The sequence below is a fragment of the Aquarana catesbeiana genome, linkage group LG01 (genome assembly GCF_042186555.1).
Source record: "Aquarana catesbeiana isolate 2022-GZ linkage group LG01, ASM4218655v1, whole genome shotgun sequence".
In the NCBI taxonomy this organism is placed as follows: domain Eukaryota; kingdom Metazoa; phylum Chordata; class Amphibia; order Anura; family Ranidae; genus Aquarana; species Aquarana catesbeiana.
This window is the reverse complement of record NC_133324.1, coordinates 899188459-899332637: the sequence shown is the minus strand read 5'-3', so window position 1 is coordinate 899332637 and position 144179 is coordinate 899188459. Positions and strand designations below refer to the sequence as shown.

The 144179-nt window shown below is 44.0% G+C and overlaps 2 protein-coding genes across 4 annotated transcripts; both read right to left on the bottom strand.

Annotated features, from left to right (window-relative positions):
* Positions 1-25884: 25884 nt before the first annotated feature.
* Positions 25885-60503, bottom strand: LOC141118952 (transmembrane emp24 domain-containing protein 11-like). The gene is made up of 5 exons (XM_073610955.1): positions 60248-60503; positions 48115-48215; positions 46552-46677; positions 29889-30035; positions 25885-26464 (listed from the first exon to the last, which is right to left on the bottom strand). The coding sequence occupies exons 1-5, from the start codon at positions 60378-60380 to the stop codon at positions 26315-26317; spliced, it is 657 nt and encodes a 218-aa protein (XP_073467056.1). The 5' UTR covers positions 60381-60503; the 3' UTR covers positions 25885-26314.
* Positions 60504-72321: 11818 nt separating this feature from the next.
* Positions 72322-106334, bottom strand: SPON2 (spondin 2). Of its 3 annotated transcripts, XR_012238302.1 has the most exons (7): positions 105839-106334; positions 98454-98676; positions 88864-89087; positions 83487-83678; positions 77780-77954; positions 75202-76009; positions 72322-75140 (listed from the first exon to the last, which is right to left on the bottom strand). XR_012238302.1 is itself a non-coding variant. In XM_073610952.1 (6 exons), the coding sequence occupies exons 2-6, from the start codon at positions 98662-98664 to the stop codon at positions 75819-75821; spliced, it is 993 nt and encodes a 330-aa protein (XP_073467053.1). In that variant the 5' UTR covers positions 98665-98676; positions 105839-106334; the 3' UTR covers positions 72322-75818. The 3 variants fall into 3 exon arrangements, 2 of the variants coding, with proteins under 2 accessions (XP_073467053.1, XP_073467054.1); XM_073610952.1 differs by having other exon boundaries at positions 72322-76009; XM_073610953.1 differs by lacking the exon at positions 105839-106334 and having other exon boundaries at positions 72322-76009; positions 98454-98747.
* Between the last annotated feature and the right edge of the window lie 37845 nt (positions 106335-144179).

Genomic DNA, 144179 nt, shown 5'->3' with positions numbered 1-144179 from the left:
CATTTCTTGGTGAATTTTTCCTCTACCGGAAAAAGAGGGGAAAACTTCTTAGGAGGAGAAAATAGCTTATCTGGGTGAACCCAGTCCTCATACAACAATTTCTCCAGCAAGGGATGAATTGGGAAGGTATAAGCAGCCTGTGGGGATTTCCGGGATCCCAAGGAGGAAACAGAGGATATGGCAGCCTCAGCAGAGGGCAATTTGTATGTGGCATGCACCAACTCAGTATAATATTGCACCTGCACCTTGAGGGCCTGAGAGGAAGAAGAGAGCTTCTCCTCATCCCCTGAATCATCCGACTGCTCCTGATCCCCATTCCCGGATAGGGATATTTCATCATTATCAGATTGCTCATCTGATAAGGAACCTAGAGCAGAGGCAGGGGATCTACCCCATTTTCTGCTACTCTTTAAGGTAGTTGTGATTAAAGTAGCAATCCTTCCTTCTAAACCATCCAATGCAGCTTTCATAGTGTCTTCAGTGACATACACAGGGGCTGCAACATTGGTAGAGGCTGCAAAGCCTGACAGGGGCACAGACTCATCCTGTGAGGCTGCCTCCAGTCTTTCAGGGGGGATGGTATCCTGCAGGCATGTCCGGAACCCCTAGATCTAGGCGGTGATATCTTAGTGCCTCTTTTACCTACCCCTGAAGCCCTCTTACGGGGAGACATAGTCCTAAGCTGCAAAAAGCAGAGGTACTAGTATAGATGCAATCACTGTTGTGCCTTAGCCTTACAATATAATCATTAGCTTAGTCTGCACAACCTGATGCCGAGTAGGTGTCTTAGGTATGCCTGGATCCGAATCCACTGAGCTGCTTACTGCCCACAGCTCTGTCCCACCACTTACAGGGGCTCCTGGCGTCCTGGGCTTTAAACATTGCCGCCTCGTGCCTGCGCACTGATGTGCCGTGCATGCCGCACGTGCACGGCTCCAGCAACCACGCCCCCCCTTCCTAAAAGCGTGCCCCCTGTGCGCACGCGTAGGACCATCATGGCAGTGGCCGGGGGCGAGGGGGGAGAAAGGAAACCTCTGGAGGACTACGTGGGACCCCAAGGCTACGTGGGATCCCCCCTTTCAGTTTATGTGGCAGAGCCTTTAGTGGAGGAGGTGAGCAGCTTCACAGACCAGCTTCACTGAGGTGTCCATTTATGAAACAGTGATGAATAATCACTGTAGAGATTGCCGGCATTCTCTGTGTAAATTTTTCACAGGAGTGTGCCGGTTTATCATCCTGCGTAGATCGCTTCTCTACAGGTGAAGAGACGCGATCTACAAACGTTCAGAACGCTCCCTGTGAATGCGAGGTTGAAGTCTCGGGAGAAATCCCGAGTCTATGGTAATCTTAAAACAAAGTGAAAGTAAAACATTAAGCAGCACACTTCATTCATAAAATAAAAAAATTAAACTGTAAGTCCACCACTCACAAATATACCCCCCCCCCCCCTTTTATTCTCATGAATGGTGTATATATTAAATGGTTGATCCTGTATCTGTCAACCATCGGTACACCATTGATGAAAATTTAAATTCAATTTTAATTGAAATTAATAATTAAAATAAAATGATATACAAATATTGAATAAAAAATAAAAAAATAAATTAAAAAAGTGAAATGAGATTCCCCTCTATAATAAAATTGACCTGTCCATGGGTTCAAACCATCTCTTTGGGTGCCGAAAAATATATATAAATAAACAATATATATAAACTATAAAATATGATCAAAACATTTTTTTTTATTTTAAATATATTGATCTAAAAAAATATATATATAAGAGAAAAAAAAAAAATATTATATAGATAGATAGATAGATAGATAGATAGATAGATAGATAGATAGATATAATATATTTTATAACATATTGATTCAATAAATATATATGTACTGTCAATCAAAACCACCCAATAATAGAAACATGGTACACTCTTGTAAAAGTTAAGTGAAAAATAATATTTTAATCATTTGAGGGGTTACTGATTAGAGAGTAAGGAGAGCATGGAGGGTCTAGGGAAAAAAAGAACTGCAAGGTTCAGCCATGCACAGAATTGCGTTTAGGTGTCAAGGGTGGTGAGTAACTGGGACCGATTATTTGGTTCCCAGTCTAAAAAACTTTTGTACTAGAGGAAAGTGGAAATATGGCATTCCATTGTCCGGGAAGTCAACGCCGCAGGGGACATTGCCCGCAACATCGATACATGTAGGCGTTGATTAAATTATATCAAAATACAGATAAAAAAAAAAAAAAACTTACCTACATTGCAAGACATCAACATGGCACTGGTGGAGGACCTCCAGCAAACATCACCTTCTCCTGCTATGAAGAAGAATTAAAGGGGTGCCTCGGGCCCGGCGTTGTCAGCGGTGTACCGGGAAAGCATGATTCTGATGCTCATAGTAAGTAATTTTTAAAAAAATTCAATTCAATATAAATTTAAATTTTTTTATAAAGTAATTGAAACATTTTTTTTTTCACAGTGTTAGGAGAACCATCGGGTACAGACCATAATGTCGCCAAAGAATATAATGAGGGCAATGAGACAATGCTCCTCTTTGATGATGATGGTAAGTAGTTTTTTATATTAATTTTTTTTAAATGCTTGTCGCCCACCCACAGATCATTTACTCTGGGCGGGCGGCATGGGCAGGTTGAATCACGTACATGCACGTCATCCAGCCCGCTCCTGTTTAATAACACATTGCGCGCCCATTATGGTGTGCAGCACGCCCCTCCCACAACACTGAACACAGCAGATTTTGGGTCCCAGTACTGGGCCGCTTTGAACAGTAACTGTAATCAGCCTATGCTGGTTTTGTTCAGCAAACACCCAGCTGTTAATTGAAATTGAAGCCGGGACCACAACTGCTCACTTTGCCCACGTTCACATCGGGCCAATTTGACACGCAATTTGACATATAAAATCGCATGCCAAATTGCCACCTATTGCTGGCAATGACACTGTCCTAATTGGATTCCCAAAAGAAGTTCCTGCACTACTTTTGTCGATTTCGGGTGCGAATTGAATAGACATCTGTGCAGCAACCCGCAGAGATCTCTCTCAAATCACCCCCAAATGCAATGGGGGTTTAAAATCGTACAAGCTCAGCTGAACCACCATGATTTCATACCTAGGATGGATAGTGGTGGGAGACCTAGGCACAACATGCCTCAATTTTCCCTCTTCTGCAAGAAAACGGAATTTTGTTGATTTTGTCACTTACGGTTTCCCATCCTCCATTTCCTCTCTGGTTCAGACAGGGAAACCTCAAACCAAGCAATCTATGCTCGGTAAGATGCTGTAAAGGGCAGGTATCTTATTGCCCCGCTGCCGGGCCAATTAGAAAGCCCAGTGCGCTTTGTGCATGTGCAGTAGTTAACCAGCTGTGAAGCCAAAAGGCCGGGTTTCCTTACAAGGAATGGAGGCAGCAGCACCCGGGAGTTGATCTTAAGATCGGCTTTGGGTGCCGACATCGTGGGCTCTCTGCCCAGATAACTGGGCATAGTGTCTCCTCCTCACACCTGATTTAAACCTACCATACTACTATGTCGCAATCACGTGCATTACACGGCACTTATGGGTTTAAATCAGGTGGAGAGGAGGCAACATATCACCTCTTCATCACCTGTCAAACACACTTTGATCGCTTTTCAGAGGAGCACCAGTGCCTGCTGCACTTGTGAATGGGCCCTTAGTTGCATTCGGCAATAGCACCCTGAGGCTGGGTTTACAGTGGTGCGACATGACAGCCGTCCTACTTTGGATGGGACTTTGCCCTGCGACTAGAAGCCGACATGCATCCGACTTTCAATGAACGGGGATCCGGCTTGGATCCCCGTCAATACCAGGCACAGTGTTTGGTATGAATCTTGAGGGGGAACTCTACGTCAAATTTTAAATAAAAAACCGCCATGGGTTCCCCCTCCAAGGGCATATCAGGCCCTTGGGTCTGGTATGGATCTTAAGGGGAACCCCCTATGCCAAAAAAACGGCGTGGGGGCCCCCCAAATCCATACCAGACCCTTATCCGAGCATGCAGCCCGGCCGGTCAGAAATGGGGGTGGGGACGAGCGAGCGCCCCCCCCTCCTGAACCGTACCAGGCCGCTTGCTCTCAACATGGGGGGGTGGGTGCTTTGGGGCAGGGGGGCGCCCTGCGGGCCCCCACCACCCCAAAGCACCTTGTCCCCATGTTGATGAGGACAAGGGCCTCTTCCCGAAACCCTGGCCGTTGGTTGTCGGGGTCTGCGGGAGGGGGGCTTATCAGAATCCGGGAACCCCCTTTAATAAGGGGGCCCCCAGATCCCGACCCCCACCCTATGTGAATGAGTATGGGGTACCCATTCACCTGGGTAAAAAAGTGTCAACAAAAAAAACACACAAGAGGTTTTTAAAGTAATTTATTAGGCAGCTTCGGGGGTCTTCTTCTAACTTCGGCGGTCTCTTCCTTCTTCTCCGCGCTCTCCAGTTCTTCTCTCGCTCTCCGATATCTTCTGCCGGGTTCCTCCGCTATCTTCTGCTCTTTTGCCGGCTCTTTTGCTAGCGGCGGCCCGGTCTTCTGCGCTGTCTCCTTCCCTCTTCTCTTCTTCCGATGTTGACACAACGCTCTCTCCCACTGTAATGCCGTATGCGTGGTCCGCAATGACTTATATAGGGATGGGGCATGGTCACTGAGTGATGTCACCCGGTGACCTCGCCCATTATTACGTCACAGTCCTATCATGCCCCGTGACCCATACTCATTCACATTTTCTGGTGGCCCCCTTATTAAAGGGGCTCCCGGATTCCGATAAGCCCCCCGCCCGCAGACCCCGACAACCAACGGCCAGGGTTGTCGGGAAGAGGCCCTTGTCCTCATCAACAAGGGGGCAAGGTGCTTTGGAGTGGCGCCCCCCTGCCCCAAAGCACCCCCTCCCCCATGTTGAGGGCATGCGGCCTGGTACGGTCCTGGATGGGGGGTGCTCGCTCGTCCCCACCCCCATTCCTGACCGGCCGGGCTGCGTGCTCGGATAAGGGTCTGGTTTGGTTTGGGGGGAACCCCCACGCCGTTTTTTTGGAGTAGGGGGTTCCCCTTAAGATCCATACCAGACCCAAGGGCCTTGTATGCTCTTGGAGGGGGAACCCATGCCGGTTTTTTATTTAAAATTTGGCGCGGAGTTCCCCCTCAAGATCACCTGAGCACAAGTCGCATGCCAAAGTCGGATCATGCGAGATGGCGATCCGACTTCAATGATAGTCAATGGGCTGAAATAGGATCAATGTCGGACCAAAGTAGTACAGGGAGCATTTCTAAAGTGGGAACGACTTGTGTCGGACCAGTTAGGACGGCTCCCATAGGGAAACATTGAATTTCACACGTCATGCGACATGAGCTCCCAATGTCAGAGCGTTTGTCGGACCAGTGTGAACCCAACCTGAAGGGTTGTTTACACATAAAGTTTGTGGGTGGTAAAACCCTGCGGCTGAGTCACGGTTTTATCACCCCAAATCTCTACCCCCCTTAGCTGCTGAGGCAGCATTCAAAGGTGTACACATGCCGCGGCAGGAATTCAGCCTCATGTTACTTTTGGTGGTTGCTACCGCCTGCCCATCGCAACCCTTTCCAGTAAATGGGGCCACTCTGCAAGCTCCTTGCAACTGCATGCTTCTGCGGGGTCCAAGGGGTTAAAGCATGTATTGACAAAGCAACACAATGCTGCCTGCTTTAACCCCTTGTTTGTTGTACTGCAAAAGGTTGCAGGGCACTTGCAGAGCGGCCTCATTCACTTGAATGGGTCATGCTTGCATAGGCGTGCACAGGGGGTGTGCCGAGTGTTCCTGGGCACACCCTAATCACCTCCTGCACGTTACATACTTGCAAACAGCAGTGACCGTCCCGCCACAGCTCAGTCCTGGGTTCAGGGCTGTGAAGACAGCAGCAGTATCATTGCTTGTAGTGTATGCATTTAGAAGCTTCCGATCTCGTTTTTCTATCTCCCCAAGTCTCCTGTGTATGTTCGATCTGTGCCCTCATTCGCTAGATCCTCCCCCTTATCCACAATTCCATCTGCCCAGAGAACCCGGAGGCAGGGCACTGCCAGGTGCTGCTGACACTGTGCAGGGAAGGGGGTGAGCTGAGCTGATGTTCTAAGAAAAGTCCATTTGGAGAGGTAAGCTGGCAGTTTCACATGAGGACTAATCAGGAGGATTTGTTTGCAGTGTGATGAGAATGATTAAGCTAATACAGAGTGTGTATGGGGGAGTCGGCTGAGTCTTCAGCTCTGCTCACAGCTAATGTTGGAAGCTGGCACTTATCACTATATAAACAACCCCCATACTCTGTGTATGTCCAGATAAAGTGAAGAAACTTCATAACCATTTAATTTTACCCTGTCTTCTCCACTCTCTGTACAACATGTAAATTCCCCACATAAACTAAACACTCTATATACAAGTTAACTGTACTCAATAAACAGAGCAAAACACAGTGTTCCCAGTTATTTACATGGTAGTGCAATTTTATGAACACTGATTATTTAGAGAATTTATTTTTTTATTGAGATTTTTTTTTTTTTTGCATCTACTCAGGCTTTTTTCACACGTGTGGTTTTCATGCATTACTTGTAGGGCAGCCCATTCATTTCAATGAGCTGCCCTATGCACGAGCAACATGGAAAAGAAGTCCTGAATCTTTTCCAAAAGTGTGCGGCACCCTGTAGTTTTGTCCACGTGTTTGCAGATGCATGGAGGTGCCATTAACAAATAATGGCACTGTTGCACATCTGCTTAAGGACAGCACATTTCTTTGCATGTTGGGAGGGTATGCAATTTTGCATGCAATACCCACACGCATAGATGTGAACTTAGCATTAGAGTGTTTCGTTTATGTCAGGAATTTACACTTTGGATTGTACAGAGTTTGGATCAATACAGGGTTAAATGGAATGGTCATACATTAACTTCACATTATCTGGACACAACATACACAGAGTGCTTTCTTTTAACACATACAAATACTGCTTGTTTCATTCCCTCCACAATCCTCCTGTACATCTGTACATACCACCCATTGTCAAGCCCTCCACACTCCTCTCCTGTACATACTGCCCACTGTCATACCCTCCACATTTCTCTTCTATACATACTGCCCCAAGTCATACCCTCCACACTCCTGTACATACTGCCCACTGTCATACCCTCCTCTTCTGTACATACTGCCCACTGTCATACCCCCCACACTACTCTACTGTACATACTGCCCACTGTCATACCCTCCTCTTCTGTACATACTGCCCACTGTCATACCCTCCTCTTCTGTACATACTGCCCACTGTCATACCCCCCACACTACTCTACATACAGCCCACTGTCATACCCCCCACACTACTCTACTGTACATACTGCCCACTGTTATACCCCCACACTACTCTACTGTACATACTGCCCACTGTCATACCCCCCACACTACTCTACTGTACATACTGCCCACTGTCATACCCCCCACACTCCTCTCCTGTACATACTGCCCACTGTCATAACCCCCACACTCCTCTCCTGTACATACTGCCCACTGTCATACCCCCCACACTCTATTGTACATATTGCCCACTGTCATACCACCCCACACTCCTCTCCTGTATATACTGCCCACTTTCATACCCTCCACACTTCTCTTCTATACATACTACCCCAAGTCATACCCTCCACACTCCTGTACATACTGCCCACTGTCATACCCTCCGCACTGCTCTCCTGTACATACCGCCCACTATCATACCCTTCACACTCCTCTCCTGTACATACTGCCCACTGTCATACCCTCCACACTCGTCTCCTGTACATACTGCACCCATCATACCCTCCACACTCGTCTCCTGTACATAATGCCCACTGTCATACCCTCCACACTTGTCTCCTGTACATACTTCTCACTGTCACACCCTCCACACTTGTCTTCTGTACATACCGCTCACTGTCATGCTCTCCACACTCGTCTCCTGTACATACTACTCACTGTCATACTCTCCACACTCGTCTCCTGTACATACTACTCACTGTCATACCCTCCACACTTGTCTCCTGTACATACTACTTACTGTCATACCCTCCATATTTTGCACTTTTCTTTCACTGTGCTGGCAGGGAGATGGGAAAGACCTCCCAATGAGTGGCTCTGCTTATAAGAGAAGTGTGGAAGCACTTCTGACATTTTAAAATGTTTGTTTACTTATAAATGTAGCGGGGACACATTTTTGATGTAACTTAATGTTAATGTTATATCTTATCCTCTGGCACCATCTAGCGGCCAAAGTGCAAAAGGACTGAATCTTTATTTTCTTTTCACTTTTCAAGTTGACCTGGAAGTTTTTGTTTGTTTATATCTGGACATTAACTTGACCTGCCCACAATGCACAGTGACTCCCGTGATCCTTGGGGAGCAGAACTGCATTGTGGGAAGCTTATAAAAAGGCTGGGAGCGGCCATCTTAGGTCTCTTGGAGACGCATGGCCAGCCTGGGAGGATCTGTGTGAGGTCCCAAGCCCAGTGTGGCCTACCCTGTGTGGAGCAGAACAGCAGCCAGCGATCCTGCCTTACATCACTGCGTGCTGGAGCAGCAGTGTGATCATTCCAGAGACCCTTGAAGGAGGTAACCGAGGACTCCCAGTCGTCTGTGAGCAGTCTTTGATCCTGCCTTACATCACTGCGTGCTGGAGCAGCAGTGTGATCGTTCCAGAGACCCTTGAAGGAGGTAACCGAGGACTCCCTGGTCGTCTGTGAAGTGGTACAGCGTGACGGCGTGGCCGCAGCGAACAAACTGAGATACTGTGGAGAAAGAACCCTGCACACCAGAGCGGAGTCTCCTGACAGCATTGACCTGGTTGGGTGAGAGGGCTGAGGCCCACAAGTTTTTTGACGCACTTTCATACATCAGTTTATACAAGATAGAGTTGCTGGGACCTGTAGTCCCACAAGCAAAGTCAAGAGGATTCAACACTAAGTCACTGCATCAAAGTTAGTTATAGCTCTGCTGCATCAGGACTTTGCTTTATATATCAGGTTACTTTGTTAAGGAATCATTAACCCTTGGATTACAAAATTACCTTGTTGCTAGCAGAAGAAAAGAAGATAAAGAAGGACTGTTAAGCAACACATAAGGCCTTGGGTTATTTTACTATATCAGGGTGGTGTGATATTATAGGAGGGAGCTCCCTAGTGTTGTATTATACTAAATCAAGTTGACATTTGATTTGGTATAGCTTTAAGCGCGCAGGAAACAGGACAGTGCTCATAGTGAGATACACACACTCTGACGATATCCTATTTACTTTGTTATACCTCTCATATATTACTCCAGACATTATACACCTGTATTGTACCTTTGTAAAGTTTAGTTGTCTGTCAGACTATGTTGGTCTGACAGTACAACCATTGTAGTTTAACCCTTCTAATACAACTATAGTAAATACGGTTATTATTTAAGTACAACTGCGTGAGTGTTGTTTTACTCTTCATCACCAGCCAAGAGGAGGGTAAGGTAACTACAAACAGGTATATTATATTGAGTATTGTGAACTTGCCTTTGTGATTTCGTTCTAACTGCACACTAGTACACCACAGCTGAGTCAGGGGGACTGAGATATTCAAGGGGGTATAAAGCAGAGTACAGGCCCAAATTAACTCAGCAGCTCCTTCGGGGGTTAGTGCTACATAAGATATATATATATATGTGTGTGTGTGTATATATATATATATATTACACACGTGTTTGAGCTTTGGGGTGCACACCCTAATGCAATAGGCTGCGCACACCTATGCATGCTTGGCAGGTGCTACACCCACCAACTATGGCAGCCTATACTATTATACCCAGTGTATTGCTTCACACTGAACTGAAGATCTCTTATTTCCTTCTGCTGGCACCACTCTGGTGACTGCTAGCTGGGATAAGAGATGGAGTGCAGTTGGTATCACTTTGCAGTGGATAGGAGACGGCACCACAGAGGAAGCACCAGCTTATGCAGCTCTTGCTTCCTACTACAGCTCCAACTTTACAAGTAGTCCCTCTGCATTGCACTCTGATGCTCTTGGATGGTGGGTCAGCAAGCCCAGACCACGATCTACCAGTCACAATCACCTGTCCGTGATCTACTGGTTGCTGACCCCCGCTCTAAAGAATTCTATAGCATCACCTATGGAGATTTTAGTGTGCTGTAATTTTTTGCAATATCACGTCCGCACTGTATTCTAAGATTTGGCAGGTTTGGTATCTATTTACTCAATGCAACCTCATCTTTAATATTTTACCAGACAATGGGTATTAAATTTTGTGCATTTGCACTAAAATTCATTTTTTTATGGTTTTAAAGAAAAGTTGCGTTTAATAAAGGAAAAGAAAAAAGGACAAAAAATGTCAACTTTAATCTCACAGGGCCTCTGCTTTCAGAAAATGCACCCCAACTCTCCTTGTCTATCCTCCCCTGCTGACATTCTCAGCTCCTTCTCTTCTCTTCTCTTCTCTTCTCTTCTCTTCTCTTCTCTTCTCTTCTCTGTGCGACCTCATAGGAAGCCAGTTCCTATTGGGCCCCACCTGCTGGCTCACTCCAAAGCTGGGCTTTGTGTCTCTATATTGACACATCGGCGCTCTGATCTTACCCCCCCCTCACCTCACATCATTTGATTTACAGCAGCAGGATTCAATGGTTCCTGCTGCTGTCTCTCAGCCTGCTGAACCTGCTTGCTGCTGAAGGCTGGCTGAGAGGGCTGTTGTCTAAAGCCTGGTACAGTTTTTCTCCATTCAAACCAGTCGATTGAGCAAAAAAAAACTCAATTCTTTGTGGGAGCCACTGTGCTATCGAACAAAACGTTATTACAGTGATCTGCTGAGCTGTTTCATTCTGACAGAGGAACATATCATAAGTGGCTCCTATGGGGGTAGTGTTACTTGGCATTAATCGATATTGTCTACATTTTTTGTACATTTGTCTCACAGATGGCCCAATTACATAGGGAGTTATTGTCCACATGTTTTAGAGGTGCCTTATCATAAGTATTATAATGGAGTAGTTTGTATTCTGATTAATGTGAACCAAATTACATTTTATATGATTGTTGTGTTTTACAGATAACACTCAAATAACTTTTTTCTATTTGAAAATGAAGACAATCGTGATAGCATCAATGGTAAGTGAAAAATCCCGTCATGTAGATGGATGATAATATAGGAAGAGAGAGACCTCCATCATGTCAAATGTAGAGTATGGTGGTCCCATCCCTGGTGTGATAGAACAAAGAGAAATGCCCCCCTCAATGGGACTTTGACAGACCACCAACTCTTATGATAAAAATTTTTTTAATGATATACAATAAAAAGACGTAAAAGCGTCTACACAATACAAAAATACATTCCATAAAGAAACAGAACAAAGAATATGCAAATATAGATCATCATATCATATGTACTCTCCTAATGCCCCGTACACACGGTCGGATTTTCCGATGGAAAATGTCCGATCGGAGCGTGTTGTCGGAAATTCCGACCGTGTGTGGGCTCCATCGGACATTTTCCATCGGATTTTCCGACACACAAAGTTGAAGAGCAGGAGATAAAATTTTCCGACAACAAAATCCGTTGTCGGAAATTCCGATCGTGTGTACACAAATCCGACGGACAAAGTGCCACGCATGCTCAGAATAAATAAAGAGATGAAAGCTATTGGCCACTGCCCCGTTTATAGTCCCGACGTACGTGTTTTACGTCACCGCGTATAGAACGATCGGACTTTCCGACAAATTTGTGTGACCGTGTGTATGCAAGACAAGTTTGAGCCAACATCCGTTGGAAAAAATCCTAGGATTTTGTTGTCGGAATGTCCGAACAAAGTCCGACCGTGTGTACGGGGCATAAGGGTGGTGTACCCTGATACCCGAAGCGTTTCCAGTATTCTGATACCTTCATCAGGGTTTGAAAGCTGAGAATGTTTTACAAATGGATAAATTCCAATGGGATGATTCTATGTTCAAACAGCACTAAAGACGATTGGATCAAGTAAAGTATTCCATGGACGCCAGACCATAATGGTGGAAGAGCTGTAAATGTACTAAGTTTCCAGCATCAATGTATATTAGGCGAAGCTGTTTGGGACAGATGATCGTTAGAGCTTTTTTAATATAAATATCCAAACGTCCCAAAGTAAATATTTCCTATGGGTGTCCAGGTCCAGTATATGGGTGCCTTCTGTATATCAGTGTAGATGGATGATAATATATGTCAAAAATACCTGAAGCAGTGCTACAAAATGAAGATGTTTAAGTGGTTTTAAAGCATACACAATTTTTACCTTAAAGCGGAGTTCCATTCAAAAGTGGAACTTCCGCTTATCTGTCTACCCCCCTGGTGCCACGTTTGGCACCTTTCAGGGGGGAGGGGGGACAGATATCTGTTTTTGACAGGTACCGTTCCCCACTTTAGGGAGACCGGGCCGCCCCCTCCTCCTGCCTTCGCCGCCAGACCAATCTGAAAGCACAGTGCCCATGTGCAGTAAGGGACCGGCTGTGAAGCCGAAAGGCTTCACTGCCGGGTTGCCTTAACAGGAATGGTGACAGCTGTACCCGACAGATGATCCGAAGATCGGCTGCGGTGCCGACATCGCAGGCTCCCTGGACAGGTAAGTGTCCGTATATTAAAAGTCAGCAGCTGCAGTATTTGTTGCTGCTGACTTCTAATTTTTCGTGGGGAGGCTGGACCTCCTCTTTAATACATTCCTTGCATTCTGGTAAAACATGTTTAGACATCAGCATCCCCACTCCTCCATCCCCTTTTACTTACGTGAGGCCTCATTCGATCCAGCGCTGTGCACGTCTGCAGGTCTTGTCTCCCCTCACTTACGGGACTCGCTGGCTATGCTGGGGCACCGGGAGCCATTGGCTCCCACTGCTGTCAATCAAAGCCAGTGACAAAGAAGTTGGGGCGGGGCAAAATCTACTGTCTGTGTAATGGATGTAGCAGCAGGGCTTGGGAGCAAGCACTCACAAGTGATCCCATGGGAAGCGGCTTTACGTGGGGCCACTGGACAGACAGGAGGGGCCAGGAGCACCGTTGGGGGAGGGAGGGGGTGGGGTCTGTGAATAAGAATAGAAGGTTCAAAGCTGCTCTGTGCAATTCCATTGTACAGAGCAGGTAAGTAGAAAGATGCTTGTTATTTAAAAACAAAATGTCACCTTTACAATCTCTTTTAGTTGGTTGTATTTTCTTCTCTTTGTAGTTCCTGTTGAAATTCAACTTTCAGATGAAAATCAAGCTGGGCCGTCAAATATGGGTAACTATATATTCGATTAATTACAAGTATTACAAATGTATAATTTTCCGATGATGCTTTTTTAAAAAAACCTATTACTTTTTTTTCAGAACCACCTTTTATTTGTGAAGAACATCAGAGAGATGCCATGGATACAGAGGAATTACCAACTAGTAAACCTAATAACCCTTAAAATACTGATATTAAATATAATTTTTTATTGTAGAATAATACGTTTCATAATTGTATTTATATTATGTTGCAGATAATGAGGAGGGTAGGCACCAGGCATCAGATGATCCCATTCCAGCACCAGGTCCCATACGGGTCCCAAGAGGGAGAAGGAGAAGAGAGCTCTTGGCCCAAAGACAGAAGGAAGCCAATAATGCTTCTTTGCTTTTAGCTGAAACTCTAAACTCCATGATTGGAAATTTAAAAGAGAGACAACAGCAGGAAGATCAGATGATCGAAGATCAGCAAAGATATCGCAATTCGCTTATATCGGAATTAAGTCGGCATAGTGATCTTGTTGAATCCCAGCAAGCACTCCTAAAAGAAATGGTGGAGGATCAAAAAAAAATGTCATCTGCCCAATTTTATGTAGAGGGGTCAATTTCACAACAGCTGGCCCTTACCGACCAATCTCAAAATCCATAAAAAATATTATTTTAATGTTTTTCAAGTTTACACTATTGCTTAAAAAAATTTGCACTATTGTGCAGGGAAATTTGCACTATTGAAGGGAATCATTTTTGTTTTGTTTTTTTCTCATCAAAATCAGCAGACATTTTGTATAATTCTACCGGGATGCCATCGGGCCCAGGGGTCTTGCCAGGCTGAAGTGTCTTTACCAGCTTTAATATTTCCTCCACCGTGATAGGTGCATCTAATTTATTCTGAGGAACCGGTTATTGGGTAAGTTGTGCCAGGGGGCACAGAAACATAGTTGTAAGCAGCTAGTGCTAACAATTAGAGTGCAAAAACAATACAACGTGTAAGCTGTAAAAGCAACTCTCAGTTCCATGGATCAACAGTGTGGTGGCAGGGAATCAAGCCACCGTGAGGCTTCCCTTGGAGATGTGAAGAATCTCAAGCGTGCCGCGAACAAAATGCTGTTACCAATGTTGCGAGCCCTCATGACCGCCTTCACTTGGTTGAATGACTTCTGGAGCTTCTGCGTCTCCACCGAGTAGTCCGGTAAGATCAACAGCCTGTTTTTATGGAAACGGAGGTTGCTAATCAACCTGGAGGCTCTGATGATTTCCAAAGGTTAAGCAAGCGGAGGATGAGGGTTTGGGAGGTGCTCCAGGGGGTCCGGGCTTAGGTGGAAATTGATGCGCCTGCTCCGCAACATAGTGAGGGAAGAAATGGGCATCAGGCAGCAAAGCCCAGTAGGTGCAGGCAGTAAAGGGCCCTCCTCGCTGTGGCTGATGTGCCTGGGTTCTGCTGCTCCATTCAATGCATGTGCTTCCACTGTGGAGACACTTATAAATTTAGTGTTAGGACTGCAAGTAATACAGGGTGCCTTGACGAGGCCTTGCAGCTTTCACATGCGTTTGCAAATGTGTGCTAACTAAACCCCTGCTTTTAACATACGGTTAGACAGGTAAATTTGGTTGGTCAGCAGACTGGTTGGTGAGTTGAGCTATGGAATTGTCTTTTTCTTGTGGGTTCTGCTGTTGCCATCTTCTGCCATTAACATATTAAATATTTTATTTTAAATATGACATTTATACTCTTCTGCATATTGAAACATCAGTTAAATATATCATCTGTTCCCCACAAGCTCCATGGTCAAGAAATAAATGTTGACATGACAATTCATTGCTTATTAATTGTCAAATGAAGAGGCTAATTCAGCTGGTGATCTAGCCTCTGGATGGTCGCAAAACATTTTTTTTTAGGATCCATACAGAAGCTATAGAGCAGGGGTGTCCAAAATTTTTTCAAATAGGGCCAGATCTGATAAAGTGAACATGCTTGAGGGCCAACCGTTTTGCCTGACATTCTTTTAAACATTTAAATTCGGTCTAAGTGTGTTCGTACAAGCACTAATACACTGCCCAGCAAGAATTCTGTTGCCTTTGTGGCTGTGAGTGGTGATGAGCTTGGGCGTTTTATTTGGATATATATCTTTTTAGGTCTCCACCGAATCCCCGAGCACCGGCGTGTTCTTTGGATATACCGTATTTATCGGCGTATAACACGCACCTTCACTTTAAGAGGGAATTTTCAAGAAAAAAAAAAATTAACATTTTAAATAAAGAACGGTGAAGCAAAATAAGCGTCAGTGCCTATCAATGCAGCCTAATTAGTGCCCATCTGCAGCCTCACCATTTCCATGAATGCAGCCTCACCATTTCCATGAATGCAGCCTCACCATTTCCATGAATGCAGCCTCACCATTGCCATGAATGCAGCCTTACGATTGGCATCAGTGCAGCCTCAGATTAATGCCCATCTGTAGAGCCTTCACTCTGCTCTGTCCCCTCCAGCGCTCACTGGAGCAACGGGATATAGAGTAGGAGTGAGCTGCCTACTCTGGCTCTCAGCAGTGCCATGAAAGACTGAGCCAGATGCCAGCAGGGATCTGGGTGGATCCTGACATTTGTGTCAGGATCCTTACAGAGACTTAACAGATGTGACCAGGGCTGCTGTTCGAAATCACAGGGTCCTGTAAGGCCTAGCTGACAGGGTCCACCCCCCCCCCCCACCCCTTTATGAAAATATCAATTTTTTTTATTAAAATACACTAAACTCATTATTAGTTAACAAAAATAAAACAATTTTAAAATCCAAAACTGTATTAAGTTAATAAAGCTCTGTGTGGAGAAGGTCTTGGGGCTCATTCACAAGGGTGCTGTGGCCTGTGTCGTGTGAACCAGTGATTTCTTTATGTGACTGGAGCTGGGTGCTGGCAGTCTATATTAAAATAGTGGCATCGTTTTTTGGGGGATCAGCAAACAATCCACCCATCCCCCCACCACTTGGTCAGTCAGGTTACAGGTAGCCCCCCCTAATCAATCGGTCACCAGCCCTGCACTTACCCCATCTAGGTTGTGGGCAGCACTTCCTCCAGGGGCGGAATCACCCTGCATCTCCTCCTTCTCGACTTCCCTTGGGTCTTCTCCTTCCTCCACCTCGGCGGCCAATAGGATATCTTCATCCCTCGGCCAATTGGGTGATGGGTCTCAGAACCCACTTCCTGATTGGCTGAGAGGAGAATCAAGAAGACAATAGCGAATATTAGTTTGCTATTGTCACATAAGTGAGTGGGCACGGAGCGCAGTGATCAGTGCTCTGTGTCCCGAGCCAACCGCAATTGTCGGTTAAAGTGACGCAGTGCAAAAAGCAAAAAATGGCCTGGTCATGAAGGGGGTAAATCTTCTGGAGGTCAAGTGGATATGTTCAGCCTATGGCCCCTTTTCAAACGGGCTGTGCGATCAGGTCCACCTGTCAGTTTTTCAGGCGGACCTGATCGGACCATCCATTCACCCCTATGCAGCGGCGGATGTCAGCAGTGACATGTCCACTGACACCCGCTGCTATCCGATCTGATCCTGTCTGACAAATTCAGGCAGATGGTGGTCCTTTTTCCATCCGTCTGGCGGATGGGGTTTGGATGAAAACGGACAGTCGGTGAGCAGAGATGAACCTGTCATCCACCTGCTCAGCGAGGATCAGCAGAGCGATCCCCCGCTGAGCAAACGGAGTCCATTTAAACAGAACCGCCCCATGTGAAAGGGGTCTATGTTTTTTTTATTTGATTTTAACATTGTTGCAATAAAAAACGTTTTTTTCTAAATCTCAGGGTTGTATTTTAGGTTGGTACCTTTTAAAGTCCCGTACACCTATAACACATTTGTTATTTATGACTATCACTGGGAAGTCAGCACCATTTTCAGTTTCAAGTCACAACTAAGTCATTATATATATAATGCTAAAGGATATATAGGCTGGTGACAGCATGTCAAGAGGTCCACACATAAAGTATACTGTATATGGTCCACTGGCCTTGAGGGACACCATCCTACATGCTTGATTTGCATTGGTGTTATTATTTTTTGGAAAGGGGAGAGGGGTATAATTTTATTTTGCTCCCAAACTACTTAAAAAAACAAAACAGAAGATTTCCTAGCAACATAATAGAAAATATGCATGAAATTTGGATGGCTGCAAAACTTGAACTTCAATTATGAAGATGATCTTTTTTATTATAACGTAAACTGGCTTGCAGTTTCCTAATTTTTCACTAGAGGGTGATGTAGGATCAGATAAGGTTTGCTCTGTTGGTTGGTTTGGTTTTAATGCAAAGTTCCAGCCTGTTCCAGACTTTTTTTTTTTAATCACCCCGAGATAGTCGTCAATTATGTTTTAAAAATCGGCATATGCTACATCTGAAAATGTTTTCTGTGTTATTATGTGCCTGTCTGTGATTAGTGCAGCGCAGTGCCGACTTCCTGGTGGGCTCTGCACGTGGGCTGTGCGAACACGCCTGAGCTCATCCTTTCTCCCGATCTTGCGCATGTGCAGTGGGACTTTACCACGGCCAATGAAGTCTTGCATTGTGTAATTTCAGGTTCAGAAATAACGCAATGCTAGCCGCGGAGGATGCCAATTGACTCCTGGGATTGATTCCACTGGTATCCCAGGAGCCAATGCGAATAGGGATATGATGTACCTCAACGTGGCGAGATTTGGACGGAAATGGAGCTTTTTTAGCAAAAAAGATACTTTATATATATATATATATATATATATATATATATATATATATATATAAATTTTTTATTTTTATTTTTTTTTAAATGACACTATCCAAAAAAGGATGGCGGAGCGATCAGCAACACATGCAAACGTGCATGCAAATTAGGGTGGAACTCATATTTGTCAGTGAATGCTAGTATACATTAAACATGGACTATCAGCATACTTATTGAAACCTGAAAACCATAGCATGAAAATGGTCTAGATATAAATGTATATGTTTTTTTTGCTTTTTTTTTTTTTTTAGGTATTAAACATTTTTATACTTTATGAATCTGTGGATAATATGAGTTACTTTTTTGAGGTTAACCAAAAATCTAAACATAGTTCTGGATGAGTAAGACAGTGATCTAAAGATTGCTTGCCTTACCTGCAAGGGTATAACTATAAATATGTACCATTAAAGAGCTTATATCAGGGGTAGGCAACCCCCGGCACTGGTGCCACAAGCGGCATGCAAAGCCTCTTTTGCCGGCACTCGACTTCCTCCCCATCAGCAGAGCAGCACAAGGAAGTGTCAGTGACAGTGGCGTTGCTAGGGGGTGGCTTTTGGGGCTATAGCCCCGAATCTGGAGCCCATAGCCCCGAGTCTCTGCAGGGGTCCTCAAGGGGAGGGGAGGCTCTCTAGGGACCCTGATGCAAGGGGGAGGCTCTCTGGGGACCCTGATTTAAGGGGGAGGCTCTCTGGGGACCCTGATTTAAGGGGGAGGCTCTCTGGGGACCCTGATTTAAGGGGGAGGCTCTCTGAGGACTCTTATTTAAGGGGGAGGCTCTCTGCGGACCCTGATTTAAGGGGAAGGCTCCCTGGGGACCCTGATTTAAGGGGGAGGCTCTCTGGGCACCCTGATTTAAGGGGGAGGCTCTCTGAGGACCCTGATTTAAGGGGAAGGCTCCCTGGGGACCCTGATTTAAGGGGGAGGCTCTCTGGGGACCCTGATTTAAGGGGGAGGCTCTCTGGGGACCCTGATTTAAGGGGGAGGCTCTCTGTGGACCCTGATTTAAGGGGAGGCTCTCTGGGGAGCCTGATTTAAGGGGGAGGCTCTCTGGAGACCCTGATGCAAGGGAGAGGCTCTCTGGGGATCCTAATGTAAGGGGGGCTCTCTGGGGATAGACACACATGTATATTAGATACATATGTATGCCCACCCAAGTGTATGACTTTCTTTACTACATTGCTATGGGCTCTAGCCCCAGATCTTTTGTAGACCTAGCAACGCCCCTGGTCAGTGAGACACTAATGCATTCCAATTTCACAATTCCCCACGCCGTACCTGCACTGAGGGAGAGGCACTGTGCCCCCACACATTGAAGAAGATAGGAAACATCGTTTGGTTCTCTAACTTTGCTGTAGCTGCGATTGTGTCAGCTTTTGTGATGGGGAAGAGATTGGGTGCAGTTCTGCTGGGGGGGGGGGGCTGTTTCCAGGAGGAGGAGGACTGTCATTGGCCACTGCTAAAGCCAATCACAGTCCTGCTAGCAGGGGGCTACAGAGGTGGGGCCGATGTACAGAGGGGTACAGAGGAGAAAGGAGGTACATCGGTGGAACACATAAGCAGGGGGTTACAGTGGTGGGACAGATGAGCAGATACAGTATCTCACAAAAGTGAGTACACCCCTCAGATTTTTGTAAATATTTTATTATACCTTTTCATGTGACAACACTGAAGAAATTACACTTTGCTACAATGTAAAGTAGTGAGTGTACAGCTTGTATAACAGTGTAAATTTGCTGTCCTCTCAAAATAACTCAACATACAGCCATTAATGTCTAAACCGCCGGCAACAAAAGTGAGTACACCCCTAAGTGAAAATGTCCAAATTGGACCCAATGTGTCAATATTTTTTGTGGCCACCATTATTTTCCAGCACTGCCTTAACCCTCTTGGGCATGGAGTTCACCAGAGCTTCACAGGTTGCCACTGGAGTCCTCTTCCACTCCTCCATGACGACATCACGGAGCTGGTGGATGTTAGAGACCTTGCGCTCCTCCACCTTCGGTTTGAGGATGCCCCACATATGCTCAATAGGGTTTAGGTCTGGAGACATGCTTGGCCAGTCCATAACCTTTACCCTTAGCTTCTTCAGCAAGGCAGTGGTCATCTTGGAGGTGTGTTTGGTGTTGTTATTATGTTGGAATACTGCCCTGCGGCTCAGTCTCCGAAGGGAGGGGATCATGTTTTGCTTCAGTATGTCACAGTACATGTTGGCATTCATGGTTCCCTCAATGAACTGTAGCTCCCCAGTGCCGGCAGCACTCATGCAGCCCCAGACCGTGACACTCCCACCACCATGCTTGACTGTAGGCAAGACAAACTTGTCTTTGTACTCCTCACCTGGTTGCCGCCACACACACTTGACACCATCTGAACCAAATAAGTTTATCTTGGTCTCATCAGACCACAGGACATGGTTCCAGTAATCCATGTCCTTAGTCTGGTTGTATTCAGCAAACTGTTTGCGGTCTTTCTTGTGTATCATCTTTAGAGGAGGCTTCCTTCTGGGACGACAGCCATGCAGACCAATTTGATGCAGTGTGCGGAGTATGGGCTGAGCACTGACAGGCTTACCCCCCACCCCTTCAATCTCTGCAGCAATGCTGGCAGCACTCATACGTCTATTTCCCAAAGACAACCTCTGGATATGACGCTGAGCACGCGCACTCAACTTCTTTGATCGACCATGGCGAGGCCTGTCCTGAGTGGAACCTGTCCTGTTAAACCGCTGTATGGTCTTGGCCACCGTGCTGCAGCTCAGTTTGAGAGTGATAACACCAAATTTAACACACCTGCTCCCCATTCGCACCTGACACCTTGTAACACTAACGAGTCACATGACACTGGGGAGGGAAACTGGCTAATTGGGCCCAATTTGGACATTTTCACTTATGGGTGTACTCACTTTTGTTGCCAGTGGTTTAGACATTGACTGTGTGTTGAGTTATCTTGAGGGGACAGCAAATTTACACTGTTATACAAGCTTTACACTCACTACTTTACATTGTAGTAAAGTGTCATTTCTTCTGTGTTGTTACATGAAAAGATATAATAAAATGTGAGGGGTGTGAGATACTGTAATTTCATTGTTAGGACAGATGAGAAGATGGTTATGCGGTGAGACAGAAGAGAAGGGGGGTACGGCAGTGGGGGAGATGTGCAGGGAGGTACAGTGGTGGGGCAGATGAGCAGGGGGGTACAGTGATGAAACAGATTTGCAGGGGGGGCAGTGATCTGAGGGGTGGAGTTGCAGGAATTGGGGCTGATCTGATGCGTGAGAGTGCAGGATGTTAATTTCTCAATACTAAAGTAGTTTACAGCATTAACTTTATAAAAAATGATTTTCGTGTTTGAGAGTGTGAAGTTGACATTTTTTTGTTCTAAAATCGGCATGCTCAGTTTCTTTGAAAACATTTTTCGGCACACTGTGCTCAAAAGGTTGCCTACCCCTGGCTTATAGTATATTTTTTGCAAGCTAAAGTTGTATTTTTGGCTCTCTTTTCTATTAGAAGACACATGACGATTGGACATTAGGCACAAAAGAAATGAGTAGAGCCCCTATATGATAAACCCTTCCCCTTCCATGCATGGATGGAAGGATGGATCTCTTTCTAGCATTGCTGGTTCAAATGCCTGTGTGTATCAAGACTTTTAACCTCCCTGGCGGTTTTCCCGAGTGTGGTTTGGGGTTAAATTTCAGTACCATTAGCAGGTTACTTACCTTGTCCCCAGGATCCTGCGATGTCCCCACGCTGTGTCTGAGGGCTCTGTCCTCCGCCCGATGTCCCGTGTGCCGAGCTCCGTTCCCTGCGAGCGTCGCGGCACGGCAGAGCCCGACGGCAAATTCAAAAAATTGAAAATTCATAACACATACAGTACACTGTATTCTTACAGATTACATTACTGTATGAAATCATTTCACATCCCTTTTGTCCCCAGTGCTTTGTCCAATGCCCTGCATGCAGTTTTATATTGTATATACTGTTGTTTCTGCCTGGAAAATTGAGATTGTCCATAGCAACCAAAAAGTGTCCCTTTACGTCAAAAGTGGTTTTAGACCAGCTAGAAAACAGCGATAGTAAATTAGAACACTTGCAAAATTGAGCGATAGTGAATCGTAGGGAAATTCATTTTATTATTATTATATTATTATTTTATGTAATTATTTATAGTTATTTATTATATTATAATTTATAATTTTGTGTTTCAAACTTTATAATACCCGGGATGCCTACTAGACTCTTGTTTGGACAGATTTAAGTGTGTTACTGCTAAGAATTACATTAAAATATAAAACGCCAAATTTCTATGCAAAATAATTGTACCGCTTTGAGGCGCAAAAATTTGACATAATCATACCGCCAGGGAGGCTACTACAATCAACAGCTGCTAGCAGATTCTGGTCCATTCAACCTACAAGCGAAGATTTTAACCCTTTCCTCGGCCGATAGCGGGGGGGATAAAACACCCCGCTAGTGGCTGAAAAGTGCCGCTATAATAGCGGTAAAGAGGCGCTTTACCGTGAACGCCCCCACACCGTCCCAATGTAAAAGGGGTCTAAGATGTGGGGTTAGGAGTACCAAGTAAAAAATTAGCATCTTGTTTGAAATTCTTTTAAAATCTTTATTTGTTAAGAACAACAGTTACAGCCAACATGTTTCTAGGGATAAGACTCTTCCTTCTTCAAGGCTAATAGAACAATCAAAAAAACTTTTGAATTGAACTAGGATATGTAGTGGCATACTGGTAGCTCCCATCAGCCCCTTATTTTGAGACCAAATCCGTCTGTCTCTCGTGCAGCTTCAGATGTCCCTTCTTTTGGTTTAATGTGTGCATCTCTATACAAAACGTACTATTTTATTACCAAAAGTGTTATGCTGTGCTAAACTTTTTACGCAAGCTCTATATGACTGCATTCGTTTTTTTGAAAAGTCAAAGTAAAGGAAAATTAGAGGTCAAAAAAGCACTTGTGTGGTTTAGCCAATCATTTTCTACATTTTAGATCTTTGTGGTCCATGTAACTGAGGCCGTGGCAGGGACATGTCCTTTACCTTTGTAGCACCCCTCTGCTCTGACACCCCAAAGGCAGAATAGCACCTCCAGAAGCCAGGGGCGGGCTAGCATTTCACCCCAGGGTTAAGTCTGTAGCTAAAATGGGGGACCAAAAAAATAATATTGGGCGCCAATCACTTTTGTCTTTTTAAAATCTAATTGTAGAACGGTCAAGGAGGTGAGGGTTAGTTAGGGATCTCAGATACTGTAGCAGATCACTTACAGACTCTCAAGACCCAGATTAATGTCCAGCTTCACAGTGTCAGAACTTTAAGCCAACCCGGCAACACTGTAAGCCCGTTCCCAAATTTCAATGCGTCCTCCAAGTACCAGGCCTTTCTGAGAAACCAGCCTTCTTCCTAGCTCTCTGAAGCAAGGGGCCTCCCCTGGGTTTTCTCCATGGAACACAGCTTCCTCCAGGCCAGGCAGGACAGTTAAAGGACCACTTCAGCATACATTAGGCCCCTAAACAGGTGATTGGGTCTAACAGCAGAGCTCCATCCAGCCTAAGCCTTAGCCCATGGAAAGAGAGTGAGCACATGATCAGTCCCAAATATTTATATCCTCCCCCAGCATGCACCAGTGGCATAAACCTCCTACTGGATTGGCTGAAGAAAATATAAATATTCATAACTTCGTTTTGTCTGGGAAGTCTCATACTGTGGCCATTGATACCAGTGACATCTACTGGCAAAGGTGAGAAATCTTAAGCCAGCTTAAGCTTAGGGAAGAACCAGTTGAAAAACTATACAATCAGTCTGAGCTAACTATAGCCCAGCCAAACACTAAATTGACATAGTAGCCCATGTTTAGGACAGGGGGGGGCTACATCTGCATACTGTTGCTAAAAGCTGCCTCTCTTTATCATTTCAGAAAATTGTGAGGTATGCCTACAGGTATGACAAGAAAGTTAATGAACATTTTACAAAGTGCACAGTTTTTTTTTAATACCTACTAGGGCATGTTGACTGTAACACACTCCTAGGTAGGTGCTAGAGAGTGCATAGTTTTTGAATTTTCCTGCCTAACAGGGGGAATGTCAGGCAAATTCAGGTGCTCTCTGCCATTGATAGGGTCTGCTCATTGTGCTCAGATGCTGCTCATGTTGTCTGCCTGTTTCACACTGGTCCAATAGGAAGGGGCATAATGGACAGTGGGAGAAAACCTGACAAATGGGAGCATGTAGATACAGCTCTGGCCATTGGCCTAGGAAGGTGCCTCAAGGCATGCTGGGTGACTGTATTTATATCAAGAGAGCACATGTGCACGGGGTCTTCAGCTGGAGAGAGGGGTCCCAGAGGAAGGAGGCTGCCTCCCCTCCTCTGTACAGGCTGCCATGTAGCTTCAGGTAGTCGACCTGAGGGCCAGAGCCGCAGAAGCTGCAACCCAGATGTCCTGCAGAGATGACCAGGAGGGAGACACACCTAGAAGGATCTGTTCCTGGCTACTGTGAGTACAGACCTAAGTCTAGGGACCTGTTCTATGAGGGCCATCCCTGCAAGCTAGTAAAGTGAGTGGACGGGTGCCAGCAAAAGGGGATAGTAGTTAGTGTCCAGAAGAATCAGAAGTTCATTGAGTCTGCTGCCAGAGCAAGCAAAGGACTTTTTCGTCCATACAAGTGCTGTATGGTTCAGCAGAGGATCTGCTATTCAGTTCAATCAAGTGAGGCCAAGTGAGAGTTGTCCTCCTCTGTGCATAGTTAAAAGTTGGAGTATCCCACTAATTCCTTCTCCTACCCATGTTCTACCAATAAATACAAAAAACAAATCCTCTAGACTGGTCATTGGATAATGAGCGGATAAGTGTGCACCTGGTTGTGTGAAAATAACCAAGCATCTGGCTGCAGGATAATCAAAGGGAAGCCCAGGGAAGTCTATACTCAGCGACCCCTACGGAGGCGGGGGCAGTGGCAGTGCTACAACTGCATAGGCATTTACCTGGAAAAATGGAACTTAGCCTTTGAATGTAGATGTCATTTTGCCATGGAGATTTCTCTCCACTGTTTGGAGGTAGTGATAGCTGCTCGGGTTTATTTAAATGCCAAAGCTTCCTTTAGAAAATCTGATTCCTTGTTTGTTTTTCCACAAGGTCCCTGGAAGGTTGCTCTGGCATCTAGTTCCACCATTTCTTGGTGGATTTCCAAATTGTTTGGGCTTGTGATTTGAAAGATAAGGTTCGCCCTATCTCTCTGAATGTTCACTCCACTAACGCTGTGCGTAGCTCTTGGGCCTTTCTTCATCAGACCTCTGTCTTCTGTTCATACTTTTACAAAACTTTGACAGGTTGATGTTTCAGCCATTGCAAATGGTGTTTTAACCGCAGGATTTTGCAAGTCGCCTTTACGCTTTGATTTGTCTTTTTGTTTGTTGCCTGTTGTTGTCTGTTGCTAGCCCCTCTTTTGTGATTGTCCCATGGATCCTGAATGGAATCCTGCGCCCTTCAAAGGATAATAGAAAAAAAACAGGATTTTTGTGCTCACTGTAAAATCCCTTCCTCCGAGTCAATTGAGGGGCACAGGTTCCCTTCTTCTTTGTTGTTATTTTTGATACTATTTGCTATAACTGAGACATGCATGGCATGGGGCTGGGGTTATAGCCCCTAGGGCTCAGTCCTTTTGTGTCCATCCTTCTGTAGATGGTAGTATAGCCCATGGTTCCTGAATAGAATATCATTCCATGGCTTTACAGTAGCTTTACAGTGAGTACAAAAATTCTGTTATTTCCTTTAGAGTCTTTAATCTTTTTTGTTATCTACTGGTGATAGACCTAGTATGTTTTTCTATAAAAAAATAAATGTAAATGACATAATAATCTGCATACATTTTATTTTTTTTCACAAACAATTTATTTTTATCTTACGAAAAAGGAATTATCTTATATTATTCCAGGATAACACAAGAAAGTTTTCATGCCTGAGTTGAGGGGACACTTTTAAACATTTTACATTGACCGAAAGGATTTTCAGGGGATTCAATTAAATTGGACCAGTCATCCATTTCAAAAGTTAAGGTCCTGCCTAAGCCCCTCCCATGGAGGTTTGTCTCATTTATCTTTGCCTTGTCCAGCGAGACCATCCATGTGGCCAGTAAGGGCACTCATTAGACAAGTGAATGTGGCAAACACAAAGTAAAACCAGGATTTGGGCAGGGGGAGAGTGGTGGATCAAAGAAGAGGCTCCTCTATCTAACTATCTAAATTTAAAAGTAGGAATTCATCCCTGGCTGAACTATTATACAACTTTCTTGGCGATGAGGAAATCTTTTAGGCGTTTGATCTGCCAGATGCCAACAGAGGTGAGGATGATGGTTTGCACAATAGCCCACCATAAAACATTGCTGTTCATGTCTTCACTCGTCTGTCTGTAATATTCTTCTCGCTCCTGAAAAGGAAAGAAGTAATACTGTAAGCAGAAAACAACATTGCAGACTTTGTTACAAGCAGTAGCGGGGCAGGCTGGTTCAGTGCCCAGGGCATGGATGGATAACTGCACCTAGTCTCCCACTACTAATGCATGGTGTAAAATGGGTGTACTGCCCTGCATTCATTCTCTGCACCCTTTGCCGCGGCTGGCATATGGTGTGCACTGCACACGCATGACTAATTGCTTGCTTCCTAGAAATCAGAAGGTAGTTTCTGAAGCGCAGTTTTTTTTTTTAGTGGGCAGAGAGTGGACACGTCGGAGCATAGTGTGAGGGCATAGCTGCCAGAGCAGCCTTGTGGTAACTAGCCACTGATCTGAAGATTGGGCACATTAGGGGGGCACCCCAACTACAGCTGAGCCCTGTGCGTCTTCCCCTCCTGCCCACTTGTCCTGGTCCTGGTCACGAAGAACATTTTTTGGGGGGGCAGTTATTTAGCTGTACATTCATTCAGTACCAGCCTGGGTACTTTACTTCTGACAACCAACAACGGCCAATCAGAAACCAGAGAATAGTACTGAGAACCCAAGCAGGCATTTTAATTTTTTTTATTATAGGTGTTTATATAGTGCCAACATATTTTACAGTCCTTTACACACTATACATTCACAGCAACAGCTCCTGCCCTCACAGAGCTCACAATCTGAGATCCCTATCTCACATGCATACTGGGGCCATTTTGGAAAGGTGCCCATTAACCTACTAGGAAGTTTTTGGAGTGTGGAAGGAAACCCACTCAAGCACAGGGAGAACATGCAAACTTCTTATAAATAGTGTCCTGACCAGGATATGAACCAGTGCTCCGAGTAAGAAGGGCTAACCACCAAGCCACTGTTCAGACCACAGGAAATCTCTCCAAATGAATGAATACATTTCTGTGGTGTCCCAGAACTACTCCAATCAATGGGCAGATTTAAAATTGAATGGGGTACAGATGGTATTATTCACAAGCCATTGATGTCCTAAATCTTGGATGTACTGGCATTAGCCTTTAAAGCAGTATTAAACCCAAAAGCCAACATTTACTATACTGTAGTTTACCAATTATTAGACGTGATTGCTGCATTTGTTTGCTTTTTTTAGGTTTTCTTTCCTTTATTTTCACCAGGTGATCCGGCCAGTTAGTCTGTTGTTTTTCAACAGAACAAGCTGTCATGCAGATGTAGCAGTTAGAGGTTTAGAGACAAACATTTTAACACTGACAGGGGTGCTTACAACGATTAGTTCTTATTTATTTATGTAAAATCTTTATCCCAAAAGGATAACTGTTTGTTGTAACTGCTTATAAAATGTTAGATGGAGTTTGACTTTAATTAGTTAGTGCATCTAATTTTTCCTCCCCCATATGCCCCTTCCCCTGATCTCTCTGTCAAAATTGATGGCACAACTATAAGCCCATCCCCACATGCCAAGGTTCTACCAAAATGTCCACACTCAGATCTCTACCCTCCGATTCCTGCTGGAGAAAATGTGGCTCTCAGGGGGGTATACTCCTCATATTTTGGAGCTGCCCATCCTTGAAGTCCTTTTGGGAACGCATTTTCCAGATCATAGCAGATGTCTCCGGGACCCAAGTCCTCTCACCCCCTGCTTTAGCTCTTTTGAATCTAACAGTCGATAGCATCCCCAACCCTTACCGACATGTCACAACCCACATTCTATTAACGGCCAGACTAAACATGACAAATCTATGGAAGTCGTGTACCCACCAAACATCGAAGCTACTCTGGAATTAGTTCACACCCACTGTTCTTAAGAATTTATAAGAGCATCCAGCAATGGAATCTATGCTAAAATCCTCCTCCTCTGGCAACTCTAGCTCCAATGACACAGATCAGCGCTATAAATCCAACCTGAATACTAACCATGGATCTCACTAGTGTTAAGTCATGATAAGCTTTGCCTGTCATGGTCTCTACCCTACCAACCTAACTTAAAGGATCACTAAAGATATATATATTTTTTTTTTAAATAACAAACATGTTATACTTACCTCCACTGTGCAGCTCGTTTTGCACAAAGTGGCCCCGAACCTGGTCTTCTGGGGTCCCTCGGCGGCTGTCTCGACTCCCCCCCGCAAGGACTCAACACTTTCATGCAAGCTCCCTCACATGGTGTTGAGTGCTTGCGGGCACGCTCCCGTGATACAGCCGGCGGCCATAGCCGCTCACTGTATCACTCGGCCCCGCCATAGAATGCATTAAGGTGAAAAAACTTTTACCTTTACAACCCCTTTAACTTGCACAAAATATTTGTAAACCTCTTAACCTAAGCCATTAACACTCTTGTATACTCGGTTTAATGTTTTATTCTTGTTTGAATTTAGTTCCCAAACCTATGCATGTAAATTTACTGATGGAAAGCTAATCAAACTTTACCCTGTATGTACTATTACTGTAATTACTGTAAAACTTTCAATAAAAACTATTGAAACACAGGGTGGGGGCGCTCTAATACAGGAAGTGTGTTACTGGCCAGATCACCAGATAAAAAACAGAGCGGAAAAAAGCATACAAAAGTAAATCAATCCAGTCAACACATCTAATGATTGATATGCTGCAATATAGTAAATATTTGGTTTTGGGTTTATTACCACTTTGACCACTAAGCCATACTGCGGCAGGGCGGCCGCTCTGTGTCAGATAATGTACCTAGTTTGTGATCTGACACTTCCGGGCCTGGGGTGCGTGTGCGCGTGCAGTTTGCGACCCACTCTCGCTGTGATTGGACACAGCAGGAGCCAATCAGCGGGTCTGGCGGGATCCACCGATCGTTTGAGAGAAAGGCAGAATGGCGGTCTGCCTATGTAAACAAGGCAGATCGCCGTTCTGTGAGAGGGGAATATACTGATCCTGTGTTACTACTAAGAAGGCACACGGATCTTTACCTTCCCCCAGTCAAAGCACACCCCCCACACACACACACACACACACACAGCAATCCCTCCCAGGGAACACATTTAACCCTTTGATCGCCCTTGATGTTAACAAGGCAGATCGCCATTCTGTGAGAGGGGAATGTGCTGATCCTGTGTACCCTTTGATCTCCCCTGATGTTAACCCCTTCACTGCCAGTGTACAGTGACAGTGCATACTTTTAGCACTGATGACTGTATTAGTGTCACTGGTCCCCAAAAAGTGTCAAAAGTGTCAGTTAGGTGTCTGATATGTCTGCCACAATATCGCAGTCCCGCTATAAGTCACTGATTGCCACTCATACTAGTACAACCGCGCAATTGTCAGTTAAAACAACGAAGTGCCGTATTGCAAAAAATGGCCTGGTCATGAAGGGGGGTAAACCTCCTGGAGCTGAAGTGGTTAAACAATTGTAAAACCTTATAGTTGAAGTGAAAAGTCATTATAGAAATTGCATGTATAAACATACCCGCTGATATTCCTGTTCTTTCATGATATGGTTCATTTCCCCTTGAAGGTTTTCTAACATGTTGGAAACTTCCTTCACTTTGTCCTTTGGATCCACAGCTGAGAAATCAAGAGGGTGTTCACCAACCTGAATGTCCAAGTGTATGCGCTGAAAAGTAGAATGATGACGCTGTCATTACTGCCACAGTTTTATTTTAAAGTGGTTGTAAAGGTAAAAGGTTTAAATACATTCTCGGCATGAAGTTAAAAAACCTTCTATGTGCAGCTCCCCCCCCAGCGGAAAAAAAAGGAAATCAATCCAGCCAACACATCTAATGATTGGTAAGCTGCAATATAATAACTATTTGGTATTGGGTTTATTACCACTTTAACTGCTTAGCAGTTAAAGACCATGTACCTAGTACGTGATCTGACACTTCGGGGTCTGGGGTGCGCTGGAGACCCGCTGCCGATGTGATTGGACACAGCGGGAGCCAATCAGCGGGTCTGGCGGACGCGCCGATCGTTTTGGAGAAAGGCAGAACGTCGGTCTGCCTATGTAAAAATGGTTTGTTGATAGTATCATCCAGTGCGGTATTAGCAAATAGGCAGAGTAGGCACTGGCCTATGGGCCCCACGTCGTTTAAGGGCCCCGCGACAACAGAGCAAAATACTTTTGATTTGATCTTGAAAGAAAATTACAATGGAGCTTTCTTATATTGCTTACAAAAGATAGAAAAAAAGTGAATCAACGTGAAGAAACTAAAACTTTACATTAAAGAGGAAGTAAACTCTCCCACTCTGATGCTGCTTTTCATTTAGTCAATTATAATAAGTAATTATCAAACTATAGCCACTGTAATCCAGCCCAAATCGCATATTACTTACTGTTTAAAGAAACTTTAAAAAACTTGTTTACGGGGGTTAGGCAGCGCCATCTTAAGTATTGTTTTCTGAGTCCCCAGTAGAGTGTATTTCCGCCCTTAAGCAGGCCATACACGGTCGAACAAAAATTCTCTTTTCAAATTCAGAAAGTTCGTTTTTTTTGTGATCCGATGATGCCACCATTGATTTTCGAAATTCAGCCTTCAAGTTCACCTCATGTTGCTACAGAAAAGAATTTTCGAGGCCGGGAATCTTCTTTTCTCTCCGTAAATTTTCTTTTCTTATTACATTTCTCGCATGATTCTCCCATCATTGATTAGAAAATCGTTAGTTTTTTTAAAAATTTCCAACATGTTGAATTCCTCAAATTTGATTGCCGCACGAAAATCGGCAGCCCACTAATGGTGGGAAATTCGTACGAAAATTCTTTCAAAATTCGAACCGTGTATGGCCGGCATAACATTGAGCACTTCCTGTCCTGTAATTATCTAGTGTTTGCCTATGTCAGTCTTATCAGCTTCAGCTAATAAGGCTGCAGTAATGCTGTCCGATGGCCAAGTTTACACTCCATATGATGTCACATGGTCACATGGGGTGTAGTAGGAAGCTCTGAGTGATAATGCAGTCTCGTGGGATTTCAGTGTTGTGCCGTAGGAAGATCTGATAATAGACAGACAAGTACACAGAGTGTGCCGTAAATCAGGGGAGATCTGGGCATGCTCAGTGAAGTCATTCTAAAGAACAAAAAGGATTTCAACAATACTAAGCCGGTAAGGAGATATCTACAAGCAGTGTTCATTAGGGTTTTATTATGCTGATTTTTACATGGGACAAAGTTGTTGGGGAGAGTTTACAACCACTTTAAACACTCCATAGAGAAAATCCTGTATTCATGTACCCAATAACAACATAAAGTACATAAACCATAGACATCAGGTTCACATTACAGTTTGTCTCTTAAAAACTCATCTTCTTTCAGCTGTCAGTTTGTAAAAAAAAATTTGGTGCAACCTACGTATGTGTAATGTAGAGTAGTGATGTCATCTCCATCCAGCGGCCAACCTGCAAACTACTTTATTTAATGTTACCCCACTAGAGCGTACGTACCAGAAACCTTGAGAAACCTGCAGGGGGGGCTCTAGGGTTTTGACTGCCTAGGGGCCTCCGCAGAGTGTAATCTGGCACTGTTATCATCCCATGCTGCCTTGGCAGGTTGAGAGGGATGGAGTTCTGAAGGAGTACCAGAGTGGACTCTTCATAAGCCGGGATTATGAAGTGGCTGGGAAAGCTTCAGGAGAGAACTCGTCCGAGGAAACTCAGTGGGATACTGTGAGTTAAGTTGTTGCTACAGGAGACAGCGGTTGCTATAGAATACAGATCGCTGGGTTCAGCTTAAAGGCACTTTTTCTGTATTGCTGTCTGCCTTGTTCTGCATTTTTGTCTGAGGACTCTGCTGGTCTGCTAAATTGCCATTGCATTTGCCTAAGGGTGTCCTGAGCCCTACCCCTCTCTCCCACATTTTCCTGTTAAGAGAAATTAACTTTTCTTTTTTCATTTTTAAAAGTGTCTGGCACCCATCTTTCCACCTTGCATTACACCCACCATGCTTAGGAACCTTCACCCTGAGGAGGAATGTCAGCCCTCCCTGTCTCTGGGGGTCACCACCAGGCCTCTGGAGGTCGGGGAGAGCGTTGCACTTATTTGGACAAGCTAAAGTTAGAAACTGATTGGTTTGTATGTATAGAGCTGCGCCAGATTTTACACTCTCCAATTTTAGTAAATCAACTCCAATGCGGGGATTTGAATCAGCTGGGATTGTCTTAGCAACATGGCAGGATGGGATGTTGCCATTTCTGGGAGTTTTTCAGCCAGGCTTCAGGGGGTACAGTATATACAGATCAACGAGGAGTTCCGCCCCCCGTCCAAAAAAAAATTAAAAGTCAGGAGCTACAAATACTGTATTAGGGCATTTAACTGTCCAGGCATCCAGCTGTGTCTTCACCCAAGCCGATTCTTGAATCAGCTCGCGGGTGCTGCCGCCACCATCTTGGCTAAGGGGAACTGGGAATGAAAACTTGCACTAGTTTCCTACTGCACATGTGCGAATCGCGCTGCGCTTTCTCAATGGGCCGGCTGTGGGGGGAAGCAGGAGGGGCCAAACTTCCAGCTCACTTTGCCACTGCGAAGTGAGCCAGAAGTGGGAGCGGGTACCTGCCGAAACCAGGTACCAGCTCCCCCCTCCCACCAAAAAGGTGGCAAATGTGGCAGTGGAAGGAGGGAGGAGGCAGACAAGTTGAGATTCCCCTTATGTGTGGAGCTCTGCTTTAACCGGTTCCCGACCGGCGCACGCCGATGTACGTCGGCAGAATGGCACGGGTGGGCAAATGGGCGTACCTGTACGTCCATTTGAATTCCCCGCCGTGGCATTGTGTGCGCGCCGCTGGCGGCGCGCATGCGCGCCGGCTGGGAGCTCCGTGAGTCAGGCCGCGGGTCCCGCGGACTCGATCGCCGCGGGGATTCCCACGATCGCCTCACGGAGAGGATGAACGGGGAGATGCTGATGTAAACAGCATCTCCCCATTCTGCCTAGTGACAAGTGTCACTGATCTCTGCTCCCTGTCATTGGGAGCTGTGATCAGAGTAATGACACTGCTAGCCCATCCCCCTACAGTTAGTAATCACTCCCCTAGGACACACTTAACCCCTCCCCGCCCCCTAGTGGTTAACACCTTCACTGCCAGTGTCATTTACACAGTAATCAGTGCATTTTTAATCGCACTGATCGCTGTATAAATGACAATGGTCCCAAAAATGTGTCAAAAATATCCGACATGTCCGCCATAACGTCGCAGTCACAATAAAAATCACTGATCGCCGCCATTACTAGTAAAAAAAAAATGATTTAAAAAAATGCCATAAAACTATCCCCTATTTAGTAAACGTTATAACTTTTGCGCAAACCAATAAACGCTTATTGCGATTTTTTTTAACAAAAATATGTAGAATACCTTCGGCCTAAACTGAGGGAAAAAAACGTTTTTTTATATATTTTTGGGGGATATTTATTATAGCAAAATGTAAAAAATACTGCGTTTTTTTCAAAATTGTCGCTCTTATTTTGTTTATAGCGCAAATAAATAAAAATCGCAGAGGTGATCAAATACCACCAAAAAAAAAGCTCTATTTGTGGGAAAAAAAGGACGTCAATTTTGTTTGGGACCGCGCAATTGTCAGTTAAAGCGACGCAGTCCCGAATCGCAAAAAACGCTCTGGTCGGGAAGGGGGTAAAATCTTCCGGGGCTGAAAAGGGTTAAAGACAAACAAACTGGGCCCACGTGGTTTTAGTTATAGGGCCCACTGTTATTTCAACCTTATCAAAAGAAGCCCTGACAAGGATATCAGAGCTCAGAGCTACTGTGACAAGGGAGAGAGACAACGCACATGTGGGGATGTGCTGGGAATGTCTTAGCAGTATCCTAGCAACAAGACATGACGGGATGATGCCATCTCTGGGGGTTTTACAGCCAGGCTTCGGGAGGTACAGTATATGCACAGATCAAAGACAAACAAACTGGGCAAACATGGTTTTAGTCATAGGGCCCACTGCTATTTCAACCTCATCAAAAGAAGCGATGAAAAGGATCTCAGAGCTCAGAGCTATTGTGACAGGGGAGAGAGGCAATGCACGTGTGCTGGGAGTGTCTTAGTAACATCCTAGCAACAAGGCAGGACGGGATGATGCCATCTCTGGGAGTTTTTTCAGCCAGGCATTGGGAGGTACTTAACACCTATAGCAAGGGTATTATTCTACTTTGGTCCACGGTTTGTTTTTACCTACAGGTGCCCCTTATCTGCATAGGCAGTTTTCTGGTAAAGGTGAACTAACCTTTTAACCTCCCTGGCGGTTTTCCTGAGTGTGGCTCGGGGTTAAATTTCAGCACTATTAGCGGTAACCCCGAGCCACACTCGGGATTGCATTACAGGATCCTGGTGCAGTGTACCTACCTTGTCCTGCGATGTCCCCCCGCTGTGTTTGTGGGCTCTGTCCTCCTCCCCGATGTCCTGTGTTCCGGGCTCCGTTCCCTGCGAGCGTCGCAAAGCACAGGGGCCCGGCGGCAAATTCAAAAAAGTGAAAATTCATAATAAATACAGTACACTGTAATCTTACAGATTACATTACTGTATGAAATCATTTCACATCCCTTTTGTCCCCAGTGCTTTGTCCAATGCCCTGCATGCAGTTTTATATTATATATATACTATTCTTTCTGCCTGGAAACTGGAGATTGTCCATAGCAACCAAAAAGTGTCCCTTTACGTCAAAAGTGGTTTTAGACCAGCTAGAAAACAGCGATAGTAAATTAGAACATTTGCAGAATTGAGCGATATTAAATCGTGGGGAAATTTATTTTATTATTATTATATTATTATTTTTTATAATTATTTACAGTTATTTATTATATTATAATTTATGATTTTGTCTTTCAAACTTTATCATACCCGGGATATCTACTAGACTCTTGTTTGGACAGATTTAAGTGTGTCATTGCTAAGAATTACAAGCCTACAATATAAAACGCCAAATTTCTATGCAAAGCAATTGTACCGCTTTGAGACGCAAAAATCTGAAATAATCATACCGCCAGGGAGGCTACTAGACTAAATGGGAGAAAATAAGAAAAGTTCCATGTTAGGGTTAATATACGTTTTTTGCAATATTGTACTGTTTTATATAAAGTCGCTGTGCTTCCTTCTGGCCCCTGAACCTGAACGATTATCCTGTGCTCCATCTGTGAAATCCTAACAAACTATAAAGACATCCAGAGTGACAGTCAGAAGAGTGAGGAGGTAGCGATGATCTGTATGGAATTTCCTCCAACTGCGATGAGTATGGCTCGGCTCTCTTCTACATTTCACTGGAGCAGAATAATGGAGCAGACATTGAACTGATTTCCAGCATGTCTCTGCAATATTAGCTCCATTCTACACTCAGGAAGCCTCAGTGCCTCCGCTCTCACGTATTTACACTAACTGGCTTGTGGGAAAATGGACTGTGAAATTGTCTAAGTAGATTTGTTTGCTCCACCGTCTCAGTTACAGTGAAATCTCCGTCTAAATATTTTATGTTTTGTATGGTGAATGATGGCACAGATTTAGAAGCTTAGGTATATTTAGTCTTAAAGTGGTTGTAAACCCTTTTAAGTGACTTTTACCTATAGGTAAGCCTAGAATAAGGCTTACCTATAGGTAGAGAAAATATCTCCTAAACATGCGCCGTTTAGGAGATATTTCACTTGTAGTGCGCCAATGTCGTCATTGGCGCATGCGCTGTTAAGCAACGGGCCACCGTGCCGTTTCTTCCCGCAGCTTGTGCCGTGACTGATGGCTCCCACGCGAATGCGCGGGAGTAACTTCACGCGATTTCGGCCAGTTACAGAGCCGGAGTCCGCGGGCCCGGAAGGAAGAGGGGCGAAGATGGACGCGGCCTGCACTGGGGGCAGCGCGGGCTGCATTTGCAGGTAAGTGTCATATAATGGGCTAGTATGCAATGCATACTAGCCCATTATGCTTTTAATTTGCAGGCATTGCGGGGTGCAAAAGAGGAAGTAAAACAACATTGGGGTTTACTTCCTCTTTAACCACTTGACGACCGCCTCGCGCCGATGTACGTCGGCAAGGTGGCACGGACAGGCAAAATCACGTACATACACGTGATTTGCCTTCCGCGGGTGGGGGGTCCAATCGGACCCCCCCCGGTGCCCGAGGCGGTCGCCATTTCTTCCCGGGCGATGAGAGGTCAGGGGGAGGCCATCCATTGTTGGCCACCCCCTCCCGATCGCTCCCGGCGAATGAAAATGCTTCCTTTCCCTCTGTAATGTAAACAGAGGGAAAGGAAGTGATGCCATCCCTCCTCGAGCTGGTCTTTTCGATCCGGCGCTGAGGAGAGAAGACATCAATAAGTCTGCACAACACTACACTTCCAGTAGAACACGCCAGGCACACTTGCGGGATCAGCCCAGATACCTGCTAGCACCTGCGTTTTGCCCCTCGGCCCAGCCCTGCCCAGCCCACCCAAGTGCAGTATCGATCGATAACTGACACTTACAAAACACTAAACACACATAACTGCAGCGTTCGCAGAGTCAGGCCTGATCCCTGCGATCGCTAACAGTTTTTTGGTAGCGTTTTGATACAGTCGCTGACAGTCAGGAGCTTTTTTGCCTGTGAGTCTCACTAGTGTACCACTAAATTTAGAGCCCAAAATGGCAAATCGAAGGTACACTAGTAAAGAGGCCTACACGTTTCTGAGCATGACAGATAGTGTGGAGGAAGTCACTCATCTGTCAAGTTCAGGCTCAGAATACGATCCTGTAGAGGACAGCGGCTCCATGACAGATAGCTCTGACGACAGAGTTGTGGTCCCTGCTAGGGTCAGGCGTACCAGACCCCAATCTTCTTCTGTCCTTGAAGTGCAAGAACCGCAGGTCCCTCATATGGAGCAGAGAAGTACTAGTGCCGCTATTCCTTCTGGTGAACTGGCAAGCACCAGCGGCCTAGTACTCCCTGGTCGTACATCCAGCACTGCAGTATCACGTGGTGATGTGGCGAGTCCCATAAATGCAGTTCAAGCTGGTGAGGTGGCAAGCACTAGTAGTGTCCCGCTGCCACCAAGAAGACAAAGACAGGCCCGTCGTGCCCATAGTGCCCTTCCTGCTGCATTCCCCAATCCGAATTGGGAACCCACCACTTCTGCAGCACCTGTACTTCCCCCATTCACTGGCCAACCCGGAATTCAGGTGGAAACAGTTGACTTTACGCCACTGGATTTTTATTCACTGTTTTTCACCGAAGATCTCTATAGATCTATTGTGGACCAAAGCAATTTGTACGCTGGTCAACACATCGCCACTATTCCCCAGTCCTCCCTTGCCAGAGATTGGAGACCAATTACGGTCTCCGAATTTAAGATCTTTCTGGGCCTTTCCCTCCTCATGGGCTTGAATAAAAAGAGTGAGTTGTGGTCATATTGGTCCACTGACCCAATTTACCATTCGCCCTTGTTCTCTGCTTCCATGGCCAGGGCACGATACGAGCAGATTTTGCGGTTCATGCACTTCAACGACAATGAACTCTGACGTCCTCGTGGAGACCCTGGATACGATCGGCTCTACAAAATTCGGCCCCTCGTAAACCACTTCAACCAACGTTTTGCAGACTTATTTACCCCCCATCAAGTTGTCTGCGTTGATGAGTCCCTGATTCAATTTTCTGGCCGCTTGTCATTCAAACAGTACCTTCCCAGCAAGCGTGCCAGATACGGGGTCAAGATGTATAAGCTCTGTGACAGGGCCACAGGCTATACATGTAGATTTATGGTTTACGAGGGCAAAGATAGTCACGTAGAGCCGACAAACTGCCCTGACTACATAGGAAGCGCTGGCAAGATAGTGTGGGACTTGGTGTCACCCTTATTCGAAAAGGGGTACCACTTGTACGAGGACAATTATTATACGAGCGTGCCACTTTTTAGTCACTTGTTTGATCATCAGATTGGAGCATGTGGCACCGTGCGACCTAATCGCCGGGGCTTTCCCCAGCGGCTTGTAGATTCCCGTCTTAGGCTGGGGGAGAGAGCCTGCTTGAAGTATAATAATTTGCTCGCTATGAAGTGGAGGGATAAGAAGAATGTTTTCGTTCTTACCTCCCTTCATGCAGACACGACGGTCCAAATTACTACGGCGACTGGTGTTGTGGAGAAACCCCTCTGTGTCCACGAATATAACCTTAATATGGGAGGGGTGGACCTCAACGACCAGTTGTTGGCGCCGTACCTAGTTGCCCGTAAGGCCAGACGCTGGTACAAAAAAGTGTCTGTTTATTTATTTCAATTGGCTTTGCTGAACGCTCATGTGCTATACAGAGCTTCAGGACAGACTGGATCCTTCCTTAAATTCCAGGAAGAGATCATCAGAGCCCTTCTTTTTTTCAGACGGTGCTCCACCTCACCTTCCCCAACCAAATGCAGTAGGCCGGCTGCATGAGAGGCATTTTCCTTATGCCCTCCCGAGTACCCCTACCCAACGAGCCCCCCAAAAAAGATGTCGTGTCTGCAGCAAGCGCAGATTTAGGCGTGACACCCGGTGTTATTGTCCCTCCTGTCCTGGCAATCCTGGTCTTTGCATTGGTGAATGTTTTGAACGCTACCATACACTAGTTGAGTAATAGCGTAGGGTACAGCACTGCACAGACTAGGCACACTTTCACAGGGTCTCCCAAGATGCCATTGCATTTTGAGAGACCCAAACCTGGAACCAGTTACAAAAGTTAAAAGTTACTAAAAAAAGTGTAAAAATAAATAAATAAATAAATAAAAAAAAATAAAAACACAAAAAAAAAATAAAATAAAATAAACAAAAATAGTTGTTGTTTTATTGTTCTCTCTCTATTCTCTCTCTATTGTTCTGCTCTTTTTTACTCTATTCTATTCTGCAATGTTTTATTGTTATTATGTTTTACCATGTTTGCTTTTCAGATATGCAATTTTTTTATACTTTACTGTTTACTGTGTTTTGTTGGTAACCATTTTATTGTTTTCAGGTACGCCATTCAGTTGCAGCTCGGATTTATTTATCTTGACAGCAACAGCGTTTTCTCCCACGATATATAAAGCCGTGACTCCAGCGCTGTCGCCGGTGATTTCACCACCACAGTTACATACTTCAGCATATATGCCGAAGCGTGGGGGCAGCAGTGGGTGGAGGAGCGATTTGCTCCTGCCTTTTGCGGGAGGATGCCCCCATGCTTCGGCATATATATATTTTAGGCACAGGTTGCGTTAAATGTTTTATTTTTTACTATGTTTTTTTTTGTATTTGCTTTGCAGGTATGGTAAGTCTTACTGTTATACTGTAATGTTACTTTGTTTTATTGTTAACCATCATTTGCTTAGCAGGTACGCCATTCAGTTGCAGCGCGGATTTATTTATCTTGACAGCAACAGCGTTTGCTCCCACGATATATAAAGCCGTGACTCCAGCGCTGTCGGAGGTGATTTCACCACCACAGTTACATACTTCAGCATATATGCCGAAGCGTGGGGGCAGCAGTGGGTGGAGGAGCGATTTGCTCCTGTCTTTTGCGGGAGGATGCCCCCATGCTTCGGCATATATAAATGGTGCATGTATGCCCATCATTAGAAGTGGGTGGATGAAGAGAGGTATTCTAATGGTGGGCATACCCACCGATTAATATCTTTTTTTCGTTCAGCCCACAGGCTGCATGAAAAAAAAGTTTACAATATATGCCCAACAAGGACCAGCAACGTACTGGTATGTTGCTGGACTTTGAGTGGTTATACCAGAATGATGCCTGCAGGCTTAGGTATCATCTTGGTATCATTCTTTTCAGCCAGCGGTCGGCTTTCATGTAAAAGCAATCCTAGTGGCTAATTAGCCTCTAGACTGCTTTTGCAAGCAGTGGGAGGGAATGTCCCCCCCCCCCCACCGTCTTCCATGTTTTTCTCTGGCTCTCCTGTCCCAACAGGGAACCTGAAAATGCAGCCAGTGATTCAGCCAGCTGACCATAGAGCTGATCAGAGACCAGAATGGCTCCAAACATCTCTATGGCCTAAGAAACCGGAAGCTATGAGCATTTCATGACTTAGATTTCGCCGGATGTAAACAGCGCCATTGGGAAATTGGGAAAGCATTTTATCACACCGATCTTGGTGTGGTCAGATGCTTTGAGGGCAGAGGAGAGATCTAGGGTCTAATAGACTCCAATTTTTTAAAAAAAGAGTACCTGTCACTACCTATTGCTATCATAGGGGATATTTACATTCCCTGAGATAACAATAAAATTAGTAAAAAATAAATAAAAATGAAAGGAACAGTTTAAAAATAAGATAAAAAAGCAAAAAAAAAAAAAAGAAAAAAAAAAAAAAAGCACCCCTGTCCCCCCCTGCCCTCGCGCAAAGGCGAACGCAAGTGTCAGTCTGGCGTCAAATGTAAACAGCAATTGCACCATGCATGTGAGGTATCACCACGAAGGTCAGATCGAGGGCAGTAATTTTAGCAGTAGACCTCCTCTGTAAATCTAAAGTGGTAACCTGTAAAGGCTTTTAAAGGCTTTTAAAAATGTATTTATTTTGTCGCCACTGCACGTTTGTGCGCAATTTTAAAGCATGTCATGTTTGGTATCCATGTACTCGGCCTAAGGCTGCATGGGGGCTGTGATTTCCAACAGCAGCCCTGAAAAGTATAGTTAAAACACCCCCCTCCTTCCTTCCTGAGCATCATGACCTTTCTGTGTTTAAAAAGACACTAAATGATAGCCTTATTCTCCAAAATAGCCCATACACCTTTACTAAAAAACGGTCCCTGTAATCGATTGTTTTCAGCCTACCGGAGAGGTAGGTATTAGGCATGTCCCTGAATGCAAACAGTGTGCAGCATGGCGGGTATGATCTTAATTGTATACTTATTGTACATCAGTCTTTAGACCAATGTAAGGGTACAGTAAAGTAGGGATAGATACGTGAAACTGAATTTTTATTTTCCAGAAATTTGTGAGAGAAAATTGGGAATCAGTGGTAAAGGGGAAATTAAAGGGGATGTAAACCCTGGTGTTTTTCCACCTTAATGCATCCTATGCATTAAAGTTAAAACATTTCTGTCACTGTCTAAAGCCCCCCCCCCCCGTTTTACTCACCTGAGTCATATAATTCCCACGCCGGAGACGCACTCTTCTTCTCTGCCCGTTGTCTCGGCTCTTGAATGAATGAATGAGAGACTTGTATAGCGCTACCTATGCGAACTGAATCGCCTCAGGGCGCTTTTTAACCTACCAGCATGTCTTTGGAGTGTGGGAGGAAACCGGAGTACCCGGAGGAAACCCACGCAGACACAGGGAGAACATGCAAACTCCAGGCAGGTAGTGCCGTGGTCGGGATTTGAACCAGCGACCCTATTGCTGCTAGGTGAGAGTGCTACCCACTACACCACTGTGCTGCCCGACTCTTGATTGGATAGATTGATAGCAGCGCAGCCATTGGGTCCTGTTGCTGTCAATCAAATCCAATGACAAGGGCACCGGGGGCGGGGCCAAGTTCATTCTGCGTCTGTGGATGCAAATGCTGGACTCGGGACTGTGCCCGCAAGGTAACCCCCCCCCGGGAGAACACTTCTCCTAGGAGGTTATATGATGCGGGGAGGAGCAACCAGCCACCGGGGGCCACTCTGTGCAAAACGAACTGCACAGTGGAGGTAAGTATACCATGTTTGTTAGTTAAAAAAAAACGTAGCTTTACAATCACTTTAAGGGGTTTTTAAAACAGTCAAAAATTTGGGGACCCTCTTGCCAGTTTCTAGAGGTTTCTTGCACATACGCCCTAGTTGGATAACATTGAACTAAGTAGTGTGCATGTCGGCCGCTAGATGGAGATGAACATCACTACTGTAAACTCTGTGGAGGCCCCTAGGCAGTCGAAACCTTGGGGCCCTCCTTGCAGGTTTCTAGAGGTTTCTCTACATACACTCTAGTGGAATAACATTGAAGTAAGTAGGGTGCATGTCGGCCGCTAGATGGAGATGATTATCACTACTGTACATTGCATGTATGTAGTTTGTACCAAGATAAAGATAAAAAGTTCCACCAACCGCCATTGTATTCTCTAGGGTCCTTGCTAAAAAAAATATATATATATATAATGTTTTGGGGTTCTATGTAATTTTCTAGCAAATAAATGATTATTTTTACATGTAGGAGAGAAATATAAGAATTGGCCTGGGTGCTCCAGAACGCCTAGAGGTGCTCCCTGCATGTTGGGCCTCTGTATGTGGCCACTCTGTGTAAAAGTCTCACACGTGGTATCGCCGTACTCGGGAGTAATAGCAGAATGTGTTTTGGGGTGTAATTTGTGGTATGCATATGCTGTTTGTGAGAAATAACCTTCTAATATGAAAATTTCAAAAAAACTCACCATGCATCTTTTCAAATACCTTGGAATGTCTTCTTTCCAAAAAGGGGTCATTTGGGGGGTATTTGTGCTTTTCTGGCATGTTAGGGTCTCAAGAAATTAGATAGGCCGTCAGTACTTCAGGTGTGATCAATTTTCAGATATTGGCACCATAGCTTTTGGACTCTATAACTTTCACAAAGACCAAATAATATCCACCGATTTGGGTTATTTTTACCAAAGGTATGTAGCAGTATAAATTTTGGCCAAAATTTACAAAGAAAAGTTACTAATTTGCTAAATTTTATAACAGAAACAAAGAAAAATTCATTTTTTTACCAAATTTTCAGTCTTTTTTTCTTTTATAGCGCAAAAAATAAAAAACCCAACGGTGATTAAATACCACCAAAAGAAAGCTCTATTTGTGTGAAAAAAAGGACAAAAATTTCATATGGGTACAGTGTTGTATGACTGAGTAATTGTCATTCAAAATGTGAGAGCACCGAAAGCTGAAAATTGGTCTGGTTAGGAAGGGGGTTTAAGTGCCCAGTGGTCAAGTGGTTAAAGTGGATGTAAACCCGAATTTTTTTTTTTTTTTTATCATACTGTAGAGTATAAGATTTCCTATCATTTGAGCCCAGTCTTGCCACACAGAGTTAATCCATCTCTGAGCAATCCTCTTTTATTGTTCAGTGAGAAAAATCTTGACAAACTGATAAAAACTTTGTTAAATCCTCCCCCTTGCTGTGAGTGACAGCCTAAGACACAGGCATGATTTTTTAATTCCCTCCCCCACTCCTTTCTTCAGCAGCTCTGCAAGGATTGGCTGTTCCACACCTCACCATGATTTGGCATGCTGAAATCATGTGGTTACTTTCCTGTCTTTTCACTGGATGTTAGAGATCATAGCAGAAGTTCAGTGTAAGAAATACACAGGAGAAAATGCATATTGACAAGGGGAGTGTAGAGGTGGGCGGGGAGTCTACTGACATCACGACTCCACCCACCAAGCTCCAGACAGACACACCCACAGAATCTGCAGTTTTTCGGGTCTCATAACAAAGAGAGGGGAGACATTTGAAAGGTAAAGATACATGCAGGAGGCATGTATATCCTTATAGATAACCCCTATGACAGTAGGTTTAGAAAGGATGACATTGGGTTTACATCCACTTTAAGATGTTATTGGATACAATACATCAATACAGTATTTTATCTATAGAGTCTTTAATGTAAAGTTTTTGTTTCTTTGAGTTGATTCATTTTTTTCTATGTAGCACCCATATCCCTAGAAGTAGGGCTACACGTCAGTTTAGTTATGCTGGGTGGTAGTCTACCTCGCTAATTTGTAGAGTTATGCCGCGTACACATGGTCGGAACTTCCGACAAGAAATGTTCGATGTGAGCTTTTTGTCGGAAATCCCATCGGAATTGTAGGCTCCATCGGACATTTATTGTTGGAATTTCCGACAACAAAAATTTGAGAGCTTCCGACAACAAAATCCGTTGTTGTAAATTCCGATCGTGTGTACACAATACTGACGCACAAAATTCCACGCATGCGCAGAATCAAGCAGATGAGCCGCACTGGCTATTGAACTTAATTTTTCTCGGCTCATCGTATGTGTTGTACGTCACCCTGTTCTTGGCGATCAGAATTTCCAACAACATTTGTGCGACCGTGTGTATGCAAAACAAGTTTGAGCCAACATCCGTCGGAAATAAATCCAGGATTTTGTTGTCAGAATGTCCGATCGTCTTTACGCGGCATTTACAGTGGGGACGGAAAGTATTCAGACCCCCTTAAATTTTTCACTCTTTGTTATATTGCAGCCATTTGCAAAAATCATTGAAGTTCATTTTTTTTCCTCATTAATGTACACACAGCACCCCATATTGACAGAAAAACACAGAATTGTTGACATTTTTGCAGATTTATTAAAAAAGAAAAACGGAAATATCACATGGTCCTAAGTATTCAGACCCTTTGCTGTGACACTCATATATTTAACTCAGGTGCTGTCCATTTCTTCTGATCATCCTTGAGATGGTTCTACACCTTCATTTGAGTCCAGCTGTGTTTGATTATACTGATTGGACTTGATTAGGAAAGCCACACACCTGCTTATATAAGACCTTACAGCTCACAGTGCATGTCAGAGCAAATGAGAATCATGAGGTCAAAGGAACTGCCTAAAGAACTCAGAGACAGAATTGTGGCAAGGCACAGATCTGGCCAAAGTTACAAAAAAAATTCTGCTGCACTTAAGGTTCCTAAGAGCACAGTGGCCTGTAAATCTGCAAAAATGTCAACAATTCTGTGTTTTTCTGTCAATATGGGGTGCTGTGTGTACATTAATGAGGAAAAAAAATGAACTTAATTAATTTAGGAAATAACTGCAATATAACAAAGAGTGAAAAATTTAAGGGGGTCTGAATACTTTCCGTCCCCACTGTAGGTGTCAAATGACTTCTCTTCTAAGTTGTGGCTTCTCCCTTCTGTCAGTAGGTGGTGCTGTTGCTTTTGACATTAGAGTGATGGGCTACAGTATACTTAAGTTATGGATAAACATACTTTTCTCAGCCAATCATATTTCTTGCGATGCATGCTGGGAAAAGCTATTTAATGGAAGAAGTCAGGTGACGAGTCAGTTCTTCCCGCCCAGGGGTTTCGGCCTGGGTGGATGGTGTGTATGCAGTTCTTGGCTGCTAGGCCTGAGGCCTATCCATGTGACTGCCGCCTGCTAGGTCTAACCGAGTCCTATCTGGGTGTTCAAGTTTATGCAGAGAAAAGCTTTTATGCAAAGATCCGATTACGATTCTAGAGGGATGGATTTCTAAGGAAGCACCAGAGAGAGGACCCTTCATGAGCAGGAGGCTATGAAGTGGCTGGGACGACTTCAGAGAGAACTTATCCAAGGGAATCAGTGCATGAAGCAAAGAGTAAAGTTCAGTTACTAGAGGAGACGGCCTGTCCTACAAAGTACAGATGTGCTGGTTCAGCTTATAGACTCTTATTCCTGAAATACTGTCTATCTTACTTCACCTATTTTTGTCTAAGGAGTCTGCCAATCTGCCTGTTTCTGATCGTTTTAAGGGTGTCCTGTGCCCTAATCCCCTCTCTCCCACATTTTTCTTGTTCTGGAAAATAAACTTCTCTTTTGTTTAAGCATAAAAGTGACTGGCGCCCAATTTCTTTCTTGTTCATCACCATGCCCAAAAACCTGCACCCTGAGAATTCATGTCAGCCGTCCTTACCACCAGTAGTCACCATCAGGCTCCTGGAAAATCAGGGCAGACGCTACATCTATCTTTTGTAAACAATTTAGGAAAGCTTCATTATAATTTTCTTTCAAGATCAAATCATTATTATTTTGATCTGTTGTTGCAGGGCCCTTAAACGGCGCGAGAGGCCCTTAGGCCGGTGCCTACCCTGTCTATTTGACAATTTGGCACTGGTCACACATATCCTGATTGAGCCACAGACATGTTGCTGTGAAGAGTTTATGGTAGTGCAGTGTATGCATTTTCTTTGCCACCCCAACACCCCATTCACACTTGTGCGACAGGTCACTAAAGTCGCATGACAAGTCGTACCCCGAACCATTTTGCATTATTGCAACAGTGGGACCGACTTTGCAGAGGGACAACACGTCACATACAAGTCGCACCCGTCCAACGTTGCATCAAAGTCGCTCTCCGAAGTCTTTCGACTTTGGAGTCGTAAAAATGTGAATGGAGACTTAAAAGAGAGAAAAAAAACCCCAGGGATTTAGAAAACCTTATTAACTCAAAATGATTGTCGTCAATGCTTTACACATACCATGCATTGTAAGATACGTACCAATCTGTTTGAAGCAAAGGCAATAAGGTTTGTAGAATTTGATTGCATGCAGATGGTATGTTCTCCAGGAGTATGGGATGTAAATGTAAACTTCCCATCAGGCCCATACAATTTAGACAGCAATATCTATAAATATACCAACATAAATTATGCAAAGAGGGGGTTAATACAGTACATTTAAAGTGTACAGTATGTAAACCCTCACCATGTAAAACAACCCATTCTGTTTAAAATAAAAATGAAAGGCAAAACATTTGTGTATAAAAAGAATAAAAATAAATAAAAACTATATAAATACCCTTTTTCTCTCTCTTTTTTTTTATTTTTAATAAGTGATCGTATGTTCACTGTTCACAGCAGCATAATGTTCTTAGAGAGCAGGGAGAGGAGAAACAGCAGTATACTGAGCTTCCCAGTGAATGGCTCTGTTAGATAGGTTGCAGTATGTTGATTTCAGCAGAACCCTTGTAAAAAGATAATTCCAGTACTCTCTTCCTGTGCACAAGTAGGGGTTATGGAGATGAGCAGGGGAAGGAGGTATGTGTTCTTTGTAATCTATTAGAAATTACATAGGCAGGGCTGATACAGCATGCTTAGCAATTCAAAATAGTTTTTTTCAGGTCAGAAAGGAAGGCAGCAGCACTATAATTCCTACCTTATTACTTTTCCCAGTTCTAATGGGTAAATTACCTTTAGGTCATTTGAAACAAATACTTGCCTCTCTTATACTTAATTATGTTACATTCAGGAGCAATTTGGCAGTGGTCATGTACTGTAAAGAACAGTTAGCAACAGTGACGGCCTGTATACACGGGGCGCAGGGGCGCTGCCCCCTTAATCCATGTGCATGGCCCCTAATCTAAATGCAGGGTGCTGGATGCATGGATTCCAACAGGGTTTTCTTTTTGGTTGAAGCACATGATTAGAGCCTGAGGCTCTAATTTGCTTCAAAAAATGGTGGGCTCAGGGTGCAGAGCACTGCGCCCTGAGCCCACCCAGTTGTGTGCCAATAGTTAATTATTATTCGCTGTTGTCTTCCTGATTCTCCTCCCGGCCAACCAGGAAGCAGGTCTTGAGACCCGATTGGCGGGGGAGTCTTAGGACTCCCCCGCCAATCGGGTCTCAGGACACATTTTCTGTTCAGCCGGGAGGAGAAGCCCGGCTCTTCCTTCCCCCTGTCTCCTAAGTTAAGGTCAGCCTCCCACAGGGGTGGTGGCGGTGGATCCCCGCCGCATTCTTGTACATCCAACGCCGGGGGGTGGGGGTGCTTGCAGTGATGGCCACCTTCCCATCCGCCGTCCGTCTCCTGCAGGGGGAGGGGTGCTTGCAGCAATCCCTGCCTTTCCGTCTATCTCCCCCGGGTAAGGAGTTACATGGCGTTAGTTTGCCACCCCCCTCCCAAAATATTTAGCACCAGCCGCCACTGGTTAGCAATGTAACGTCTTTGGATCTTTACCTTACATTAAGTATTTCAGACCCGTAATGTGGAAGTCTTTAACAAGTCAGAAATAAAAGAATCAGTGAAAAAGCAAAGTGAAAACTACTGTATATGATAGCATTTACCTCACTATTTGGAGCCTTGACAGTCACAACCATTCCAAGGCCGGGAGCAGATGGAAGGAAGTCATGTTGGCCTAAGTCCCACTTTTGTATCTTATAACGACCTTATCAGGGAACAAAAACACAGTGTGGTTTAGATGTGAAGTAGTAGAGATAAAGCTTGAAAGGAAAAGTAGACAAAACCTTCAGCTTTGCAAAGCTGTAGAGTGCTTAGACCTGTGGAAAAGACAGGTTAGGACAGGTTAGGATAGGGTCTTATGACATTGACACATGTAATGACCTCAATGACAGTCACCCTCGTCCTCTAATGTAAGATTGGTAGTCAAAATTCATTTTTTTGTTTTTTTTTTAATAATTCAGTGTAAAATAGATGTACCTCTAAGAGATATCAGTCTTTTGCCTGACTCAGTATACAGTGCCTTGAGCTGTTCCACATTTTGTCACGTTACAACCAAAAATGTAAATGTATCTTACTGGGATTTTATGTGATAGACCAACACAAAGTGACACATAATTGTGAAGTGGAAGGAAAATGATAAATGGTTTTCAAATTTTTTTACAAATATCTGAAAAGTGTGGCGTGCATTTGTATTCAGCCCCCTTTACGCTGATACCCCTAAACTAAAATCTAGTGGAACCAATTGCCTTCAGAAGTCACCTAATTAGTAAAACGAGTCCACCTGTGTGTAATTTACTCTCAGTATAAATACAGCTGTTCCGTGAAGCCCTCAGAGGTTTGTTAGAGAACCTTAGTGAACAAGCAGCATCATGAAGGCCAAGGAACACACCAGACAGGTCAGGTATAAAGTTGTCGAGAAGATTAAAGCAGGGTTAGGTTATAACAAAATATCTCAAGCTTTTAACATCTCACGAAGCATTGTTAAATCCATCATCCGAAAATGTAAAGAGTATGGCACAACTGCAAACCTATCAAACCATGGCTGTCCACCTAAACTGATAGGCCAGGTAAGGAGAGCATTAATAAGAGAAGCAGCCAAGAGGCCCATGGTAACTCTGGAGGAGCTGCAGAGATCCACAGCTCAGGTGGGAGAATCTGTCCACAGGACAACTATTAGTCGTGCACTTCACAAAACGGGCCTTTATGGAAGAGTGGCAAGAAGAAAGCCATTGTTGAAAGAAAGCCATAAGAAGTCCCGTTTTCAGTTTGTGAGAAGTCATGTGGGGGACACAGCAAACTTGGAAGAAGATACTCAGGTTAGATGAGACCAAAATTCATCTCAGGTCAGATGAGACCAAACTTTTTGGCCTAAAAGCAAAACGCTATGTGTGGCGGAAAACTAACACTGCACATCACCCTGAACACACCATCCCCACCGTGAAACATGGTGGCGGCAGCATCATCTTGTTTTTCTGTATGTTTTTCTTTAGCAGGGACAGGGAAGCTGGTCAGAGTAGATGGGAAGATGGATGGAGACAAATACAGGGCAATCTGGCAAAACCTTTTATAGTCTGCAAAAGACTTGAGACTGGGGCGGAGGTTCACCTTCTAGCAGGACAACAACCCTAAACATACAGCCAGAGCTACAATGAAATGGTTTAGATCAAAGCTTATTCATGTGCTTTCATGTGCTTATAATGGCTAAGTCTAGACATAAACCCAATTGAGAATCTGTGGCAAGACTTGAAAATTGCTGTTTACAGATGCTCTCCATCCAATCTAACAGAGTTTGAACTATTTTACAAAGAAGAATGGGCAAAAATGTCACTCTCTAGATGTGCAAAGCTGGTAGAGACATAAAGACTTGCAGCTGTAATTGCAGTGAAAGGTGGTTCTACAAAGTATTGACTCAGAAGGGCTGAATACAAATGCACGCCACACTTTTCAGATATTTATTTGTAAAAAAAATGTAAAAACCATTTATCTTTTTCCTTCCACTTCACAATTACCAGTATGTGCCACTTTATAAAATCCCAATAAAATACATTAACATTTTTGATTGTAACATGACAAAGTGTGGAACATTTCAAGGGGTATGAATATTTTTCAAGGCACTGTAAACATAACCAAGGTGTGGGTGCAACCATTTTAAGTCAGTTTCTTTAAATGTGAAAACAGTGTTTCTTCATTTAAGAGGACAAACTTGTATCAAGATTCTAATTAGGTAAAAGGTGAAGGTTACTTTTAGCAACGTAAGGGTTAATGAGAAGATTAAGCTGACCATACACTAAGCAAATTTTGGCCAGTTTCTGATGAACCAGTCAAAATTCACTCTGTGGGTGGTCCTGGTGCTGGCACCCTCATGTCCAACATTGTTCAAGTGTGTTCGCCCAGTATGAGTGTTTATATTGAGGTTTTATGAAGGTGTTAAGGAGGGTTGTTGTGATATTCATTTTGGGATTACAAGGCGTGTAGGATGGCGGTCAGTAACCCATCGATCACGGGCAGATCATGGGAAGATCGTGTCCCTTCCTCGCCAACCCCGACTACTCCTCCCACATATGCAGAGTGGCACAGGAAAGGAACAACTTAGTATGCTGCACTGTTGACAAGCAGAATGAAGGGGAACCTGGACAGGAGGTGCAACGGAGGTGGAATTTACTGGAACCGATCACCTGTAGTCCCCCCTTCAGCAGCTGAAATAAAATTGTAAAAAATAATAAAAAATGAATGATAAAAATAAAAAAACTACTGACACTGTCCACTGCCCTATTGATACCAACCTCTGCCCTACTGACACTGTCTACTGCTCTACTGACAACATCCTCTGCCTTACTGACACTGTCCTCTGCCACACTGACTAGGTCAACTGCTCTACTGACATCATCTACTGCCCTACTGACACTGTCCTACTGACACTGCCCTACTGATAGGGCCGATCCTAGGCGGGTGCGCGGGGTGCAGTGCACCCGAGCACCAGAGAGGTGGGGGCGTTGAAGCGCCAGAGTGCTCCCCTCCCTCCTCCTCTCCTTGTCCAGAGGCAGCTCTCTCCGCCCGTCAACGCTGCTGCCGCTGTGTTTCCTGCTGAAGCCCGTCCCCCCTCCCTCCTCCTGTCAGAGAAGGGGAGCAGCTAGAGATCGGAGCCGCTGTCTCTGTGTGGACAGAGACCAGCCGCGCAGTGACGTCGCTGGGGGGGCGGTCCATGCCTGACACATGTTCTCCTCCTCCTCTCTGGGTCTAACTCCTGCCTGCTGTGATCTGTGATCGACCTGCGTGGCTGCACACTGTCCTCTCCAGCTGCCGCTGGGTGTTTTTATGTACCCTAATGGAGGGGGGCATTTGTCCTGGTGGGGGGGTCTGTACTAATGAAGGAGGGTTTGTCCTGGTAAAGGGGGTCTGTACTAATGGAGGGGGGTTTGTCCTGGTGGGGGGGGTCTGTAATAATGGAGGGGGGTTTGTCCTGGTGGGGGGGGTCTGTACTAATGGAGGGGGGTTGTCCTGGTGAGGGGGTCTGTACTAATGGAGGGGGGTTTGTCCTGGTGGGGGGTCTGTAATAATAGAGGGGGGTTTGTCATGGTTGGGGGGTCTGTAATAATGGAGGGGAGTTTGTCCTGGTGGGGGGTCTGTAATAATGGAGGGGGGTTTGTCCTGGTGGGGGGTTCTGTAATAATGGAGGGGGATTTGTCCTGGTGGGGGGACTGTACTAATGGAGGGGGGTTTGTCCTGGTGGGGGGCTCTGTACTAATGGAGGGGGTTTGTCCTGGTGGGGGGGTGTACTAATGGAGGGGGGTTTGTCCTGGTGGGGGGTCTGTACTAATAGAGGGGGTCTGTTCTGGTGGGGGGGTCTGTACTAATGGAGGGGGTTTGTCCTGGTCGGCGGGTCTGTACTAATGGAGGGGGGTTTGTCTTGGTGGGGGGGTCTGTATTAATGGAGGGAGGTTTGTCCTGGGGGGGTCTGTACTAATGGAGGGGATGGTTTGTCCTGGTGGGGGCGTCTGTACTAATGGAGGGGGTTTACCCTGGCGGTGTCTGTACTAATGGAGGGGGTGTTTTGTCCTGGGGGGTCTATACTGATGGAGGGGGGTCTGTACTGAGGAAGGTCTGTACTGAGGGAGAGGTTTATACTTAGCGGGGGGTCTGCACTGACGGAGGGGGGTCTATACTTAGTGAAGGGGGGTCTGTACTGAGGGGCGGCTATAGTTTGTGGAAGGGGGGGTGACAACATGTTATACCACACCTGGTGACACCAACCCTAGTGATGCCACTGCAGCTGCGGGCTCTTCTTTCCCCCCTCCCCCCCTCCCTCTCCCTCTCCTCCTCGCACACGCTGCTGTACTAGACAGCCACCCACTATGTTTCTTCCCCCGCCTTCATATCAGCCAAGGAAGAAATAGAATAGAAAAGGGAGCAGAGAAGAGGATTGTGGGACATGTAGTCCCAAGGACTGGCAGCCCCACTGTAACATAGAAACTGTAGCCCACACAGCATGCTCAGCTGAATGGGAGAGAGAGAGAGCCAGGAGCCCGGGAAAGCTTTCAGGGAAGTACACCCAGGACTCCAGAGTGAGAGGACAGTGCTGAGAAAACACCATCAGAGAGAGAACCCCGCTGCCCTGCGCCACCAGAGGGAAAGCCACATGGCCTAGCACCATCCCTGGCAGAGAAAGGAATGGAGTCATTGTCAGAATACAGATCTGGGTGCTACCCAGCGGAGTCGCCACGGGTAATTCAGAGTGAGCTGACTCCTGATCAGAGGAACCGTTGCTGTATCGCTGGGTCAGGTAAGAGGGCCGATCGGCCATTATCTACTAACGTCCATAGGAACTGCAGTCTCTGACCATTTCCTGTACTATGTCTGCAGTCTCTGACCCTCTCTTGTATCATGTCTGCAGTCTCTGACCATCTCTTGTATCAAGTCTGCAGTCTTTGACCATCTCCTGTAGCAGGTCTGCAGCCTCTGACCGTCTCCTGTATCATGTCTACAGTCTCTGACCATCTATTGTATCATGTCTGCAGTCTCTGACCATCTCCTGTACTATGTCTGCAGTCTCTGACCATCTCCTGTACTAGGATTGCAGTCTCTGACCGTCTTCTGTACCATGATTGCAGTCTCTGACCATCTCTTGTATCATGTCTGCAGTCTCTGACCATCTCTTGTATCATGTCTGCAGTCTCTGACCATCTCTTGTATCATGTCTACAGTCTCTGACCATCTCTTGTATTTTGTCTGCAGTCGCTGACCACCTCTTGTGTCATGTCTACAGTTTCTGACCATCTCTTGTATTATGTCTACAGTCTCTGACCATCTCTTGTATCATGTCGGCAGTCTCTGACCATCTCTTGTATCATGTCTGCAGTTTCTGACCATCTCCTGTATCATGTCTACAGTCTCTGACCGTCTCTTGTATCACGTCTGCAGTCTCTGACCGTCTCTTGTATCATGTCTGCAGTCTCTGATCATCTTTTGTATCATGTATGCAGTCTCTGACCATCTCTCGTATCATGTCTACAGACTCTGACCATCTCTTGTATCATATCTGCAGTCTCTTATCATCTCCTGTATCATGTCTGCAGTCTCTGATTATCTCCTGTACTATGTTTGCAGTCTCTGATCATCTCCTGTACCATGTTTGTAGTCTCTGATCATCTCCTGTACTATGTCTGCAGTCTTTGACCATCTCCTGTACTATGTCTGCAGTCTCTGACCATCTCCAGTACCATGTTTGCAGTCTCTGACCATCTCCTGTACTATGTCTGCAGTCTCTGACCATCTCCTGTACTATGTCTGCAGTCTCTGACCATCTCCAGTACTATGTCTGCAGTCTCTGATCATCTCCTGTACTATGTCTGGGGGCTCTTTCTAATAGATTCTCTAACAGAAGCCCTCTCTGTGTGCATCAGAGAGACTCCCCTCCAGGTCTCTAGTGTACGCTCTTCCTGTATTTTCTTTATTGCTAAAAGATCATGGGAGGATCCCAGGGTAATGAAGACTTCTTAGGGGAGCATCTCTGTGTTTGAGTCGTTGCCATAGAAACATTTGTAAAGGGGAGTGGTTGGTAAGATGACCACGCCCATATAGGTGCGCCAGAAATATTTCTGCACCCAGGCGCCGGTGACCCTAGGATTGGCCCTGCCTACTGACACTGTCCACTGCTCTGCTGGCTGACATCATCCACTGTTCTACTGACACCAACACCTGCCCTACTGACACCATTCACTGCTCTACTGACACTGTCCACCGCCCCACTGACACTGTCCACTGCTCTACCCCAGTGATCTTTGATCTCTTTCATGTTGTTCAGGTGTAAGAATAATACCGTGTACAGACGATTGGACATTCCGACAACAAAATCCTGGATTTATTTCCGACGGATGTTGGCTCAAACTTGTCTTGCATACACACGGTCGCACAAATGTTGTCGGAAATTCCAATCACCAAGAACGCGGTGACATACAACACATACGACGAGCCGAGAAAAATGAAGCTCAATAGCCAGTGCGGCTCTTCTGCTTAATTCCAAGCATGCATGGAATTTTGTGCGTCGGAATTGTGTACACACGCTCAGAATTTCCAACAACGGATTTTGTTGTCAGAAAATTTGTCGGAAATTCCGACAACAAATGTCTGATGGAGCCTACACATGGTCGGAATTTCCGACAACAAGCTCACATCGAACATATGTTGTCGGAAATTTCGACCGTGTGTACGCTGCATTAGTGTTGAGGTTGCAAGGAGGGTCCATAAGCAGAATGAGAAGAGTCCCTGATAATATTGAGGGGCATCTTCCTACACCTTCTGTTGTAAATATTCCTGATGGTGGGCATATTGCTGCCAATAATCCTCTGTGCAGTCCTTACCACCTGCTGCAGTGTCTGTTTATTCACAGCAGAGCAATTACCATACCAAACAGTAATGCAAAAAGTTGGAATGTTCTCAACCTCAAAACTAGAAAAGGACATGTAGCACCAATGCCAAAAAAATGTCAATCCTCTCAATAAGTTCACAGGCCTTCTTCACTATGCTGGCTGTATTGATTTCCAGGGGGGAATTGTGTTGGGAGGGGAAAGTTGGAGGGAGGCTGAGGATAAGAATTGTTCTAGGAGGGGAAATTAGGAGGGGTGCTAGGAATGGTAATCTGGGGTGATATGTGTTGGAAGGGGGAATGGGGGAAGAGGATTTGTGCTTGGAGGAGGGTTTGGGGGGTTTGTGCTAGAAAAGGTGATATGGTAAGAGGGGGAGGGAATTTTTTTTTTTTGGAGAGGGGGGGGGGGGGGCAAGGAGGGGTGTATTTGTGCTAGTATGGATGATTGGGGATGATTTGTGCTAGGAGTTGAAATTTGGGGGTGAGGATTTGTCCTAGGAGGTGGAATGGGGGGAGAGGATTTGTGCTTGGAGGGGAAATTTGAGGGGTAGAGGATTTGCTTTAGGAGGGGTGATTTTTTTTTTGGGGGGGGGATTTGAGCTAGGAGGATTTGGTGAGAGAGAGGATTTGAGCTTGGAGGGGGATTCAAGGATTTGTACTGGCAGTGGGGATTTCAGCAAGGGGGGTGGGGGGATGGGGCAGGTTTGTACTGGGAGGAGGGGGGATTAATGCTTAGAGGGTAAGCATGCTGATTGTTTTTTTTGTTTTTTTTTGGTGGGGGGGGTTTTTGCTGACTCATAATGCTCATACATCTTGGGGTGGGGGGTGGGGGACAACGTTTGGTATGTTTGCCCTGGGCTCTAGAGCAATGGTAGGTCATCTGTGTGCAGAGTAAAGAGACTCTAGAGGCATCCCTGGGGGAACTGCTATTGAGGATGAAGGAGGAGGATGAAATATTGTGGATTTTAACAGACTGGGGCCCTTTTTTAAATCACTATATAGACTACATCTTGCATTTTTGCAGTCAAGCAAATATATTAAATTAGTTTTTAAAATCAAGTAAGTTTGTAAATAAAATTGATATGCTTTCATTTTAAAATTTACTTAGTATTAATATGCCAAGGAACAATATCTTACATTTGCCAAGGGTTCATGAACCGAAATACAGATGACATCATCAGCATATTGTATAACGTTTTCTGTCTGATATATGAAATTGTTCAGTGTGTACAGTATTCGGCAGCCTTGGAATCATGCAGAACATTGAGCCAGAGAACACTATGGAGTCATATTGTTCCTTTATCAAATAAAAGTGTTTTGTTGAGTACTGAAATGCGTCCTGACACTGATCTCTCTTTAAATGTGAGAGATGTACCGTATACAGATTTTACTTCAATAATATTTCCATATCTACAGATGTAATGTGAGGCTACATCGTCTCTCCATAACAATTATCTATAAGTCTTGTCTCATTCTTTTCATAAAAATGAATGTTGAAACCCAGGTGACTCAATATGACATGAACTCCAGTTTGCGCTGATTTTCTTTTTCAAGATTTATTGTATCAGCCCCATTAAAGTCAATCTCTGCCCAAAGGATTTTTTGTAAACCACATCTAGAATTTTTTCCTAGATGCCAAGGTTCTCGTTTTATTCCCATGAGATTATGACAGGGGTTGCAAAGGTCTTCACCCTTCTGGACTAGGGAGTTGTGATCCAAGACTGTAGCCTTTGTCATCTCCTTCCAGGCATAGGGCGATCTATTGGGTCATGTATCAGGCACTGCACTGATTAGCATGTAATGGGGTGGCCTATCAGCAGTGACAAATGTTGTCATCCTTTTGAAGAAAGTCTGGAGGATTGGAAGGCTACCAGGCAATGGTGGCTGGTGCTCAAATTTTCCTTGGGGTGGTGGCCTGATGCCCCCCCAGCCATCCATCCGACCACCACCAAATCCCCCTCTTGTCGCTCAATCGATCACCGCTACACCCCCCCCCCATCAATTACCACTTTGCACGCTCGCCCGTTGCCTGCCAGCCCCACACTTACCTTCATCTGCTTCTCTCTTCCTGCGTCTCTCTCCCTGAGTCCCGGCGGTCTCCTCCCGGCCAATCAGGAGTCCTGGAATCTGGCCAATGGGGTCTTAGGACTCCCGGCCAATCGGGTCTCAGGATCAGCTTCCTGATTGGCCAGGAGGAGAAACAGGAAGACATTAGCGAATATTAATTTGCTAATGCCACACAACTGGGTGGGCTCTGGACGCAGTGCTCTGCACCCAGAGCCCACCCTTTTTTGAAGCCAATTAGAGCCTCAGGCTCTAATCATTTGCTTCTAAAAAAAAAAAAAAACTGTTGAAATCCATGCGTCCGGCACCCTGCATGTAGACTAGGGGCTGGGCGCATAGATTGGGGGGGCAACAAAAGCAACAGGGGGTTTAAAAGTGGTGGCTGGTAGTATATTTTGGGGGGGGGCGGCAAACAATGCACCCACAGACCCTCCCCCAGGTTGGTCGGTTACCAGCCCCACACTTGCCTCATCTATGGTGTGGGCAACGCTTCCCTCTGGGCGACGGGTGGTGGCTTCCCCTGCGTCTCCTCCTTGGCATGACGTGCGTGTCTTCCCTCCTCCTCCTAGGCCAATAGGATCGCTTCTCCTTTTAGACAATTAGGAAACGGGTCTCACAACCCGCTTCCTGATTGGCTGGTAGGAGAATCAGTGTGACAATAGTCTCTAGCTCTAATCACATACTTAAAAAAAAAAAAAAAGACCCATTGGAATTCATGCGTCCGGCACCCTGCATGTAGATTAGGGGGCGGCGCCCCTGCCCCCTGCATTACGGCCTGCCACTGGTGTTTAATCCCTGCTGTGGCATGTGTACACCTTTGGTTGCTGTCTCAGCAACTAAAGGGAGTAGGGATTAGGGACGGTAAATCCATGGGTTTTACCACTACCCAACTTTATATGTGAATGAGCCCTAAGGGTGCCAATGCCGAGTGCAGCTAAGGGCTCATTCGCAAGTGCAGCAGGCACCATTGCTCCTTTTGAAAAGTGTTTCAAGTGTGTTTGACAGATGGTGAGGAAGCGATATGCTGCCTCCTCACCACCTGATTTAAACCTATGATTGCTATGCAATGCACATGATTGGAACACGGTAGTACAGCAATTAGAGGTTTAAATCAGGTGTGAGGAGGCAACACTGTGCCCGGCGATCTTTCACTTCTCCCTTGTTGCTCAGGTAGATCTCCTCCTATGTAAGGCTGCCTACCCCTGGTATGGTTATACTTTAACTTATACTTTAACTTTCAAAAAATAAGACAACAGACAAAAGGTTTCCCACACATTTTTTTTTTTTGATTATTCTAGAATTATGTGATATATGATAAGTCTGCTTTTTTGTCATTCACAATTTAAAAAAGGAATACTTTGTACATGCAATGAGTTTATAAAGCCCAAACTTTTTTTCCAGTTTTCAAAAGAGTTGGAAAGTGTTAAAACCCCTATAATAGTTTTACCCATGTCAGTATAGCCAAATGCCGCGTACACACGAGCGGATTTTCTGTCTGAAAAAACTTGGATGGTTTTTCCGACGGAATTCCGCTTAAGCTTGCCTTGCATACACACGGTCACACAAAAGTTCTCTGAACTTTCGACCGTCAAGAATGCGGTGACGTACAACACTACGACGAGCTGAGAAAATGAAGTTCAATGCTTCCGAGCATGCGTGGAATTGTCTCCGAGCATGCGTAGGAATTTTGCGCGACGGAATTTGTACAGACGAATGCATTTTCGGAACTTTTTCCAACCGAAAAATTGAGAACCTGCTCTCAATCTTTTGCTGGTGGGAATTCCGCCAGCAAAAGTCCAATGGAGCATACACACGGTCGCATTTTCCAACCAAAAGCTCTCATCGGTCTTTTGCTGGCCGAATTTCCGATCGTGTGTATGCGGCATTAGGAAAGATTCACCTTCTCGGGTATTAATGAATAGTAAATCATGACCATTGCCGCTAGAATAGGAGGTGATGTAAAATCCAGAATTTTACCATTTTCATCAGAGCAGGAGGTTGAGGAAAATTTTCCAATTGGAACACTTGTACCACTGGCAACTGTGCTGTTCACACCTATGCGGTTTTTTGTGTTTTTTGCAGTTTGCAGAAATGCACTACATTCCATTTAACATGGTTTCCTATGGTACATGTTCACATCTATGCTTTTTGCAGCTGGTGAATTTTTGGAAAGGGTCTGGAACTTTTTTCCTGCGTTTTGCGTGTAATGGACTTTAATGGAGTCGCACCAGAAACGCAAGTGTTGTGTTTGTGATGTGATTTTTTGATGCGTTTTGAGTTTTTTAATTGCCCTTTAAAAACACTGTATATTGCTGGTTGCTAAGGAGCGGGCCAGGAAGCAGGCCGCTGCGTCCTTAACAACCACTGAAGAAAAAAACGGTCTTCCTCTGATGCTGGCTGCCTCCATTGTGTCGGCCTGCCATTTCTTATATAGCCATGGGCATGGCCATCCAGTGACATCACCCAGAGAACCCGCCCCTTGTGACGACATGTGACGTCACAAGGGGCGGGTTCTCCAGGTGATGTCATGCCTGCAGGGCCTGGTATGGACCTAGGGGGACCCCACACAATTTTCACAATTTTTTTTTTTTTTACATTCAGCTGTCAGCGGGGAGACTCCGCTGACAGCTGATGACTCATCGGTTGTTAAGGATGCGGCAGCCGGCTTCCCGGCCCGCTCCTTAGCAACCAGCTATATACAGTGTGTTTACAGTTTATTTAAAAAAACAAAAATGTAAAACACAAAATGCATGAAAATTACATGCAAAAGCGCATCAAAAAACAAGGGTTTAAAAGCGCACCGCAAAACGTGCCTGAAAAACTCATCAAGCGCAGCCCGTATAGATGTGAACCTAGACTAAGTAGAGATTTCCCCTAACATTGGAGAAATTTCCTTTCATCTCCTGAGTGGTGAACAGAGTCACCATAGGGCCCCTGTGTGAATAACATTTTCTATACCAACTACTGTCCAAGGAAAATATTGTATCAGTGAACATCTGGTGAGCAGGTCCAGGTGTAGGTGACAGTGGCAGGGGTCCTGGCAAACATCTGTCCTTCCTTTAGTATAAATGTCCCCCTAAGTCTTGGAGGACCCCCTTGTGCAGCTGCTCAAAGAGTATGTCCACCCTGTGCTTCCAGTTGTTTCTCCAGGACAGAATAAACAGAAAGAGAAGAGATATAACCCAAAAAGGACAGCAAAAGAAAACAAAACTTAAAAGAAGTTTAATTAATTCCCAACACTATTCAAAAATAAAAATAATAGTTGTGCCTTTAGATATACTTTATGAATGGAGACAATAGTATATTCTTACCTGTAACCAGCATTTCAGCAGGGAGATCTTCTATGACACATTTCTCCTCTCTTTCTGCAGAATGATAGTACATAGCGTTTGCCAATGTCCAGACACTGAAGATGATCACTAAACATGGTACATGTGCTGACATGTCTGTAGTCACAGCAAAGAGAACACGCTAGGAGCACAGATGGAAGTCAGCGTTCACAAGAAGCGAGCAGCGCAACACTGACTCTCATGGGAAAGGCCATCTGCTTATTATCTGCATGTTAATGATTAACATTCAGAAATACAAACTTTAACACATCTAGTGTTACTAGAAATATTCTGAAGAACATAAAAAAAGACCAGTTGAAGCCCAACTCCAACCGAAACTGAAAGGAGAAGGGCTAGACCTGGGGTATCCATACCAGGGGGAATAGGAACCAAATGAAGAGGGCAAGGGATTGTATCTCTGAATAATTAAAAAAATTATGTTAGAATAGAATAGAATGATTAGTATACACTCACTGGCCACTTTATTAGGTACACCTTGCTAGTACCAAGTTGGACCCCCTTTTGCCTTCAGAACTGCCCTAATTCTTTTATTTGAAAACTGACAATTTTTATTAAGTTTCCATTTTTTCCAACATAAAGAAACAAACAGAAAAAAGAAAGGTCTTGCTATATGATAAGTGGTATACATCAAGCGAGCTATTCATACACATTGTTACCCGTATGAAGACATGGTTGAAGCATATATAACAGGTGAGGAACAAAATAAAAAAAAAGAAAAAGGAAAACAATGCATATCCGCGGATAAACAATGAGGTATGAGTCAATGACTCTAAGCTACCACTTATTTCAAACTTGCTCAGATGTACATCTGTGGCAAAAGGGAGTTGGGAAAAAAGAGTAGAGAGGTTATGTAGAGCCAAGAGGACTAAGAAGGGTGGAGATAAGGAGAGAAGAGGGGGTTAGAGGTAGATAAGAGAGAAGAGAACACCCATCCGGCCCAGAGCCTCCGTGCCGTCTGGGGGAATCAACCTTAAATTCAGCTGGGTTTGGGAGCTTCCAGCATATACCACAGTTCCCATACTCGGTTGTGTTTGTCAAGGGTATTGTTTAGGGAGGCTGTCAAATATTCCATCCGTTTGATGTCCCTAATCCTGGTGTGCAATTCAAACAGAGAGGGGGGTTCCCTCTTTTTCCATTTCAGGGCTATCAAGCATCCCCCGGCCGTTAGCACTTGAGCCAGGAGTTTTTTGGAGGTTTTAGAGAAGGAAGGAGAGGGGAGGCCTAAAAGGTACAGTTTAGGGTCAAGTGGCATCCATGCGTCAAAGATAGATTGGAGAAGAGATTGTACCATTTGCCAGTAAGGAGTGATCAGTGGGCAGGTCCAGTAGATATGATTCAGCGTCCCCACCTCTCTGCGACAGCGCCAGCATCGGCGATCGGCAGAGGGGTATATAGAATGGGGAAGGTCAGGGGTTTGGTACCAGTGAAGTAAGATCTTGTATTGATTCTCTTTGTATAAAGTACATATAGAGCTCTTAGAGGCCTGTGACCAAATGAGCTGCCATGTCTTCAAGAGTATGACCTCACCCAGGGCCTGCTCCCATTTGCTCATGTAGGTATGCTGAGGTCCTTTTGGTGACATATCTTTCACCAGGAGTTGGTAGGTGCGCGATATCATACCTTTGGGGGACGAGCCCTCTAAGCATATTCTCTCAAACTCGGTCATGGGGGAGAATTGTAGATTCGATGTAAAAGACTGTGCAAAGTGGCGGATTTGTAGGTAACTAAAGAGAGCCTGCCTGGGCAGATCAAAGGCATCTTTCAGATCCTGGAATGATAGAACTGCCTTAATTCTTGATGGCATAGATTCAACAGGGTATTGGAATCATTCCTCAGAGATTTCCATATTGACATGATAGCATCACGCAATTGCTCCAGATTTGTCGGCTGCACATCCATGATGTGAATCTCCTGTTCCACCACATCCGAAAGGTGCTCTATTGGATTGAGATCTGGTGACTGTGGAAGCGATTGGAGTATGGTGAACCCATTTGAGCTTTGTGACATGGTGCATTATCCTGCTGGAAGGAGCCATCAGAAGATACACTATATGGGATGGACATAGTCAGCAACAATACTCAGGTAGGCCGTGGTATTTAAACAATGCTCAGTTGGTACTAAGGGGTCCAAAGTGTGACAAGAAAATATCCCCCACACCATTACACCACCAGCCTGAAACGCTGATACAAGGCAGGACAGATCCATGCTTTCATGTTGTTTACGCCAAATTCTGACCCGACCATCTGAATGTTACAGCTGAAATCAGACCAGGCCACATTTTTCCAATCTTCTATTGTCCAATTTTGGTGATCTTGTGTGAATTGTAGCCTCAGTTTCCTGTTCTTAGCTGACAGGAGTGGCACCCATAAAAACAGCAGCATAAAGCTCACTGGATGTAGCTAGATTCTGTATTTATAATTTACTGTTTGCACATTTTAAAAAAATCTAATTATGATCAAATCTTTATGATTTTCTTTCAGCTCTTTTGTTCCTAACTACCAATATGTGAAATGTAATCAAGCTATTGACATCTTCTTAAGTCACACTGGTACATAATACAACTGTTGCAGATGATGATTTCAACATTCTGGTCAAGGTGTTATGGGGACATGCTGGGCAATCCACTGGGAGAACTATAATTGTAAAAAGATTAAAAACACATGTACAAGATCCTTTGGGTCCCTCAGATTTTTATTTCAGATCTGTGTCTCCAATGGGAAGATTTTCTTTCACTTTCTATCTGGACTACGGGACAATTGGGCTGTTCCTAGGGGACATACTGACAAGAGCAAAGAGTAGAGTGAATGACATTTTGATTTTAGAAAAGGTACAACTGGTACTAAGCAAATCCTCAATGTGTTTGGGACATGATGCCACAGTTCACATAAAGGTGTACAAAGTTGTGGTTGTTGAGGTTGTAATACCTAGACCCCATCTGGACCTTTACATCTCATCAGCAAGGGAAAGCCAGCTTATCTATTCCTCAGTATGAACTCCCTCTATTAGTTCACCAAGTGTATCATTTCATCCAGTGAAGTGAACCCATGCACCACAATGAGCATTTAGTTGCCACGGATCACCCCCTATATGCTGAAAATCAAAGTTTAAGCAAACGAGGATGTATTAGCTAGGATCTATTTTGTGCAAAAGTAGATTTGAATATTTTAGTTATTTAGGCTTTTGAGTATAATATCTTGTTTGGAAAAGCCAACTTTACTAGGGATGAAATCTCTTGTAAACATTTTAATGAGAAGCCGACTGTACAAGGAGTTAGAAGTGTTGTAACCCTTATAATGAGAAGCCCACTGTACCAGGGATTAGAAGTGTCGTAAGGCTTTTTTTCTCAAACAATAGGTGCTGGAACTCAACCACGACCCCCCAAAACCCCTCCCCACACGCACACCCTCCAAATTACATTAAATAGTGGGTGTAGTCACATTTCACAAACAGTAGAAGGATCTTTAAATATCAGGATTACATTTCATACAGAGTGCAGAGTTCAGGGGGGTTACACACAGAGTGCAGAACTGTCACTTGTAAACATAGAAACCAGACTTCTGTGTTTACAAGCGATTGTGGTGAGCAGGCACCAAAGGGTCTGAGCCAGAGGTGGTGGAACTGAGTTCCACCAAGTTCCCCCTGAAAAAAAGCCTTGGTTGTAACCCTTATAATGAGAAGCCCACTGTACCAGGGGATATAAGTTTTATAAACCCTATAATGAAAAGCCAACTGCACCAGAGATGAGAGGACATCTCCCCACCATGGTTTACTTTTATTCACTGTAGTGGCTCAAATCGGAGAAATCCATTTCCCTTAAAACATCCTAGATACATTGAATCACCAGAGAGATGAGCGAAATCACAAAACTGTTTCTGTAGCAAAATGATCAACCTTGCTTTCGCCAAATTTTTTACAAAATTTTGCAAATGCTTGCTTCCTTTCACTCAGATTTTTCTGTGCAGACTACGCACATGGTTCTTTTATCCACAAACTCTAACGTCATGTTCCAAGCTGAGAGAGTGCCATTATTTGGAACTCGAACAGGTCAGGGATAGGAGAAAGGAACCAAATTGATTTTTTATAGAAATTTTGGTGAGGCAAAACTTCCCATTTTGCTTACCCCTGCTTTGTATCTGTGAATATTTTAGGATACAATGTATATTGAATATGCAACATCTGCATCAGTCCCAAACTTGAGGGTATCTCCAATCTCTGGGCCATCGTGAGTGTGACTGTAGTCCCATGGCACATCCATAGATAAAATTTACTAGCTGTACTGGATGTAGCACACCTAAGAATAAAAAGGGAAAGCAGACTCCATCACACAAAACTTGCATCTCATAATGAAAATTTCAGCTGGATCCTGGCCCTCAGAAGTATGCAACATTACATTCACAGATAATAAATCTGGAGTGTTTTTCTCAGGAAATTCTCTTTTTACTCAGAAGAAATATATATTGTAACATAGACACTGAGTCCTGCAATAAATCTTACTAATAGCATTACCATGTGTGTTTTTTACACTCGGGGTATACCTTCAATTCATTTCAAAGTCTACCTTTCAGACAAGCCATTGCCTAATGAATGTGAGCTCCGTCCAGCCAACCATTTTTATGAATAACTCTGCGAAGAATTTGTTAGAATAGTGTTAGTGAGACATTTTTACCTTATTAAGAACCAATATTTGGATGTTATGCCATCCTCTTTGGGACTTATTATTGCCAATCATGTAAAACTGTAATAAACAGCTATGGGGTATTTAACAAAGAGTGGTGAGAGGAAGCCCCTCTGTTATTTAAGAATGATCTCCTCTGTCTTCGATGCCGTGTCTCAGCCAGACATAGCATACAATTCAGAAGTGCTTAGCGGCAGTCTATTGCTCAAGCTCCCACTGCCCAACCGCGCCCCTGTTCAGCTGAGAGGGAAGAGGAAAATTGTTAATTTTGACTTTTCCAGGGTTAACAACCAGGTATATTGTTGGCTGGAAATGTTTGTGCAGTGTAAATACAGCACAGGCAGAGAGGAATGTGAGCTGTCAGTATGCCAGGTCCAACCTGGTGAGGATCTGAAGCAGTCTTCTATTTTAAAAACTGCCGCACTTGCCGCTATCTCTTTGTTAATTACTTGTAGTTGCAGAACTCACACCAGTTTCTATTTCACTTTGAAATAAAAAAGGGGTGAGTGTCATTAAAGAACTAAACAGGTCTATTTGTTTATTAATGTGATGCGCACCACTCCCAACGGTTCCCTGCACGGGTTTTCTGGTGCAGGGAGCTTGATCAATTCCCTGGTATGTAACTAAATGTGTGTGAACTGTTTTAAATACTGTTCAGTAAAGTTCATAAAAGACACTGCAAAGCCTTGCATCTATGATCACCTGTGCCACCCCATATGAAAAGCAGACGGGACTCCGTGGCGAAGCAGCATCTTTAGTTAAGTATTCTTGTTATGTTTTCTAAAATTATTACATTTGTTATTTGTATCTGTCATAATTCAATTAAATGTTATACCTAAAAGTGTTTGTGTGATCTCTCTTTGCACATCTTGACTACAACCCCAAAAACGTAAATCCCCCTCTATAATTTTCCCCCCATGTATTTTTACCCTACTGTTTTCTCTCTGTTCTCCTTTCTTTCCTTTTTCTCTCTTTTTCTATCCGTCTTTCTTGTTCTTTCTATCTCTTCTTCTTCCTCTCTCTTTTCTCTCTCTCTATCCATCTTATTTGTTCTTTCTATCTCTTCTTTTTTCTCTCCCTTTTTCTTTGTCTCCCCCCCCCACACCTCGGTCTCTCTCTCCAGGGCCGGATTTACATCTCAGGAGCTTATAGGAACTGGACTTTCAAGCGCCAGATCCCCCCCCCCCCCCCCCACAACAGTGTTGCCAACCATCCACAACTTTTTTTATACACTGATGAAGCATGGGAAATCTACTGACAAAATTCATTTTTTCCTGAGAACCTGAAATGTGACAACATGCTTCCCAACATTGTGGATATTTAAATGTACATTTTTGTACACTTCAAATAAAGCTTGTACAAAAAAAAGAGGAGCAGTGAGAGGCATTGAATTGCGCATCACACTGCCCCCTAGCAGCCTGAAACACAGAGCGGCTGGACTGCCGAATTGCTCTGGCTGCTCTGTGATTTCATTCTGTTTCAGTGTGAATTTGCCCTAAGAGGGAAAGAGGAGGTGGAGGGATAGGGGGAGGGGGATGGAGAAGAGATAGGAATAGGAGGGAGAGAGATGGGGGAGATGGGAATGTAAGAGAAAGATGGAGGAAGTGGAGAGAGGGAGGGAGTGAGAAAAGAAGGGGGCTAAGAGAGAGAAAAATGGGGGGTGAGAGAAGGAGATGGGGGTGAGGGAGGGTGGGGGGTGAGTGAGGGGTGGCAGAGTGGGGGGTGGGGGGAGAGAGAATGAGAGGGGGTGAGAGAGAGGAGGGTGGGGGTGGGAGAGGGGGATGATAGAGAGAGGGGGTGGGGGTGAGTGAGAGAGAGAGAGGGGGTGGGGGTGAAAGATAGAGAGAGGAGGGTGGGGAGTGACATGGGGGAGCGAAAGAGGGGGGTTGAGTGAGAGGGGTGAACGGTGAGGAAGGGAGGGGTGAGAGAGAGAGAGGAAAGTGGGGGGTGACATAGAGGGGGGTGAGTGGGAAAGGGGGAGTGAAAGAGTGGGGGTGGGGTGAGAGAGAGAGAAGGGGGAGGAGAGGGGGGTTGAGAGAGAGAGAGGGGTGAGAGAGGGGGGTGGGGGGTGAGAGAGAGGGGGGGTGTGATAGAGAGAGGAGTGAGGCTCCCCTTCCCCCTTCTCACCTTCCCTTGGCTCAGCTGTTTCCTGCACATACTGTCCAAGCACACAGCCGACTCTGCCATCCTCACTAGGGTCACAGACAGCACAGCTTCTGGTTTCATCTGAGGGAATGGCATGTGCTGTGTGTGTGCACCCGGGCCGAGCCATGTACAGTGCCACGTATTGTAAGGATGAAGGATTACTCACTACTCATTCCCCTCATCGGCTCCTCCTCTCCGGTCTCTTCCCTTATGGTCAGCCTCCTGATGGTTTCTTGAGTTCCCCCTTGCTGCTTAAATTATCTGCCTCTCACAGGGCCCCCTACTGATCTCCAGCGCTGCCTCTGTCACAAGCAAGAGCAGTATGCTGCCCATAGGTGTGTGCAGCCTATTGCATTAGGGTGTGCACCCCAAAGCTCAAACACACATGAACGCCACCTGCTGTCACAAGGAGGAGGCTCTGATGGTGGGAGACGGTTGATTGGGAGCATATTACCTTACAACCTAAGTATAGGTGTAATGTGTTCCTAGTTGAACCTAGCCTTTAATATAATGGGGGGCATTTACACTGGCCACTGGCACCCCAACCACCCACCTGGATAATGCTAATGCTCATGGGGTGATTAGGGTGTGCCCAGGCACACTCGGCACACCCTGTGCGCACACCTATGGTGCTGCCCTAGTGTCTCCACAGCAGGCAGCCCGTGTAATGCCACCTGTTGTCTGTCGGGGCCTGGTGTCACCCCTCTGGTGGGTGTCATCCGGGTGTGGACCGCACCCCACACCCCCATAGCAACGTCACTGTCTAGGGGTATGCTTTTCTGATGCTTTATTGCATAAGTTGAACTTGGATAGGAGTAGGATAACTGTGGAATACTCCAGTAACTTTAGTAGCAACTTGAGGACACTAATCTTCCATCTAATATTCTGAGCAGGTGTCCTTGCACAAGCAATTAGTGGGCAGAGTTGTCCTGGTAAACCAAGCACCATGTCCCCTTTGAACAATGCTGACTTTAGCACCCAAGGGATAGCAGCAGCACACAACCTCAGGGGTCTCTTGCACCAGTCTGTACTCACTAATGTCCTTGGATAGTTAGACACCTCCTTCCAATATCTTTCAGACACCTTTTTCAGTGATCCCTAGATGAACATCCCTCATTCAGTTCCAGCAACTTTCAGCAGAATAGGCTCCCCAGCTGGCCTAGCTGGAACCCTGATGAACAGCTGACACGTGGCAAGTCTGCCCAGGAGAGCTGTAGGCTAGGATCTCCTAGTCTGGGACAAGAACCCCTCTGCTCCAGATCTCAGAGTATTTATGCTCTCTCCCAGCCACCATCTGCACACCTCTCACACAGGATTTCTCCCAGCCACCATCTGCACACCTCTCACACAGGATTGGCGAGGGCTGCATAAATATTCAGCTGCTAATTTTACTCTCCCAGCCCACTATATTCCAGAACCGATCCAAACAGACAGGGAGAAGCAGTCAATCCTGCAGTGAGTGAAACACAGAATAGACCAAAACAATCTAGAAGGCTGCTACATTACTGACACTGGATGCAAGCATACAGGGAGCAGTGACATTACTGCGGGGAATGTCATGGGCCTTTTAGAAGAGAGGAGCACAGCCTATAGTGCATATAGCAGCTGGCTTGGATCATGAGCAAGTGGTGGTCTGGAGACTGCTGTTTGGGTAATTGGGTGGTCAGATCTGGGAGGTTTGAGCTAACGTAATGCAGTCCTCTTACATGGCACTGGGCTATTTTTCATACATTCTTGACTTAATTATTTGCTGCCTAAAAACCCCATCCTGGGGGAACCTTTCTCTTCTTTATTCAATTTAAGTGCTGAGCAGCACTTTTTTCACCTCTCTTGGTGTTCTTTTTTTGCTGGGCTAGTCTATGGACCAGACCTGGAACCACCAAAACTGTAAGGCATTGCACATATGTAATGTTTGCTCCTGACCAGGCCTAATGGCAAAGATGGTCTAGGAACCTCTAAAAGTAACAGAGCCTGTCGGAAGCTAATCAGGTGACTGGACTGGGAACTGGTTTAACACCCTGGTCCAGGTGTCACCATCCTGTATGTGGTGGTGAAATTCTCATACTATAGGCCCCTGGTTGGAGGTACTTTGCCAGGATTCCCCACAGCTAGGGGGCACTACATGCACCTGAATGAGCTCTGATATTGATCAGCATGACGCAGCTGAGGTATGTGAACAGAGTCAAAGTTTGTGAGGGAGTTGGTAACAGGACGTAGGCAATATGGCTAGTCAGTTCTATTAATTGGTGTCAACTACTTCCTATAAGTGTATCCAGGGTGCTGGGGTGGGCTGCACCCTCTCAGATTTCAGTCATATCCCCCCAGGACCAGTGATGTCAGTATCAGGAATTGGAAGGGCCAATGCATAGCCTTGGTGATGCCAAATTGGCATGGCTGCACAGTGCTCTGTCCCTATCCAGAGCCCAACATCATTCATTTCTGTGGTGCATGTATCAAGTTATTTGTAGCTTTGGTGCTGGCCACCAGCCCGTCCACATCATGGAAACAGATGGCGTTGATCCAGGACTGAGTTTCAGAAGGATGGAAGTACTGAATCCTAGCACAGTGGTGTAGTGGATAGCACTTTCGCCTACACAGTAAAAAGGGTTGCTGGTTCAAATCCCAACCACGACACTACCTGCCTGGAGTTTGCATGTTCTCCCTGTGCCTGCGTGGGTTTCCTCCGGTTTCCTCCCACACTCCAAAGACATGCTGGTTAATTGGATCCTGTCTAAATTGTCCCTAGTGTGTATGAATGTGAGTTAGGGCCCTTAGATTGTAAGCTCCTTGAGGGTAGGTACTGATGTGAATGTACAATGTATATGTAAAGCGCTGTGTAAATTGACGGCGCTATATAAGTACCATAAATAAATAAATACTACATCTGTTCTGTCTCCTGCCCCTAACATAATGGTGCAATTGATGAAGGGAGGACTGTTGTTGGAGGCTGACTCTGGTTTGATGGGCGCTAATTCTAATATGATAGGGGCTGACTCTAATGTGATGGAGGGACTGACTTTGTCCCACCCTTTTTCTCCTTGCTTTAGCCTCCATTCATCACATATACTGTATTCTGCTGGAGCTAGGCACACTATGATTTTTTTTAACCTATCTGATGTTCATCTGGTGTGATCTGCATAAGTTTGGGATTTCTATGATCTGCAATATGCTATTTGGATAGATTCACTGTCTGCCACACTACTGAGAGTGTATGTTAAGCTATCTCACCACAGTTGGGTCAGTTATAGAGATCACACTTTCAGTGCTTAGATTTCGGAAGCAGGAAAGGAAAACTAATGTGAAAAAGGGGTTCTAATGTTACGGGGGACTCTGATGTGAAGGGGGGACTCTGATATGACTGGGGAACTCTGATGTAAAGTGGGGGACTCTGCTGTGATAGGAGGAATCTGATGTGAATGGTGCCAACTCTGATGTGATAGGAGGAATGCTAATATGAAGGAGGAACTACCCCATGTAGTGCCAAGGAGAGGGTAACATCATTATCCAGTGCAGATGTCAGTGTCCTTCAGCCCAAAAATGTATTGTTCACTCTTGCACCAACTCTGCATTATCCAGAAGTAATGTCAAGGTTAGTTTCAGGTCATGATTTGTGGAGCAGAAGTGCGCCAAGTGAACAGAGTATACTGGCCTCATTACATCTCTATCGCACTGTATGACCTGGAGAGTCCGAAAAATAGGGAGAGCTAGATGAAGAGGATTAAAAAAAAAGTGTGCTGACAGTATGACCCCTGATTTTTTCTACTGCACCCCAGATCAGACAGGCTAAATCCAGCTCTGGATTAATGCCTGTAATAAGGATATATTATGGCCACCACTGAACGCAAAATTAAATGGGACCTGAGTTTTGTTCAATAAAATGCAGGAATAGGACAAGGCGCTAGTCACCATTACTGCCTGTGGTCTCCCTGGAACTGACTTACAATAGAAGAAAGCGGGCACCATCATCTAAGTGTGACTATTGGTATAATGCGTCTACCAGGGAGTTGTTGGGAATTTAGTGCTCCAGCGTGGCTCCGTTACTGCTGCTTACATCCAGCAGCTTCCCGGCGCAGCTTTGCATGGAGATTAGGATTGATATGCCTACACCTATATTAATGAGTGCATACATTTGTTATGTTTTATCTTTATAATATTAAATGGCTACACTTAGATGGTGGTGCCCTCTTTCTTCTATTTATTATCTGTGCACTAGGTTTTACTCAAGACGTAGACATTGAGGAGCTGCAACCATCATTAAGCGACTTTTTTTTACTTCATTTTCATCCATCCACAAGACTTTTTATGTTTAACCCTTAGGCCAACCCCTGTCTTCTATTATTATTTGTTTTAATTTTTGCGCCATAGTTATTATTTCTTTTTTCAATTCAATGCCTTGTTCTGCACTATATAACCACGTGAAAATTCACGCTAGATAAAATAAAAAGAAAGAAAAAAGAACAGCAGCTGGCACAGGTTAACAGATACAAACCTATTCCATATAATTAGCAAGAGAAAAATTCACCCAAGCACTACCACTATATAGTGTAGTTGGTGCTCTGGCTAATTAAGCTCACAAAAGATCCATAGAAAGTACAGGCCAGCAACTCAACAGCTTCTGCATAAAAAATATTTATTGGAGCATTACAGCAATAACATCAACCAAAAATGTTGACGCATTTCAGCCTTAGGCCTTCATCAAAAGTCTTCATACTTTTGATGAAGGCCTATGGCCGAAACGCATCAACATTTTTGGATGATATTGCTGTAATGCTCAAATAAATATTTTCTATGGAGACACTGTCGAGTTGCCGGCCTGTACTCCATATAATTTATGCTAGGTGCAGCGCTTATCATAAACAAATGTAAATGTAAATACAAAAGATATAAATGAATTAAAAATCCAGTCCTTTCAAAAAAATCCATGCATTAGTGATGGTGTGTGTGGGGAAAAAAAGAGAAGAAAAGTCCACAAAATATGCAAAAAAAAAAAAAATGTGCTTCCCGTGAACACAAAGCCAGAAAACACAGTTCCAGAAAATAGAATAGAAGATTTATTATCAGTTGTGAGCCAGTCAGGCTCTACAGCATTTCACAAAACTGTATTTTTACATGTTTCATTCCCTGGGAGCTGGAACTTTAAATACACTATAAGGCTCACTATTTGACACTTTCCACTTGGGAAAAGCAAAAGAAAGAACAAAGCAAAAGAGAAACATAAAATAAAATGTGGCTTTATTTCCCACTTATTGGTTCGAAATTTGAGCTCATATATACATTATAGTTAGTAGTTAAATAAAGACATTACCTTTAAGTAACGATACAAGATGGATATATCCCATATCCAGCCACAAGAGGGGGCCATAAGAATGAGCAAAAAGTAGCAAAACTAAACTGGACCCAAGAACAGTCAGCATGAATTGACAATTTGTTCCTAATATATACAGTATAGCTTTTTAAAGTGCGGATATAATTACATCATTTGCACTTATAGGACGGGTCGGGTATCCAGACAAACTGGCAAGTTCTGATCACCATGGGTCAAAGTTTTTGTGATAAACAGTTTATTAAGGTACAGTGTGGAAGATTTTCACGGTACAATATACAATGACAAGATTATATTAAAAACGGGTGCATTCTATATGTTAAAATTTACTATTACATTACATTTAACACAGCAGGAGGACTAAGGAGAAGGGAGGGCTGAGTCAAGAACGCAATCGCTAAAATCTCATGTAAGCTTCAACATGTCAAATCAAATCAAATTTAGTTTTTAATCTTTTCAACTTTGCAGCTTTCATTGAGGAACACCTGGTGATCCTGCCATGAAAATTTTTGATCAGTTGCTTCCTGTTCTGGGGTGACAACTGCCTCCCAATGGTGCTCCTGTGTGGTCACCCTGTCACCCGCGCCCCCTGGTGGAGGCTACAAGGGGCCGTGCTGACACATAGGGGTTGATTTACTAAAGACAAATACACTGTGCACTCTGCAAGAGCAGTTGCTCCAGTAGCTTAGTAAATGAGGTAAAGATATGGGGTCTGTGTATAAAAAATGTGTTGTGCAGATATCATAAGCATTTTCACAGGCACAACGAATAATTATTGTTTGTAATATGGTTATCTCCTATGATCAACAGATGCATCTAGTGGCTATAATGCAGTATGTTTCTGAAATGTCTCATCAAAAAAAAAAAGAAATGCTGCATTAAGGCCACTAGATAGAGCTGACGATCATTGGAAATAATCAAATTGCAAAAATATGATCATTCATTGTGCATGTGCGATTGCTTAAAGGGGAGTTCCACCCCGCTGATCGGATCCCCCCCCCCCCCCCCCCGGTGTCTCATTTGGCACCTTTCAGAGGGTAGGGGGGACATATACCTATATAATTCAGGTATTTCAGGTATTTTCCCCCACTTCCAGGCATAGATCACCGCAGGCTCCGCGGTGATCTACATCATGTCCATGCTGCGTTGACTTTTTAAGTGTAAACCTGGCAAATTACTTGTTATGGGTATTGTCAGTGTTTCCACATTGTGTTGATACAGTTTGAATATCGGTTGTCTTGGTTTTTAATAGGAGTTCTGTCATTTTTTAGGTTATCAGTAAAAATGTGCTCCGTCAGTAAATTTTCCATGTTTTGTCACTAAAAAAATGCTGCAGGAAGTTGGCAACACTGACAGTTACAGTGTATAGTATTATCACTGATCACTGTATTAGTGTCACTGGTGATGTCAGTGTCAGTTAGTCAGTTTCCACCCAGTGTCAGTTAGTCTCAGATTGCCCAACACACTATCACAGTCCCATTATAACCACCATTACTAGTATAAAAAAAAAGAAAATCCAGTATTTGTACCATGGTTTGTAAATGCTATAACTTTCATGCAAAACAATCAATATACACTTACACTTGGGGTTTTTTGTTTTGTTTTTTACCAAAGACATATAGCAGAACACATTTCGGCCTAAATTTATGAAGAAATTTCATTTTTTTTTATTAGATATGTTTTATAGCAGAAAGTAAAAAATTTGGGGTTTTTTTCAAAATTTTCTGTCTTTTTTCGTGTTTCTATAATAAAAAAGCCCAGTTGTGATCAAATACTACCAAAAGAAAGCTCTATTTGTGTGAAAAAAATTACATGAATTTAATTTGTGTACAGCGTTTCATGACCGTGTAAATTACCATTTAAAGTAGCACAGTGTCGAATAGCAAAAAAATGCTCTGGTCATGAAGGGGGTAAAATCTTCCACAGGTCAAGTGGTTAAGGGGGCTACATGTGGAAGCATTGATTTTTAATGGGGTTGTAATAACAGTGATCTCTAGCAGTCTCATGTAATGTCTCCTTAAAGTGGTTCTAAAGACTGAAGGTTTTGCATTCTCTGCATAACAAAAGGTAACAAAAAAACCTTCAGTATGCAACTCCTTCTCCCCCCCACAGAGGTGTGCATTAGAGCAGCAGCTCTCTCCCTCCTCATTGGCTCAGACACAGCAGTGGGAGCCAGTGAGAAGGGAGCAGGGGGTGTGTCTATGGACATGCAGAGCTGGCTTTTGAGTGAGCCGCGTGAGTGCTCCAATAGCAATCAGCTTTCTATGGGACCACTAACTTGGGGGAAGGAGCCAGGAGCGCAAGCAGGGTTCTCCAGAAGAGGAGGATCAGGGCTGTATGACATGTTTGTTATTTTTGATTTTTTTTTTTAATGTCCCCAGTCTCCAACAACTATAGCATGTTTGCAGTCTCTGACAATCCCCTGAACCATATCGCAGTCTCTTACCATCTCTTGCACTATACCTGTAATCTGTGACCATCTCCTGCACCATATCTGCAGTTTGTGACCATGACCTGCACCATATCTGCAGTCTATGAGCATCTACTGCACCATACCTGTAGTCTGTGACCATCTCCTGCACCATATCTGCAGTCTATGAGCATCTACTGCACCATACCTGTAGTCTGTGACCATCTCCTGCACCATATCTGCAGTCTATGAGCATCTACTGCACCATACCTGTAGTCTGTGACCATCTACTGCACCATACCTGTAGTCTGTGACCATCTCCTGCACATATCTGCATTCTATGAGCAACTCCTGCACCATACCTGTAGTCTGTGACCATCTTCTGCACCATACCTGTAGTCTGTGACCATCTTCTGCACCATATCTACAGTCTATGATCATCCCTGTTGCATGTCTACAGTCTCTGACAGCTTTCTATAGCATTAAATTTATGAAATATTATGTGTGGCTCTTTGGCGATGTCAGGGGCCACGCTTGAGGTCCCCCTATAGCAAGAAAGTTGACCTCTAGTGGTTTAGATCTACTTTAGTCATATGTGTTTTGAGGGGACTGACTTTTAACCATTAGGAGTGGGCCAGGTTAGTTTTCAAGCTGTATTATGGGTCCAACACAGAATAAAATCTCATGTGCCATGAAGTCCTAAGGTATGAACTGAGCCAGAAGCATTCTGAAATTGGAGCTGACATCATTTATATCAGGTAGATGTACTGATCGATCCCTATAAACATGCTTCGGTGTTCATAATTCCACATTTTTATCCTTTGCTCAGCTTATAGACACTGAGTCTTAGTTAAATGTATCTGTATTAATCATAAACTTCAAGACACAGCTGGTTGATAATGGTCACATAATGAGTTTCTATTGTCTTGTATAACATTTACAACTAATACTTTGATGCTACTCCTAAAATAAGTTATTATCATACTATTTCCTTAACACAGTTTTCTGGTTCACATTGTCTGTCTTCTGTGAGCATCGGACATGCTGTTCCGTTGTTGGCCGGTTTCAGGCGTATGTACCTGGTCCTGGTCTTCACCCCGTTAGATGCGCAGCTTCCTTTACAGAGACCCCAGGAAGACCAGACAGAGACCTCACAATCCAGGGGTGTTCCTGAAATACACAAGCAAATGTAGGAAATGCCAGTCGTAAACAGCAACGAAAGCATTCACCAAGCGCATACTGCATCTTGTCACTAGATGGAGCTTGAAACCAAAGTAAAATAATGCCACACCACATTGTAAGGAACTTTAAAATATCTTACCTGTGGCCCTCAAGCTGTTTTGGAACTACAAGTCTCATTATGCCTCTGCCTTTGGCAGTCATGCATTTAACTGTCAACCTGACAATGCCTCATGGGACTTGTAGCTCCACAACAGCTGGAGGGCCACAGGTTGAGCACCCATGTAACTAAGACATCATTTTGGCATAGGGCAAGCCCATATCATAACAATGCTCAATGCTTTTGCTGAGGCAGGATCGTGCAGGGTGCAATGCTGCTAAAGAGTAACCTCCAAAGTCACCTCTACCAAGCAGCCTCTAGATACCTCTATCTAGGACTAGGAGCCAATCATTTTGGTAACCAGCTCATGATTTGTGGCTATTGTTAAAGAGGAAGTCTCACCTAACTTTTTTCTTAGTTACTCATGTAGCTTTCTAGGTGGCCTAGATGCTGAGCTAGAGTGGCCAACAGCACTTCTTTCTCTCCGAGCACACAGCTGATGAGGAGATGAATATGTAATGAGCGCTGACTAGTGCTTGCCCAAGATGAGCTAGAAATGCTGGGGGTCGTGTCAGATACCTTGCCAGTAAAAAAAAACCCTTTCTTACATAGTAGGTGAGGTTGAAAAAGGCCCAAATTCATCAAGTCCAACCTATGTGTGTGATTATATGTTAGTATAGTATATCCCTGTATGTTGTGGTTGTTCAGGTGCTTATCTAATAGTTTTCTGAAACTATCGATGCTCCCCGCTGAGACCACCGCCTGTGGAAGGGAATTCCACATCCTTGCCACTCTTACAGTAAAGAACCCTCTACGTAGTTTAAGGTTAAACCTCCTTTTCTTCTAATTTTAACGTTCTAAGCAGAGCTATCTTACACTTGGGCTCCCGATACACAGACCCAGCTAACAACCATTTTCCCTGTTACACCCTCTCTTTGTCTCTAAAGAGCAACAGGCTCAGCTGGATCCACCACTCAAAGATCCAGCTTTATTTAGCCGCCAGTGTCAGAACAACAAATGTCACTGTGTGGCCATACCGGCATCAACATGGAAATGCATGACACTGTGTGACCTGACTGACTGTATCCAAGCAACCGCTGATGCTGGATCACCAGGAGGTGGATCCAGCTGGGCCTGTCATTTCTCACAGTTAAAAAGAGGGGTTTGAACATGGGAACTGTGTGCCAGAGTTACAGCCAGACTCATGCCATATCAAGAGGGAGGGAACAAAGTTTTTGTTAGCTTAGGGAAATGGTCAGTGTGAATAACACCAATGTTCCCAACAAGCATGCCCCACGGGAGTGCTCACTGAAAAGGGGTTCAATTTGTAGCCGTAATTATTGTTGCGCTCAGCCTGAGCTCAACAATAATAATGCCCATAAATTGGGCTTCTAGCAGGGGAGGAGCTTAACTTAAGCCAAATTTTGCTTTTTTGTTTTTTATTTCGGGTAAAGTGAGGCTAGAGTTGGGCTTTAAAGTATAACGGGTGACCGAGCCTACACCAGTCATTTGAAATAACTGGTGGACTGAAAAAGTTATATATACACATACATTATATACATTTATATATATATGTATATAATGTGTATAGATACACACTGTATATATTCTAAATTGAATGTGCGTTTCATCTTAACCTAACAGAATGGTAAGTGCTTTACCTGAGATATTTTCGTCTATTTCGTTTCCTGTAGTCGTCACATTTGAAGTAATATCAAGAAAGGACATTATCTTGCCTTTGAGTTTTGTAAATGTCACTTTTGCAATTGGCGGCAGGCTCTTTAGTCGGGGATAAAAGAATGAGTTTGCCGGATGATTTGGTGAGGAAGATGTAATCTGCCAATGAAAGAGAATGATTTTGACATTTGCATTTTTATTTCGCAAAGTGATAAGACGGAACTTCAAACAACTCTGAATACCCTAGACATTTTGTAGCTCTTTCCGTGGTGAGTATGATAAAATTCTGAAGGAAAGGCACACATATAATTATTCCACAGAATACCATGTAAAGGCTAAAACAATATATTTTGGAATAGATTTATATGCTCAATGCATAAAAGAAGATTACTTGCTATGGATGTGTTCAGATGATTTTAAAGAAAAACCTCTGTTAGCAAAGAAAAATCTTGTTTTATGAAATGCATAATAACTAACGTCTAACCTGTAAAATCGTTTTTAGTTCTGTGTATCTCAAAGAGACGCAATGCTTTCCCCAGGGCAGGATCATACGGGGTGTATTGCTGCCTTCAAAGCCACCTAACCCAGCAGCCTCCACAGCCACCTCTTCTCAAAGCTCATTATGATTGTCCATCATTTATGGCTATCCCCGTACACACTATCTGAAAATCGGACGAAAAAATACCGCTTTCGAAGCAATTGTACGATAATCAGATCGTTAGTACAGAGCTTTCGAGAGCCGATCATGACAGTTCATCATATATTATCCGATCAGAGAAGCATGAAAATTTTTCTCGTACGATACCAGATTGTACAATTTTCGTTTAATCAGCACAGTTGTCGTCCGAAAATACAATACAAATACATGACATCACTTCTGATTTTTTATTGTGTCATACGAGAATTTTATTTAGTAACCTCTCCATTTTCGATATGCAACTAACATGCAAAAAAACCACGGACAATCTGTTGTCCGATTTTCGGACCGTGTGTACAGGCCAGTAAAGAAGAAGAAAATTTTACAGCGCACACATGCAAAAAAACATTCACCTCTAGCAAGGCTAGTTTAAAAACACCTAAACATTTTTTAAAATACATTATCAAAATATGGGGATTTGATCACACTATATTGCTATATGGTGCTAAGCCCACTTACTGCGACAAAGTACCCCATGATTAGTGGGTCCTACACTATCCATAGATTTGGGAGATCCTGCTTCTCTGAACCATGAGAGCTACACTCTTCTAAATGGGAGAATATTGAGGACTCCACCTATGACACAAATGGACACTAATGAGAGGTACTTAATGAGGGAGTGTTTAGGTGAATGTTTAGGTGTTTTTAAACTAGCCTTGCTGGAGGTGAATGTTGTTTTGCATGTGTGCGCTGTAAAATTTTCTTCTACTGTATGGTCTTATGGCTGCACCAGCTTTATTGAGAGGGTGTGCCCCCCAAATATCTTGATTGATTATTGTATGGATTCTGACCAAATCCTTTTGGGATAGGAGCACCCCACTCCCTCATTAAGTACCTCTCATTAGTGTCCACTTGTGTCATAGATGGAGTCCTCAATATTCTCCCATTAAGAAGAGTGTAGCTCTCGTGGTTCAGAGAAGCAGGTTCTCCCAAATCTATGGATAGTGTAGAACCCACTAATCATGGGGTACTTTGTCGCAGTAAGTGGGCTTAGCACCATATAGCAATATGGTGTGACCAAATCCCCATATTTTTGATAATGTATTTTTAAAAATGTTTAGGTGTTTTTAAACTAGCCTTGCTGGAGGTGAATGTTTTTTTTGCATGTGTACGCTGTAAAATTTTCTTCTACTGTATGGTCTTATGGCTGCACCAGCTTTAATGAGAGGGTGTGCCCCCCAAATATCTTGTTTGTTCGGGCCATTAAAGAGACCCAGTCAACAACTTTAAAAACTGCAGGTAAAACTACAGATAAATCAAACATTAAAAAATGCTTACAGATTTTATCTCTTCCATAAACCATTTTTATTGGCCTTTAAACTTGGGCTTCCATAGCACCGCCCCACTCCTGTTTGGGTATGTCTCAATACTGTCTGTGCTGGCCAAGCTCTCCCACCGCTCCCCTCACCTCCCTACATAATAATTTATTGTAGCTGCTGGGGGAGCAGTAAAGGGTAATATTATAACGAGTAACTTGAGTAATAGCTCTGAGTCTGCTAGGGCTGCTTACATCAGATTCAAGATAGCGGAGCCTAGCAGCAGACTCCAGGGTTTTAAATATCTACACAAAGGGAGGCTTTTACAGTTATATAACACACAACTATATGGTAAATGCACATATAACCTTATGGGAAGATTGTCATTGAAATCAATGGTTTGGCGACAAGACCACTTTCAGGCTGGGTTAACACCTATGCGAATTGGATGCGGTTTTCTCCGCATCCAATTCACATAGCAGGAGAATGTGACCGACTCTCTATGGAGCCGGTTCACATCACATGTCTCCGGGGCTGCTGTGAAGCTCACTGCATATAAACGTGTGCGTCTTTGCCTCCGTTTCAGGGCCAAATTCAGGCAAAGATTCTGCCCCGATTCGTCCCTGAAACGGAGAACAGGGACGGACAGCGTTGGTCCGATTTAGGTGTGAGCCTAACACTTCAGTCTTTTTTTTCCATTTTGGATTTAAGATTCTCAGAGGGCTATGTGTCCTCAAATTAATATCTTAAAGGATGTGACAGACTAATTGATGTGTGTATATAATTTTGAGCTTGAGCTACTGGGCCTGTAAATGACAGGGTTTTTCAATAGGATATAAAGAGATTAACAAATGTAACAAGCCCAAGAACAACACCTTCTGGCTAAAAAAATGTATGAATGTATCAGTAAGCAAAGTTTAATATAAAGCAGAAAAAAATACCATTATAATAAAGAGAATATGCTTATGGTTCATATACAGTGGGGACGGAACATATTGAGACCCCCTTAAATTTTTCACTCTTTGTTATATTGCAACCATTTGCTAAAATCATTTAAGTTAATTTTTTTCCTCATTAATGTACACACAGCACCCCATATTGACAGAAAAACACTGAATTGTTGACATTTTTGCGGATTTATTAAAAAAGAAAAACTGAAATATCACATGGTCCTAAGTATTCAGACCTTTACTGTGACACTCATATATTTAACTCAGGTGCTGTCTATTTTTTTCTGATCATCCTTGAGATGGTTCTACATCTTCACTTGAGTCCAGCTGTGTTTGATTATACTGATTGGACTTGATTAGGAAAGCCACACACCTGTCTATATAAGACCTTACAGCTCACAGTGCATGTCAGAACAAATGAGAATCATGAGGTCAAAAGAACTGCCTGAGGAGCTCAGAGACAGAATTGTGGCAAGGCACAGATCTGGCCAAGGTTACAAAAACATTTCTGCTGCACTTAAGGTTCCTAAGAGCACAGTGGCTTCCATAATCCTTAAATGGAAGACGTTTTGGACGACCAGAACCCTTCCTAGAACTGGCCGTCCGGCCAAACTGAGCTTTGGCGAGAGAGGTAAAGAAGAACCCAAAGATCACTGTGGCTGAGCTCCAGAGATGCAGTCGGGAGATGGGAGAAAGTTGTAGAAAGTCAACTATCACTGCAGCCCTCCACCAGTCGGGGCTTTATGGCAGAGTGACCCGACGGAAGCGTCTCTTCAGTGCAAGACACATGAAAGCCCACATGGAGTTTGCTAAAAACACCTGAAGGACTCCAAGATGGTGAGAAATAAGATTCTCTGGTCTGATGAGGCCAAGATAGAACTTTTTGGCCTTAATTCTATGCGGTATGTGTGGAGAAAACCAGGCACTGCTCATCACCTGTCCAATACAGTCCCAACAATGAAGCATGGTGATGGCAGCATCATGCTGTGGGGGTGTTTTTCAGCTGCAGGGACAGGACGACTGGTTGCAATCGAGGGAAAGATGAATGTGGCCAAGTACAGGGATTTCCTGGACAAAAACCTTCTCCAGAGTGCTCAGCCCCTCAGACTGGGCCGAAGGTTTACCTTCCAACAAGACAATGACCCTAAGCACACAGCTAAAATAATGAAGGAGTGGCTTCACAACAACTCCGTGACTGTTCTTGAATGGTCCAGCCAGAGCCCTGACTTAAACCCAATTGAGCATCTCTGGAGAGACCTAAAAATTACCATCCAACCTGACAGAACTGGAGAGGATCTGCAAGGAGGAATGACAGAGGATTCCCAAATTCAGGTGTGAAAAACTTGTTGCATCTTTCTCAAAAAGACTCATGGCTGTATTAGATCAAAAGGGTGCTTCTACTAAATACTAAGCAAAGGGTCTGAATACTTAGGACCATGTGATATTTCAGTTTTTCTTTTTTAATAAATCTGCAAAAAATCTGTCAATATGGGGTGCTGTGTGTACATTAATGAGGACGAAAATGAACTTAAATGATTTTAGCAAATGGCTGCAATATAGCAAAGAGTGAAAAATGTAAGGGGGTCTGAATACTTTCTGTCCCCACTGTACATTCATTTTAAATGAAGTAGAAAAGAAGTATGATTGATGCTTTGTTTGATGTTCTATTCTATTCTAGTTCAGTTTTTGAGCTTCTCTTGCCCCTTTTTCTGCACAGTTAAAGTGATTCTGTGGGTGGATTGAAACACAAGTCCTTCCTGAAAAAGAATGAATACTTACTTTACCTGTATTGCCATCCATGCCATTCTTTGCTCTCCTAGAGAGCTAAGCTTGGTGAACAGCTTTCATCATTAGACCCAGCCAGCAGTGTCAGGTCCTCCAACATACTCTTCTGCCAGTCCCTACGGCACTACAAAATGTAGGGCAGCCAGGCATCGAACACACCCTAAATTATAGGGTGTGGAAGATACTTCTGCAAGCTTAGTGCTTGAAGAGAGCATAGATCAGTGGCAGAGCTGTGCGATTCTGGCCAAAATGAGAATCACAATTTTTTTGCTTAGAATAAAAAGATTGCGATTCTCGCAGCGTAAAATCTTTCACATTATACAAAAAAAATTGGGCTAACTTTACTGGTTAGTTTTTTTTTTAAATTTATTAAAGTGTAATTTTTTTCCCAAAAAATTGCATTTGAACGACTGCTGCACAAATACAGTGTGGCATAAAATATTGCAACAACCACCATTTTATTCGCTAGGGTCTCTACTAAAATATATATATATATATATATATATATATATAGCAAAAAAAAAAAATGATTTTAACTTGAAACTAACAAATGTCAGAAAAAGGTTTAGTGTTTAATTTGTTAAACTTCCCTCATTTACACACCAAAGTGTATTCCTTTGATCTAAAGGACAAATTTTACAATGTTTATACTTAAGTTCCACTGCTAAAGAATGTTGTGATTCTTGGCAGACTGCCCGTTTTCTTTTTTCCTTTCTTTTGACAGCTGTGGGCTTTAGCAGAGCAGAGAAAATTCTCTGCATAGAAAGGAACGCAACAGGGAAAAAAAATCGAGATAACGATTCTTGACGATTAATCGTGCAGCTCTAATCAGTGGTGTGAGCAGCAGGTAAGTATTTTTTTTTTGCAGGGAGGAGTTTTTTCTTTAAGTTTATATGTATTCCCAAGGCTGGATTTCCATCACTGTGACCTGTAGACACACAATTCTTGACATCCAAAAGAACAAGATGGTGCCCACTGTGCCTGATGGTATATTAAGACATACCTCTGTGACCGTGCCCTGGGGGATGGTAGCAAAGTTTGGAGAAGAGAATGTGAATCCACTGTCTGTTCCAGCATCATAGGGATGGAGGTCTAGTGTAATTGACTTTTTCCACTGTTTACCATTACACAGGTTTAGGCTGTTCACTCCCACAAACCAGTCCGGACTCGGTACAATCCTCACCATAAACGAAACCTAGTGGTAGGAGAACAGAAGGTCAATGAATTGAGATTTGGAATTCATTGAAATGGTGCAGTTGCTATGTACCAATGTTTATTACATTACTGTACTGAGGATGAGTACTGGCTGGTCCTTAGCCACCCTCCTACAAATCTGCCATTGGATGTGATCTAATTTAGTGGCAGTAGCTGACAGACAAGGGGGATTACCTGTGACCTGTGAGCTTCTCAGGACTATGTATGGTACTGCACATATCAAGGCTTCAATTAAATCAAAGGGAAAAAGACTTCCCCACACCACATTGGCCTATTGTCAGTATCCATTGTGCTGTTCTAATCATGAATGTGGCCCTGGCTAACACTAGGGTGGAAGCAAGTATGGTTATGTGTATGTCTGAGTATCTAGATCTACATGTTTTATCTCATTAAAAACTCTGCAAGTACAAAAGATGCCTATTGATCCTGCAGGAAACCCACTGGGCTTCTAACTGCTTGTTTGACAACACAATTCCTCTGTAGCAATGAAATCCAGATCAGTGTTTTCAGCTCTGCCCTGTTCTCATCTGTTGAACTATAGAAAACCTTGTAATAGAGATGAAGAGAGAGGGGGAGATGTTCTGTAGTCCAACAGAGGTGAACTCACGTGGAACTGACAACACTGCTTGAGGTTTCAGTGTCAGCTCATATTTGTGTGGAGGGGGGGTGTTACCTACCTGACACGCACTGACCTACCTGACATACAGTGACCAACCTGACACACACTGACCTACCTATCTGACATACACTGGGACAACAGGCGGTGGGGTTGTGTGAAGGGGGGGTGTTACCTACCTTATCTACCTGGCTGACACACACTTACCTATCTGGCTGACACACACTGACCTACCTGGCTGACACACACTGACCTACCTGGCTGACATACACTGACCTACCTGGCTGACACACACACTGACCTACCTGGCTGACATACACTGACCTACATGACATACACTGACCTACCTGACACGCACTGACCTATCTGGCTGATATACATGGACCTACATGACACGTACTGACCTGCCTGACATGCACTGACCTACCTGGCTGACATACTATGACCTACCTAACATACACTGACCTACCTGACACACACTGACCTACCTATCTGACACACACTGACCTACCTGACCTGGTACCTTTAATCTTTTCTTCTGTCCCACTCCCAGCCACCACGGCCGTTTTTCCATTCTCCTGCTGGCTGCTTAACACAGCGTGACTCTAGAGGGAGAAGGGGGCGTCGCCGCGCCGGCTTTATACAAGGAGAAATCGAGCACCGCCGCCGTTCTCCTGATCTCCTGTTGCTTTCCTCAGGCCGGGCGGCATATCACTCCGCCGGTAACAGTCAGTGCAGTGGGTGGTGCCGCAATGGGCGAATCACACAGAAGGTAAAATGCAGCTGCCGCTGCTGCTGTCCGTCCTTTCTCTCCCTTTCTCTATAGTGACTGCTGGACCCGCTTAGACAACTCAGAGATATTGGGCCCACGTTCGGGGCTCCAGCCTCAATAGCCACCCCTTAACAACGCCTATGCCTAGGGTTCCAGGAACCCTGGTTGAGGAAGGCTGGTCTAGTGTATTATTTCACCATAGACAAAAATTTGATTCAAACCTCCAGGGCAGTTCTGATTTTAGTTGGTGGCTTTTGATTAAGTAAGGACACATAAATACACTTTGGTGTCGCTACTAGGTGACAACAGCATTGGATTCCCAGGTGCCATTTCCTGAGACCACCAGAGCAACCAGAAAAGGGAATTTGGAAAGCAAATAAAATAAAAGCAAGGGAATGGAGAAAGAGAATTATGTTGGCAGGTTGCCTGCAGTGTATTAGTTAGGTAGCTGGCTTGCCCAGGCTGGGGAAGGGGTTAACTGTTAGCACCTCAGTTCCTGTTTTTTTGGGCCCTGCCTGTCCACCCTGTGATATAAATAGAGGGGGAAGGCTGGGTTATGGGCCCACTCTCGGAGATGCCAAAACCAACATGGAATACTAAGAGGGTTTGCTGCGCCCAGTTGTCGGAACACCGGAAGTCTGGAGAACTGACAAAACTCGGACGATGCCAGTCATGGACTATCTCTTGTTAAGGTATGCCTGGGCAGCTTAGGTCAGTTAGATAGGGTTATGTCACACTAGAATGTACTTGTTGGACTTTGCCACAAATGTTCTGTAACATTACATCAACTGTTTTTAAGCCTCGTCTGAAGACATTTAAAGGGGTGCATGATGGTCTCTGGCGTATGAAAAAACAGTAAAACACATGTGGGGTATGAAGAAAAGCCACTATGAAGTGTCTACTTGGAAAGATAAGCGGGAGGAGGAATGTGTTTGCTATGAGTAACCATTAACTAGTGCAAGGTACGTTGCAGCCGGTACCTGGCATGGTGGAGGGTCCTCTAGTAGCGAGGGGGTCGGTGATCTGACTCCAGAACCATACTGTAACTTAGCTGCATGGATAGTGAAGAAGTTAAGCAAGTGCGCGCATGTGGTCTGTATGTGCATGGCGGGACCCCATTATGTCACTAGGAGTGAGGTGGCAGAGTCACGCTGGACTGGAGAGGACATGGGCTCGGCGGTGTCCCTCCTGCTGTATATGCAATATACATCAGGTGAAGGTGTGCAGTGACACGGGACAGCACAGTAGGACTTTTTATTACAGCACACAGTGTATGGCTCTTCTTTATGCCGGGGAACCACCATAATGTTTGATTCCCTGGTCCTGTGGCCTCGCCCACAAATAGACTGCCCAACAAACAGATGAGGAGCAGCACAGGGCAGCACAGCGTGAATGTACGGTGAGGCACCAATGGAGATTACCAGAAAGGTGCCAGTAAGAAGAGAGAGGAAACAGACACAACAGAGGGACACAGTTCTTTAGGTCAGGAGCCTCCAAACTTTCTAAACAAAGAGCCAGTTTACTGTTCTTGAGACTTTAGGGAGTAGGACTGTGGCCAGTGGGGATAGAAAATGTCCTGGCATCAGTGAGAGTAAACAGTGTCCCATTCTTGGTATAGGGGAGGGGGGTAGAACAGTGCCCCATGAATGGTGTCAGTGGGAGGAATAGTGTGCCATCATTGGTGTCAGTGGAAGGAATAGTACCCCATCAATGGTGTCAGTGAGAGAAATAGTGCCCCATTATTGGTGTCAGTGAGAGGAATAGTGCCCCAGTGTTGGTGTCAGTGGGAGAACTAGTTCCCCATTGTTGATGTCAGTGGGATGCATAGTGCCCCAAGGGCTGGAAAAAGGCAAGCAAAGGTCCCCCAGGCTGCAGTTTGGAGACCACTGCTTTAGGTGATCATTTTTACAGGGTAGCAAAATAGTGCATGGCACATTTAGCTAGTACCTTAGAGGGAAGGGTAGACACCTCCAGTCACATGCACAAGAGAGGGGCTAAAAGAGACACCAATATTTCCATTGCCTGCATGGCAGCAGGTCTTGGTGCTCACCTGTTTCAGCCCAACCATTGATATTTTTCACAAAGAAATATTTGGGTGCTCCCTCTTTCCAGTTCTCTTTATTGTGACAATTTGATGCAAAGTTTAAAAGCATCTAAAGTCCAATTATCATTTTACTTTTTCAAGAGAATTGGAAGGTGAGAATGGCCGGAATATTACAGGTTAGGAAATGGCATGGGAGCCACAGCTGGTTACAAGAAGCACCAATGGGGTGCTCGTCGGGGTGTCTCAGCTCATCTGGTAATGAAGCAAATGAGAAGACAGAGAAGAATGTACTGAAAGGAGAGGCTGACAAGGGCGGTCCAGGAATTCTTGGTGATGAAAGCACTGAAGGATTCATCTTTTGCAATGTTTCTTTTACTGTTGTGTCTGTTGCTAGGCTGCCTCGGTGCTGGTGGTGCTGTTTTTATGGTGTCAGCAATACTCTGTATGTGAAAATAACACGATCTGTATACTATATACACCTATTACAGCTGAGGAATTTAAAGGGCCGGTGAGGCTAAAATACAGTTTGCTTAAAGCTAAACTACAGGCAGATATAAAAGGCACAGATTGATGATGGTTTGATTTATCTCATGTATGAGGCTGGATCTCAATTCGGAGGCTGGATCTCATCTGTGAATCTAGAACTCTTGCGTGTGGCTGGATCTCTTATGTGAGGGTGAATCTCATGCGTGAGGCTGAATCTCACGTGAAAGGCTAGCTCTTGTGGGGGGATTGATTTGTCATGTAATGCTAAATCTCACATGTGAGGCTGGATCTCAAGTCAGAGGCTGGATCTCAAGTCAGAAGCTGGATCTCATTTGTAAGCTGAATCTCAACTCTGAGGCTGGCAGTGCCTGAAGAGGTGGCACTGAAATCAGTAGCCACAGAAGGACAGCTGGGCACCAGGACTTTGCTACACAACCAAGGGGCCCGCGGTCCCTGCCTGTAATGGGCATTTGCTACGTCTGACTGAGCCGTTTTGTCAGATCACCTAACAGTGTGCCAGCTGGTCCTGAGAGTTTTGTATTGCATCAAGTGACCCTAAAGAGTTCTGCTAAAACATTGGCATCCCATAATACCCCTATCCCCATCCAAGTGTATTCCGCTCAAATAAAACACAAAAAAACCCAAAGAACTAGACTGTTTCCAGACTGTAGTGTGCTTGTGAATATGCGGTGTGCCTGGCTGTGCAGAGTGGGGTTTAGAGTTGCCACCTCATCCATTTAAACCCGAACACATATGAATTACACAGGTTCTGAGGCTAATTTAATGTAGATTAGGCACCAAGTGAATTTAATTACCACCTTAATCAGCCACAGTACCTGTGTAATTAATACGTGTTTGGGTTTAAAGGAATGAGGTGGCAACCCTAGTGGGGGATTCCATTCTACTTGCAGCTCCTTAGGGGGTGCACTACAGATATTTTAATGTCAGCAAAGCCTGCTCCCTCTATGTAACTCCATTCCTGGTATTCTGCATCCACAAAAAGTAGTACAAATTGTTAATCCCTATATTGCCAAACTCAGTATTTGAGATGGAGGTGCATGCAGATGCAGCAGGTGGGTGCTCTGCCTCCCTAAGGTACACAGCAGGATGCAGCTAAGAGGCCAAGATATCATTGTACCACCTACATAGGGTGCTGCTTAGGAATATTTTCTCACCCTTCTTTATGGCTTCAACTGCTCTGCAAACAGTAAACCCTGGTACTTACATTTGGGGTACCTGGTACTTACATAAGGGTGCCTGGTATGGACCTCAAACTCTGTTGATGCGTGGCCAGTTCCGCTTGACATGGATGGGGCAGAGAAAATGCCATGGACACTTTGAATCTTCTCTCCAGCTGCCTCTATCTCCTTTATTAAGGCCCAGGCTTCCCCTTTTTCTGCAAAATCCCTTACTCCATTGCTGGCATGATCGTTCCTCTTCCACATGTGGTAGTCAGAGCTATGACTCACTCCTGAAAGATGAGAGGAGTAGATGGTCATGTTGTACGACTGGCCTTTTTCAAGATTAATTGTTTGTAAATCACGGCAGGCCTCAACCGCCAGCACATGAGATAGTATCAACGCAGCAAAATGGATTTAACTTGTTGGGAGCAGCGAGGTAAAATCAATAGAGACTTAACAACCACTAGCGACAAATGAGCACATCCATCTCTGCTTCACCACTCAGTATATTAACACTGTCTACCTTATTCTGTGTAACAGAGACCTCATAAATGGCCAGATTAGGCACAAGAACAAGCTTGTTCTACATACTGGGCTATATTAAATATGAAAATATAGCATCATTCACTTCAATATAGCTACAGCCAAAGGATAATTTTGACATATTCCTAAAGGAGTGCTAAAGTCACATTCATAACATTAAAGATGAATTCCAGGAATGGATATTTTTACATAGTTTACATTGTTCTAGCTTGGACCAATGTAACTTTGCATATACCATATGAAGGGGAGTATGAAACGCCACACTCCAAAGAAATAGCCCAAGTATGGAAAGAAATGAACGTGGCTTCAGCCAGACTCCTTCCAGACTATGCTACAGTGAGACCTGGTGGAGAAAATGGATGGAGGGGTGGCAGGACTAAGGGAGGAACAGGGTCAGGGAATGGTCAGCTAGGTCAGTGTGTTTGATGGGGGTATAGCCCTTACCTGATTGGAGGCAGAGGTTGAAGGGGTGGGGTTCAGATGAGAGGGTCTTTGTGGTGAGGTAGTTCTCTCACATTCCAAGGCATCAGCAGTGTCAGCTTCGCCCCCCCCTAAAGAAAAGTCATATGATGAGCGACTTGGAGGCCTTGTTAGATCAAGTCAGGACCGCTGCGGAGGATCGGGGCCCGCAGTGGCTGCAGGAGCAGCTATAGGACATGCTGGGGGGGGGTCAGGAGCGGCTCCCTCACCTGCTACTTCAGCCCCGGAGTGGAAACAGGCTAGGAGGGTTCTCCCTCCTGAGTGCCTCAGTCCTTCACCTGTCCCCCGGGTCCAGCGTCAAGGTAGGAGCCCCTGTCATAGGGACCCTCCAGGGCCTGCTGCAGGGCTTCGTGCTCCCAGTCCAAGCGGCGGCCCTGGGAGGAATCCTTTCCGCTGGCGGGACCCGAGGGGGCATCCTGCTCTTACTCTCCCTCCTTCTCCTCTCTTCAGGTACTGGAGCTTGCGGCGCCCCCCCTGCTGAGGTGCCAAGCGGGGTGGCGGCTCAGCGTGGGAGATGATCAGGAACACGCAGTGGGGGGGGGTCGCGGCCCCTTAGCTGCTCCCGGCAGGAGATCATCTGCCCTGGATGCTTGTCCTCCAGCGCCACTGCAGCCTGGTAATGACAGTGGCAGAAGGCCGGAGACTCATGCTGGGGGATTCGCCCCCTTAAAGTGACAGCATGTCCCTGCTGCAGCTGGGGGTTCTAAGGTACCCCGCAGCTCATCATCCTTGCGAGATACAGCTGGGGCAGACGATGATGCTTCCGGGAGCCCTGAGCCAGAGTCGCCAAAACGCAGGGTGCAAGGGACGCTGACGCAACGGGAATCTTCTGCCGAATCCGGTGAGGTCACCAGCAAAGATGATGACAGGTGGTCTACAGACAGGCGCCCTGCCTTACGGAGCCAGCTGGGATCCAGATGAATGGCTGGTCATGGTTCAGCGTGGCTGCAGCCTGGTAAGTCACACTTTATGTCTGTTTCTAGTTGTCAGGGTTAGTTTAGGCATTCCACATGGGGTTCTTTCGGGCAGGAGGTTCAGGGGCCCCCAGACTTGCGGTTTTCTTCAGGATCTGTTGTCGGGGCCCCGGCGCCGTGCCGGTTTTGCCCGCATTTTTTGCAGGTTTTCGGGAGTTATTGGCCCGTTGTGACCGGGCTGAGTCTTCTTCCTCATTCCAGAGGCCTGCGAGGGAATGGGCCCCTGCTGCTCCTGCAACAGGTAGTGTGGGCATGGTGGTTCCTTCTTCACCTCCCTCAGCAGGGATGATATCTACGGGGGGGAGGGACACGGTGGAGCCTGATTCGTAGGGCCGCAGAGAGGCAGCCGTCGGGACTGAGGCAGTCGTGTCCTCCGTCTCCAGTGTTACATTTGCATCACAGACGGAGGCGGCTGGGGGGTCGGAACCCCTCAAGGCAAAGGAGACCACGGAGGATAGGGTGCGGTTGGCGGATGCGCCAAAAGTGCGAGATTTTCGTGTGCTTTGAGGGCCTGCTGGGGGTCCATCTTAAGCAGGATGTCAGGGACAAAATCTGTAAGCGGAAGTATGTTGAAATATTCTCCCTCTTGCCTTGAGGGAGAAATTTAATATAGAGTAGGGTAAGGCAGACAATAGCAAGAAAGAGGAGGAGGCGAAGCGCTGCTGGTGGCTTATCCCCCCCACTTTTCTAATTGGCTTCAAGCTTTTGCCATCTTGGTCAGCGTCTTTGGCGAAAAGGCACCGGAAAATTGTTCTCCACTCTTTTTGCTATCTTGACGCCATTGGGGAAGCGTATAGAGTTTACGGGGGCACTGCTTGGCTGCGTTATGATGAGCAGTTCCACCAGCGGAAGGCTTTGCGGCCTGGCTTGTGCTGGGATCATAAGGACATTGGGCTTTGGATGAAGCTCATGGCTCCAACGAGGGCTCCAGGGCAGCCCTTTTACGGGGGGGGGGGGGGGGGCGGCGGTGTGGGTGCTTCTGGACAGTCAGCAAAGCTTAAAAAAGGAGTTTATTGGCAGTTCAGCGAGGGGTCATGCCTTCTTGGCGTGGCCTGTCATTTCCGCCATGTGTGCTCTGGTTGCAGGGGCTCACACAGTTATGCCAAATGATTTAAGAGAGGGAAGTCCCGACCCGATGAGTCTGCTTCAAAGAGGGAGGGCACCGGTATGCCTTCCCGCGATGGTACCATATCTAGGTGGATGTCCACAGAGGGAGGCGGCAAATTTCCTGGCCGATGGTTTTGCTTGTGTCTTTCGCGTTCCGTGTTATGTGCTGGTGGCTCCATCATCATGGCCTTGGTATTTGAAATCTGTGCGGCATTTTTCTCAGTTTGTTTCTGACAAATTGGCAAAAGAGGTGGAACTTGAGAGAATGGCATTCGACCTTCTGCCCAGTTCGTCTTTGTATGTGTCTCCGTTGGGGGTGGTCCCCGAAAAGGAACCCAACAAAAATTAGGTTAATACACCATTTGTAGCTTCGGTGAATGATGCCATTTCTCCGGACTTGGCTGCGGTGTCGTATACATCGTTTAGTGCCGCAGTCAGGTGGGTGCAACGTTACGGCCAGGGATCGTTGTTGGCGAAGACAGATATCGAATCTGCTTTTCGCTTGCTGCCAGTTCAACCTGGGAGTCAACATTTGCTGGGTTGTTTTGGGTTGGGCAGTTCTTTTTGACTGCTGTTTCCCAATGGGCTGTTTCATTTCCTGCTCGTCTTTTCAGGTTTTTAGCACCTTAGTTGAATGGGTGGTGCGGGAGGAGACGCAGGTATGATCGTGATACACTCGACGATTTCCTTTGCATTGGCCCGCCAGATTCCTTGGTTTGTTCTGTTTTGTTACACACTTTGGAATATATTGCAAAATGGTTTGGGATTCCTCTAGCGCCTAAATTCACGGAGGGTCCTGCCATGGTCATACAATTCTGGGGTATTGTTATTATTATTGTTATTACACGCGAATGATGGAATGTCGGGTGGTTGATGAGGTCAAGACAGCGAACAAGGTTAGGCTTGCGCAATTGCAGTCCTTGGGTATGCTTAATTTTGCCCGCTGAATCATGCCTATGGCTCTCAGTTGCGGGATCATTGAATTTGTTTTTATTGCGCAACATGGGGGTGGTGGAAGTTGTATCCAGCTTGTCTGCCTTCGTCATCACCGGCGTCACCTTGTCTTGCGGTGTTTAAGTCTGAATTGTTTTTGTGCAAATTGTTCATGTCCCAGGTGTTCTGAATTCTATTGCTGATTCATTGTCTCGTTTTCAGTGGGAGAGGTTCCGAAGGCTGGCACCTGCAGGGGAACAGCGGGGGTTCCTTGTCACGAGCAGCTGTGAAGACTGGCGTTGGATTAGCAGGGGAGCTGTTACGTCGATCCGTGAGGAAGGGTATGTGGGCTGCATATTCGTCGGTTTGGGGTGAGTGGTCCGCTTTGGTAAGTTGGGTCGGTGGTTGTTTTTCCAACCCGGATCAGTTGTCTTTGCTATTGTATTTTATCGGGACGGAATTTGCCAGGGGCACATCAGTTTCGAAACTGAACAGGGGCTTGGCCGCTTTAGCTTTCCTCTTCTGGATGCATGGCTTGATTGATGTTATCAAAGACTTTATGATGAGACAGGCCATGCAGGGTTTTCAGCGCTTGAGGGTGCAGCTAGATACCAGGCGCCCGGTCTCATTTGATTTGCGTCAGGAATTAGTGGAAGAGTTGCCCAGGGTCTGTACCTCTGCTTTTGAGGTGCGGCTGTACACTGTAGCTTTTGCACAAGCCTTTTTTAGGGCATTCCGGATTGGGGAACTAGTTAGCAAGAACAGGTGTGGTGTGGGTGGGCTGCGAGCCTCGGATATGACAGTGGCTGACCACTGCATCCGGATTTATATTGGGAAATCTAAAACTGATCAGTTGGGAAAGGGGGTTACTGTGTCCTTGTTTCCGGCGCTGCCAGACTTGGTTTGCTCAGTTTCTTCTGTTCAGCGCTTTGTCAAGGCGAGGGGGTCGGCACTTGGTTCCTTTTTTCTGCACAAGGATGGATTGTCCTTGTCGCAATTTCAGTTTTCACTGTTTTTTCGCCACTGTTTTGCTGGGGTGGGCAGCGGGGCTTTCCCAGTTCTATACTCATTCCTTTCATGTGGGGGCGGCTGCTAGATGGGGTTGGGACCCTCAGGATGTGAGACGCATAGGGAGGTGGGAGTCTGATCGTTTTAAGATTTATGTTTGCCCTCATTTGCTCTGAAATTGTCAGCTGTTCTTTGCATTGTGAGTTTTCGTGTGGCTCTCTGTTTTCTTTTGTTTTCTTTCAGATCTTCCTCCTGGTTTTGTCTGAATCTTGGGGGATTCCTATGTTTTTGGGGGGCGGTGTGGGCTGATTCTCATCCTGAGGGGAGGCAACTTAGCAGTTTATGGAGTGAGGCTAGTCTGAATTGGCTGGGGATTCGGGGCATGATGTGGGGCCGGGTTCTCCCTGCATTTCATTACTATTCTAGAGTCAACAGGCCCCTGAATGTTTAGTGCTGCAGGTTAGGGGTAATGAGTTGGGGGTCCGGGCCGCCAGGGACCTGGTGAGGGATGTCATATTTGACGTTTATGCTCGATGATTGATTTTCCCGGATGCATCATTGTATGGTCAGACATCGTGGCTTGGTCATCGGAACATGGCGAGACTTAAGTTTAACAGAGAAGTAGGCGGGTGGGTTTGTGGGTAAGCTCGGGGGCATAGTGGTTTGTCACCGGGAGCTGGAGGATCAGTCTGTCCGCTTTTGGAGGGACGATGGTGTTCACCTGAATGTAGTAGGGACAGATATTTGGTCTTTGGCCCTACAGGAGGACGTGCTGAGGGCGCTGCAGGTGTGGAGGGATTTGCTTGAATGAAGTGTCACTCAAGCTCATGTGGTGGGTCAAGGGGTCTTTGGGGGGTCAGTAACTACATGGTTACAAAAGTGTGAGGCCCATCTAAGGTATGGCGCTTCCACTTGGTTAGCGGTGGTTCTCCCAAGAGCAAGGTCTCCTGGGGGAGGAGAATATGGAATTATGTGTGATGTCAGAACGTTTTCGAGCCGGTTGGGGCGCGGCTGAGGACATGGACGATTCCAGTTAAAATTGTGCCTTAAGGACACCCAAAGACCTCTTGTTGTTGGGCATTACATTGTTGAATGTACACTCATTGGTATGTTTTAGCGTTATGTTATTTTATCCTTTGGTTAATGAAATTGGCTGCTGTGGCCGTATAAAACCCATGTCACTCAGTCCGTGTCTTTATTCTAAATTTGTAAGGACAAAGGGTGACGAATCCTTTAGTCATAACACATTTCGCCCACCCACAGGGCTTAGTCATATGACTAAGCTCTGTGGGCAGGGCGAAACATGTCAGGTGTGTGGCCTGGGAGGAGCTGGGCTGAAGCTGCTTTCATTTTTTTCCATACTTAGGCTGTTTCTTTGGAGTGCGGCATTTCATACTCCTCTTTCTATAAGTGTACATAGAGCCAAGACAGGCTCTTTCAAGGCTGGCATCCTTAATCAATGTGAGTCACTGGAGCATTATAGGATAACTGCTTGGAGCGGCACCTGACGTTTACATGATTTTTGGTTACAGTATGCATATAAGATACCTGGCCGATCCCCAAGTAAGCTGTAAATTAGTAGACACTTCTACTCCAGTGATCTCTACTTGCTTCCGGGTTTCGTGTCAAGTGGCTGCCCTTCTACATTGTGAATACAGGAAGTTGCCTGCTTGGCACAGGTTCAGAGAACTCTTTGCATTTTCTGAATGGATGCAAAGCATGCTCTGATTGGACGTGGTGGAGAAGTGACGTCATAATCTCCATTTTATCCAATCAGATTATTGAGAAAATACAAAGTGTAAAGTGTTCTCTGAACGGCACCTGTGCTGAGCAGACAACTTCCTGTGTTCACAATGCAACAGTGCAGCCGCTTGACACAGGAGCCAGAAGCTAGTGGAGAATACCGTAGTAGTGGAACTAATACAATGATTTCCAGGTTTCTGAGGGAAGTATGTATAGTATGGTATGATATGGTAAATGCATGGTCCAAGCTGGAACAATGTAACTATGTAAAATAGCTGAAATTCAGCTTTAAGTATTAATAAAGAGCAGTTTTAATGACACAAAATGTATTAATATTGTTGAAATATTACTTTGTTACTTTGAAAATGTGTGCATATCCTCCTTTCATTTCTGTAGCTGCAGCTGCTGATTTTTGGCTCTACATAACAGCCAGCAGGAGGAGTGATACGTCAACTTCCTGCTGATTACCAGTGTGAAAGAACACATCCCCAGGCACCCTTTAGAAGTGTAGACTTTACGTGTGCATCAGTTGCTTGATTACATTCTCAGACCTGCTTCCGGAACAGTAATCAAGCAACTGATCAACACAGCACAGCTAAAATATGGACCAGCCAGTGGCCAGCAGGGAAGAACATGCTCGTCAGAAGGGTTGCCGGGGATGTGCTCTTTCACTCAGGTCTATCACTCTTTTTCACTTGCACTCTCTGCTCTCAGTGCATCTGGACATGTGACTACAAATGGAGATATTAAAAAAACAGAATGAACTGTAGTCACAGAAAATGGATACAAACAGGCATCCATGCAATTATTCTAAGGTGTTGATGGGGACTAAATGTACACAAAAGTTTAGGAAACAGAATGTAACACTTGCAAATTGAAACTTAGGCTCGGTTCACACTGGGGCGACTTGGGATCCGACTTGTACGCCCTCAAGTCGCCCCAAGTCGCCCCAGAAATAGTTTGAATGGGAGTGAACGCTAGCGTCTTAATAGACGCTACTGAAGTCGCTCCGACTTCAGAGCGTACTCCCTGTACTACTTTGATCCGACTTGGTAGGCGACCTGTACCATAGAAATCAATGGAAGTCGCCTCCAAGTCGGATCTCTCTGTAAAGTCAAGCGACTTTGCAGGGAAAACCCCTCCCTCCCCCCCTCCCTCCCAGAGAGCTGATTGCCCCGTGATTGGCCACAGGCGAAGTCGCCTGTCATGGAGGCGACTTCAAGTCGCCTCGTAATTTGCCGAAGTCGCGCTGAAGTCGCGCTAAAGTCGCGCTGAAGCCGCGTTGAAGTCGCGGTACAAAGTCGCGCTAAAGTCGTGTTGCCCATGTGTGAACCGACCCTATATATGTTATTTTCTTTAGCCTTCAGTTACACTTTACAAAACATAAATAGGCTTTATAAAAAAAAAGCCCTCACTGACCTCTATAGTTACTTTCATCATGGAGCAATTCATGCTGAAAGCTTGCAAAAGAAGCAGTAAGGCTGTTCAAGTCACTACATTTTGCCTCCTCTTTATCCAGTGCATGTGTTCTTTGTTTACTCTAGAACAGCCTTTCCCAACCTTTTTACATTGGAGGAACACTTAAAATTATTTGCCAAGTCTACTCTGAAGGAAACTTAAAGTTCCATGGAACTGTGGTTGAGAAGGGCTGCAGGAGTGATTAGAAAGCAGCCTTATGTTCGTGCTCAGGTGGGCAGTAGCAGGCAGTAAAACGGAGGCTCAGCCACACGGTTTTACTGCCCTCTGCCCGCACATGTGAACAAACCCCAAGGCCTGTCAATGCAGATCACTCTTCAAAGAGCAAAGCAAGTGTGATCAAGCCCTAAGGCTGGCCATACATGGACTGTTTTTTTTCAGGCAGCCAGTAGGATGATCGAAAAAAACTGAATGAATTGCTCAAATTCACACACGCAAAGTGGATGGAGGAATTCTCCCTGCTGTGTTATTGTATTCTGACAGCAGGGACTTCTCTGCTGTCAGAATACCTTAATCAGATCAAAGGAAAATTTTCCAACAAGCTGGTTTGAGAGAAGTCCATCATTAGATTCACCTTTCTGGAACAGGAATGGACATGGATGAAATATAGACAGTCCTGATTATGATCCATCTATGGCCAGCTTTACAGTCTAAAGGGCCATACACACAGGCCAAATATCAGGCAGTATCGGCCGGTTCAATTTAAACCAGACAACATTCAGTCCATGTGTATGTCAGCTGGTCCGACAGGAGTCGGGTCAACGTCCGGCTTCTGTTGACCGAAAAAGGTCTGCCGGCATCCGATCACCACTCTTAGCCAATGACTTAGTGACCGGTGTGTTCTGGTGGAGGGGGTTGGCGGGGGGGGTGCGTCCCCCAGTCAGCACACATAAGCTCAGCGTGGGAGATTGCTGTACTAACATCGGATAGTTAGTACAGGATCTCCTCCTGAGCTCTTCAGTCTTTTTTTTAGTTTAGTCCGCTGGGTTGAATGAAAAAAAAAACTGATAGTGTGTACCCAGCTTTACTTTGATCAGCATTTGTTGAGATATCAAGCACACAGGGAGTACATTGTTTTTAACCTGTCAGCCAAATGATAGTCTTTCATTGTGGAAAGGAGCAGTAAAGTACACCCATTGTGTAGCACAGACAAAGCAGGTAACAGAGAGAGATACATCATTATAAAGGCCACACGTTACAGCAGAATGACCAAGAATTTTGATTGACACATCAGACAGGCCTGCTAATCACAGTGGATGGAACGAAACCCTCTGAGATTTGGTCAAGGCGGCATAAGACCATTGCTGGTGTAATTGCTCCATTCCCACATTATCTAGATGAGATCTTCGACAGTCTAACACAGAGGTGTGTGGATAGTGTATAATCACTTACCTAACAATGATGACCATTGTGCCGGGGGCCTGTACAAAGGATATTGTTTGGGGAAGGATGCCTGGTTCCATTTGCCAGTAAAGATGATGCTATACTTAGCAATCTCCTCTGCGGTACAAATAGCATCTTCGCTCAAAGGAAGACAGCTGCAATAACCCGCAATCAATAGCGCCGTCAGGACGAAGTTGCAGAACTTGCTCACGAGATTCATGTTTTCCGTCCTCTGCAGAAACACACACAAAGACACAGCAAGACATGAATATTTTCTGTGACTTCCCAAAACATCTGCAAAACATTTCTGCTTAGAAGCAGCCCAAAGTGTTCCAGCAGAGTTCTAGATTGCAGAGCATCAATTCCAAATGCAATTAATCTTTAGCAAAAGTTTGACTTTGGTTTTAGCATAGAAACAGAATTTTCCACAAGGAGAAATGTCCAGCAGCTGACTTAACTTTAAAGGGCAAGTCATTCTCAAAAACAATATAGTTTTCAATAATATTCATATCCAGGGGTGGAGATACTGCCTGTGATGCACGAGCCAATGAATCTGGGTTCAAAAGACTATGGAGCTAATTTAGTGGGGTACAGCTCGAGCCACCTTCAGGAAAAAGGTGGATGTGACCACCTACTCTTCTAATGGTGATCAACAGGAACCTCAATGTAGGGGGGATATGTCTTAAAGAGGAAGTAAACCCTGATGGGTTTTACTTCCTCTTTTTTCCCCCTGAAAAGTAAAAGCATAATGGGCTAGTATGTACCGCATACTAGCCCATTATGTTGCACTTACCTGCAAACGAAGCCTGCAATGTCCCAGCTGTCCTCGCTGGTGGCCGCATCCATCTTCCCCCTCTTCCTTCCGGGGCCGTGGACTCAGGCTCTGTGACTGGCCGGAGTCGCGTGACGTCACTCCCGCACGCGGGAGCCGCCGGTCATGGCATGGGCCCTTTAGAAATGGCACGATTGTGACCTTTCTTCAGCGCGCATGTGCCAATGACGTCGGCGCAAGCGTATATGGTAAATATCTCCTAAACCGTGGCGGTTTAGGAGATTTTCCAGTAGCTACAGGTAAGCCTTATTATAGGCTTATCTGTAGGTAAAAGTGGTGTAACTAGGTTTACAACCACTTTAAAGTACAACTAAAGGCATTTTTTTGTTTTGGATAGAGTGGAGGGGGATTAGAACACCTGGCAGTTTGTATTGCTGTCTGTGCCCCCGGTAGGAAGATTCTTCTCTCTGTTAGTCCTGTTTGCCATTATCATTGAAGTTAACAGTAAAAGAAAATCCCAGATTTTGGGTTGTCCCCAGAAAAATAATATAGGGGAAATCTTCCAATCTTCCTCCCCTAGTTCTGGTGACCTGGGTTCCCCAAGCGATTCCCTTAATTTGCAATGATTTCCTCTCACTTCCTATTTTGGCTATGGGACAGGAAGTGCAGGTAAATCTCCCCATTGGAACACAAATGACCAAAAATAAACAGACAGGGGTTATGACCCTCCCTTATTTTATCCCAAAAAAAAAAGAAAGAAAAAAAGTTTTGCCTATAGTTCTTTTGAAAGGCATTTAAGTGTAGTAGCAGGTCAATATTTTTGTGACCCCCCATTTGGGAAATTCACCCACTTCCTGTCCTTGTGACCAGTTCCGGGACAAGGTCATCTAGAGCCCAGGACAAACATGCCAAACTGCGCCCCCCCTCCAAGATGTATGAGCATTATGTGTCAGTAGGAATGGGCTCGGGCGTGTTCGGGATCCCACCTGCCCGATCCCACCTGGAAGCCGGCACTGCACAGTGCTAATCTCAGGCAGTGAGACATTTCCCTGTCTGCAGCTGCACAGATCGGGAAATCTCTCACTGCCTGTGATTAGCGGTGTGCAGTGTGAGCTTCCTGGCGGGATCGGGCAGGTCAGTTGGGACTAAGATCCTGAATTCACCCGAGCCCATCTCTATGTGTCAGCAAAATTCCCCCCACAAAAGCACCAATCTGTATGCTTACCCTCTAAGCATAAATTCCTCCTCCTCCCAGTACAAATCCATCCTTTGCTGAAATCCCCCTTCTCAGCACAAATCTTTGCCACCCATCCCCCAAATCCCTGTAGATCAAATGCCCCCCCCCCCCAAAAAAAAAATTTCACCCCACCTAGCACAAATCCTCTACCCCTAAAATTTCACATCAATTCTCCCCACCTCAAACCCTTTCCTTCCCACCACATATTCCCCCCAAATCCCCTCTCCTAGCACAAATCTTCCCCCCATCCCCCTCCCAATACAAATCCCCCTAGATCACCACTCTTAGCACCCCCCCCCCCCAATTTCCCTTTCTAGAGCAATACTTACCCCCTGCCAAACCCCAAATTCCCCCTTTCAACACAACCCCCCCCCCCAATCTCCTAGTGGCGCCCCCCACCTCACATGATACCATAGAGCCCAGGGCAGCCACCCCTCCTACCCTTGTCCTGGCCCTGCTTGTCAAACATTCTAACCTTTCTTCTCTCTACTAAAAAATTGTTTTCAAAATAATTCTTATTCCTTTAGCTCATCCCCCACAGCTATTACCCTTTTGTATAACTTGACCCTCCCTCCTAGATTGTAAGCTCTAACGAGCAGGGCTCTTTGATTCCTCCTGTATTGAATTGTATTGAAATTGTACTGTCTGCTTTGTAATGCTGTAAAGCGCTGCGTAAACTGTCGGCGCTATATAAATCCTATATAATATTAATAGATATATATAGATATATATATAGATATATAGATATATAGATATATATATAGATAATAGATATATAGATATAGATATATAGATATAGATATATAGATATAAATATATATATAATTATTATTATTATTTTTTATGTATTTTTTTATAAATATTTTGTTATTTGTTTATCTTTGAATACTCTAATCATATCTAAATTACTAATTGACTAAATTACATTAGGCATGCAAATGACATATTACGGAAAAGCCAAGTTAATCACTACATGCTTCTACTGCTAAATTTAGCCTGGGCATTTAGGTCATGACAGGAATGACCTGGAGTACCTTTCTATGTCCTTCAGTTGTAGTCCTATGGGCCTACTTACTGATTGTAAGTGAGGTAAAGTGAGCCCGTGTTGACCATAATAGAGCTTCTACACTTGAACACTGATGCATTTAACACTTTAGTAAATCAGGACTATTGCCTTCTATTCATAAGCATGTTTAAAGTACAGGCCTTGGAAAATTAAAAGTTAAAAACTTAGTAACAGAGCTTAAAAAACACATTTTTGAAGTCTGGCATATCATAAAAGTGATAAAAACAAAAGTGCAGCGCTTAAATATTAAACAACATATATAGATAAGTAAACACTAATGGTTCATAAAGAAGAGAATTGTGTATTAACCTCCCTGGCGGTATGATTATTTCAGATTTTTGATGCTGAAAGCAGTACATTGTTTTGCATGGAAATTTGGCCTTTTATATTGTAGGCCTGTAATTCTTAGGAATAACTCACTTAAATCTGTCCAAACAAGAGTCTAGTAGACATCCCGGGTATGATAAAGTTTGAAAAACAAAATCATAAATTATAAAATAATAAATAACTATAAATAATTATAACAAATAATAATATATAATAATAAAACTTATTCAATAATGTAATCAAATCGAAAACACAGAAATTTGTTCAGTTGTAGAATTGTCGCTGTCATTACTTTCAGTGTTTGATTTCCCCACAAATCACTATCGCTCAATTCTACGAGTGATTCTAAATTATTATCACTGTTTTCTAGCTGGTCTAAAACCACTTTTGACGTAAAGGGACGGTTTTGGCTGCTATGGACAATCTCCAGTTTCCTGGCAGAAAGAACAGTTTTTATAATATAAAACTGCATGCAGAGCACGGGACAAACCACTAGGGACAAAAGGTATGTGAAGTAAATTGATACAGTAATGTAATCTGTAAGATTACAGTGTACTGTATATGTATTGTGTGTTTTACTTTTTGAATTTGGCGCGGTTCTCCATCCCCGTGTGTCGCAACACTCGCAGGGAACGGAGCTCGGCTCCGTCATGGATCGAGCGGAGGACATCGCAGGATCCTGGGGACAAGGTAAGTAAGCTGTACCTGGATCCTGCGATGCGATCCCGAGTCTGGCTCGGGGTTACCGCTTATGGTGCTGAAAATCCACCCCGAGCCACACTCAGGAATACCGTCAGGGAGGTTAATAATCAAATAAAGTCCAAAAGAAAGTCCAAACAAAAAAGCTGAAAGCTCCTGTTTCAGTGATCCCACAACAACAAAGCCAGGGGATACCCTTCACTCTCATGCACTGCTTACCAGATATCGTGTGACCCACTGATAAGAGTGGTCAACATACGCTTATCTTACAAAGACAATCTAACAACTCAGGTAGGCAGTAAGGTCACTTTAAGATTGGTCACTTTAAGATTTGGTGAACAACCAGCTCCAGCAATCAAACAGAGGCATCTCAGCAATCATTCTCGTTCGGCCCGGTCTGTCGGCGTTCGCCACGTCTGTTATATGCCTGATATCCCTGTAAACATATGAGTGCAACTTTTTTATTAATAAAGGGAAGAGTGTTTTTACAATATTACACTACTGGAGTGCTTCTCTTTAATATGTGGCCTGGCGCCGCTCTGGAACGATTGCTGAGCTGTCGCTGTTTGGTTGCTGGAGCTGTTTGTTCACCAGTCCTAAAGTGACCTTCCTGTCTACCTGAGATGCCAGATTGTCTTTGTAAGATAGGAGTGGTCAACATACGCTTATCTTACAAAGACAACTTTACACCTTGTTACACCTTGCTTTTGCTTGGTGCTTCAATGAGGCTTCGGTGGGGCTTTGGTGAGGCTTTGTGGGGCTTCGATGAGGCTTTGGAGGAGCTTCGATGGGGCTTCGATGAGGCTTTGGTGGAGCTTCCATGGGGCTTTCGGTGGGGCTTCGTGAGGCTTTAGTGAGGCTTTGTGGGGCTTCGACGAGGCTTCGGTGTGGCTTCAATGGGGCTTCAAGCGAACTTTGCCATAGACTTCTATGGAGGCTTTGAAGACGCTTTGAAGCACCACTAAAGCTACATGGGGTATAATTTTTGAAGCAAAGTCAAAGCAAAGCAAAGCAAAAGCAAGGTGTAAACAGGACTGTAAGCTAACCATTTTATTTAGTGACAGGAGCTTTAACTGTCGTTCAGAGAGCTTTAACAAAGCCTATCCGAAGACTTGTTTTGAAGCAAGTGTAAATGTGTGTAGAAGCTGAAGCAAGTTTAAATGAGCCCTTAGTAATATGCTTAAACAGCATAGATAACTACAATCCTTACCCAATTGTTTCTCCTAGAGGTGGCGGTGGCAGTCTTTGAATTACTCACTACTGAATTGGCACGTATTTGGAGTGGATTTATCACAGAAGTCACTGCAATATTATTATATATTTATATATTTTGACTTTATCTGGACTATTACGTTTTTTTTAAAGTTTTTTTTAAACAAGCTTTTCATATGTGTGTTATGTGTTATCATTATATATTTTATAAGTCAATTTAAACACCTCGGTAAGGATTGTAGTTATCTGTGCTGTTTAAGCATATCACTAAGGCTTACTATTTTGAATGTATTGTGATATCATTTATTGGCCAACTAAAAAGCCTAAAGTGTAAGTTTATGTGGCACTCTGGCCTCTTGCCCGAGGAAGAGGCCAGCTTGCCTTGAAAGCTTTCACTACAATCCTTTTAGTTAGCCTATATATGGTATCACCCTAAATTCAAAAATGCACATACAGAAAGAAAAAAATGTAAAAAGCCAAGAATAATATTTTTTAATAAAATATAATCAATGCCTTTGTCCTTATTTTAAACCAAATGGAGCCCCTTTAAGGAATAATACAAGTAAAGTTCCACAGAAAGGAACGCTTAAACTGTTTAAAACTCAATTTGAAAGTTTGCAGCCTTAAATATAATAAACAACCCAAGAAAAACTTTAAATTGGCTAAATGCAGAGTTGAAAAAAAATGATTTTTAAAGTTCAGGAATCTTTAAATATATGCCACATTTATTTTCCATATCTTGCAGTTATTAACTTCAATAGACTAAGGGCCAGTTCACACCACATGCAGTCCAGTGTGGTTTTTTCATGCATCAAAAATGCATGGCTAGTAAGTTATATGGCTTCCAATGGCATAGTTCACACCAGTGGAGTCAGTTCCAGGGCTTTCCAGTTCCAGAAAAAAAAAGTAGAACATGCTGCATTCTTCCTTTACTGGAAGACAGTAAAAAGCATAAAAAAACGCATGAAAATGCACTGGGACGCATCAAAAATGCACTGGACCCCAGCAGTACAGAGGGAAAAAAAACAGGAAAAAAGAAAAAAAAAGCATCTGGAATGCACCCGGAAACGCATCAAGAATGCACCAGAATGTGCCAAAAACACGCTAAAATCGCGCATGTAAAAACGCATCAAGGACAGCTCTGGAGTGCATTTTTGTGGTGTGAACCAGCCCTAAAATCACTAAGCTTTAACAACTTTTACTATAATCTAAGTGACTGTTATTTTTTTATTTTTCATTGCTGATGATAACAATTATTAAGCTCAATTCACAAAGTTAACAGTGGCCCTACACGCTTCGATTTTATTATCCAATCGATGGGCGTTTTGATCAAAACAATCAAATTGGCAAACAATAAAATAGGCAAAACTTTCCTTCCAATCGAACTATCAATCGTTTTGAATTGATCAACAAGCCCTTTGCTTTGGTCATGAATTTGATCTTATTTCAATTAGATTCAAGTTATGAGATTGCATGGAAAACACTGAGGTGCGACCCATAACATATGATTGTATTTTCAGAACATCAAGCAAAATCCACTTCCCCATGTGTAACTTATCGAATTAATGCGTTGTCTGTTATAGATCAATTATTCCTATCAGGAGCGATTGATCAGAAAAGAAATCAATGGCCACCATTACACAACAAGATAAAGGATCTTTTTTTTTTTTTAAGTGACAGTTATTTTCATCTGTATCCAATGAGATTTAAAAATTGCAATCACATGAACAAAACTAAAGATACTTATCCCTGTGTTAAGCTTTTTGAATTAAGACTGAAGTCAAATTACAATTCTAATTTAGTAAACTGAATCTAAGTGCTCAAAATATATCCACATTAGTAGCTTGGGAGTAGTTAATTTAAGAAGAGCCTTTTGAAAAATTGTCAAATTTAGCTTGTAGCAATAAAGTTCAGTGAATTCAAAATTTCATTTTAAAGTTTTAGTAGTTTAAGAAAAGTTCCACAAAGAGACAAAGAGTTCTGGGGGAGGGTTGTAGTAAGTCCATGCAGGGTCTGCTTGCCATGGCTTGCAGCTTGTAGCAATGCTATGTACAAAGAGGAGAGGATAGGCTTGTACTTACTAGTTTAGTCTTACAGCGTCCTTGCAGGCTGGGGGCACTTGTGTCTGCTGGCAACTGAGCTCTTCTGATGAGGGGAAAAAGGAGGGACTGTGCTATTTATGCCTGCAGAGGGTCCTCTTTGTCCAACAATGATTTTAAACCTTAGGACCCAGAAGTTTATATGCAGCTTACATCTACCATGTACTGTGGATTTTTTTTTTTTTTTTTTTTTTTTTTTTTTTACAAAATTATTGGAACGGTCTGTGTGCCAGTTGGTTGGAGTTACTGCAATAAAATAAACCTTACAATGCTGACTAAACAAATTTGGTTTTTAAAAGGCAGGACTCCCCCCGCTGTAAATGTTCATGTGATACATTAGGGAAATGTGTTGACGGTTTAAAGTGCTGTATTCTGTGAAGCCATGCCACGGGAATTTTAACCATTGAAGGACCTCAAAAGGTAAAATGAAAAAGTAAATGAACGAGCTTCAGATACCATTGACTGCTAGAAGTGTGCATAAATGCACATCTAACACATGTTAGCCGAACTCCAGACCAATTTAAAAGGCACAAATTTGTGCAAATTTGTAATTAATAAAGTGTATGTATAATCTTAACTTTTTTTTTTTTTGGATAGAGTAATGAAGGATTAACGCTGAACTTCTGATAAAGTCCAATTGCAGTGCCCCCCCCCCCTTACACACACTAAAGCCGCGTACACACGAGCGGAATGTCCAACAGAAAAAGTCAGACGGAAGCTTTTCATCGTCTATTCCGATCGTGTGTGTGCCTCATCGGACTTTATTTTTTCGAAAATTCTGATGGAGCTAGAAATAGAACATGTTCTAAATATTTCCGACAGAACCAATTCCTATCAGGAAAACCACTCGTCTGTATGCTGGACCAAAAACGACGCATGCTCTGAAGCAAGTGCGAGACGGAAACTTTGGCTACTGGCTATTGAACTTCCTTTTTCTAGTCCTGTTGTAAGTGTTGTATGTCACCGCGTTCTGGACGGTCGGACTTTGGTCGGACTTTGGTTTGACCGTGTGTAGGCAAGAGCACTTGAATGGAATTCCATCGGAGAAACCTTCGGAGTTTATTCCAACGGCAAAACCAGTCGTGTGTACAGGGCAATACAGTGCCTTGAAAGAGTATTCATACCCCTTGATATTTTCCACATTTTGTCATGTAACACAAAGTACTTGTATATCAAAGCAAATTTCTCCATAAGAAATAATGGAAATTCAGATTATTTGTTCCACAACCATTTATTCATAAGTCCTTCAGTTTATAGTCTATATAAAAAGATTATAGCAATGTGATCGGTTGTATAACCATAAAATGTCCATCCACAAATGGCAGCCTCCACAAGGAGATTAGAAGTAAAATCCAGCAGGAGCTACCAGTGGCGTCTCCAGCTTTCATATTTAGGGGGGGCACATGGGGGGTCAGGGACAAAAGTAGGGGGGCAACTATAAAATGCAATTATATATATATATATATATATATATATATATATATCCTGGGGCTCTTTACTACAATCCCACAATGGGCCCTTTCACATGTTCTGCAGTTAGCTCCCTTCCTACTGTATTGGGGCCCCCCAGGGTGGCAGAAAACAAGAGATATATGTCACCAGCATACCAAGAAAATATAAGGGTCCAAAGCAGTGGGAGAACTATCAGGGTTGCAAAGGTTGTCTTGCCACCGGGCCCTGGTGTTCTGCCACTGTGGGGTTCCCCAGCCTCCTCTTGCTGTCCTGCCCCTGCTTTTGACAGCGCTGGTCTGGCATCTCTTGGAATTTACAGGCTGGTTCTCATGTCCTAAGGATGGGAGAAATCAGTCTGTTTTTTCAGTAACTTAGAGTCCTAGTGAAGTCCTTCCTGCAACTCGCTCTTCTCCCTGCCAATGAGGACGCAGGGGAAGGAGCAGATTGGGCGGCCGTGGTTGTGTGAGCGCTCGCATTATGCAGTGTCAGCGAGCAGAGGGAGGGGGGAGGAATCACCCGCAGGAGTCTCCCTCTAAATAGAGACTGTATTACTCCAGCGGCGACCCGAGTAGGATGTGGCACATCCGCTACAAATGCAAACAAAAAGACATTGCCTTTTTGAAAAAAAAAAAAAAAATTTTAATGGGAGGGGGCCCATGGTGGGGCACAGCATAATTTTGGGGGGGTCAGGGCCTCCTCTGCCCCCTCCGGGACGCCATTGGGAGCTACAGAGTATAAAAGAGAAGAGAGACGCCTCTGAGTGTAGCAATATGGTTACATTTAATCAAGGTACAACATTTAGCAACTCACATCGTTGATGATTAAAAGAGGCACATCTAAGTATGCAGGCATCTGGGGTAAAGCTGTCCACATAGACCATCCTCCGCACCGCCGGATCTCACCGATGTCAGTCTGCAATTGTGACTGGGAAGACTTCCCTGCAGTAGAGCGATTGAACTGCTCATGGAGCGCAGAGTGGAAAGGGGCGACGTCGATGGCGGTGAGGAGGATGGTGTATGTGGACAGCTTTACCCAGAATGCCTGCATATTTAGATGTGCCTGTTTTAATCATCAACCATGAGTTGCTAAATGTTGTATCTTTATTAAATGTAACCATATTGCTACACTTAGAGGCGCCTCTCTTCTCTTTTATACTCAGTTGTAACGTGACGCTACTTGTATATCAAGACATTGCTTGTATATCAAGTCAAAATGTCTTAAAACATTTTACTTGTTTTACAAAACGCTCTCAAACCAAGTTATTCTCAAACCAAGGTTTTACTGTAAATGTATTTTATTGGGATTTTATGTGATAGATCAACACAAAGTGGCACATATTTGTGAAGTGGAAGAAAAATGATAAATGGTTTTCAACATTTTTTACAAATAAATATGTGAAAAGTGTGGCGTGCATTTGTATTCAGCCCCCCTGAGTCAATACTTTGTAGAACCACCTTTCACTGCATTTGCAGCTGCAAGTCTTTTTGGGGATGTCTCTACCAGCTTTGCACATCGATAGAGTGAACTTTTTGCCCATTCTTCTTTGCAAAACAGCTCAAGCTCTGTCAGATTGGATGGAGAGCGTCTGTGAACAGCAATTTTCAAGTCTTGCCACAGATTCTCAACTGGATTTAGGTCTTGACTTTGACTGGGCCATTCACATAACACATAAATATACTTTGATCTAAACCATTCCATTGTAGTTTTGGCTATATGCTTAGGGTCGTTGTCCTGCTGGAAGGTGAACCTCCACCCCAGTCTCACGTCTTTTGCATACTCTAATAGGTTTTCTTCTATGATTGCCCTGTATTTGGCTCCATCCATCTTCCTATCACCTCTGACCAGCTTCTCTGTCCCTGCTGTAGAAAGCATCCCCACAACATGATGCGTGATGTGTGGTGTTATTATCCGCCACACATAGCGTTTTGCCTTTAGGCCAAAAAGTTACATTTTGGTCTCATCTGACCAGAGCACCTTCTTCCACATGTTTGCTGTGTCCCCCACATGGCTTCTCACAAACTGCAAATAGGACTTCTTATATACTTTCTTTCAACAATGGCTTCCTTCTTGCCACTCTTCCATAAGGGCCAGATTTGTGGAGCACACAACTAATATTGCACTACCTCCGTAGGGGCCACTGGTTAATGTGGTTCGTCTCCCACCCTGCACAGCCAGGCACATGAATTTCCAAACACACTAAGTCAAGGCGAAGTCCTTGCACTTAGTTTTTTTTGGTGTGTTTTTTTAGGGGAATTAAACTTGGATGGGGAAAGGGTACATATGAGATGCCCACTTGATTGAAGAAACATGGTAGGGACTTAAACAGTGTATATATACAACCTGTTCTCCTTGACCTCCAGCACATACACTTGCTTGTACACTATCACTCCCAGGACCAGGTAGCACTGATGTAGGGACCTGACTTTGGCTCTGTCAGGCTCAAAGCAAATGGCCTTTGCAGGCAGGGACAGCGGGCCCCTATGGTGTAGCAAAATGGTAGTCCTTAGTGCCAGCTGTTCCACAAGTGGCTACTACTCCCAGTACCACCTCTTCAGGCACTGCCAGTTCTCCTGGCTGCAGCTGCCCTTTCACTGCTCATGCCACCACAGTCCTCCTGACTGGTTCTGCACCCAGCCCAGACTGCTCCATCCCAGTCCTCTCAGGCATGCCTCCCAGTCCCCCTGACTGTGTGTCACTCATCAGCCCTCCTGGCTGTTCCTGTTGCTCCTGGAGACTTGCCCAGAAGTGTTCTCCCACTGTCCTCTCCTGGCTCCCAGTGCCTCCTGGCCAGGAAACCTCCATGTAATTTGAGAAGGTCCTGTCCACACCTGAGCCCAGGCCCAAGGTCCCCCCCCCAGACTGGGGAGCTCCCTCAAAGGCCACAAACGACTAACACTCCATCTCCAGCTTCCACCCAAACTCTCCTCCCCAGCTGGGCTGACCCAGAGTATTTGAGGGGGCCTGCCCCCTGCCAACCCAAGTTTGGGATTGGTCAGGGCCCTCTGATTACTCCAGACAGCACCACCTTACTTCCTGTCCCATCTTTCTAGAAGGTTCCAGGACATTCTAAAAATAGGAGGAAAGTCTCAGTGATGCTGCCCATGATCTCCCTGGATCTCTGCCCAACCCAGAAAAAACAGACAGGCTCTGCTGCCAGCCAAGCCGCACAAATTTACCTACTCTAAAAAAAATATCACCTTTAGCATTCTAGCAATGCTAGGGGGTGCTACACTAATAGTTGTCCTGTGGACAGATTCTCCTACCTGAGCTGTGGATCTCTGCAGCTCCTCCAGAGTTAACATGGGCCTCTTGACTGCTTCTCTTCATTAAATTATTACAATGACTCTTTAAATTACCTTTGGCTTAACAAAAACAGCATTATTTCGAAATGGTACTCTATTAACACAAAATTTTATATTTCAGCATTATGTGTAGTTAGAGTTCAATGTAAAATTCGATTCGAATTTCAGTCTGAATTTCCGAAATTCAGACGAATTTTGTTACGTTAGTGGGAGCATTCGGTAAAATGTGTATATATTGTAAATTGGGTATTCGGATATATCCGAATCTCTGAATAACGAAAAATTTGTCCAAATATTTGGAAAGAAACGAACTGCACATGTCTACATGCAATCTGTCAGTGCTTGTGTTATGAAGGATCCAATCCAGCTAATATAGTACTTCCATCCATAGTGTTGCCAGGAGAGTAAAAAGTTATACCCATGGCCTTGCAACTCTCTCCGGACTTAGAAATACTAGCACAGTGAGGGTTGAACACTTGAGCTGTGAGGAAGAGGGTTAGTGGGTTTGAAAGAGAATTCCCTCTCGAAATGCTCAAAATACATAAGCCAGAGTACATGCTTAACCACTTGACCACTGGGCACTTAAACCCCCTTCCTAACCAGACCAATTTTCAGCTTTCGGTGCTCTCACACTTTGAATGACAATTACTCAGTCATACAACACTGTACCCATATGAAATTTTTGTCCATTTTTTCACACAAATAGAGCTTTCTTTTGGTGGTATTTAATCACCATTGGGTTTTTTATTTTTTGCGCTATAAAAGAAAAAAGACTGAAAATTTGGTAAAAAAATGAATTTTTCTTTGTTTCTGTTATATCTCTCTTGCAAATTAGTAATTTTTCTTCGTAAATTTTGGCCAAAATTTATACTGCTACATATCTTTGATAAAAATAAGTACAACTTGGTGTATATTATTTGGTCTTTGTGAATGTTAGAGAGTCCAAAAGCTATGGTGCCAATATCTGAAAATTGATCACACCTGAAGTACTGACAGCCTATCTAATTTCTTGAGACCCTAACATGCCAGAAAAGTACAAATACCCCCCAAATGACCCCTATTTGGAAAGAAGACATTCCAAGGTATTTGAAAAGATGCATGGTGAGTTTTTTTGAAATTGTCATCTTTTCCCACAATTCTTTGCAGAATCAAGATTTTTTTTTCTTTTTTTTTTTTCACAAAATTGTCATATTAGAAGGTTATTTCTCACACACAGCATATGCATACAACAAATTACACCCAAAAACACATTCTGCTATTACTCCTGAGTATGGCGATACCACATGTGTGAGACTTTTACACAGCGTGGCCACATACAGAGGCCCAACATGCAGGGAGCACCTCTAGGCGTTCTGGAGCACCCAGGCCAATTCTGACATTTCTCTCCTACATGTAAAAATAATAATTTATTTGCTAGAAAATTACATAGAACCCCAAAACATTATATATATATATATTTTTAGCAAAGACCCTAGAGAATACAATGGCGGTTGTTGCAACTTTTTATCTCGCACGGTATTTGTGCAGCAATTTTTCGAACGTGTTTTTTTGGGAAAAAAAACAGTTTTGTGCTTTAAAAAAAAACAAAACAGTAAGGTTAGCCCAATGTTTTTGCATAATGTGAAAGATGAAGTTACGCCGAGTAAATAGATACCTAACATGTCACCCTTCAAAATTGCACACTCTCGTGGAATGGTGCCAAACGTCGCTACTTAAAAATCTCCATAGGTGACGCTTTAAAATTTTTTACTGGTTACATGTTTTGAGTTACAGAGGAGGTCTAGAGCCAAAATTATTGCTCTCGCTCCAACGTTCACAGTGATACCTCACATGTGTGGTTTGAACACCGTTTTCATATGTGGGCGGGACTTACGTATGTGTTCGCTTCTGGATGCGAGCACACGGACATGGGTGCTTTAAAAAAATTTTTTTTTTTATTGTTTATTTTACTTTATTTATTTTAGTTTGACACTTTTTTCCCTCCCAAAAAATTTTTGATCACTTTTATTTCTATTACAAGGAATGTAAACATCCTTGTAATAGGAATATGGCATGACAGGTCCTCTTTACAGTGAGATATGGGGTCAATAAGACCCCACATCTCACCTCTAGGCTGGGAAGCCTGAAATAAAAAAAAAAAAAATGATCTTGGCTTCGATCGTAGCGGTGAGTCGGTAGAAGCACCGGAGGGTGGCGGGAAGGGGGGGGCGTCCTCTCTCGCCTCCCATAAGAACGATCAAGCAGTGGAACAGCCGCTATGATCATTCTTATGGTGTAGGAAATCACCGGCTGAAAAAGCTGATATCTGAATGATGCCTGTAGCTGCAGGCATCATTCAGATATCCCCGCTCAAAGTCAAGGATGTCATATGACTGTGGGCGGGAACTGGTTAAAAATTGCGGAGTATTGCGGGGTATTGCAGAGTATTGCGGAGTAGTGCAGGGTATATTGCTGGGTATATTGCAGAGTATTGCTGGGTATATTGCAGAGTATTGCTGGTATATTGCAGAGTAGTGCCGAGTATATTGCAGAGTAGTGCCGGGTATAATGCAGAGTAGTGCTGGGCATATTGCAGGGTATATTGCAGAGTATTGCTGGGTATATTGCAGAGTATTGCTGGGTATATTGCAGGGTATATTGCTGGGTATATTGCAGAGTATTGCCGAGTATATTGCAGAGTATTGCCGGGTATATTGCAGAGTATTGCCGGGTATATTGCAGAGTATTGCCGGGTATATTGCAGAGTATTGCCGGGTATATTGCAGAGTAGTGCCGGGTATATTGCAGAGTATTGCCGGGTATATTGCAGAGTAGTGCCGGGTATATTGCAGAGTAGTGCCGGGTATATTGCAGAGCAGTGCCGGGTATAATGCAGAGTAGTGCGGGGTATAATGCAGAGTAGTGCCGGGTATATTGCAGAGCAGTGCCGGGTATATTGCAGAGCAGTGCCGGGTATAATGCAGAGTAGTGCGGGGTATAATGCAGAGTAGTGCGGGGTATAATGCAGAGTATTGCGGGGTATAATGCAGAGTTGTGCAGGGTTGTGCAGGGTATAATGCAGAGTATTGCGGGGTATAATGCAGAGTATTGCGGGGTATAATGCAGAGTATTGCAGGGTATAATGCAGAGTATTATGCAGAGTATTGCAGGGTATTATGCAGACTATTGCAGGGTATTATGCAGAGTATTGCAGGGTATATTGCAGGGATGGCTGAGCATGGAGAGATGGATGGATGTGACTGCAATTGTCACTGAGCACCGCTGTGGGCACTACACATGCAGCCCACAGCGGTGCTGCCATCCGATCCCTCCCCCTCTCCCTTCGCACTGTACCGATCGGTACAGAGAGGGGAGGGAGGAACCGGCGTCATGACATGACGCCGGTCTGTTGACATGTGATCGCTCCGTCATTTGACGGAGCGATCACATGGTAAACGCCCGCGATCAGCGGCCGTTTACCGTGATCCGTGATGTGCCGGGTCCTCTGGACCCGGCGGTCACGGAAGTTCTCGGGTGCACGCCCCAGGGGGCGCGCGAGAGCAGTATTCTGGGTGGACGTCCACCCAGAACTAGCCGACCGCGCCGCAGCTCGTCTTTCGGCAAGTGGTTAATGTGGTTGTAAACATTTACATATACCGAAAGAGATGACTGGTCTCAGGTGATACACAGAGATGAAACAAATCCTCCTACATATGTTGTATCTGTTTATCTGCAACCCGCTCTTTTCTACAGCAATTCAAAGTACAGAATTTACACAGCATTTCTCAGCACCAGAAGGCAGGGGGTGAGGATCTGATGTTAAACAATGCACTACAGAGAGCTTAATGTAATCTGAGAAATGGGTGGAGGGAATAGACACACCCCACTGTACACATGAGACTTCTATAGTATTTCATAGGGAAACATGCACAGCTAAAGCTGTCAATCACCTTCTGTGTGCTGGAGGGGATGCAGGACCATCTCCTGGGATTGTCTGGTGTCGGCATAGACCAGTGAACTGCACTGCATGAGCATTATGGGAAATGTAGTTCCAAAACATCTGGGGTGCCAAGGTTCGCCATCACTGGCATAGACGGTCAGAAATAACTCATACAGTAGATGAATGGAAGAGTAGACAGAAATCACTGTAGGTGCTTTGGATAAAGGCAAGTGCACATCATAGAAGTATAACTTTAAAGAAAAAAACTGCATGGAATGCACACGAGGGTCGCCCCTTAGGACTCTAAAGGCAAATAATAGATTAGAGTATAAAGAGTAGATTATACAAAATGCACAAAACATGTCAGGATATGTGCTGTAAATTCATCCGTTTGACCTTTAACGATATAGGCTGAGGGTTGTAAGCACTGGGCTGATATATCTATTTTGTATAATTTGATATGTGTATTTTAAACAAAGGCATATATTGTTAATTGTATTCGTATTTGTATTTTTTAAAATTTTTTCTACAACCTAATAAAATTGGCACCTCTGTGCATTTTATATAATCTACTCTTTATACTCTAATCTATTATTTGCCTTTAGAGTCCTAAGGGGCAACCCTCGTGTGCATTCCTTGCACAGTTTTTTCTCTTTAAATTTAATTAAGGATGTTGGCGGTATTCTATACATATTCAATGCTCATTGTACTTCTTATCCCACATCATAGAAGTAAATACTTTTTTTTTCATTCTTCATTTCAGAGATTTACAACCACATAGTCCTTGGATACATTTTATAATACATGCACTTTTTCTAAAAAACTTTTTGTATTATAGACATCATATTGTAATAAAAGTTGACATAATTTTATAATATTTTATTTTTAAGATATCACAAGATGCCATTGCGCTTTCTATCTGTTTTATAGTGTTAATCTGTTCCCATTCCAGAAAGATTTTGAAAGTGTAAAAAACAATAGTCGCTCTTTAATTCCTTTGTTGTAGGGGCCACCCTTTAATTAAGCAGTCACGTTTCTGTGAATTTATAGAGTTCTATGTATGACATTTTGGTACTGTTTTATATTTGGCTTATTTAGAATCTGCTAGCTGTAGAAAATATGTTAGTTTTTCCTTCATTAGCAGAAACTATTGTGCTGTTTGCAAGTGAAATCTGGTATACAGTCTGGAAACACATATGGTTCTGTTTCCAGCAAACCGCAGGTCTCTCCAAACACTGACTGCTGTGTTTTCTCTTCTTTTCCCTTTATGTACCTTTTAACCACAACTTGAATGGAAAACCAACATATGCACCATACTGTATGTACGGTACTTATTGTAAGATATCAGCATCAAACGAGTAGCAAAAATAGACAGAACCTTGACATACAATTTCAAAATGCATCTTTCAGGATTGTTCCATGGAGGCTACCACACTGAATGTCAGTTTAAAGGAAAAAAATATGGAGGCTGCCACTAATAACCTCTCTTTATGAGGCTAGTTGCCTGGCTGATCCAGTTGCTTCAGTAAGCTATTGACCAGGTGCTGACTTCTCTTTGATTTCAGATTTAAACCTTTTACAGATCCTCTTGGATGGTGGATTTAGCCAGTGCTACGCCTGCATGATCCCTTTATAACAGGTCCTTTTGCATGGGAGATTGAATTAATTTTTCATCTAAATGATACCATACTGAGAGGTCTTCATTACTAGCAGCTTTACTCATTGCTACAGTAGCACAATGCCTTAGTGACAGGTCTGGTATGTATTTTGAGAGGCCCCCCCATGCCATTTTTTGCACACAGAAAAGGCCAGCAGGGAAAAGTCAATTACTGTGTCTTCCCCAAAATTTAAAACTAGACCCATAACCAGAAGGGTTCAAGTCTGGCAGTATATATATATATATATATATATATATATATATATATATATATATATATATATATATATATATATATAGAGGCCTAATGATTAATGACCTCCAGGGTCATAGATAGCTGACATCCTTCTCTGTAGAGTGGGTTACAAGGCATGGTGGGTGTTATACAAGCTGAATTGATGGGCGCAAGACACCTTTTGAATGCAAAGAGATGTATTGTCTCTTGAACAAGAACTGTGGGAGAGAGCGTTAGGGCCAGGACACCCTTATAGTAGATGCAATGACAATTGGCAGACTCCGAGACTTCTATAGGTAGACAGCTATACAGTGGCAAGCCTCCAGCTGGACACCACTTTTGTATAGATAGGACCTCCGTCTCCTATGGCAACAAATCTTGTAACAGTCACTAATGGTCGTTGTATTTAACTATCGGTAACACAAATAGTTCTGCTCGTCCTCTACAGTCTCTCGCTGTAGGTCTTCACTCACCTAGCTTCCAGTCTCTCACTAGACTCTCAGACCCATTCGCCACTGGATCCCCGAAGCTCTTCCAGTTCCATAACTCGGTATCTTCCTCAAGCGTCAACCTCGCTTCCCTGCTGGGTCCCTGGCTTGGCACTCAAAGATACTCCTCAAGTGTCACTCCTGCTGACCCGCTAGGTCCCTGGCTCGGCACTCACTGATGCTCCTCAATCGTCACCTCTGTTGTCTCGCTGGGTCCCTGGCTTGGCACTTGTTGAAGTTTTCCCACTTTTTCACCGTCCCTGGCTGGTAAGAAGACTGCTCTGGTAGTTGCTTCAGCTTACTTAAAGTGGTCTCCGGTAACAAGCTGGATGGTCCCTTAGTGGCGACAGCTTCCCCTGTACCTCCAACCACAACTGGTTTCCCGTCCGGCTGAACCGTTACTCTCGGTCAGAACTCCTCCCAACGTGGCGTTTTGTCCAATCAGACAACGCATGATTGGATGAAACGCCGCATTGGGAGGAGTTATGACGTCACGACACTGCAACGTGTCAAACAAATGCTGCTTATACAGACTGCTGTTTTTTACATGCTTGTTGTTATCTGATGAAATGTGAGTACCCTGGATTTTTCTTTGAATAAATATGACCCTGGTTTTTTAATACTACACCATGAGGAGTTCCTTCTTTTATATTTAATGCATGCATCGCTGACGAAGTCCGTATGGACATAACGCCGCGTACGGGGGCGGAGCTTCACCTGTGACGTCACCCGCAGCCTTCTCAGCTGTTCGGACGTGAACAGTCTGTGCTTGGATACTTTATTAGATTGAACTGCTCTTTTGCACTGAGCTGCGCTGTTGAGCGCTTTTTATATGACATTACTTTTAAATAAAGCCAAATGGTTTTGTACTTAGAGGATTTCTTTTTGTTTTTGGGATCTACGCATATTTTCACCTCATGGTTCATCTCATCAGAGGATTCGTGTAGGAAACCCACAGAGTGCTGCTATTAACCAGCTTCAGTCTCCTGTGACTACTGGTGGATGTTGACGATTGGTGTCCTCAAGAGATCCAGTTCGTTAATAGTTCCTTAAGGAACCCAGGCGTGTATGACCTCCTATAATTTAGAGGTCCAACGTATCCGGTAAGCACACTTTACTACCGGTTTGATGACTGTTGTGGCTTGTGGGAACGACATCAAAATTTTCCTCCCAAGATATATGCATCTGTCGCATGAGTTTATAAAGGACATTTTATTATTTGCGCTGCACTAATTTTGTTTTAATAAATGCACCTCTGATTATTTGGTGGAACTACAAGACCCAGCCATCTGTGATCTCCATTAATGGTTTCGTGGCTCTGTGGATTTATCATGCCTGTTTGACCACCTGTGATTAAGTGGTCCATTCTTTTTGGTAAGAGGCCAGGTGTGTTGATGTTCGGTGGAGGATAAGTCCGTATTCACCTAGTTTGTATTTCTGTCTACACTGTGGGTGATTCCAGCGTTTTCTCCTGAACAAGTACTTTATTTCAAATACTATGGACTTTTTATTTGAAATACTACATTTATAGCACTGCATATCAATATATTTTTCATATATATATATATATATATATATATATATATATATATATATATATATTTTTTTTTTTTTTTTTTTACTGTATATGTAGTAATACAATTTTTGTATTTACAGTAAAATCTATTCCTTTAAGTCCATTGACTGGCATGGTCTCTCTGTCTTATATATGGCTTCTCACAAGACTGAAACATGTGTTTGGAGGTGGTATTAGGAGGAGTTGGCTTTTTGTTTCAGGGGTGGAATGTTTTTTGTTTTCACTTTGTGTTGATAGGGCATTTTTTTAAGTATAGGATGCTCAAAGCGCAGTCACAGCCATGCCCAACTTTCCAGGTCCAGATTTATCCATCCCTACAGTCTATCTATCTATCTATCTACTTATTCAATAGCATCTGGAAATGCCCGTCACACTTGTGCCTTAAAGCACACATGTCACAAGACCAGACCAAAAACACAGAACCAAAAAACAGATCTAAAAAGTCAGAAGCCCTTATCTACTTGTGCCAAGCCAGTTGCCTAGATAGCAAGAATGATAGACAGGCAACTGTCGTTTTCAGAGGAAGAGTTCTGCAGGGTAACCTTTCATGTTTGAGGTTTCCTTTATGTTTACTAGTATGTATTTCTCTTGATATATTCAGCACTAATATATCCAGATGATAGTTCTGTGCAAGCCAGCATCTGCTGAGTGCTCACAGTATGGAGTTTGCTGCCATCAGGCTGTCCTCACGAAGGTCATGCTGGCATATTGGAATGCTGCGCACTCTTCAACTTCCACTTCTGTTTCCGTTACATCGTTGGCGTACTCCAAGTGAAGAAGAATATTCTGTGCCAGTTTTCGAGGCCTTAGTGATGAAACTGTTTCTTACATAATTGTTATGTAATTTAAATGTAATTTTCCATGTACATTTCTGATTTTCTGGTAAGATTTTTCACCAATTTTGGGGTAATTATCTCAGACCTTCACTTTGTGGTTTCTGAAACACTTTGACTTGGAGTTGTTCTATTTGCTGCAGCACAGGACTTCATTGCCATACAGCCTGAGCGTCTCACACACATATCTTGGTTTGCAGCACAAGATTATTACCAGGCTCCTAAAAGAGCCAGGATACCTCTGGGCACCTATTGTAGTGTATGGCATGCCATGAGTTGTGTTACTTGAAAATGTCCGTGTTGGATTTGTCAACAGTTTGGTTGAACCTAAATCCAAATACCCTTGATTATCGGCTGCAGTGATATCACATTTGGTCAATGATGTCACCCAGGATTCCTGGCAGTAAATATAAATTACCACAGCGTGAAATCTGTCATTGTGCAGTGGGAGTAAGGAAAGTACAGATCAGTAGGCAACGGGTCATGATGAGTGATATGGATTACCCGACTGGATGACTTGATTGACGGATAAAATGCTAGGTGACCTAATTATTGCTGGATTTACTTCTGGGGACATTATTTTCAAAACTGGTAAGTATATGTTTTATTTAGTGATGGTGTTTTTATTTTCTTTTAACTCTTTACTAATGTACCCCCTGTACTCCTTTTCTTGGGATGGGACAGATAGCCCCCCCATTTCACTATTACCTACACCTTCTTTTTGGGATACATGAAGGTAGGGAAGAAGCCCTTGTCCTTCAACATTGTGACAAAGGGTGATTTGCAAGGGAGGAGAGGCTTTGCCGCCATCCCTTGCAAAGTACTCATTCAGTGTTGAAAGGTATGGTGAACATTGGTATAATACAGGAGGTGGGGAATGCATGTTCGCTGCCCTCCCATTAATTTTTTTCTTAATTACTAAATTCCACCCTACAGCTGTGCGGGGGGGGTTGAAGAGGGGCTTTTTATGTCATGTTGGTGACAATACTTACAGAATTATAAACTAATAATGACTTTAAAGAGCAATGTCAGTAATTATATGGTAAATAACGTTGGGTGATATTCGCGCTCAAATAATGAAATACATAAAAAATGACAGCAGCTGACATAAATATTGTTGATTGCAATATAGAATAAAACATAGAAGTCCATACGCAGCGCTAGAGGTAGGTAGTAGATGAAGTTCAGAGGAAACGGTGAATGAAGGTGAATGAAGGAGGCGAATGAAGACCCTCACACCAGCTTAAGTGTATATTCAGACATACCACCGTGCACATCTAATCTTCTTACCAGAAAGCCAGATATATAGGCATATGGGTATATGGCACATCCAGTGCTTCCAATTCACAGCGTCATCCACTCTCACACATTGCAATCAGCACAGGAGCTCTCAAGGCAAAGGATCCTCTGCAGCCTCCACTCCCCGATCATGAATGTGACATCAACTCCAATCGCAATGAGTAGGAGGAAAGCACCCCAAGAGGGAAATAAAGAGGCGCATAGAGAAGCCCATATGAGAATATCCTCAAGTTTATAAAAAAAAGGGGGTACTCACAGACTAGTAAAAAAGAGAATAGGATAAATAACTTTCAAAGGAACTGCGGTTGTAGCGTGCTAGCGTCCTCACAGCATCACCTGATACATTTCAGCCTATGGGCCATCGTCAGAGGTGTGATAAGAAGAACACATACACCCTATTATATACAAACACAGCCAGGACCTTCACCCCCGGATGTGTTTCACTGACACAGCGGGCCGGAACTGCTCTCTGAATGCGTTCCAACAGATGGAAGTGTCAGACAAGGATGCAAATGAACACATCCGAAAGGAAAATGTACCAAAAAACAAAAACCACTAACCACCAAAAACAATACACTAGTTAATTAAAACTTCTAAACATCACATATTAAGTGAAATATAAAAATTTTAAGTGGATGTAAACCCAATTTTTTTTTTTATGTCATAATGTAGAGTATAAGATTTCCTATCATTTGAGCCCAGTCTTGCCACAAAGAGTTAATCCAGCTCTAAGCAATCCCTTTTATTGTTCAGTGAGATAAAACTTGACAAATAGAGAAAAACTTTGTCAAATCCTCCCCCTTGCTGTGAGTGACAGGTGATTTACATATCTTGTGCACTAGCCTAAGACATGCAGTATTTTTTAATTCCCTCCCCTACTCCTTTCTTCAGCAGCTCTGCAAGGATTGGCTGTTCCACACCTCAGCATGATTTGGCATGCTGAAGTCAGTGTAAGAAATACACAGGAGAAAATGCATATTGACAAGGGGAGTGTAGAGGTGGGCGGGGAGTCTACTGACATCACGAGTCCACCCACCGAGCTCCAGACATCAGACCCACCCACAGAATCTGCAGTTTTTCGGGTCTCATAACAGACAGAGGGGAGACATTTGAAAGGTAAAGATACATGCATGAGGCATGTATATCCTTATAGATAACCCCTATGGCAGTAGTTTAGAAAGGATGACATTGGGTTTACAGCCACTTTAAGTATACTTGGGATCACCAGGAACAGTAAGTGCTTCCATCTAGTGGTCAGACCATGTATACCACATGTCAAATGCAGTATATCAAATATACTTTTAATCATATGAACATACAGATCACTATGCATAGCTCCCAACTGTCCCTGATTTGTCCCCCTGTCCCTCTTTCTTTCTTATTTGTCTCTCATTCAGGTCTCATCTATATAGTTGTGTATAAAATGCACTATTTATATTTCATAAAATGTTTCCCAGTGCCAAACCTTTCATCCAATTTCATTCTAAATTGCTGCATTTGTAAATGGCAAAAGCCAGTATAAAGGAATAGTAGTAGTAAAAAAAAATAAATAAAAGCACTTGTGGGTTTAACTTATCTTTTTTGTTTGTATAATTCTCCTTTAAGGCCGTGTGCCAGGGGGTGTGTCCTATATCTACATACCGTACTTTTTCTAATAGGTGACCCTCATTCCCATCTCAAAAAGTTGGGAGGTGTACACTATGCCCATATAATTATGCATGCTGCATGGCTTTTAGCACTTTTATTTTTGTGCCAAATTCACTGCATTTGAAAATACAGTTGTTTAGTTGGCAATCATGATAATGATTACTACCAAGGAGACCCAGGTCACTGAGTAGACGACTCTCTGGGTGCCAGGGACTAACAACATCTATCTGCAGTGTTAAGCAGTCTTATCTGTCCTTAAAGCAGAATTCCATCCAGAAATGGAACTCCCGCTGATCGGATTCCCCCCCTTCCGGTGTCACATTTAGTACCTTTCAGGGGGAGGGGGGAGCAAATATCAGTGAAATCCAGGTATTTTCTCCCACTTCCGGGAAAAGAGCGCCACACAATGTGTATGTCCGGCCCCTCCCCCCCCCCCCCCCCCCCGCTGTCTTCTAGGAGACACACAGATCCCGGAAGACAGCAGGGACCATCACGCCTGTTCCCTTACCAGAAATGATGGCGGCAGAACCCTTGAGTCGATCTGAAGATCAGCTTTGGGTGCCAACATTGTGGGCTCCCTGTGCGATGTTTTAACACCAAGTATAGGCAGACAGCAATGAGCTTGAGCATGAGCCTGGTGTTTATTCAGCAGCACCCATCTTACAACTACCACAGCTCCCCACCCCCAGATCACATGACTAAAACTGTTAACTGTTTCCTAACATGCATAAGGAACTAGGCATAACAAATAAACTTGAAGTATAACATAAAGCCTACACACCATTACATCTTCTCTCTCAAGTATGAAACATTTAATATGAGACAAAGTCCCTCCATATTTTTGAGAGAAAGTAACCACTGGCTCATCATCCGTAGGATTGGTTTCCAGTTGAGAATCACTCCCAGCATTATCACATGCTGATACGTTTATGCTGTCCTCGGTATCCTCAATATCCATGTTTAGGACTTCTGTGCCATCATGGGCTTATTCTTTATCCCCATTGTCATCCGGTTCCTCTGATGATGTATCCGCAGCAGTGTCTGGATGAAGATGACACCTGTTTCGTCTCAGTTTCTGTCCACACTTGGTCTCAATTATATATGATTTTGGTGAATTTGCTTCTTTGATAATTCAAGCAGATTCCCATGTATTCCCAGTGACTCTGTGTCGCACAGCTTGCCCAGCAGAGAGTGGACGAAGGGATTGATCCTCTGAGCTGTTACTCGATCTTGTGGAATAGAATGAGGCTGCAATTTCTGTGGGGCAATAGGCACTGTGGTCCTCGGTGTTCTACCAATTAGCATCTGTGCAGGTGAGCATAAACCTTCAATAGAAGTTCCACAATAGTTTAACAGACCTAGGTACACATCCTGCCCTGTAGATTGCGCTTTCAGTATAATGGAGTTGGCTATGACAACATACTTCTCTGCTAGACCATTGGCCTGTGGGTGATAGGGGCTTGTGGGTTTGTGCCTGATTCCCTATTCACGCAGGAAGCACTGGAACTCAGAACATGAGAATTGTGGGCCATTATCAGACACAAGTTCTTTACACACTCCATGTCTCCAAAGTATTGTTTTGAAGGCCCATATGACTGTTGATGCTTTTAAATTTCTCAGCTACACTAGCTCAAAGTATTTGCTGTAGTAATCTATTACTATCAGGTAATGGTTGTCCTCAAAATGAAAAATATCTGTAGTCGGTCTCTGTCATGCCTGTGAAGGAGCATTCCACAGTGTAAGAGGATCTTTTGCATTGTGTTTTTGAAATGTCTGGCAGGTTTCAAACTTCTTCACACGTGTCTCAATATCAAAGTCAAATTAGGCCAGTAGACCAACTCCCGTGCTCTGTGCTTACACAGAGTGATGCCCAAATGTCCCTGGTGGATTTGTTTCAGTACTTCTGCCTGCTGTGACTTAGGAATGAGAATACGGTCACCCATAAATATGATATCCGAATGAATGCATAGCTCCTCTTTCATAGGCCAGAATCCCTGTAGTTCAGGACACAGCTTCTTTAATTTTTCTGGCCAGCCATTGCACATGACACAAGTTAGTTTTTCTAGGACTTTATCCTGTTTGGTGTCTTGTCTTATCTTCTCCAGCCGTACCTCTGATATTGGAATGTTCACTAGTACTGTATGTACCTGTTCTTCCAACTCAGGTTCATTACGTGCTTCATGTCCTTCTAGAAACACCTTAGACAGGGTATCTGCCATTGGAATTTCCTTTCCAGGCTTATACTTTACTGCAAGATCATACTGCTGTAATTTCATAACCATCTGCTGCAAACGTGGAGGTGTAGAAGCAAGTGATTTCTGTAGGATGTACTCCAATGGCTTGTGGTCCGCTTCCACAACTACCAGGCGACCATATATGTACTGGTGAAATTTCTCACATCCATTCACAATAGCCAGCATCTCTTTCTCAATTTGGGCATAATTGGCTTGCGTTATGGTCAGTGCTCGTGAAGCATATGCCACAGGATGTCCTTGTTGAGTCAGTACAGCACCTAACCCAAACTGGGATGCATCCACTTGAAGCACAGTGTCACAGTTTACGTCAAAATATTTCAGCATTGGCCCTGGATGTTTAGCAATCAGTTTTTTCATTTTGTCGAAAGTCTTTTCCATTTTTGCATCCCAACACCAAACAGCATCCATCTGTGTACGTAGCAGTGCTATCTGTTGAGCAAGGCCCTGAGAGAATTTCGATAGATAGTTGAAAATGCCTAGTGATGTCTCCAGCTCCTTTCTGGAGGTTGGGGCCTTCATGTTAAGAACTGTAATCTTCTTTGGATCAGGTTTCAAGCCCTCTTTGGTTAGTAGGTGTCCAAAATATGTAACTTCTTCTACCCCAATTTGCATTTTGTTTGGATTGAGTGTTATGCCGCATACACACAAGCGGACTTTTCGACCGGACTGGTCCGACAAACTTTCCAGCGGACTTTCGACGGACTTCCAACGGACTTCAGCTGTCAGCCAATGATCACCGGCGGCTGTGAGAGGGACATCAGTCCCGATCATGGAGAGCCTCTGCAGAGGCTTCTGTGCCCACCTGTGCCACCTACCAGTGTCCACCAGGGCCACCTACCAGTGCCCACCAGCGCCACCTACCAGTGCCCACATTACCACCCATCAGTGCCCACAGTGTCACCTATCAGAGCCTACAGTGCCACCTATAAATGTCACCAATCAGTGCCTCATCACCAGTGCAGCCTATCAATACCACCTACCAGTGCCCATCAGTGCCACCTACCTACCTAACAACATCAATGGGAAAGTCAACACAGATGTCTATGAAATCAGTAAAATATCTGTGAAGTCCTGTGAGGTTCGAAACACAGTGCAAGCAGCCCTGTATACACATCAATCTTACCAATATAACCAGCAGAGTATAGTTCCATGCAGGATATAAAGTCTAGTTCAGCAACCCATTCCATTATGGCAGGAGGTTGAGTGAAATGCCAATGCCTGGGGAGACTACATGTTCTGTGTGAAAGCGACATGAAATGCTATTTGTGGCCTGTTTGATTGTCCCTGGGAGCATAGAGAGTAGGAAAATATTGGGCTTATTTGGAGCAGCAGCACCTAGGTAAGGATGAAGGCTTTATACCATTCTTCAGGAGGCAATGGGGGTCTAGTTCTCATGATCAGATGTCTATGTACCTGGGTAGAGAAGGATGGCTGCACTCTTCGTTGGTTCGAATCTTACCTATCTCATCGCACCTTCAGTGTCACTTACAACTCCACTTCCTCTTCTCCAACTCCTCTTACCGTTGGGGTTCCCCAAGGTTCTGTCCTTGGACCTCTACTATTCTCGATCTACACGTCCTCCCTGGGTCAGCTGATAGCCTCGCATGGCTTTCACTACCATTTATATGCTGATGAAACCCAAATCTATCTCTCTGCCCCTCAGCTCACCCCATCAATCTCCTCACGCATCACTAATTTACTAACAGACATATCAGCCTGAATGTCAAACCACTTCCTCAAACCGAATCTATCTAAAACTGAGCTCTTAATATTTCCTCCCCAAAGTGCCCCCTCCCTTAACTTCTCTGTCAAGATCAGTGGCACATCTATCAGTCCGTCCCCACATACCAGGGTGCTAGGGGTAACCTTAAATTCTGAACTGTCCTTTCAGGCTCACATAAAATCCCTGTCAAAATCAAGCCGCCTTAGCCTTCGCAACATTTCCAGAATACGCCCCTTTTTAACTAATGACACTACCAAGCTTCTAATTCACTCCCTGGTTATCTCGCGCCTCGACTACTGCAACTCCCTCCTCATTGGATTACCTTTACATAGACTACCCCCCCTTCAGTCCATAATGAATGCCGCTGCAAGACTCATCCACCTTACCAACCATTCAGTGTCCTCCACTCCTCTCTGCCAATCCCTCCACTGGCTTCCACTCACCCAATGAATAAAATTCAAAGTACTAACAATAATTTACAAAGCCACCCATAACTCTGCTCCCAGCTACATCACTAACCTAGTCCAAAAATACCAACCAAGTCGATCTCTTCGGTCATCCCAAGACCTCCTGCTCTCTAGCTCCCTTGTCACCTCCTCCCATGCTCGCCTCCAGGATTTCTCCAGAATTTCTCCCATCCTTTGGAACTCCCTACCCCAATCTGTCCGACTGTCCCCTAATCTAGCCATCTTTAGGCAATCCCTGAAAACCCTTCTCTTCAAAGAAGCCTATCCTACTTCTAACTAACACTGTTTTACTTCCTCCATCAGTTCATCCCCCCACAGCTATTACCTTTTGTATCAATTGACCCATCCTTTTTAGATTCCTCTTGTACCAAATTGTAATGTAACTGTAATGTCTGCCCTCATTTTGTAAAGCTCTGCGCAAACTGTTGGCACTATAAAAAACCTATATAATAATAATAATAATTAAAAAGAGGAATAAATAGATTGAGGAGATTACACAGTCTGGGTCAAATTAAATAAAAAGTGACTTTCAAGAGAGGTCATCTAAGCAGACAAGAATTGCCTGCCGGGTATGGAGGACAAAGGTTTTTAATAAGCAAGCCATTGCATCATTGGAGGGGTCGATTGTGGAAAGAGAATATTAGGGGTGGGAGATTGCCTCAAGGAGGAATCTAGGCTAGGCGGTGTTTATATTTCTTATAACACATTAAGAAGTGGGCATAGGTCAGGGCAGGGGTGAATGCCAGATTTCCAAACAAGAGGGTCATGGGACCATGGATAGGAGAGAGGCCTAAATTGGGGAATAACTTGTCCCAAATGTGGTGGAGATGGTTCATGAGAGTAGGAAGTGGTGAAGTAATCTATGCCTAAGCCAATCCAAGGGAGGGTCAGTAAAACACAAGGAGAAAGGTCCTGTTCAGTATGGACCTACTGTTTGTTAGACTGATTGCACCGGCAGTGAAAGCAGTGTACCAATGTCGTGGCCTCATTCATTTTGAATACCACTTCACTGCACCTAGTCAGCATGCCCCAATACACATGCGTTTAGTACACCACAACATAAAGATGTAAAGCACCTAGGCATTTTGGTGTGTTGCATTAAAAGAAAGTGCAGATGCATGTTTTTTTTTTTTGGTTACTGCCCATCCATTCTTTTTTTTTTTTATTGTATTTTAAAATTGCTAGGTAAGTACAAAACAAAGGCTTTGGGCATTCAGTGGCTCAAGGTAAACAGTATACAATAATTATTTTTGAATAGGCTACCTTAATACAGGACACCCCAATAGCTGATAACACAGCACATAGCATAAATGGTCACTTAACCAGCTAGATGTTTCTTGGAGGAAAACATAGCATCCAAAAAGCCACACAGAAACATTGGGAGAACATACAAAACTCTACGCAAATCATGTAACTGTTGGGAGATGGTCCACAATTTTGCAAGATAAGAATGCCAAATTGTAAGCCACCCTTCTATACATGCCTGCTTTGTGATACTTCACCCTATTTCTTGCCCTCCTGTGATGGCACGATGTTGAAAAGGACAACGAGTGAATGGGTGTAGACTCTGAAAGATGTAGAATAGGCATTTATTTCAAAAATCCAGAGCGGAAAATTCAATAGTTAGTAAAGCTAGACAGGAAACCGAGCCGGCTAGAGAAGTGTTGGTAACTCCTTGGAAAGAAAGCCACAACAAAGTGTCAAAGCAGATGACTGGAAAAGTCCTTTCACAAGAGCAAACAAAGACACGACATATTCCTGCAAAGAAAAGCCAGTTGGATAGACATTAAAGGACCAGTAATGTTAAAACACAAAGAGGTAGATATGAAATATCTACTGATACCGTAAAGAGAGATATACATGTAAAGTTAAAGATATACAATGGGCTGTACTGAGTCAGTTGACTTTTCTCCTGGAAAGCTTTATCTGCAACAAAGTTAGCCAAACAGTTTGATGGCAAAATGTGACAGATGTGGGCAGCTTGGATAGTGCTGACTGTACATATTGTTTAGGAAACAATGTGTGCTACTATAGTGTGCCTACATATCAGAAGATATTGAAAATCTGAAGCACAGTTAAGTACTTCCATGTTATCTCACTGAAGAAGCAGCCATGGCAAGGGCCAAAATCTGTGTGAAGTAGAGGCAGTCTTTAGCTGCTTCTGTCTGAGATTCCAAGGCCCTGTCTTAAAGGCACTTCACTTTTAGTGAAATTGTCCAGTCAATGCACCCCCCCTCCACTCGCTGAGTGACAGCCACCTACCAAAACATATACATTGAGCCCGACTTATGAATTCTTCACTGTGTGGTCAAGCCCGATGCTGCACAGCCTTTCTAGAAGAAGTCCCAACCATATCCAGCACCTACTAAGCATGAACACCATTCAGCCTGTTAATTTGTATGACTGGTATGTGCTCAGACAAACATCACCAATCCAGAGGCATACTGCTCCAGCCATAAGAATGAATGGGTTAAGTGGCATTCATATGTAGTAGGAGCTGGAAATGCTATGTGACATTGGGTAGGGTCACACATTAAAGAATTCGGGAGTGGAGCTGAAGATAAGTATTTTGGCCAGTGGGGGAACTCATAAAGGACAACTTCATTAAAAGTGATGTTATCCTTTATTCTTACACATTACAGTTACAATCTGATTTGTACAATCTCTACACAGTCTACAAAAGATTTACAAAAATAATGTAATGTGAAGGTCTAACTTGACAATCGATTAAGTTTATACCCAATCATGCTGGCATTTCCACTACTCTACATATATGTTGGTGGATCTAATGGAAATTGTACAACCAGATTGGAATTTGTATGGTCAGCTTTAGATAGACCCTGTCCTTTGCCACAGCTTCAACCAGCAAGCAGGGAAGGGACAGGTCACTGGAAAACAGGTAAGTACTTGTATTGCTATATTTGAATAGCAGGGTGGAGAGCAGGAGACAAGTTGTAAGTTAAAGTGATTGTAAAGTCTCGTTTTTTAAAGTTAAAAATAACAAACATGTTATACTTACCTGCTCTGTGTAGTGCACAGATTTGCACAGAGCAGCCCAGATCCTCCTCTTCTCGGGTCCCCCTTCGGTGCTTCTGGCCCCTCCCTCCTGTTGAGTGCCCCCACAGCAAGCAGCTTGCTATGAGGGACCTGAGCATAGTCACAGATACCTGTGTCCATGCAGACACGGAGCCCCTGTCCAGCCCCATCCCCTTTCTCACTTGATTGGCTGAATTACTTTGATTGAGCCAATGGCACCACGCTGCTGTCTCAGCCAATGAGAAGGTGAGTCACGGGCAGCCAAGACACACAACATCGCTGGATCTGGATGGAGCTCAGGTAAGTATTAGGGGCTGAGGGGGGCTGCTGCACACAGGCGGCTTTTTATCTTAATGCATAGAATGTATTAAGATAAAAAACTGTCTGCCTTTAGCCTCTAGCTTCAGATTTCTTTAATAATATTAGACAGTGACGAAATAGAAAAATGTATCCCCTGCTGATTTTGTACGTTTGCTCACTGACAAAGAAATGATCAGTCTATAATTTTAATGGTAGGTTTATTTGAACTAGGGATGAGCTTTCTGTTCGGGTCGAACATTGGCTGTTCGCCCGTTCGTCGAAAACCAAACATAATGGGTTGTTCGCGCCAAATTCAAGCGGTGCGTAATGACCCATAATGCACTGCGGGAGCGCAGTGCATTGCTGTATGATGATTGGCCAAAGCATGCACCATGACCTGCATGCTTTGGCCAATCCCAGCGCCCTCAGCTAAGAGAGCCATAATTGGCCAAAGGCAGGCTGCCTTTTGCCAATCATGGCTCAGGGGGACTAAGTCCATGCCCCGCACTATATAAGGCTGCCTGCACGTCGGTCCAGTGTAGTGTGTTGTTGGCATGGACAGAGAGAGAGTGTCATTTAGATTGAGCAGGCAGGCAGGTTATTCAGTTAGCTCTGACATCCACCAGCTCTGTGATGTCTTCACGGAGGAGTGGAAGAGGACTCCAGTAGCAACCTGTGAATCTCTGGTGAACTCCATGCCCAAGAGGGTTAAGGCAGTGCTGAGAAATAATGGTGGCCACACAAAATATTGACACTTTGGGGCCCAATCTGGACATTTTCACTTAGGGGTGTACTCACTTTTGTTGCCAGCGGTTTAGACATTAATGGCTGTGTGTTGAGTTATTTTAAGGGGACAGCAAATTTACACTGTTATACAAGCTGTACACTCACTACTTTACATTGTAGAAAAGTGTAATTTCTTCAGTGTTGTCACTTGAAAAGATATAATAAAATATTTACAAAAATGTGAGGGGTGTACTCACTTTTGTGAGATACTGTATATACAGACAGTCTCGTATATATATATATATATATATATATATATATATATATATATATACATATATATATATATATATATATATATATATATATATATATCCACTGTTTCCAGTTTAGCTATATCTGACTGCAGGCCGTTCCTGGTGTACTGCTTCTAATATACTTCAGGCGGCAGGCAGGTTATTCAGTTAGCTGCAGTGTAGTTAATATATATATATACAGACAGTCTCGTGTGTATATATATATATATATATATATATATGTGTATATATATATATAAATATATATATATATATATATATATATATATATAAAATATAAATATATATATATATATATCTCCACTGCATACAGTTTAGCTATATCTGACTGCAGGCCGTTCCTGGTGTACGTTTTCTAATATACTTCTGGTAGGCAAGTTGTTCAGTTAGCTGCAGTGTATTTTATATATATACAGACAGTCTTATATATATATATATATATATATATATATATATATATATATATATATATATATATATATATATGTATATATATATGTATATGTATATGTATATATATATGTATATGTATATATATATATATATATATATATATATATGTATATATATATATATATATAGACAGTCTCGTATATTTATACATATATATATATATATATATATATATATATATATATATATCCACTGCATACAGTTTAGCTATATCTGACTGCAGGCTGTTCCTGGTGTACTTTTTCTTATATACTTCTGGCAGGCAGGTGATTCAGTTAGCTGCAGTGTATTTAATATACATATACAGTCTTGTATATATATATATATATATATATATATATATATATATATATATATATATATATATATATATATATATATATATATCCACTGCATACAGTTTAGCTATATCTGACTGCAGGCTGTTCCTGGTGTACGTTTTCTAATATACTTCTGGCAGGCAGGTTATTCAGTTAGCTGCAGTGTATTTAATATATATATATATATATATATATATATATATATATATATATATACAGACGGTCTCTTCTGTTGGTGTACACAGTACCGTGCACCCCTAGTGCAGTTGCTACTGCTTTTCTGGTGGTGTACACAATAAAGTACACCCATAATTGTTATTACACTTCTCTTGGTGTACACAGTACCATGCACCCCTAGTGCAGTTGCTACTACTTTTCTGGTGGTGTACACAGTACACAACACAAACAGTACACCCATAGTTGCTATTAGACTTCTGTTGGTGTACACAGTACTGTTCACCCCTAGTGCAGTTGCTACTACTTTTCTGGTGGTGTACACAATACAGTACACCCATAGTTGTTATTACACTTCTGTTGGTGTACACATTGCCGTGCACCCATAGTGCAGTTGCTACTACTTTTCTGGTGGTGTACACAGTACACAATACAAACAGTGCACCCATAGTTGCTATTAGACTTCTGTTGGTGTACACAGTACCGTGCACCCCTAGTGCAGTTGCTTTTCTGGTGGTGTACACAATATACAATACAGTGTAGTGTGGAGTTGCAAAACAAAATCCCCATCATGTCATGTCACCAAGGAGAGGCAGACGCTCACAGGCCATTAAAAGAGGGCAAGCAGGCTCTGTGTCTACAGTCCACAGTGCTGGTCATGGACATGGTGCATCTTCTGCAGGTGGCCGTGGGGCACGCTTGTCCTTTTTTTCTGCTGCTGGGACAGGGGCAGAAAAATTGGGCCTTCGGTGGTGGTGGTGCCACAACACTGTAACCCCTCACAGATACTCTTGTTGGGCGCAGGAATGGGCCCTGCTGTGAAATATTATATCAAAAATTGTAATTACATGCCCCTGTTAAACAGGGACAGGTAAATTGGGCCTTAGGCAGTGGTGGTGGTGCCCTAAACCAAAAATACTGTTGGAAGCTAGCATCATCAACAATGAGGAGGAATAGGATAGTCACTCAGCATAGGCAGTCTTCAACGGATCCCACATCCATAGAAAAATCAATCAAAAATCAGTTACATCAGCATCAGGTGCTTGATAGCTGCTGCTGATCCAAGACTGATTGATTTTTATGAATGTGAGCCTATCAATGGAGTCTGTGGACGGGCGCACTCTATGATCCCTTGATCCATTACCCTCCAGCAGCACTGAATGTGCGTTCAGAAAGAATGCTGAATGCAGGACAGGCCAGTAGCTCAATTGCATATTGAGCTAGTTCTGGCCAGTGGTCCATCCCCAAGACCCAGTAACCCAGTGGATGCTCCATTGGAAAATGTCTCCAAGTCTGCTCTTGCCCCTAGATATTCCTGTACCATGTAATGCAGACGCTGGCGATGGTTGCTTGAACCAATCAGACCTTGGCGCTGAGGACTGAAAAATTGTCTAAAGGCATCGGTCAGTCGGCCACTTTCTCCACTGCTCTTCCTCTAACTGAACGAAGCCTCAGCAAGACGTTGTCCAGCACCAGGAAATTATAACCTCACAGGGTCTGGAAATGCATTGCACAAACCTTTCTTCAAGGCCTCCTGAAGATTTTTCATCCTCTGCTCCCTCTGCAAAGGCAGGATGAGTTCTGCAACCTTACCCTTGTAACGTGGGTCAAGAAGGGTTGCCAGCCAGTAATGATCCCTCTCTTTGATACCACGAATCCTAGGGTACTTACGGTGCATAGCCTCCCTGATTCTGCAAAGCCTGCAAAAGTTTTCAGAGACATTCGATTCTGAGTCCTCTGGGTCACTAAGGATCACATGACCTGTAACAACCTCCTCCCAGCCAAGTACAACTCCTTGGGTTTCTGGGGACTGAAAACCATCCCTTGAAGACTGCTGCTGAGCGTTATCCTCCACGTCCATGCTGACACAAACCTCCTCCTCTTCTTCCTGTGTGTTTGGCGGGCCTGCAGGAATAATATCTGGATCAAGGGGGCCGTGAGAGGTAAGGAAGTCCTCCTCTTCCTCCCGCTGTTCTGCCTCAAGTGTCCTGTCCATTATTCCATGAAGCGTGTACTCCAAAAAGAAGACAAGAGGGACAGTATCACTGATGCATGTATTGTCGCTGCTCACCATCCTTGTGGCTCCCCTGACCCTGTCCTGGTGCTATACTCACACAGGTACTCATTGATGGCCCCCTGCTGCATGTGCAGCCGCTGCAGCATTGCCAACATTGAGTTCCACCTGGTGGACATGTCACAAATGAGACGGTTGGTGGGCAGGTTGCATTCCCTTTCAATGTCAGCCAGCCGAGCACTGGCATTATATGACCATTGGAAATGACCACAGACTTTTCTGGCCTGCCTCAGGAGATCTTGTAAGCCTGGGTACCTGCTCAAGAACCGCTGCACCGCCAAATTCAGGATGTGTGCCAAACATGGAACATGGGTCAAGTGTCTCAGTCGGAGGGCGGAGAGAAGGTTGGTGCCATTGTCGCATACAACCATTCCTGGCTGAACCTGGCGTGGCGTCAACCACCTCTGAGCCTGCCCCTGCAGAGCTGACAGAATCTCTGCCCCAGTTTGGCTCCTGTCCCCTAAGCAGTGGTTTAGCCTTAAAATACGTAGAGGGTTCTTTACTGTAAGAGCGGCAAGGATGTGGAATTCCCTTCCACAGGCGGTGGTCTCAGCGGAGGGCAACGATAGTTTCAAGAAACTATTAGATTAGCACCTGAACGACCGCAACATATATACAATGTAATACTGACATATAATCACACACATAGGTTGAACTTGATGGACTTGTGTCTTTTTTCAACCTCACCTATTATGTAACTATTTAACTCATGCACCACATGGTATCTTTTTGCCTGAGTGCTTGCGTAGCCCCTTGAACGCTTACAGAGCACCGCTGGTTCAAAGAACAAATCTGCAGAAGAGGCCATAGAGGAAGAGGAGGGGGTGGAGGAGAGAGCTGTGGCAAAATCACCACTAGCATTTTGGAGGCGTGTGGTGGAACAAGCTCCAACAATACTGAACCCTGTCCTGCATCCTTCCCAGCTGCCAGCAGAGTTACCCAGTGTGCCGCGAAGTAAAGGTAACATCCCTGCCCATGCCTGCTAGACCATGAGTCTGCGGTAATATACACCTTACTGCTGACTGCCCTGTCCAACAAAACAAAAACATTGCCTTCCACATGCTGGTAGAGAGCTGGAATGGCCTTCCATGAAAAGAAATGGCATTTTGGAACCTGCAACTGAGGTACAGCACATTCCTCAAATTCACCAAAGGGGGCAGAGTCTACCAGCTGAAAAGGCAGTAGTTGCAGTACTAGCAATTTGGCCAAGCTAGCATTCAGACGCTGAGCATGTGGATGGCTGGGACTGAATTTCTTTTTCGGTTTAGCAACTGGGGTAGGGAAATTTGCCTGCTAAAATCGCATGGTGGTGTACTGCTAGCAGATCGGCTGTACTTGGGACACCTATTGGTATACGTTCATTCCTCTCAGTGCAGGTTTTCGAGAGGTATGGAGGCATAGGAGGCAAGGAGAAGTCCACCTTTTTCTTTGATGTAGGTCTTTCAAGTGCTGTTGTTGCCAACTGACTTGTTTCCTTATGAGTTTATGTGAAATTTACATTAATAGCTGTAAAATATTGGAATTATGAATATATTTAATTTAGCTTTTATATATGTAGGGCGGAACATATTATCTTCACAGAAATCTCTGGTAGATCAGACAAGTCGGTGCCTAGGCTTGTATATACAAAGCTTGTGGGATCCAAACCTCATTGTTTTACACATACTCACTTCAAAGAATCCCGTGCTGGGATATGCAATGAAGGGAGACCAACCCGTAATCAATTCTTAACTTCCCAGGAAAATTCAAGTTAAGCTCCTGCTTAGAATAGTCACAAGGATTCGCATTAAAGGGGGCTGAAATATGCAAAGTATAGGGATTGGAGATGTAGTCAGTCCTTAACCAGGAATAGGGAAGCTCACCAATCAGAGCCACGCTATGCCAACCAATGAGGCATCAGCATGTAATGATATACACAGACTAGATGGAAGGTGAAAACACACACTTTTATGGGAGAGCAGCCATGAGAATGGAACCTTGGTGCAAAGGGTAATTATGGGAAAGGTCTGCATTTTACTTGTAACTAAATATGTTTGTAGATTAATGTTTTCAGGAATATACTCTGTATTCCTTCATGTAATTCTCTTTTTTTAACCTAATATTTTCTTCCTTGGTGTAGACTATAGATAGATTAGATAAACTTTCAACTACTCACCAATAAATGTTGTTATTGTGTTAAAGCTTTCACTCATGGTCAAAGAACTCTCATTTAACCCAAATCATATCTGAGAGATAATAAATCTCAAATATAGTATAGGGGAAAAAGACTGCATGGGAGGTCGTCATATGTCTGGTCAAGCATGTGGTGCCCAAGCGGCTGCTGTTGTGGCCACGCTTGATCTGCTTCAGACATAGGTTGCAAACAGCAACAGTGCGATCTGCTGCACGCGTGTCCAAAAAGGCCCACACCAAGGAACTTTTCAAAATCACTGGGGAGTCAGCAGCGCCCTGCACCTGCGGAGCTCTGCGGTGTGATGCAGTAGGGTGGCTGCCCTTAAGCTGCCCCCTAGAGGACATCCTGCTTCTTTAGAGTTGTGCCTCCTCTTCCTCCTCTATTCTATCAGGCACCCAAGTAGAGTCAGTGACCTCATCATCCCCTCCCTCCTCGTCACTGGAGCAAACTTGGCACTATGCTGCAGCTGGGGGAACATGACTGCCAGTTTCTTGTCCTTCTTGGGCACCCCCTCTCTCTAGGCTCATGTTACTCCCTTCCTCAACCTGTGAACCAACATCGGAGCCTTCAAATCATTGCTCATCCTCCAGCAGCATGTACCCAACACTGTGGTCGAATAGTTCGGGGGACTCCTCCGTGCATGATGGTGGGGCTACGGAAGGAGTGACTATGGACAAGGAGCCGGTGGAATAGGCCGCTTTGACAGCTGCATAGGAAGGAAAACTACTCTGAGCCTGGGTGAGGAGGATGAGGACGGCTTTGTTATCCACTCCACCAACTCTTCTGCATGTTCTGGCTCAATAACACGGCCAGCAGCAGAAAAAAGGACAAGTGTGCCCCACGGCCACCGGCAGAGGATGCACCATGTCCATGACCAGCACTGTTGACTGGCCTTGTGTTTCCATAACATGCTCTAGGAGCTGCATTGCACCGCAGGGGGAGCTCTTGAGCATTTATACTGTGTTGTAGTGTGTTTCTAGCACTAGATAGTGTGCTGCAAGTCCGGTGTGTTGCGTGGTCGCACTGGAAGTGGGAAGGTGCCCAATGTGAAGGTCTTATCATCCTGAGCACTAGTCCCACTAGTGCCTGCATGCATCATTCTGGTAATCTTTGAGTGACAATTATTTACGTGCATCTAGTTTATTATTGTTCTGAATTTGTGTACCAAAATAGTTATTGTAATTACTGTCTTAAACCAGCCTTCAGTAAACTTACAGTCTGGTTAAAATATAACTGGTGTGAGGTTTTGTTTATTCTCTAAGCAGGTGGAGCAACGGATACCCAGGTAACAATATATGTATACTGCTGTTGTGGGGTTGTTCCTTGTTATTGGGTTTCACACCAACACTGTTACACAGCTGTGTCAAGTGGGTTGAGCCAATTCATTGGGGGTGGAAAAGCAGAGTAAAGGCCCGATTAATTACCAGCAGCTCCTTAGGGGGTAAGTGCTACAATAATACATATCCAAACAAAAAAACATTTTTCTTTATTAATTTAAGCCAATGTGTATTCTGCTACATATTTTTGGTAAAAAAAATCCCAATAAGCGTATATTAATTGACTACAGGATAGATTTAGGGATTTTTATTTATTTAATTTTTTTTACTGGTAATGACGACGACCTGTGATTTTTAGTGACAAATCTGACACTTTTTTTTTTTAGCTGAAGCACAAGATCTCTCTTTCCCTTCCTGACAGATCCACCGTTTGCCTTGTTTACACAGGCAGATTGCTGATCCTTCTCTCCTGTGAACGATCGGTGGGTTGCGGCGACCCGCTGATTGGCTCCTGCACACTAAACCATGTGCACAAAATCACGTACAGGTACATGATTTTGTGCACCTGGGCCGCGGTCCAGAAGCGGTTAAGTATAAGATTGCTCTGATGCCCCTGAGCGGCCAAGTCCCTGCTCTCAACTGAGGGCCGTGGTCCCAAGAGAAAGAGCTCCTTCCCCTTTAGTAGTAGTAGTCTGCAGCAACACTGGCTCCATGGAAATTACAACTCTCTGGACCACATGTCCCATGATCCCCTGCTTTCGGTAGTGGTCTCTCTCTCTGCATTCAGGAAATTATGACACAATGTCTAGGCTGAACATTAGAGGCAAAAAATTCAAGGCTGCCCTTGTTAAAGTATGTCCCATGATGACACAGACAGACAAGGTTAAACCGCTTCTCTTCTAATTTTAGTGAATGGCCGCGTGTCTTTTTAAATTACCTTTCGCTGAATCATTTTATCCCTATTGTGGGGTCGCCAGTATGGTATTTGTATATTGAAATCATATCCCCTCTCAAGCTTCTCTTCTCCAAAGAGAATAAGTTCAGGGCTTGCAGTCTTTCCCCATAGCTGAGATCATCCTCTGGACCCTCTCCCGTTCCAGTTCCAGCACATCCTTCCTGAGGACTGGTGCCCAGAACTGGACAGCGTATTCTAGGTGCGGCCGGACCAGAGTCTTGTAGAGTGGGAGAATTATTGCTTTATCTCTGGAGTTGATCCCCTTTTTAATGCATGCCAATATTCTGTTGGCTTTGCTTGCAGCAGCTTGGCATTGCATGCCATTGCTGAGCCTGTCATCTACTAGGACCCCAGGGTCCTTTTCCATCCTAGATTCCCCCGGAGGTTTTCCCCTCAGTGTATAGATTGCGTTCATATTTTTGGCACCCAAAAGCATTATTTTCCATTTTTCAACATTAAAGGGGTTGTAAAGGTAAAAATTTTTTCACCTTAATGCATTCTATGCATTAAGGTGAAAAAACTTTTGACAGTACCGCCGCCCCCAGCCCCCCCGTTTTACTTACCTGACGCCTCGAATCTTCGCTCCTCGTCCTCGTCAGCTTCATTGCAGCTCAGCCTGGTCGCTGATTGGCTGCAGTGGATGGATTGAAAGCAGCGCAGCCATTGGCTCGCGCTGCTGTCAATCACATCCGATGACGCGGCGCGCCGGGGGGCGGGGCCGAGTGATACAGCGAGCGGCTATAGCCGCCGGCTGTATCACGGGAGCGCGCCCGCAAGCACTCACCACCGTGCGAGGGAGCTCGCATGAAGGTGGTAAATGCTTGCGGGGAGGAGCTGAAACAGCCGCCGAGGGACCCCAGAAGACCAGGTTCAGGGCCACTCTGTGCAGAACGAGCTGCACAGTGAAGGTAAGTATAACATGTTTGTTATTTTAAAAAAAAAAAAAAAACATCTTTACAACCCCTTTAAACCTCATTTGCCGTGTAGTTGTCCACTCCATTAATAATAATAACATTCAATGTACATTCACTACACTAGACATGTTTATTGTTTCAAATAATTGAATTTTACAAACAAAACACAAATAGTCAAGGTCAGTATCCAAGTGAAGCTAAACCAGAGAAAGGAATAGAGGAGGCTTTTCTGGCTAGTTAAAATAATAGCCATCAACTTACGGTATCCGCTCTTGCTCTAATAAAAGTTCAAAAAATAAAGTTCAAGTTCACTTTAAAAGCATTAAGCTCTGGGAACGATCATATTTGTACACATATTCTTCTAATGCATTTCTGAGTAGTCCATTTACTTTAGTTCTGCTGTTTGGGATTGTGTTAATATGCACTGTGACCAATATATAATGATATTTCAAAGAATATTGTGAAACTGGAAATGAAGAATACCCAGATTTTCCTTTTTTATTTAAATTTCCGCTCTGTAAATTTCCAACATTGCAGTATGTTAAATAACTTCCCGTACAGACAAGTCATGGTCCCAGAGGGCATTGTAAAGAAACTCTTCTGGTTTCTAGAAATTTCTTAGGGCTGCAACACCTGTATTTTTTAAATGATGCTGCTAATTAATAGAATTAAACATTTTTGTGAGGGGGGGTAGAGTATGAATTGATAAGCAACCCTTAAGGAGGTATCATCCCTGCAGGACACTTATAAAAATACAACAGAGGAAGGTTGGGACTTTACATGTACTTTCCTTGAGTTCAATAAACACTTGACAAACTGATTTGAAAAAATGTTTTTTCACATAGCATTATTTGACAAATTATACAATCTCTTAAAAAGGGGGTTCATTCTTTTAAAAACCAAGATAACAAACTGGTTTGTCCAGGGTGCTGCAATCCTGGGCTTGAGATCCGCTTTTTAGTCAACTCGTTTCACTGGCTGACCCGCTTCGTCAGGGCCACAGATCCTAATCTATACCCTAACAATATGTAGAAAAGCATTTTACAAATACATTGAGGAAAAAAAGTATTTGATCCCCTGCTGATTTTGTATGTTTGCCCACTGACAAAGAAATGATCAGTCTATAAATTTAATGGTAGGTTTATTTTAACAGTGAGACACATAAGAACAACAAAACTATCCAGAAAAGCGCATTTCAAAAAAGTTATAAATTGATTTCCGTTTTAATTAGTGAAATAAATATTTGACCCCTTCGCAAAACATGACTTTGTACTTGGTGGCAAATCCCTTGTTAGCAATCACAGAGGTCAGACATTTCTTGTAGTTGGCCACCAGGTTTGCACACATTTCAGGAGGGAAGAGAATTTTTCCCACTCCTATTTTGATCCTCTCCAAGTCATTAAGGTTTCGAGGCTGACATTTGGTAACTTGAATGTTCAGCTCTCTCCACATAGTTTCTATGGGATTAAGGTCTGGAGACTTGGGGTCGACCGATGGGAAGCGCCACGTCTATGCAATCACGAGATTGCAGACGTGGCGCTGCATTTGCGGGCGCTTAGCCTGCCTTGTGGCGCTTCCCGAAGCGCCGAGTAGCTTCCGTCCGGCGCTTGTAGTATATATTACTATACAAACCGGGCGGTTTGATTGACATCTCTGTTTGATGTCACTTCCTGTTTTCTCTGTCTCATTGCGCCCAAGAGACAGAGGAAACAGGAAGTATGAGGACTGCAGACTGACTCTCCGGGCACTGGAATCTGGCTGGTGATCCCTCCATCCACACCAACAGCATGACAGAGGACACGGAGAATGATGAGGATGGCCGGCTGGGGAGGGTAAGAAGTTTTTTTCAGCCGCTCTAATGACCTCCTTCCCTCCCCCACCCACCCCACTCAAATTAAAGCCGTCCTAATGAGAATCCATCCCCATCCCATAATGACAGCAACAAAGCTTACAATCCGAGGTGTTGTCTCTGGCCAGGAGTGTGTGTCTGCAGCATGATGTCCTACACATGACTACACATATGTTTGGGCTGCTTTATGTGTATGTCATGTTATATGGCATGCTATGTAGGACATGCTGTGTATGGGACATGCTATGTGGAGGACTTGCTGTGTATGTCATGTCATGTCATGTTATGTGGAGGACATGTTATGTGTATGTCATGTTATGTGGAGGACATGTTATGTGTATGTCATGTTATGTGGAGGACATGTTATGTGTATGTCATGTTATGTGTATGTCGTGTTATGTGTATGTCATGTTATGTGTATGTCATGTGGAGGACATGTTATGTGTATGCCATGTTATGTGTATGTCATGTTATGTGTATGCCATGTTATGTGTATGTAATGTTATGTGTATGCCATGTTATGTGTATGCCATGTTATGTGTATGTCATGTTATGTGTATGTCATGTGGAGGACATGTTATGTGTATGTCATGTTATGTGGAGGACATGTTATGTGTATGTCATGTTATGTGGAGGACATGTTATGTGTATGTCATGTTATGTGGAGGACATGTTATGTGTATGTCATGTTATGTGGAGGACATGTTATGTGTATGTCATGTTATGTGGAGGACAAGTTATGTGTATGTCATGTTATGTGTATGTCATGTGGAGGACATGTTATGTGTATGCTATGTTATGTGGAGGACATGTTATGTGTAAGTCATGTGTATCCCATGTTATGTGTATGCCATGTTATGTGTATGCCATGTTATGTGTATGTCATGTTATGTGTATGTCATGTGGAGGACATGTTATGTGGAGGTCATGTTATGTGGAGGACATGTTATGTGTATGTCATGTTATGTGTATGTCATGTTATGTGGAGGACATGTTATGTGTATGTCATGTTATGTGTATGTCATGTTATGTGGAGGACATGTGGAGGACATGTTATGTGTATGTCATGTTATGTGGAGGACATGTTATGTGTATGTCATGTGGAGGACATGTTATGTGTATGTCATGTTATGTGTATGTCATGTGGAGGACATATTATGTGCATGTCATGTTATGTGTATGTCATGTGGAGGACATGTTATGTGTATGTCATGTTATGTGTATGTCATGTGGAGGACATGTTATGTGTATGATATGTGTATGTCATGTTATGTGTATGTCATGTGGAGGACATGTTATGTGGAGGGCATGTTATGTGGAGGACTTGTTATGTGGAGGACATGTTATGTGGAGAACATTTTATGTGTATGTCATGTTTATGGCATGTTATGTGGAGGACATGTTATGTGTAGAAGAACATATGTACATGCTATGTACAACATGTAATTCATGGCATGTCCTACATAAGATGTTCTACACACAGCTGGTTGCTTTTTGTGTGACACAGGCTGCATGTAAGGAGCGACTCCGTTGGGGACACCTGATGGCATCTGGTGGCAGGCGACATGCTCGGGGCTCCCACTGATTCTGCATTATGGTGAGTTGAATGATTTCATTTTATATTACAATGTAATAATAGTAATAGTGCGCTTCAATCATCCTGACACCATAACAATCATGGTGACGGGATGATTGAAGTGCTAACACCAGGTGTTTGGAGTATCTTTATCTGCTGATTGTTAAACTTTCTAGAATACACATATTTCTATTGTTGTGTAGGATCTGGGGCTGCTGTCCCTCCATCCCTCTGTCCCTCTCCCTCCATCTCTCGTTCATCTCAGACACTAACTACACCACCATAGAGCCACGCCCACTATTTCGCTGAAACCACACCCATTTTCACCAAGTGGGAGGGGTCCAAAAGGAAGGGCGGGGTCCAGCGCCCCCCCATCTTAAAACTTCACCAGCCGCCACTGCTTCTGGCTGTTCTCTTCCTTCAAATTTCATTCATTTTTATTACACTTCGCCAGCTTCAGGCTTCCAAAGCTAGCAGAACACAATGCATATTTTTAAGACAGTCAGCAAAGGGTTAATTTATCAGAGGAGGATAATACAATATAATTCTAAGACAACAAAGAATAATGATCCTACTTATTACTGGATACACAATCATTAGTGTTTTATAACAGTTCTAATAGCTTATTGTGACCAGCTATGGAATGACATGAAGATAGGTACATACTGTTCAGGCACAGCTCATGGAAATCGTTAGCATTGGCTGAATGTACATAATAAACATTTAAAGTAATCATGATAAAAATAGATATGTATATATACTACAAATGCCAGAGGTGTAGATAAATGGCTCCCACATGCCTGACCTTTATATGAGCTTGTGATATATATGCCTCAGTTACACCAATGGAAAATTCTTCAAGCTGGAGCTCAAAACGAATAGCAAGACAAAACACAACGCACCAAGTCATGCCAAGTGTTAACCTCTGATCCTGTAATGTGCTTTTCTATAGTTTGTTGCTGAAGTGGGAATAGAGTAAATAACAGAGTTACATGAGCACAGCTGGGTAGCGTGACATGTATTGCAATATGTCAGACTAGGGATCCCTAATTTAATAAAGGATTAGCAAGACATCTTAATAAATGGCAGATAATAAAGTTCAGAGATGCAGCTAATAATTCTCCCCTTCTATATATCACCAAATGCAAGAAGAAGTACAGTTAGAATCAGACTTGGTGAAAATGCATTGACATGGTTAAGAAGAGGAGACAGCCCCGGGGCTACATAGGCATTTTTTAGTAGCTCAATCGCACTACAAAAATCTCATGAGATCGATCTCTATGTTTGGATCATATTACTTTTGTAGTGTCACCCACTATCACACAG

Excerpts from the sequence above, each read along its gene's own strand:
- LOC141118952 (XM_073610955.1), bottom strand. The coding sequence starts at position 60,380 with ATGTCAGCACATGTACCATGTTTAGTGATCATCTTCAGTGTCTGGACA. Across the intron at positions 48,216-60,247 it reads TGCTGAAATGCTGGTTACAG|GTCGTTATAAGATACAAAAG; the intron begins GTAAGAATATAC and ends TTCCCTGATAAG. Across the intron at positions 46,678-48,114 it reads TCAAGGCTCCAAATAGTGAG|ATATTGCTGTCTAAATTGTA; the intron begins GTAAATGCTATC and ends GTATATTTATAG.
- SPON2 (XM_073610952.1), bottom strand. The coding sequence starts at position 98,664 with ATGAATCTCGTGAGCAAGTTCTGCAACTTCGTCCTGACGGCGCTATTG. Across the intron at positions 89,088-98,453 it reads ACAATGGTCATCATTGTTAG|GAGTGAGTCATAGCTCTGAC; the intron begins GTAAGTGATTAT and ends CTCATCTTTCAG. Across the intron at positions 76,010-77,779 it reads AATAGACGAAAATATCTCAG|GAACACCCCTGGATTGTGAG; the intron begins GTAAAGCACTTA and ends TGTGTATTTCAG.